General features: G+C 34.6%; 8 protein-coding genes, 2 long non-coding RNA genes and 1 pseudogene across 14 annotated transcripts; 8 read left to right on the forward strand and 3 right to left on the reverse strand.

Annotated features, from left to right (window-relative positions):
- Positions 1–21,179: 21,179 nt before the first annotated feature.
- LOC122276812 (ATP-dependent DNA helicase PIF1-like) lies at positions 21,180–22,901 on the forward strand. Its single transcript, XM_043086713.1, has one exon. The coding sequence runs from the start codon at positions 21,180–21,182 to the stop codon at positions 22,899–22,901; it is 1,722 nt and encodes a 573-aa protein (XP_042942647.1).
- A 649-nt stretch (positions 22,902–23,550) lies between these two features.
- On the reverse strand, positions 23,551–40,915 carry LOC122276401 (phosphoglycolate phosphatase 2-like). 4 transcript variants are annotated; one of them, XM_043086084.1, is made up of 8 exons: positions 40,748–40,915; positions 40,550–40,617; positions 40,355–40,447; positions 40,182–40,253; positions 39,632–39,703; positions 39,313–39,372; positions 39,169–39,221; positions 23,551–23,606 (listed from the first exon to the last, which is right to left on the reverse strand). In XM_043086084.1, the coding sequence occupies exons 1-8, from the start codon at positions 40,839–40,841 to the stop codon at positions 23,588–23,590; spliced, it is 531 nt and encodes a 176-aa protein (XP_042942018.1). In that variant the 5' UTR covers positions 40,842–40,915; the 3' UTR covers positions 23,551–23,587. The 4 variants fall into 4 exon arrangements, with proteins under 4 accessions (XP_042942018.1, XP_042942019.1, XP_042942020.1 ...); XM_043086085.1 differs by lacking the exon at positions 23,551–23,606 and adding an exon at positions 28,260–28,284; XM_043086086.1 differs by lacking the exon at positions 23,551–23,606 and adding an exon at positions 36,864–38,234.
- LOC122276400 (oligopeptide transporter 1-like) lies at positions 34,960–38,498 on the forward strand. The gene is made up of 7 exons (XM_043086082.1): positions 34,960–35,120; positions 35,314–35,753; positions 35,928–36,025; positions 36,144–36,716; positions 36,857–37,115; positions 37,189–37,371; positions 37,591–38,498. The coding sequence occupies exons 1-7, from the start codon at positions 35,066–35,068 to the stop codon at positions 38,212–38,214; spliced, it is 2,232 nt and encodes a 743-aa protein (XP_042942016.1). The 5' UTR covers positions 34,960–35,065; the 3' UTR covers positions 38,215–38,498.
- A 1,382-nt stretch (positions 40,916–42,297) lies between the features above and the next one.
- On the reverse strand, positions 42,298–44,258 carry LOC122277149. Its single transcript, XR_006228945.1, has 2 exons — positions 43,372–44,258; positions 42,298–42,596 (listed from the first exon to the last, which is right to left on the reverse strand). It is a non-coding gene; the product is annotated as an uncharacterized LOC122277149 (long non-coding RNA).
- Positions 44,259–45,249: 991 nt separating this feature from the next.
- On the forward strand, positions 45,250–46,820 carry LOC122275299. The gene is made up of 4 exons (XR_006228522.1): positions 45,250–45,714; positions 46,053–46,174; positions 46,312–46,490; positions 46,607–46,820. It is a non-coding gene; the product is annotated as an uncharacterized LOC122275299 (long non-coding RNA).
- Positions 46,821–54,230: 7,410 nt separating this feature from the next.
- LOC122275888 (oligopeptide transporter 1-like) lies at positions 54,231–57,722 on the forward strand. The gene is made up of 7 exons (XM_043085204.1): positions 54,231–54,393; positions 54,565–55,004; positions 55,183–55,280; positions 55,436–56,008; positions 56,135–56,393; positions 56,467–56,649; positions 56,873–57,722. Exons 1-7 carry the CDS (start codon positions 54,339–54,341, stop codon positions 57,494–57,496), a joined length of 2,232 nt encoding a protein of 743 aa, XP_042941138.1. The 5' UTR covers positions 54,231–54,338; the 3' UTR covers positions 57,497–57,722.
- A 605-nt stretch (positions 57,723–58,327) lies between these two features.
- Positions 58,328–61,735, reverse strand: LOC122275889 (phosphoglycolate phosphatase 2). Its single transcript, XM_043085205.1, has 11 exons — positions 61,543–61,735; positions 61,341–61,408; positions 61,138–61,230; positions 60,943–61,014; positions 60,572–60,643; positions 60,252–60,311; positions 60,108–60,160; positions 59,332–59,429; positions 59,149–59,248; positions 58,775–58,878; positions 58,328–58,643 (listed from the first exon to the last, which is right to left on the reverse strand). The coding sequence occupies exons 1-11, from the start codon at positions 61,634–61,636 to the stop codon at positions 58,543–58,545; spliced, it is 915 nt and encodes a 304-aa protein (XP_042941139.1). The 5' UTR covers positions 61,637–61,735; the 3' UTR covers positions 58,328–58,542.
- Positions 61,736–62,858: 1,123 nt separating this feature from the next.
- On the forward strand, positions 62,859–76,877 carry LOC122275890 (annotated as a pseudogene).
- A 3,355-nt stretch (positions 76,878–80,232) lies between these two features.
- On the forward strand, positions 80,233–84,492 carry LOC122275891 (farnesyl pyrophosphate synthase 1). Its single transcript, XM_043085207.1, has 12 exons — positions 80,233–80,438; positions 81,183–81,207; positions 81,324–81,439; positions 81,553–81,639; positions 81,737–81,853; positions 81,928–82,016; positions 82,502–82,553; positions 82,996–83,091; positions 83,474–83,518; positions 83,612–83,701; positions 83,794–83,865; positions 84,087–84,492. Exons 1-12 carry the CDS (start codon positions 80,328–80,330, stop codon positions 84,213–84,215), a joined length of 1,029 nt encoding a protein of 342 aa, XP_042941141.1. The 5' UTR covers positions 80,233–80,327; the 3' UTR covers positions 84,216–84,492.
- Positions 84,493–91,527: 7,035 nt separating this feature from the next.
- On the forward strand, positions 91,528–98,689 carry LOC122276238 (C2 and GRAM domain-containing protein At1g03370-like). 2 transcript variants are annotated; one of them, XM_043085811.1, is made up of 9 exons: positions 91,528–92,423; positions 92,935–94,185; positions 94,553–94,735; positions 94,902–95,185; positions 95,302–95,418; positions 95,588–95,850; positions 97,095–97,263; positions 97,608–97,903; positions 97,995–98,133. In XM_043085811.1, exons 1-8 carry the CDS (start codon positions 92,075–92,077, stop codon positions 97,899–97,901), a joined length of 2,910 nt encoding a protein of 969 aa, XP_042941745.1. In that variant the 5' UTR covers positions 91,528–92,074; the 3' UTR covers positions 97,902–97,903; positions 97,995–98,133. The 2 variants fall into 2 exon arrangements, with proteins under 2 accessions (XP_042941745.1, XP_042941744.1); XM_043085810.1 differs by having other exon boundaries at positions 91,529–92,423; positions 97,608–97,880; positions 97,995–98,689.
- Positions 98,690–100,846: 2,157 nt separating this feature from the next.
- LOC122276653 (protein phosphatase 1 regulatory inhibitor subunit PPP1R8 homolog) lies at positions 100,847–103,539 on the forward strand. The gene is made up of 2 exons (XM_043086527.1): positions 100,847–101,707; positions 102,441–103,539. The coding sequence occupies exons 1-2, from the start codon at positions 101,292–101,294 to the stop codon at positions 103,246–103,248; spliced, it is 1,224 nt and encodes a 407-aa protein (XP_042942461.1). The 5' UTR covers positions 100,847–101,291; the 3' UTR covers positions 103,249–103,539.
- The last annotated feature ends 30,619 nt before the right edge of the window (positions 103,540–134,158 follow it).

Here is a 134,158-nt window from a genome sequence, read left to right on the forward strand (position 1 = left end):
ATTGACAAGTGAAAGGTGTAGTCAATGCTATTGTGGCCCATTCAATAATAGAGAAGCACACATCCTTCTTCGCACAAGTGGGTATTAGTATATATGGTTCATCATGCGCTGCCAATAGTGGGATAAGGATGATTATTAGATCTAAAATGTTTGAGGTTGAAGATGTAAAAAGGCTATGTTGTGCGATACTGATAGAGATGTGAAACCCTCCGCCCACTTCGACTCTATCCGACCTCTACTCCGATTCTAATTCCAATGCAATAGGAGTATTCAGAATTCGGAGTCGGAGTGGCTCAGAGAATGAATGATGGAGTTGGAGTCAGAGTTTGAAACTTTACAAAACTTTGAACTCTGACTTTTTTTAAAAGAAAGTCCAGATGTAAAACGATACATCTAGAATTTTTTTTTTTTTTTAAATAACTAAACGACATCGTTCCATTTCATGTGGAATGATGTCATTTTGCTTCACATGGGGGTCCAAAATGTAGGATCCCCCTCTTCCTTCTTCCCCTCACTCTCTTTCCCTCCAATCTCTATTCTCTCTATGTTGCTTTGTTCCCCGTATGATGTTCTACGTCGTTTTCTATTGTCACGAGCCCAGGCCCACCGTAGAATACTTCCCTTGAGCGGAGTTGAGCCTTTGCAACGCTGTAAGTTAATAACCAAGCCCTAAATTTAACTTTTGCAATTGTTATTTGTTGTTGAGTTGCTTGTAATTGTTGGGTTGCTTGTAATTGTAAAATGGGATGGATTACGATGGAGTTGAACATAATAGGTTTGGAAAGATGAATGGAGGGAAGATGTTTGTGAAAATGTCAAAATGAAACTATGAACATTGAAATGTATTGATATTAGCCAATTTTTAAAAGAAAACTTTACACAGTATATAGTATACGTTGTATGTATTTGTATGATGCCCAACATTTGATTAACCAACATAAGTTATAACAGACTAACTTTACGAAAATCCATTGGACTTAAAAGCATTCTTCTAGTCATGGACTCATTATATATACATAAACTAGCTTACATGTGATGAAACCAAAGCCACAAAAATCAAGTTCTCACATTGAGGGAAATCAAAGCCACTAAAATTCAGTCACATTATGTACAGGGGTGGGGGAAAAACATATATGAACTACAAACTAAGAAAGCACAAGAGAGCAAGCTTAGAAGCCTAGCAAGTGGCAGACAAAAAAAATATTAAGTGCTAAAATCCAAAAATAAGTTGAGAATAATTCAATAACAAATCGTTTACTATAGATGCCATAGACAGAGAGTTAGACAAAAAAACCACCTAAGAACCAAGAGATGAGGACACACCACCACCACACACACACAAAAAATAAAGCAACTCAAGTATCAAATCTACATCATGTTATAGAGCACAAATTGGCCATAAGAGAACAAACAGATTAATAGTCATTCTCTAACTTAGAGCACTAGTAGTGGGATCAGAAAAGTTAAAATCTGGCCAAAGTTTAGCTAAGGTGCACAATAAGTGATTGTAATAGATTCAACAAATGAACAGTGATTATAGCCCAAGGCTATTTCATTGACCAAATTTAGGGCTCGCTAAATATTATTTTAGAATAAAATAATTTATTTTTTCACTATTTTAATGTCAACACAAGAATAAAAATGCTAATTTTAATACTGTGTGAAAGTTGCAACCTTGGAGGTAGTGCGTGCCGACTAATTCTAATACTTTGTGTTCAAATATGTTGTGTAAATTGTGATTTGGAAATAGTTCAAAAATTTTTGTGGTTTAAAAAAAACGTTGATTTGGAAAAAAATTGAAAAAAGTTAGAAAATTAATGTGTATTTTTATAATAATGAATAAGTATTTAAATTATAATTAAAATTAAAATAAATAAAAAGATCAAAATCAATATTTTAATAGAATAGTGATAGATTTGTTGAGTCTATTATTTAGTATTGTAAAAAGTGCATATTAGTTAAAATTTGTAAAAGTAAATTTTCTAGTCAAATTTTGGTTAAAATTTATTGAGGTCACTACTAATGTTCTTAGAGAACTATCATCATTATACATGACAACTACATTTAGAAATGATCAAGTGAAAACCTAAGCCATTAGAGAGTCATTGTGTGGCTTATTAATTGGCGGAGAAGAATCATCTTGTTTAATTTGCTTCAAAACAATCTACAAAGAAAAAATAATTACACAAACCTTAAATTGCACGATATACATTGAGAATGTTTAAGAATTCAACACAATCAACATCTTCTATAAAGAGAAAGGAAGTGTGTTGAAAAGTAGACACTATTTTTTTATAGGGAGAAAGTAGACACTATTTGAGTAGGAAAAATAGCATAAAAACATAATACTGAATCTATCAATGATAAATTGTCTCTAGTGCCTATAGAAACCACAAGCTAGGCTCTGGACTATCTCAACATTCATACAAAAACTAGGAAAACTATGGGATTTTATGAGGTCTAACATTCATATAAAAACCATTAATGTCAACCACGAACATATTATTGTGGCTAGAACTTTGCCCACTTCCAAATTCTAAATTTCAATAATTTTTCTCATTAGCTTCACTGAATTTAAAAATAATCCTCTTATGATATTGGGAGACATCATTAGTGGTCCTAGAAGTAAATAATCCTTAATAAAGCAAGCAGTTGGTTGGTTGAGTTAGACCTCTGATTCGTTTGTCTAGAGGCTAGCCAATTGAATATAATCAATTTTTTATCATGAAGACCCTTAATCACTTAATTCAGGTTCTAAGCATGCATACTCTCGATTGTAGTTAAACCTAAGAACGAAAGAATCAGTTTTCCTATCAGAAAAATTGTTGCTTCTTTGGATATATATTATATATTTATATTTATATATGCATGATGATAGAATGGTTGTGAGCACCCCTCATTGTCAAACTACCCAATGTGCCCATCCTACTTGGTGAGGTTCCAAACTTCCATATCATATACAAATAAAAAAAATATTAAAAAAAAGCTATGCAACTCCGGAGTCCCAAACCCAACTGAGCACCTGCACTAGCACAACCCATACTTTCAAGTTCATTCCACGATTCTCATGCCCTTGGACCTTCACCTTCAATATTTCTCCCTTAAAAAAAGTTTGAAAAAAAAAATTCCAGTGTGTTACAAAATTCAAAACTGGAAAAAATCATGTGCCCGTGCATGAGAAATATTAATACAGTTCCATAGTTTCTTTTTATATATCATCTTGCATGGTTTATTGTTTTCATTGTTTTGGTTATTTAATTTCTAAATATATACCAATAATAGTTCAGCATTACATCATTATATATGTTTGTTTTTTCTTTTCTAATTTGTTTGCTTCTGAAATATTTTTCCAGCACAATTGATTGTGATATGGAAGCTATATCTAGTGAAGACGATCATCCACAAGGGGATGCGACAGATGCCAGAGTTCCTACACCCATGGGTACTTCCACCTCTAGAGTCACGTCTAGTGTAGCTACTTCCAGTGCAAGTAGTTGACTCCCAATAGATAAAGAAGATGAATATATGTTGAATGAGGATGAGAAAATGCCCATTGAGCACGGTCGACCGGCCACCACGATCTCCTAAAAAAAGGTCGTACACATGGAAAAATTTCACCAAAATTCCTAGTGATCATGTGAACCTGCAAGCAAGATGTCACCACTGTAGACAACTTTGTGGTTGCCATTCGAAGAAGCAAGGCACCAGTATATTAATAACACATCTGAATGGTTGTCAGCAGTATAAGATTGCCAAAGAATTGGCGACCACTAATCAGACCAAGATCAGTTATGAGACTTCTGCGGCCACTGATGGTATGCATATTAGAAAGTTGTCAATCCCTTAATACGGTGAGAAGATATTGCGGGAATTGGTTGCAGAGATTATTATTTGTGATAAGATCCCTTTTTACTACAGTTGACAAAAAAGGCTTCCGTAAGTTTATGCACACTATTGAACCACGTTTTCCTATGCCTTCCCGATATATGATGATGCGAGATTGTTTAAAAAGGCATGTGAATGAGAAGACGGAAATGAAAGAGATGTTTATTACCACTGGCTAGAGAGTATCATTTACGACTGATACATAGATATCTACATAGAATGTCAGTTACATGTGTATCACAGCCCACTTTGTAGACATTGAGTAGACCATATAGTAGCGGATTATTTGATTTAAAGAAATTGTTGATCATAAGGGTTCGTTCATTATTATGGCAATGGATGACTGTATGAAGGATTGGAGAATTAAAAAAGTCCTTTGTATAACAGTTGACAATGCCAGTGCCAATGACACTGCAATTGAGTGGTTCAAATGAAATACAAAGACAAAAGATGATATCATTCATGGGCACGAATTTATTCATGTTTGATGTTGTACTTATATCATCAACCTTATTTGCTAAGGGGTTAAAAGAGGTTGATAATTCTATTACCAAAGTCTGAAACCTTGTGAGATATGTGAGGGCTTCCCCTCAAAGACTTGGCAAGTTTAAGGTGATAGCCAAACATCTTCAAATCACATATTTTAATATGTTGTGCTTAGACGTTCTGACTCGATGGAACTTGACATATGTTGGATGTGACGCAGAAGTATCACAAAATGTTTGAGCAGATGGAAGTCAAGGATGGGAGCTTGAGGTATACTTTGCTGGAGTTAGTAGGGGAAGAAGGGGGTTTGGTGCGTTAGACATAGTTGATTAGGCCAATTTGAAGTATTTTGTTCATTTTTTGACGTTGTTTTATGATATAATTATGCAGATATCTCAAATATACTATTGCGAACTTGTACTTCAACGAGCTCTTGAGGCTTCATGACCACTTGCAATAGAGTTGTGCTGACACTGTGTGATTGTTATTTGCTATGACTATGAGGATGAAATCCAAATATGATTGAGAAGATAAATAGGTTATTATTTGTGGTTACAATCCTTGACTCCCGGTATAAGTTGAAAATTATAGAATTTTGGATTAAGAAAGTCCTCGGGAAGAGAAAGCTGAATAGTTTATTAGAGAACTAAGAAATGATATTGATGACTTATATAGCCACTAAAACAATAGTTGCCAGCCTTCAGCCGTAAGTGGTAGCAGTAGCTCCTCATACTCGACCAACTCGACATCTTCCTTAGATGACAGACATGCAGATATTTCATCACCACTGGTGCAACTGTATCATCAAATCTGTGCATTGAGGAATATTATGCAATGTAGGTCTAAGATTGAGCATTATTTGATGGAAGATATCAAGGCACCTAGTGATGCATTTCATTTATTAAATTGGTAAAAGTTTAATTCCACCAAGTTTCCTATTCTTTCTCAAATAGTTCGAGATGTATTAGACATTTTTATCATTACAGTTGTCGTTGAGTCAGCGTTTAGCACCGAAGGTCGCACGTTGGATGCTTATTGGAGTCTATTGGCATCGACAACTATGGAAGCTCTCGTTTGCACACAGAACTGGTTAAATGAAATGCCTATTGAATTAGATACCATTGATCCCGAGAGATATAGACTTGGATCTGGTAACTTTATATGCTTTTAAATGATAATTTAAATATTTTTAATGTTTTAATTATTTAACTTCTAATTTTTATATTTGTGTAGACCTAGTTGTGAACCTAATATAATTGCAGATGAGTGATGAATGAGAGTCTTACATGGATGGAGAGTTGTGTTCATGTGTTATAGTGATGTTATTCAAGTACTATATTAGTATATTTAAATCATTTAAAATATTGTTAACTATTTCATAATTCATTCTATATTTTTTTAATCTATTAAGATAAAAGCAAAAGTGGGCCCATGAATTCGAAGGTGGGCCTTGGCCCAATTACACCCCGATCGGAGTCGTAGTTAGAGTGTAAGTTTTGGGCTCCGACGACGCCTAGGCACATGTGACATATATATATATATATCTATACTTATATACAAAGTGCGAATCCACTATCTACACTATTTTCGTCTAACTTTTTCATTTCTCATTTTACCCTTAGTTATATTCTTAAATTACGTCTTCAGTGTTTTTATTCTTCTTTTGCTAATTATTAATTTTGTCTTTTTGCGAAATTGTCATTCCATCATTTTACATTTCTGAACTGTAGATCTCTTTCCACTTTTATCCTGATTTTGCATCCAAATTCGATCACTTTTATATGCATATGCATGAGAGAAAATCATACCCAAATACAATTTGTAACTTGTTGAAATTTTCACAACTTGAGTGAAAAAAAAAAATCATACGCATATATACAAACCAAACTAAATTAAAAAACAGTTCGTAATACATGTGTAATTCCCACCAAATACGAACATTAGCCCAGCCGTGCTTGGAACACTAAAACCCATCTCCATCAAATAACTAGATTTAAGGAATCTTTCCAGACCTACAAAGACACCAACCAAAAACACTCAAATCCATCATGATACCCACCACGCACAAATCTTCCGAAAATTTTGAAAAAAAAAATCTAACCTTTGAGAAGCATGACAGTGGTGGGGTGGTTCAGGCCGTGAGAGAGGGGGCACACGAGGGAGAGAGAAAAGTTGGCGTTGGCAGAGGAAGGAGGGTATGGCTGAGGGATGGAGGTCTGGTGTGCACGTGGGTGACGACAAGCAGTCGTCGATGGCAGATATGAGGGAGGAAAGAGAGAAAAGAGATGTAAAGAGAGAGGTCATCCGTGCAAGGGAAGAGAAAGGGGCTATGGGCCTCGGGCTTGGGGAGGAGGAAGGGCTTGGTGGTGGGAGAGATGAGTGAACAGAGAGGGAGAGATTGGCGTGAAGGAGAACTGCTCACCGACGGAAATAAATGCGATGAAGGCTCGGCCTGGGGATGGCGCAACTGAACGGGGAAGAAGTACTAAGGAAGAAACGTCGAGTGGCCTCCGTCGAGGTCAGTGACTTGTTGGATAAGTTTGGCTCACGGTGGAGTGTCTCGACAGCAAGGGGTGTGGAGGAGAGCAACGAGATCGTGGCTGCCGCGAGGCTGTGATTGGCGGATTACGGTGGGCTTGCTGGCGGCGGCAGATCAAGGAAGACGGAGAGAGAGAGAGAGAGAGAGAGAGAGAGAGAGAGAGAGAGAGAGAGAGAGAGAGAGAGAGAGAGAGAGATATATATATATATATATATATAAAAGATGATACATCAGCTAGGGTTTGGCGGGAGATAGGGCGAAATGGGGAAAAAAAATCACTAATGGGCCTTCTTTTTTTCCAAATAAGAAAAAACAAATATTGTTATGTGTTTGTTTAGTTAGATATTAGCACGAAGTTTATTTAAAATTTTTTCACTTAATATATAAATTTTAAATACAATTTTATTAAGAATTTAAAATATACAAAGATAAAATTTGAAATGTTGTAAAATTTTCTTTGTTTTAATTTATTCATTAATAATTATTACAAATTTAATAATAATATTTATAAAAAATTTAATAACTATTGCAAATTTGTTTGATTAAATATGCTGAAGTACAATAGTAAATTCAAATTTGTTATCGGGCAGTGAATTAATTCTTTTTTGCATCATAGGTTTTTTTCCAGCTAACTTAATGTCATAAGTCTCCTGCACTTTATCAATCACTCTTTTATTGAGATCAAAGAAACTAATCAATCATATTTATTGAGATTAAAGAAACTAATTAATAATTTTTTTTATAAATACTTAATTTATTTATATCATTTCTTATTATTATTAAAAAAATAATTCTTATGTAATTTTTTTAACATATTTGTCACTTTTGCTTTTGCTTTACTGTTCATCAATCTGGTTGTTATCCATTTCTCGTATTCGCACTGTTCTTCTATTTCTCTTCTACTTCTTGATATGTTCTTTCTCTATCTTATTTGAAAAAAATATTATTTAATTTTTTTATATTCATATAAATGCACTTGTAATTAAGATTAATTGTTGATATTATATTTTTGTTGTGTGAATATTTGTTTTTCTCATTATATTAATTTCTTCTTATACATTTGTTTTATTCTAAAATTTACTATCTTATTTAATTCTCCAATATTTGCATTTGTATATATAATACATATTCATATTATATTTTTTTTTGTATATAATAAAAATATAAAAAACAATACATATATATATTGATATTATGTCCCCACTAGGCAAACGTCCAAAGGACGTTTCTTCTACTAATATATGGAAAACACTAAGGCCACCGTTGGTGGCTCTCGCTGGGGGCCACTGCTGGCCTAAATTTATTTATTTTTTTAATTTTTTTCTTTTTCTTAATGATTAAGAAATGTTTTTTAATATTATTATAATTTTTTTATATTTTTTAAAAATGTTTAAAAGTATTAAAAAATAATTAAAAAAATAAAAAACTATTTTTACCTAACGGTGACTCCCGACGGGAGTCACCAACGGTGCCTGTAGCACCATCCACTAGTGTATATATATACACACAAATAGTATCACTTATTTGAAAGGCCTCAAGATGCAATTATGTATATACTAAAGGGTCATGTCCCACTTTGGGGGCAACTTTAGCTGTGTTTCGGCTTGGTCCCTAGTGTGTATATATCTCTACTTATATATAAGCGAGGATATATTAGCTATAGTATAGTACAGTAACTTTCTTTTCCATTTTTTAATTTTGTGTTTTATACGATTTGTCTTTTTTGCCCTTTTATGTTGTTCTTGTGTGTGCCCGTGTGTTTGGGGGTTTTATTGTCATTATAGGTTGGGGCTTTATGGTCATTTGGCACGGTTGAGTAAATGTCAGTTTTGTATTGATTCTGATCATTTCGCCCGTTCCTCTCTCTGGTTGTCCGTTCGTCTCTCTCGTTCGTCCCTTCGGTTCATTTGGGTTTTTGGGTTTTCTATGCCGATTTGCATCATTTCGACCGTCCGTCTCTCTCCTTTGTCCCTTCAGTTTATTTGGGTTTTTTAGTTCTCAGTTTTTTCTTCTCCGGCTGTTGTTTGGTGTTTGTTCTTTCGTCTTATGGGTTTTGGGTGTGTGTGTTTTGTTGTTGATATGGGTTCGGTTGCTTTGGGTTTTCTGGGTTGGTTTTCGTTAGGTTCTTTTGGGTTTTGTGGGTTTTTGGCTTTGGTTATGGGTGTGTTTGTTTTGGTGTTGTTTTCGGTTTGTTTGGTTTGGATTTTTCGGTTGTCTCATCGTTTTTTACCTCTGTTTCATCTTCTCCGTCTGGGTTTTGCTCTGGGTTTTCTGGGTTGGTTTTCGTTCAGTTGCTTTGGGTTTTCTGGGTTTTTGGGTTTGGTTATGGGTGTGTTTCTTTTGGTGTTGTTTTAGGTTCGTTTGCTATGGGTTTTTCGATTGTCTGTTTGTTTCTCACTTCCATTTCATCTTCTTCGGCTGGGTTTATTGATGGATGTTCTCCGACCGTTTGTTTATGGTTTTTGGGAACGTTCGAGGAGGGAAAAAAAATTCATTTTTGGGTGTTGCATTTTCTGGGTTTTTTCATGGTTGTTGTCCGAACGTTTCTTTATGGTTTTTGGGAAGGAAAAAATTGTTTTTCGGTGTTGCTTTCGAGCCGTTTGTTCATTTTTCTCACTTCTGTTTCATCTTCTCCGGCTGGGTTTATTGATGGATGATCTCCGACCGTTTGTTTATGGTTTTTGGGAACGTTCGAGGAGGGAAAAAAAATTGTTTTTGGGTGTTGCATTTTCTGGGTTTTTTGATGGTTGTTGTGCGAACGTTTGTTTATGGATTTTGGGAAGGAAAAAATTGTTTTGCAGTGTTGCTTTCGAGCCGTTTGTTTATTTTCATTTGTTTATTTCATCTTCTTCGGTCATTTCTTTGATGTTTGTTGTTGTGGTTTCTGGCTTTTCAGATGGATCTTTTCCGATGGTTTCTTTGTGGTTTTTTCGAATGTTACAGAAGCGAAAAAATTAAATTTTTTTAAATGGTTTATGGGTTTTCAGATGCATCTTGTCCGGTGGTTTGTTAGTGGTTTTTTAAAGTGGTTTTCCCTGTCATTGTTTGTGATTTTTCGAAACATGCCAAAACGAAGAAAAGAAATTTTTTTATGCTCTTTGTGTTTCTGTTTGGATTTTCCGTTCTCTCTTTCGTGTATCTGTCCTTTGTTTCATCTTCTGTTAGTTTTTCCATTTTGTATTTATTACTTTGGCTTTGTTTATTTTGCTGTTGCCTCTGCATTTTTGGTTCTGATTGTTTGTGTTTTGCTATTGTTTACAAGAGGAAGAAAAGTTCTTTTTGCTACAATTTGTTTCTGTGTTTGTATTTATTTTTATTTTGGGTTTTTATGTCAAAATTCTTTTTGCTACTCTTTCGGTTTCTGTTTGTGGTGGTTTTCTGTTTGTTCTTGTTCATGCCGTGGTCAATGATGTGTATTATTTTTAAAGTTGTATTATAGTTGGATTTTAATGTCGCCGTCAATGATGTCATTTGCATTTTTGCTCGGTCTTGATCCGGTGATCAATGATGCATTTTCTTTTTGTTGTTATATTTTGATGTTGCTTTAGAGTTTACATATTTTTTCGACTTTTTATTCTTGGTGAATGATGGATTTGATATTTTCGTTTTTTCCGCAATTTTAATATTCGTTTAAACTTAACATATATGTGCCTATACTTATGCTTTTGAATTACTGTATTAAATTAAAGTTTGCTTTTTTGTTTTATTTTTGGGTTTTATGCTAGAAGTTTTTTTGATATTATTAAAAATTAACATATATCTGTCTATATATACTTATACAGGTTTATTTACATATTTTTTGGGCTTTTTATGCTGTGATGAAGGATGCATTTGATATTAGTAAAAATTAACTTATATCTGTCTATACTTACACATATGTATGGATATATGGGCTTCTACTTCTACTAATATATAAGCGAGGATGTATTAGCTAGGCTGATGTACAGTAACTTTCCTTTCCGTTTTAAAACCTTGTGTTTTATACGATTTGTCTTTTTTTCCCTTTTATGTTGTTCTTGTGTGTATCCGTTTGTTTGGGTTTTTATTGTCATTGTTGGTTGGGGCTTTATGGTCATTTCGCTTAGCTGAGTATATCTCTACTTATATATGTATGCGTGTCCAATGTTGATGGGATGGCAACTTTGGTTACGGTTTAATTGTTGTGTCAGAGATTTTTTTTATCCTTTTATTAATTGTTTTGTCAGAGAATTTTTTTTTTTTACCCTTTCATTAATTGTTTTATTCTTCTGTCGTCCTTATGTTTCAGTTTAAGTTCTTCCTTTATCTTTCCAGTCAGTATCCTGTTCATGTTTCATTTCGTTACTTTAGTGTGTTTCTGCCCGTTTGTTCAATCTTCAATCTGATGCAAACGGAATCAACCTGTTTGGTCATATTTCTTTGTTAATTTACTGTTATAGTTTCAATATGGCGTAAAGTGATGCAGCTGTATTTACTTTTTAATTTGTAGGCGTGTCAGAGATTTTTTTTTACTTTTTCCGAGATTTACCTCCTTCTGAAGGATTTCTCTGTATTGGTAATTGAAAACTCTGATTAATTTAAAATAAACTGTCTGTTCTCTCTCTCCAAAAGTCATTTATTCTTTATCTCATCTTTTATTACTTGTCCTTTTTTATCGCGTATAAAGCTCTATATATTTATAACTTCATTTATGACTTTCATCTCTATCATTTACTGCCATCGTTTCTCCTCTCTCTGCCGAAGTTCTTCTGGTTTTAAAATTAATTTTTCTGTTCAGTTCAGAAGTTTGCCTTTTTCTCGTTCAAGGTTATTTCTTAAATTGTTTGTGAGGTTCTATTATTTCTTTAATGATTGTTATATCTTCTTTTCATTTGTTTTTATGTTGTTTATATCTGGGAAGTTATCTTCTTTATATTTTTGTAGTTATATTTATCTGTTCATGTATATTTAAAATGTTTTTATGTTCTGTTAAACTGTTGGTTGTATGTTCTGTGGATGAGTTTTCTTGATTTATTTGAGGTTATATTTAATTTCCACTTCAGTTTTTAAGTGTTGGCACTTTTTCTGTTGTCACATCTAGGGCACATTCTTAGAATTTCTGCATTTTTTGTCTTTTGTTGTTTTCTGGTTTTATCCTCTAAGACCACAGGATCTTTTGGTCTTTTCAATGTGTTATTTTCATTTTATCTTTCTGACACGACGAGATTTTTTTTGTTTTGTTGTTTTCTGATTTTACCCTCTGAGACCACGGGATATTTCGGTCTTTTCATTGTGTTATTTTCATTTTATCTTTTTGAGACGACGGGTTTTTTTGTGTTTTGTTGTTTTCTGATTTTACACTCTGAGACCACGACTTTTTTGTCTTGTTTAGTGATGTTTTTTACGGTCGGTTTTTAACTTGCCTTTGTTGATTTGTCATTTCAAATTTAGTTATACGATTGTTGGAATTTTGCTGATTGAAATTTTGGGCACTTTTTTTTTTGTTGAATAAGCATATATCTTCTGTTCACTGATGGTAGTTTTTTTTTTTTTTTTTGCTTTCTTTCCTTCTGGTCTTTCTGGTGTTCGTTTAACATTTCTAATTTGTTGATATTTGCTGCAGGGAATCTGGATTTGTTGTTTTGCTAATCAATTTCTTGAAGGTTTGTGTCTTATAGTTATAATTTTGGCTGTCTATAAATGTTTGTTGATTTGTTTGAAAGTGAAGAATTGCATTATAGATTCAAGTTAATTATTAATAAACTTCATTTATTCTTATATTGGTTGTAATGTTTAGAGTTTGTATACTTTTATTACTTTATTTTCTGACATTGTAAGTTCAGTAGCTGTTCTTAAAGAAGTTGGCTAATTCTGCTGGCTGGTTGGATTTTGTGATGGTTCAGTTTTTGGCCATTTATACGAACTTATAAATTGCATGATATTTTGCATGCATAACATATACAAAGTTTTGTGAAGGTTATAACATATGCATAACATATACAGTATTATACTTTTTATAAATATTGTATATAATTTTTATTTGTTTTTACCGAATTCTGTAAATATAATAAATGTTCTTTTTTGTTTGGTTTTATTGATAACCTGAAGTATGGATGTATATAGTCTAAACGCCACCTTCACTAATTGTAGTGACTCTTGTATCTTTGGTTCTCTTTTTTAGTTATATAGTGTAATCATATCTATACATATTAGATATAATTCTTTTACTGTTTTAGCTGTTCTGCCATTTGTAAAAAAATTATTTTTGTTTTCTTTTACATTTTGACATCTTCACAAGGTACTTCATTTTGTACCACGTCAAAACAAATGTGCCAAAAAAAACGTTCTGAAACATACAAGTACACGGAATGGTTTAATGCGATTTTACTTTCTTTTGATCTCTTCCGATTTTACTTTCTTTCTCTGAAGACATAAAACACTGTAAATTATTTTTAAACCAAGACCGGTTATTAACATTTCCTTTTTTTTTTTTATAATATGTATTTAATTCTAAAATGAAAGGCTGCAAATATACGTTCCTTGTCTTTAAAAATAATAATCGAATGGACCACAATGATTTTACACGTTTTAAACTAACCTGTTTGAGTATTGTTCATGAGCTGCATTTTTTAAAATCTTCAAATTAAGTACAAAAAATTTGCGCATATTACACGAACCATTTTTACTACTGTTTATTTACTTCAATTGATGATTTAGCGTATTATATCTTTCTGCAAATAACTAAAGCAATCTACCTTCTTTCTGCTTTTTAAATTTTCTTTTCGAAACTGTTCTTCATGTTTTTCCCATTTCCGTGTTAAATTGAACATGTTATTTTATTTACAAAACGAAGTGTCATTATGTTAAAGCCGTATAAGTCTTTTTGCAATATTAATAATTATCTAATTCATAAAATTTCTATTGCTGCAAGAATGCCAAAAAGAGGAACCACTTATATTTATTTGGGCGAAGCCATTCTATGCATTAAGTGTTCCCGTAATGCGTCGGTGTGCATATATAATTTGTTTCAAAAATATTCTGAGAAATCAGTTATTAATCTCTTATTTAAAAAAATTTATATTGAGGTAAATAAATTTATATTTTATCTGTTAAGTATATTTTTAAAATTGTTTTCATTAATTTATAATTTAAGAGTTTTACCTAATAGTACTTAAACTTTAAATATTTAAAACATTTCTTCCTATACAAGAAATAAAAATTAAATCTATTTAAACGGGTATATGTAAATATTTGGGATTTATTTAATTTACATTGTAAAATGAAAATTCATTTCGATCCCAGTATAATATTTCCTATCACCCTTATAATAGATTTTTTAATTTTTTTTTTATATTTCTTGTAAAGGAGGAATGTTCTCAGTATTTTTAGTTAGAATTGTTATTTTTTCCGTAAAATTCTTATTAAATAATATGTTTGTTCCTGAAATTTATGAAATTAAAAAAATTTATATTTAAATATATTTTCGCTCATTTTCTAACTTCAAAAAATTTTTCGCTCAATAGCCAATTGTTATTTTTTCCGTAAAATTCTTATTAAATAAAATGGTTGTTCCTGAAATTTATGAAATTAAAAAATTTTTTATTTAAATATATTTTCGCTCATTTTCTATTTTGAAAAAATTTCTCGCTCAATAAACAATAAAAAACAAATTGAGTTATCACCAACCTGTTGTGATGTTCGTAACTCAACTTAAAATTAATTTTTTCTTTTAATATTTTTCCAAACGTTACTTTCTAAAATCCATAATAATACCGCAATCAGAAAAGAATCGGTCGAACATATTTAACTAAATACATTTCTTTTTAATTGGATACTTTTAAGGCAATATTCAGATCCAAGATTCAATGTGTTTGTTGTTAAACAAAAAAACTTTTATTTATAATTTATAAATCATTTTTGATATAAAAATATAATATTAATATTTAAACACCACAAAACATCCATTAAACTAAATTAAAATTTAAAACGATATTAATTTTCTACATAGTTGTATACAAACTATAAATATAAAGTAGGTTTATCATTTTGCCTAAAAAAAAACAACGATCTGGACCACATTTTTATACAAATAGTAAAAGTCTGACTTACAACAAATTTTAGACAGAGAAAAAAAATTTTTGAAAAAAAATTTTTAAGAAAAATAAATTTTCAAATCTAAAATGTCACTATCTAAAAAACAAGTTTAACTTGCAACAAAAATAAGCTTAACATATAATAAACTTTAGACAAACAAAAACAAATTTTGAAAAAAAACTTTGGAGAAAAATAAATTTTCAAAAACGCAAAATGTGAATTTCTGAAAAACTATTCACAATTTAAAACATTTTGAATAATTATTTTTTTTAAAAAAATATTTTCGTACTTTTAGTTTAATTAATATATATCAAAAAAATTTATATGTTACGAGTAAAATGAAGGATTTAACTTTTTGACAAAAAAAAAAAAAAGTGGAGAATGTGATATGTATAAAAATAATCTTCAAACCAATGAAATTTATTAACAACAAAATGTATTCAAAAGTAAAGGGATGGCAAAAAAACGAAATTCTATTCTAAAAGTTATCTTTATATTTTTTGACGGGTCTAAAAATTGAAAATATTAATCTAAGAAAACTTAAATTATCTTTTCAATATTTAATTCTTAAAAATTAATTCTCATTAATAAATTTTTGTAAGGTAAAGTTTTATTTGTAAAAAAAAATTTAATTAATAAAAATATAAAATGTACTAATTACTATACTTATCAACTTATCAAAACTTATAAAAAAATAATTATCTTCTCTGTATGTTTCTCTGTATGTTTTTATTGTATAATATTTCTTTAATGTTTTTTTAAAAACAAGCACTTTCAAAATTAAAAAAATTATTATTTATTCAGACAGCATCAAATATTAATTGTAAAAAAAGTTATTATTCTTTTAGAATTTCAATTGGTACCAAAAAGATAAAAAGGTGAATTTTAATAACAAGTTGTTATATATTTGAAAGTTATATTTAGTTCAATTAATAAAATCGAATTCTAAATTTTATTTTATAATGTTTTGTGTGAAAAATAGGAAATATATTTTAAGTCAAAGGAGAAAAGTCAACAGCAGCAATTATTGGGAAAAAAAAGTTGTAAGTGATTTTTTATAATGTTGAAAAAAATCATGATATATTTTTTTACTTCTATAATATTTTTGTTTCTCAAGCTGTTACAATCTTTTAAATTATTGCTTCTCATATCATATACTAATATTTTAGAATTGTCTATCATAATAGAGTTTACTTTTGCCTTCATTATTGATGTGCAATTTTTTTAGCCTCCAATTTTTTTGTTTGATTTGAGATGAGCATTACTTTTTTTAATCAAATTATAAAATATTTATTCAATTCATAAAATTAAACAAATTCTTACTATAACATAACATTTAAAAAAATGTGATTGAAGCATTTCAACAAAATTCAAGAAAAAAGATGTTATACAAAGATTTGCCTGAAGAAAAAAAAGCAGAAATTCGTCGAAAAGCTAGAGAAAGATATGCTCAGAAAAGAGCTGCAAAGAGTAGTTTGATTGGACCAATAAATTTAGAGCCATCCAACATAGATCAAGTCATTACATCTATTGATGGAACATCCAATGATTATCAGTCACAGATCTGGAATGCCGAAAATTATAATTTCCAACAGACACAATTGAAAAGATGTCGTATTTCTGTTATTAACAACAACAGTGATGGAATTTCTTCCTTGCAAGGAGCATCTATTTCTACAGACATCAATCTCTCCATGACAGATTTAGATGAATCTACATTTTCAAATTCTATGTCAGACTCTTCGATGATTCTAAATTCATATTTAGATTCATTCAATGAAAGTTTAACAAATGCACAGATTCAAACACAAATATCTGAACATTTAACAATCCAACAGGTTTAATATTTTTTTCGCTATTCTGTTTCTTATTTTGTCGCATTCTTTTTATCAAAGAATGATCTTCTCGCCCAAATAGGATCCTTCTATTTTGCAAGTACAATCAGCTTTTCAAAGGGCCTCAACAACGACATATTTGGGTAAGTTAAAAAAAAAAACAAATTTTATTTTTTTAAAACATTTTATCCTAATTCCTTTTTTTCAATTTTAAGATAATAATTTAACAATTATTATTTTATCAACTCTAAACAATTTTCTTTTATTATATTTTTGAATCAACTTAATAGGTACAAGAGGTCGTCGCTCTTTTACACATAGACATATACTGCAAAATGTTCCATTTGAAGCTTCTTTCTTACCAAATATGTCATCTTGTAGACATTGTAAAGCAAAGAAATTTTTCCATGAAACCAACAACTTCTGTTGTGCTGATGGATCAATCTCTTTGGCAACAAATGCTGTTCCTGAACAACTGTATAGACTATTTGTTTCAAATGATCCTAAGTCTATCCAATTTCGGACATACGTTCGAACATACAATAATAAATTTGCTTTTAAATCTTTTGGAGTTAAATTTGATAGAAATTTGAGTCAGAGAAACAGAGGTATCTATACATTTCGAGTTCAAGGTCAGATCTATCATTATCTTTCTGATTTAATTCCTTCAAATGGTCGGCCTTCAAATTTACAGTTATATTTCTATGATATTGAACATGAATTCAAAAATCGTATTGTTGATTCAATAAGAATGGATCCATCAATTATTGCACAGCTCATGGATATTCTTCGTGTCAATCCATATTGTACATTTTTTCGTTCTCTTGGAGATCTACCAAGTTTGGAATATAAAAAAATACGCATCAGATCTGATCCTGGTTTAGATCAACAGTATACAATGCTCTTACATCATCAGAAGTTGCAGCAATTTGGGTTGAAGATGATACTCTAGAGCAAGTAACACCTCGTGACATCTTTGTTTATAAACATGTTGGTGAAAGTCACATAGTTCAATATTATTTTGGATGTTATGATCCACTTCAATATCCATTGTTATTCCCTTTTGGCGATATTGGATGGCATCAAGGTATACAAAGAATCAACAGACGAGGTGCATCTATATCTAATCATACTCATGCTGCACAATCAATTGATCCACACCAATCAATATCTGCAGAAGAATTACTTAAACGAGAAGAGCAAGGTTATATACACCACTCCAAATGATTTATATATTTCATCTACAATTTATATATTAAAATATATAAATTACTAAATTTTTAACTATGATTTTCTGTAGTTTTGAGGAGAAACAGAAAAGATCCATTTGTTTCATGCCGTGAATACTATTGTTATAAATTATAAATCAGAGAAGATGTCAATTCAATTCTTCTACTGTCTGGTCGATTGCTTCAACAATTTGTTGTCGATATGTATATTAAAATTGAAACATCAAGATTAGATTATTTTCGTAGTAAACATCAGAAAAGAGGACTTCCGCACATTTTTTGATCATCTTACATCGAGATTGGAAATTATATGCACCAGAATCTTTTGATCAGATTGTTTCTGCAGAATTACCTGACAAAGACAAGAATTTGCATCTATATACAGCTGTTATAAAACATATGATGCATGGACCGTGTGGAGCCTTGAATCCAACAAACGTGTGCATGAAAAAGAATGGTCACTGCAAGAATAATTATCCAAGACATTTCGTGCCAAACACAACCATTGGGAATGATTGTTTTCCAATATATAAACGATCTGATGATGGAAGAACTGTGAAAATTAGAGGTCATGATTTAGATAATCGTTGGGTTGTTCCATACAATCCTTATTTGCTTGCAATGTTTGACTGTCATATTAATATAGAAATTTGTTCTACAATAAAGGCAGTTAAATATCTTTACAAATATATTTACAAAGGTCATGACCGTGTTGTCTTTAATTTGGTTTCTGAACAACCAAATCAACAAATTGATAAAATTCAACAATTCCAATCAGCTTGATGGATTGCTCCACCAGAAGCAATGTGGAGAATATACGGATTTATTATCAATGAAGTACATCCAGCAGTTTACAGCTTGCATTTACATCTTGAAAATCAGCACCAAGTAACATTTCGAGCACATGAAAACTTGAACAATGTGATCAGCTCTAATCTTTCTGCAAAATCAATGTTAACAGAATTCTTTTCAATAAATCAAGTTGATGAAAACACCAGTCTATATCAAATGCCTTCTACTTTGCGTCAGCTATGTAATGACCAGCTTTCGCGTGTATTTTCGTTGAAGGGTTGTTTTTATTTTAATTAATATATTAGTTTATTTATTTTAATTTATTGCGCTTTAAAATTTATTTTTAATTTATTTGATGTTGTGTTTTATTTATTTTAGTCGTTTTACGGTTTTTAATCTCGTTTCGGCGGATTTGTTTTGTTTTCCTGGAGTGAGGATTGGACCTCATCTCTTTCCTACATCTCTTTTTCCCTTTTTCCTTTTTCCTTTTTTCTCTTTTCTTTTTCTTCTTTCTTTTTCTTTTTCTCTTTTTTCTTTCTTTTCTTTTTCTTCTTCCTTCCTCTCCCGATCGGCTCTCTCTCTCTCTCTCTCTCTCTCTCTCTCTCTCTCTCTCTCTCTCTCTCTCTCTCTCTCTCTCTCTCTCTCTCTCTCTCTCTCTCTCTCTCTCTCTCTCTCCTCTCCCACACCGTAAGCCACCCAACCCCTCGACCCGCCGCCGTGCGGCACACCGCCCCCACCGGTCGAAGCCCCTCCCTCCGGCGCAACCCCCCACCAAATCCCAGCCCCATCCGGCCAGGCGTTTGGCTGGAAAACGCCCTTGAAGCCCTCACAGTTTTTGCCCCAATCCGCCGCCGTCGCTCCACCTCCGGCCACCATTTCTTCACCACTTCATCACCGGTCCCTTTCCGTCCTAACCCACCCATTTTCGGCCCCTAATAGCCACCGGAACAACTCCCACGAGCTAGCTTTCCATTTTGGAAAATTCAGCCATCAACCACCATTTCCGCCGCCACCCACGGCCAACCACCACTTCCAATAGCTTCATAATCATCCTTAGACCATTTCCTATCAATCCCAAGCCCTGGTTTGTCCCCGTTCAAAAGTGGGTATTTTACAACCCACGGCCACAGTGAATTTTCACTGTTACGTTACTTTTTCTCCGCCTTTTGCAACGCCGCAAGCTTTCTAAAAATACCATATAGTGCTGTAAGTATTTTTCAAACCCTACTTTCAGATTTAAATATATTTTGCTCATTCAATAATTATTTATCTGTTGGTTGGCTGATTCCGGACTGAGTCCGAGGAGTTCGGGGGTCGGATGGATAGAGGACGGAGTTGCTTGTTTTATTGAATTATGTTGGTTGATTATTTTGTGCATTGATATGGCATTTACATGGTGCATGCACGTGTGTTTTTGTTTAATTGAGAAAAGCATGTTTATTGGCGTAAGTGGACTTACGGGTGCGTGTGTATCACGACCCCAAGCCGGGATGGGGTATTATCTCGGTGGAGCTCCTCTAGTCACTCGGGAGCGGAATAAACTGAGTGATGTCCCCTGGGTTGTTGCTGGGCGACAACGGGAGCGGGGGCTAGGGGATGCTTGGCTACGAATGCGCCGGGCGCAGAACCGGGCATCACCCTACGCACCGACTCCGTGGCCCTTCGCTGGTGAGGGCTAGAGGATGCTTGGCTACGAACGCGCGGGGCGCGGAACTGGGCATCGCTCGTTAGGTGTCACATGCGTGGTGGTACTCTGCGGTGTGGCACTGGAGCCAGGATGTGCGGATGACCCCTAGGGGAGGTCATGGTGCATACGGATAAAATGGATAATGGTTTGAGATGAATAAAGGCCAAATGTGACTTTTGGCGTGATATTTGGAACGAGTTTTTTTTGGGCCAAATGGGATTTTTTGGCGTGCGTGGTAAAAATATGATTTTATGGGTTTTGCACATTGGCATCACTTCATGCATATTGTTTGAGTTCTATATGCTTTTATCTGGTGGTGTTTGGATTTTTACTTACCTGCGGTACCATTTTTGGTTCCGTAGATTTTGGTGCAGGATTCGAGGAGGAGGAGGAGGCTGAGCCCGAGGATGCGGCTCTGCCGGAGTTTTGAGTCGAAGTTATGCTTTATAGTTTGGTTTAAAACTATATTCGTGTTTTGTAATATTTTATTTATGTATGTTTTAAACAGCTTGTATTATATTAAGAAAGTTCTGGTACTTAGTTATATGACTTTCGTTATCCGCTGCGTGTTCCTTCGTGCACATTTGTTGCTTTCGCACACACTTGGCACTCGTCGATAGGGTGGTGACCTGGGTTGTCACCATTCGGACGTCTCGATTTCCCCGTGTCTATGCATGGGGATTTGGGGGCGTCACAAGCTATTTGCAACTATTTTGGTCTACTATAATCCAACAAATCCAAGATATCTTTGGGAACATTTTGAACAAGACATGTCATCTGATTTTCAATTAACTGAAGATTCTCAATCAAATGTGAGAATGCAAGTTTTACGCTCCATCTCCATGTCACTTGAATCAATGGGTAGAGACATTAATTCATTCCAACTTCTTGATCGAAACATTCATTTTGATGAAGATGAATTTTTGTCCAGAGAGATTGATGATGAACTAGCTGTTTTTATTCCAGAAGAGGATATCACTGCATCAACACTACTTAATCGAGAGCAACAAATTGTTTACAATTTGGTTCTAGAAAAGATTTTCTCAAATCAAAGTGCTGCATTTTTTATAGATGGGCCTGGCGGAACTGAAAAGACATTTTTATACAAGGCACTTCTTGCAACAATAAGGTCAAGACATTTAATTGCTCTTGCAACTGCTTCATCTGGTGTAGCTGCATCAATTCTACCTGGAGGTCGAACAGCACATTCACGATTTAAAATACCTCTAGACAGTAACAAAAATTCCATATGCAGTGTTAGCAAACAAAGTGGACTCGCAAAACTGCTACAAATATCAAAATTGATTATATGGGATAAAGCTCCTATGTCAAGAAAAGAAGCAATAGAAGCATTAGACAGAATGTTGAAAGATGTCAATGATTCAGAACTATCTTTTGGTGGAAAAGTTGTTATATTTGGAGGAGATTTTCGCCAAATTTTACCTGTTGTTCCAAAAGGAACAAGACAACAACAAATTGACGCTAGCTTGGTTTCTTCTTATCTATGGCCCACATTAACAAAAATTTGTCTGACTGAAAATATGCGCGCAAGATTGGATCCAGATTTTTCAAACTATATATTGGAATTAGGTAATGGAATGCCACCAATTACAATCGATGACTATGTCAAAATTCCTACAACCATGTTAATTCCATATCAGAATGATACTACTTCTTTGGATCAATTATTAGATGCTGTTTTTAATGATATTTCAGAATATTCGGCAAATATTTCAAACATGATGAACCATGCCATATTGACACCGAAGAACAGTTATGTAGATGAGATAAACAATTTGTTGATACAGAGATTTCCAGGAGATATCAAACAGTATTACAGTTTTGATGAAACAATTGATGCATCTGAACAAGCAATCATGGAAGATTTCTTAAATACATTGACTCCAAATGGATTCCCTCCACATCAACTATTGCTCAAACAGAATTGTCCTATCATGTTGCTTCGAAATATTAATCCTTCTGAAGGATTATGCAACGGAACACGGCTGATTTGTCGTAATTTTGATCATAACGTCATTCATGCAGAAATTGCAATTGGCCATCAAACTGGCAAAAAAGTTTTCATTCCAAGGATCCCTTTTTTGCCCAAATCAGATGAAAATAGTGGTTTTCCATTCAAAAGAACTCAATTTCCTATCAGATTAAGCTTTGCAATGAGTATAAATAAATCGCAAGGGCAAACGTTAGATTTTGTTGGAATATATTTACCTCAGCCAGTTTTTTCACATGGACAGTTATATGTTGCTTTATCAAGAGCGAAGACTATTTCTGAAGTCAAAATTTTAATACGACCAATCTCAATGGAAGAACCAGAGAATAATTCTACAAAAAATATTGTATATACAGAATTATTATCAATTGCAGCTTCCGATTGAAATTATACAGGTAATTAAATATTAATTTTATAATATATTTTTATCTCTAAAAGTAAATTATAAATTCATTTTTTATATATATTTCATTAATTTGTTGTTTTTATATTGCATTTTTAGTAATTTTATTTTTTATATGTTACTTTTTTATTACAACACTGACACATTTTTCCTTGTTGTAATTTGTAGCTTTTCAAGATGCGGCCAATTTTCACATCAATCAAAGATATTTCTCCAGCCATAAAAAACTGGAAAATCAAAATGATTGTCGCAGAAAAATCGCCCAAAAGAACTGGACAACACTTGTGACGCCCCCAAATTCCGTTTGGGATCGGACGGACATTTGAAGCGTCGAGACATGTAACACAAGGTTACCTGCCCCCGTTCATGACATATAAGATGCAATAATCCTAACATGCATCTAACATTATGCAATATTCGCAGCGGATAATTTTTTTTTTTAGCAATACTATGCACCAAACTGAAAATATCCCAATACTTAAAACATACTTCATACATAAAGATCCATTGAATAACTAAGATCACAGCACTATTCCAAAATAGTTATGATCCAAAAGTACTGGAGATGCAACTCCATCGTACAAGTAGTAATTTAACTACTATATTAACATTAACGACGCACCGTCGTTCAGTCGACTGTGTCTAGTTGGTCAGCTCCTGATCCTCCTTCAGGTCCTGTAACAAGATCTACCATTCGGGGGGAATGGTAGTTGGGACTACCACAGTGAGATTTGATTACAAATCTCAGCAAGTTAACAAAAAACTTCCATACAGACTAATGATGCATGTATGACAGTAAAAGCATAAATGCATAATCAAAATCATAAGTAATTAAAGCATAACTTAGCGTACAACATAGCATAATTGACATAGCTTAAATTGAATCATTAACTGAACTTGACTTGACATGAACTTGATCTGAAACTTGACTTAGCATGAACTTGCTCTGAAACTTGAATTTAACATGAAAAATACATACTCCACAGTTGTTGTGGCCCCATGTATTCTACGTGTAAATACATACTCCACAGTTGTTGTGGCCCCATGTATTCTACACAAACTTGACTTAACATTAAAAATACATACTCCACAGTTGTTGTGGCCCCATGTATTCTATGTGTAAATACATACTCTACAGTTGTTGTGGCCCCATGTATTCTATACATCACTATGCAGTTAAATACATACTCCACAGTTGTTGTGGCCCCATGTATTCTACATAAACTTGACTTAACAAGAAAAATACATACTCCACAGTTGTTGTGGCCCCATGTATTTTACGCATCACAATTGTAGTTAAATACATAACCAACTTGAGATAGTAACATTTCGTAACATGGCATAACATATAACAGACAACATATTTAACATGACATATTTGTAATGTATAGTAATACATGACAGAATATATTGTGTAACAGATAAAAATTGATGACAGAATAAATTCTGTATAATAGACAATTACATGATAACTTGGCATGGTATGACATATATGATAACATACATACATACACTGTAATTCTTTTACTTAGCACACATACACAGTAGACTGCTAGTAAGTTAAAAGCTAACTTACCTCGATCTCCGCGTTTCTTATAAAAGTTCAAGTGCGATCACGAGGAACTGTAATTAGTGATTCTAAAAATTAGAACTAAATCACTAATAATTTGAAATATGGAAAAATATTAACTTAAAGAGTAAAATTTTCATTTTACTCTCTACATGTGGGAAATTGACCGTTTTACCCATAACTTAAGGATTTTGCATACTAACTTCAAAAGTTTCCAAAATTTACATTCCTCATGTAAATTTTGTCCTAAACTTAAATATCAACTCATAAAAATTTAAAACAAAACACAACCATGAAGAACACACTATGGTCGAAACATCCATAGGCCATTTCCCTTTATTTTTGTTGCAATTCCTTCCAACTTCAAAACTCATGCTTAAACCAAAATTTTGCAACAAACATCTTCCAATCCTAAGTTCAAAACCATACTTAAAACATCCATTTAGAAAAATCTAATAATCAACACCAAACTTTTTTGTAAAAAGATCCAAGCATTTGAATCACAAGTTTTGACCTTAAATCAAAACATCTCCAAGAATTTCAAAAATCAAATCTTACTTCTAACATATTCATAATATCATCCTAACATCAACCATGCTTTAAATCATCAAACTAAAGTCACCAAAATCACAAAATAACATTTGGAGTTTTTGGTTTTACACTTAGTCCAAAAACATGAGCTTTTTCCTCAACTAGTTTTGATAAATCTCTTGATCTATGACTTATAAATATATGATCTTCAAACCAAACCATTACATGGTTTAAAAAGATGTCCTAAAACATATACAAGCTTCTAATTCAAGATCACATGGTTTAGAAATTAACCAAAACATAAATTTAGCCAAGAATATCCACACTTTGGCTTATCTGAATAACTCTTTGCATAAAATTTCATATCTTTGAAACTAACATCAAATATCTTCAAAATAATAATATAACATGTATATAAGATGTTTAGGATCCTCCAATAAAATTATCAAAGTCATTAGAATAGGTTTAGACCACCAAAGAGTTAAACTTTCTCAAAACAGAAACTGTTTTTCCTCTTCCAGTTTCTAAGTTTCTAAATCTAAGAACATCTTTCATCAAAACCTTTAATCATGCAAAAATCCTCAACCAATAGTCACATATACATGTTAACAATACTCCATAAAAATTTCGGATCAATATCTATCCATTAGCTTGGTCAAAAACTCCAAACTATAACATATTCTCCAGTTTATCTCCCAGAATGACCTTTCTATAGTTTACACAATATTTGACTGACCAAATGATCTTCAAATGGGGCAAATAAGATATCCATGTAAACTAGATTAAAAAAGGAACAACTTATATGAAGGAGACTTTATGATAAAACACTTACAACAGCTTCGAAATGGGCGTGCAAAAGATCTCCTAAAATCTGTCCGAGAGAGAGTGTTTGATAATCTTTTATTAGAAGGAGTAATTGAAGATAAGTTCATGGGTGCTGGCTAGACACATTTATGGACGAGATAAGGGAGGTGATAAGGCTGGAGTTGAGAGTTGAGTGTGGTTTTCTCCTACCCAAAATATCTATAAAAGATTATCTCATAATATTCTATCCAATAATATCTACAAAAAATCAACTTAAGATATTTTTATCTAATAATATCTATAAAAATCAACTCAAAATATTTTTACACAATAATATTCACGAAAATTACCTCAAGATATTTCTTTTTATCCAATAATATCTACAGTTTTGAACAGACGTTTTGTCCGAAAATGTGAAAAAAAGTTATTGCGCCATAAGACTTTAAATAACCCTCCGAGTCTAATGGCACAAATCATAATACATTTTGACACTTCTAACTATCTCCAATAATCAAAAATACACTTCTGATACCATAGTAAATAATAACACTAACTATGTAGTTAGACAAAAACCTATACGATTAATGGATTCGTGAAAACTTATGGGTTTTTCACGAGATTCCTAAAGTTAATAGAAATTTCACAATTGAATTTCTAGCGGGCTGTTACAACACTCACCAGTCAAATACCAAAATTTAACATTAATCAATCAAGAGGTATAATATCTATTTTTACAATTTCTCTTTTATTACACAAATTTAACTAAATATTAAAATATTTATATTTTCTATTATTTACATTTTCCTCATATTTAATTCTATTTTATTTTCAAATTTATTTTTATTTTTTTTAAAACCAATCATTTCAAAATCATTTAAAAAAAATTATTATAAAAAATTCTTACTTAAATTTTTTCATATAATGCAGGGAAATCGGGTTCAAGCAACCATGTTTGGAACAGATATCGATTCAAGAAAAAATTCTCTGCATATCTTTCGGTCATATTATATCACAAATGCTTTTGTCAAACCACTGGATCCTAAATTCAGAACAGAATCATATGAATTTCAATGGATTTTAAATTCCAAGACAATCATTGAAGAAGTACCAAACGATGAAACACATTTAGAGCTACCAAAATTCAATTTCATCTCTATTAATCAATTAGATCCCTACAAAGACACAATTGCAGAAATAGGTAAATTCTTATTTGTTTTAAATTTTTTATTACCAATTAATTAACAGTTTGTATATTTTTAATCAGATCTACTGGCAGTTGCAATTCAAATCAGGCCATCCAAAGAGATAACATTAACAAATGGACCAATTACCATTTAAGAAATTTACGTCATAGATCAGAGGTAAGAAAATCTATTAATTTTTATTTTCAAAATTCTTTTTGAATTTAACATTTATAAAATTTTTATTAATTGTTTTCTTTGATATGTTATAGTTTAAATCCAGTCAGCTTAACTATGTGGGGACGCTTTGTGAAAGATGAATGCTAAAAAATTTCCGAAATAATTGAAAAAAAACCAATCATCCTTGCAACAAAACTGAAAGTTCGGTCATATAATGGTATCTTCAATAATTTTTATTGTTAAATATTTTTATAAATAATATATTTTTTAAATAATAATACTCAACATTTATAATGTAGGTTTGTCCTTATCATCATGACCAACAAGTGTCTTCACAATTAATCCTGATCTCCCTGACGCAGAACAACTACAAAAATGGTAATTAATCTTTAAACAATTTTTCATAATTTTTTTTTTATTACTTTCTAACTTTTACTTTCCTTCCATATCAATTTATTTATGTTCAAAATTCTTCATGTGCATATATTCAATATTTAAATTATTTTTTTTTTCATCTTTTTTAAGGGCAACAATTATTGATGCAATCCTAGATAAAATTATTGCAAAATCATTGACATCTCCGCCTGCATCATTATCATCAATTGGTCTGTGAGAAATAACAAAAAATTGTGATGTTGCTGCATTGATGAAAAGTTTACAACCGATGGAGGTAAAATGCTCTTCTTTACTACCAATTTCAAATTGTTACTCATATATTCTATCTAACATATTGTTTATTATATGTTACAGAAAGCAAAATTCTGAATTAAAGCAAAAATAAACATCATCAACTTTCGCCAAATATTTTTTTATATGTCTTGCATCAATTGTAATAAAGGAACTGGACATGACCACAATGAAAGTTTCCTCTGTTACCACTGCAAATACCAACTGTTGCTCAATCGCGGTATATATTTTTAAATTTTATCATCTAATAATTCACTCTAGAAATTTTAAATATACTTCTTTTTATCAATTTTAACAAAAAATCATACTCTAATTATGTCTAGGTGTCGAGCATATGTTGAACTTGATGATGGGACAGGAAAATTACCTGCAGTGATATTTGGCAAAATTGCTGAGGAAGCATTAGGTTATTCTGCGGTTAATTTCATGAATCACAATGGATAGGTAAATTTTTTTGTTTATGTAGTTTCTATAGCTAACATAAAAAAAATTACTTTTTTATCATGATAAAATACTAATCATTTTTTCATTTTTATTTTTTTTATCAATTAATTATTTAGAAATTTATTTATTCTCTAATTTCATTAAATATAAAACATATAGGAGCATCTACCATTTATTGAGAATCTTGCAGTACAAGTTTCAGAAAAATAGTAGATGCTCCAACTTACTGCAGATCTAGAAATATTCAATCAGCAACAACACAAAAATTTTAATGTTCTCTCTATTGACCCTGTCCAATTTGGTCCAGAACTACAATGATCATGCAGCAGAAAAACAAAATCTTGTTTATATTTCTGTTTTTTTGTTTAAATATTGTCTGAACAAATTTTTGTATGAGGTAACAAAAATGAACAACTAAGCAAACGTGCACAACACGTTCAGCCTCCCCTATGTTGAGTACTGTGGAGTCTGGTCCACACCGCTCGAGCGGAGGCATTGGCCGCTTGAGCGAAGTCAGGCAGAGTCGAACGCTCGACGTCAGCTCGACAGTGAGCTCGAGCGGGAGGAGTTCGCTCGAGCGGAGGCATTGGCCGCTCGAGCGAAGTCAGGCAGAGTTGAACGCTCGACAGTGAGCTCGAGCGGGAGGAGTTCGCTTGAGCGGAGGCATTGGCCGCTCGAGCGAAGTCAGGCAGAGTCGAACGCTCGACAGTGAGCTCGAGCGGGACGCGGAAGGGAAGTTCGCTCGACGCGCGCTCGACACTCCGCTCGAGCGAACATGCAATTTAGGGTTTCCGCCTCTTAAACTATATATATGATGTTTTACTTCATGTGGTCGGGTTACTGTAGACACGAAAATACTGTGGACGAACAGTGTTGAGATCCATCTTGTAGTGTGATATTCCTCAATACTAAAATCCTCTACAGCTCCCGTGGACGTAGGCAATTTGCCGAACCACGTACATCTTGTGTCGTGTGTGATTGCGTGTGTGATTGTTTTTTCTCGTTCGTTATTATCTCTCAATTCATTGTCATCGTTTTTCATAACAATTGGTATCAAGAGCTAAGGTTCGGGTCTGAGAAGAAACGATGGCTGGAGATGAATTGAAGGTATCGGGGATCGAGAAGTTTGATGGCACAGATTTTGGATACTAGAGGATGCAGATAGAGGACTACCTCTATGAGAAGAAACTTCATCTTCCACTATTGGGGCAGCAACCGGAAAAGATGGATGATGCTAGTTGGAACCTGTTGGATCGACAGGTTCTGGGGGTTATTCGATTAACCCTGTCGAGATCCGTTGCACACAACGTCATCAAGGAGAAGATGACTGCGGATCTCATGGCGGCTTTGTCAGGTATGTATGAAAAGCCGTCAGCGAATAACAAAGTACATCTGATGAAAAAGTTATTCAATTTGAAAATGGCAGATAGCACGTCTGTTGCACAACATCTGAATGATTTTAATACTACCACAAATCAATTGTCGTCTGTTGAAATTGAATTTGATGATGAGACACGTGCACTAATACTATTGGCTTCATTGCCAAATAGTTGGGAAGCCATGAGAATGACTGTTAGTAATTCTGCTAGTAAAACTAAACTGAAATATGATGATATTCGTGATTTGATTTTGGCTGAGGAGGTGCGCAGGAAAGATTCAAGTGAGACCTCGGGTTTGAGTTCAGCCCTAAATGTTGATTCTCGAGGGAGATCACATGACAGGAACTCAAACAGAGGAAGATCAAAATCAAAGTACAGGAGCAAGAGCAAGTCGAGGCCTGGTCAGCAGGCAACTTGCTGGAATTGTGGCAAAGCTGGCCACATAAAGAAAAACTGCAAAAACCCCAAGAAGACAGAGAATGATAGTGCGAATGTGGTAACTGAAGAAGTACAGGATGCACTATTGCTTGCAGTTCATAGTCCAGTTGATGAGTGGATATTGGATTCAAGGGCTTCCTTCCATACATCTTCCCACCGGGAACTAATGCAGAATTATGTTGCAGGTGATTTTGGGAAGGTATATTTGGCTGATGGTGAGGCTTTGAACGTAGTGGGGATGGGAGACATTGACATTGCACTCCCTGGCAAGAACAAATGGACCTTGCAAAAGGTCAGGCACATTCCTGAGTTGAAGAAGAAACTCATTTCTGTTGGGCAGCTTGATGAGTGTGGTCATTCAGTGGTGTTCTCAGATAGCACCTGGAAGGTCACAAAAGGGGCATTGGTACTAGCTCGGGGTAAGAAAACTGGTACACTATATATGACTACTGGTTTAATTGACACTATTGCTACTACCGTTGCAGAGAGCACAGCAGATTTGTGGCATTGTAGGCTTGGCCATATGAGTCAGAAGGGCATGACGGAACTTCTGTCTAGAGGCAAGCTACCAGAACTGAAGACAGTTGATCTCGGTATGTGTGAGAGTTGTGTTATGGGGAAACAAAAGAAGGTCAGCTTCTTGAAAAGTGGCAGGACGCCAAAGACAGGAAGACTTGATCTTGTGCACACAGATGTGTGGGGTCCTTCCCCAGTTGCATCTCTTGGAGGTTCTCGCTACTATGTTACGTTCATTGATGACCATAGTAGGAAGGTATGGATTTATTTTTTGAAACATAAATCTGAAGTATTTAATGTTTTCAAAATTTGGAAAGCCATAGTTGAGACAGAGACAGGCTTGAAACTGAAGTGTTTGAGGTTTGACAATGGTGGTGAGTATGTTGATGGCGGGTTCAAGGAGTATTGTGCAGCTCTGGGTATCAGAATGGAGAAGACTATTCCTGGGACACCACAGCAAAATGGAGTTGCTGAGCGTATAAACAGGACTATTAATGAGCGTGCTAGAAGCATGAGGTTGCATGCCGGACTACCACCCACTTTTTGGGCAGATGCAGTCAGCACTGCCGTTTATTTGATAAACAGAGGGCCATCAGTTCCACTGGATTGTGGATTGCCTGAGGAGGTTTGGAGCGGGAAAGAGGTTAAGTTTTCTCACCTTAAAACCTTTGGGTGTCTTTCTTATGTGTTTGTTGATTCTGATGCTCGTAGTAAGCTTGAGGCTAAGTCAAATAAATGCTATTTCATTGGCTATGGAGACGAGGCATTTGGCTATCGTTTCTGGGATGATCAGGGTCGGAAAATCATAAGAAGTAGGAATGTGATTTTCAATGAGAAAATGATGTACAAGGATAAGTCGAGCACAGCTTCTGCAGTAGCTCCTCAGGAGTTCGAGTTTGTAGGATTGGATGACCTACCAGAGGTCACAGTGCAATGTAGAGATGTGAGTGACGGGGAGAGTGGGTCCAGTGCACCCATTCCTATTATTCTGCAGGCAGTTTCAGAACCGTCTACTCCTACAGTTGTAGTTCGCAGGTCAGTTAGGACTATACGTCCTCTACAGCGTTTCTCACCTACTTTGAATTACATTTTGTTGACAGATGGTAGAGAACCGCAGAGTTATGAAGAAACCTTGCAAGATGAGAATTCTAGCAAGTGGGAGCTGGCCATGAAAGACGAGATGGATTCCCTACTAGGGAATCAGACATGGGAGTTGACAGAACTTCCATCAGGGAAGAAGACATTACACAACAAGTAGGTGTACCGGGTGAAAACTGAGCATGACGGCAGTAAGAGGTACAAGGCTAGACTTTTTGTAAAAGGCTTTTAGCAAAAGCAGGGTATTGATTACTCTGAGATCTTTTCTCCTGTGGTAAAGATCACAACTATCAGGATGGTACTGGCTATGGTTGCCACTGAAGATCCATTCTTGAGCAGTTAGAAGTGAAGACAGCTTTTCTTCATGGAGACCTTGAAGAAGACATCTACATGCACCAGCCTGAGGGGTTTGTGGTACAGGGAAAGGAAGGTTCAGTTTGCAAACTGAAGAAGAGCTTGTATGGCCTGAAACAAGCTCCTAGACAGTGGTACAAGAAATTTGACAACTTCATGCACAGTGCAGGGTATACTAGATGTCAGGCAGATCACTGTTGCTATGTCAGGCATTTTGACAATTCTTACATTATTTTGCTGTTGTATGTGGATGACATGCTTATTGCAGGGGCTAGTATTGATGAGATCAATAATCTGAAGAAGCAGATGTCAGAGCACTTTGCAATGAAGGATTTGGGAACTGCAAAACAAATCCTTGGCATGAGAATTGTCAGAGACAGGGTCAGAGGTACATTGAGACTCTCACAGGCTGAGTATGTGAAAAAGGTACTCAGCAGGTTCAATATGGACAAGGCCAAACCAGTTGGCACACTCTTGGGAAGTCACTTCAGACTCAGCAAGAATCAGTCACCAAAGTCAGAGGAGGAACAAGATTACATGAGTAAGGTTCCTTATGCCTCAGCCATTGGTTCACTTATGTATGCTATGGTTTGCACAAGACCAGATATTGCCCATGCAGTGGGAGTTGTGAGTAGATACATGAGTAACCCAGGAAAACAACATTGGGAAGCAGTGAAGTGGATTTTGAGGTACCTAAAGGGTTCCTCAGAAACCTGTTTATGTTTCTCTGGAGAGAGCTTGGAGGTGCAGGGCTATGTTGATGTTGATTTAGCTGGAGATATTGACAGCAGAAAGAGTACCACGGGCTTTGTTTATACACTTGGTGGTACTGCAGTGTCATGGGGTTCTAATCTACAGAAAACAGTTTCTTTGTCTACAACAGAAGCTGAGTATATTGCAGTGTCAGAGGCTGAAGAATTGGGTAAGAAGAATCAGAAAGGCACTCTCTACAGTGACAGTCAGAGTTCCATATTCCTTGCCAAGAATCCAGCATTCCATTCAAGGACCAAGCACATTCAGATCAGGTATCACTTCATACGGTCATTGTTAGATGACAGACAGTTGTTACTTGAGAAGATTTGTGGAAGCAAGAACCCTGCTGATATGTTGACAAAGGGTGTTACGCTTGAGAAACTGAAGTTGTGCGCAACTTCAGTTGGTCTTCTAGAATGAAGACAGGAGCAGTGAGTTGCAGAGGTGGAGGATATCATGTTTGAGGAAGACGGCGATACAGCGAGTGTACCAGTCTCCAAGTGGGAGAATTGTTGAGTACTGTGGAGTCTGGTCCACACCGCTCGAGCGGAGGCATTGGCCGCTCGAGCGAAGTCAGGCAGAGTCGAACGCTCGACGTCAGCTCGACAGTTCGCTCGAGCGGGAGGAGTTCGCTCGAGCGGAGGCATTGGCCGCTCGAGCGAAGTCAGGCAGAGTCGAATGCTCGACGTCAGCTCGACAGTGAGCTCGAGCGGGACGCGGAAGGGAAGTTCACTTGACGCGCGCTCGACACTCTGCTCGAGCGAACATGCGATTTAGGGTTTTCGCCTCTTAAACTATATATATGATGTTTTACTTCATGTGGCCGGGTTACTGTAGACACGAAAATACTGTGGACGAACAGTGTTAAGATCCATCTTGTAGTGTGATATTCCTCAATACTAAAATCCTCTGCAGCTCCCTTGGACGTAGGCAATTTGCCGAACCACGTACATCTTATGTCGTGTGTGATTATTTTTTCTCATTCGTTATTATCTCTTAATTCATTGTCATCGTTTTTCACAATACCTTAATATATATATATATATATATATGTGGCTTGAGGCGGCTTGTGAGTCTTGCACGCCAGACAACTCCAGTCAACTCTTGGTTATTGTAGATCCGGTAGCAGAGAGATCAATCGTTTAGAGTTGCTGAAAAACTCCAATCAACTTTTTACCGAAGGGGAAGAAAAAACAAAAAATGGTCCCGAGGCCTTGCTGGGAAAGAATACGATAGGCTTTTGATGGAGATGGATTTCAATTATTTGTGCCCGCTCAAGGGGCTGAAGGAAGGTTCAATCTGGGGCCACCTTTCTTTTTTTTTTCTTTCTTTCCCATAATCCCTAGCTTTCCGCTTGTTCACTTTTTTTTTTTTAATATATTTTTGGTGGAACAAATTTAAAATAATACAAAGAAAAATCTATTAATCGTTATTTTTCTTATTAGATTTCTGTTAAAACTGAAAATTGAAAAAAAATAAAAATTGTTAAAAAAATATATAAAAATATAGAAAGTGACTCTTTTTGGTGGGGGAGAATATGTTGGACTAATTCAACTGCGAATCTCATAATGACACGAGTATTAAAGTCCCATGTCGGATAGTCATAATTACAAATGTAATAACGACAAGTTGGAATCTATGAGCCAAATATCTTGAAACACTACTTCTACTTCATGCCTTAAGTACTGATCTGATTATTACAGCTTGATTATAAAATTGATATGATATAAAAGTTGAAAATTAAATAAAATATTATTATAATATAATTTTTTTAATATAATTATTATTTTAAAATTTAAAAGAATTAAATTATTAATTATATTTTATGTAAAGATTTAAAAAAATTATAATAATTATATAAAATAATAGGAGTGACTTTGGTAACCAAATCCAGCCTTAACTTGATGAAAAGTTGAATTGGACAGAAAATCTTACATTTGTGGTGTACACTGTACAGCCACCAACTGAAGATTCCAAGATTAACATTCATTTTTTAACAGATTTTCTTCTGACTGACCACTCCTTTGTCTTTTAATGTGGAAGTTTTCATTTTCACTGTTTTGGAAAAAAAAACCCAATGAAAGTGAAAGCAAGCCAAAAAAAAAAAAAAAGAACTTAAGAATACAATAATAGAAGGAAGAACTTACGGTAATCCAAGCTTATCTTAAAAGAAGGCTTTGGTTCATTTTTTGAGAAGTGCAACTGAGAAGAATGGAGAATCAGCCCAAGAAGCCTGGTCCAGATGCTCATATTTATGAGGATTCTGGTAATTTTTTTTTTTTTTATAAGGATTCTGGTAATTAATTCATCGTATCTTTACGTATGAATCTTATTTTATTACAGTTTCCTATGTAAGTAGCATGTTTGGGTATGGTTAAGAGTAGAAAAAGAGTTTAGGGAACGTAGATTGTGGAGGACATGTTATCTTCGTATTAACTTAACCTTTCCAAACTTTGCAGATGAGGTAAATGACTCTCCAATCGAACAAGTTCGGCTCACAGTCTCCATTACAGATGATCCAACATTACCATGCTTGACATTTCGAACATGGGTTTTGGGGATCACATCTTGTGCTGCTCTGGCATTCTTGAATCAGTTCTTTGGTTACCGCCAGAATGCACTCTACATATCTTCGGTTTCAGCCCAAATTCTAGTGCTTCCAGTGGGAAAGCTTATGGCAGTATACCTACCAGAAAAATCAGTTCGCGTTCCTGGAACAAAATGGCGCTTTTCATTGAATCCAGGGCCCTTCAACTTGAAGGAGCATGTCCTAATCACCATATTTGCCAATTCAGGTTCAAGTACGGTTTATGCTGTGGGAATTATTACAATTGTCAAGGCTTTCTATCACCGTCAGATTCATCCTCTTGCAGCCATGTTGCTAACTCAAACCACTCAGGTATTCCTTGTTTTTATCTTTCAGATAATAGGGAAGAATTTTATTCCACAGAAAATATAAGCATAGCTCAAGTTTGAGAAATAAGAGTTTTTAACATAACTGGTTTTGCCACAATCAAGACTTATTGGAGTTGTTTCCCTTAAGTTTTCTTAATATGTTTGATGGTTTATTTAGCTGCTTGGATATGGATGGGCTGGGGTTTTCCGAAAGTTTCTTGTCGATTCACCTTACATGTGGTGGCCTTCCAACCTGGTTCAAGTCTCTCTATTTAGGTACTCCTACGTCCTACCACTTTGATTCCCCCACTTCCCCTTACCACCCTCTGCACAACTTCTTCCTTTTCACCCTCTCTCTCTCTCTCTCTCTCTCTCTCTCTCTCTGAACTTGCAGGGCATTGCACGAAGTTGAGATCAGACCCAAAGGCGGACTAACGAGACTGCAGTTCTTCCTTGTAGTCCTTGCATCGAGCTTTGCATACTATATTGTACCCAACTACCTGTTTCCATCGATTACTGCACTCTCATTTGTTTGTTGGATATGGAAGGACTCAGTCACAGCCCAACAAATTGGTTCGGGTCTTCGAGGCCTTGGTGTTGGCTCGTTTGCCCTTGATTGGTCCACGGTAGCTGGTTTCCTAGGATCTCCTTTAGCCACCCCTGGATTTGCCATTATTAACATATTGGTTGGTTTCTTCATAACGGTCTACATATTAATCCCTATTGCTTACTGGACCAACTCCTATGAAGCCAAGCGATTTCCTATTTTCTCATCGCATGTATTCAATGCTGATGGTGGAAAATACGATGTTTCAGTAGTTTTGAATGAGACCAACTTCCAATTCAATCGACAAGGATATGATGGGTACAGCAAAATACATCTCAGTATCTTCTTTGTATATACTTATGGTCTAAGCTTTGCAACCCTGGCTGCTACGATATCTCATGTTGCACTCTTCCATGGAAGGTACTACATAAGCATTTGTCTATTTTACTGCATATTTTCTTGAAACCTCCACTTTTCCTTAAAATCTTTTCCTTAAAATGGGCTATGTGCTCCGGAAGCTTCATGCACTTCCTAGTTACTTTTTCCTTTTCTATGTCCAGAGCAATCTGGCAACAAACAAAGGTTTCATTCAAAGATAAGTTCGGGGATGTACACACCAGAATAATGAGAAAAAACTATGACCCTGTCCCTCAATGGTGGTTTTACACACTCTTAATGGTGGTGGTTGGACTTTCCCTGCTTGCTTGTGAAGGCTTTGGCAAACAATTGCAGCTTCCCTTCTGGGGTATCCTACTAGCGATGCTCTTGGCTCTGAGCTTCACTCTCCCTGTTGCCGTAATCACTGCTACAACAAACCAGGTACGCCATTGAGAATAAGTTTCCAGTCTCCTGTTCATCGTATTTGATTGGATTGTGAAAAATCTTCGTGCAGCAACCAGGACTTAACGTCATCACTGAGCTGATTATCGGCTACATGTATCCGGGGAAACCTCTTGCAAATGTAGCTTTCAAGACCTATGGCACCATAAGCATGTCTCAGGCAATAACGTTTCTCTCAGACTTCAAGCTAGGCCACTACATGAAAATCCCTCCAAAATCCATGTTCATTGTTCAGGTGGTTTCTTAATCCTACCAAAATGATGTTCGCAATTTTGCCATCATTAATAGTATCTGTTGAAGTGTCATATTTTAAATGATTTTCATTCAAGTTGTTTGCCTATTAAACAACTTAAAATGTGTCATATTAATTAGTATGATTAAAGATGATAAAAGTAAAATCACAAAGAGTATAATTATTGTTTAAGAAAACTAATACTCTTTATTCTCAACAAAGTTAGCGGGAACCTTGGTCGCTTCATCAGTCTACTTCGGCACATCTTGGTGGCTTATCACGTCAGTAGAACATATCTGTGACCCATCTAAACTTCCAGAAGGAAGCCCCTGGACATGCCCCGGAGATGATGTTTTCTACAATGCTTCCATCATATGGGGAGTAGTTGGTCCACTTCGCATGTTTGGCCCTCTCGGTCTTTACTCTAAGATGAACTATTTATTCCTCATTGGCATCCTGGCACCGGTACCAGTTTGGGTATTCTCTCGCCTGTTTCCTGAACAAATGTGGATATGCCTCATTAACATGCCCATCATTATAGGAGGTGCAGGGGGAATGCCACCGGCCAAGGCTGTGAACTACATATGTTGGGGTGCTGTTGGCATTTTCTTCAACTTTTTTGTGTACAGGAGATTCAAAGGCTGGTGGGCTAGGCACAATTACATTCTCTCAGCTGGGCTAGATGCTGGGGTTGCTTTCATGGCCATCCTCTGCTATTTCACATTGCAGGTTAGAGACATCAATGGAATGAGGTGGTGGGGTTTGGATTTGGACGATCACTGCCCACTGGCAAGTTGCCCTACTGCCCCTGGCATTGAGGTTGAAGGCTGTCCAGTATTCACTTGACAAAGTTACAGGGTTATACCCTGCAGTTTATGCAGTAGACTTTAAAGTTTGCAAGACCATGTAGATCAAGTTAAAGGTTAATCTTTTATTGTAGCACTGCCTATCATTAAATCTCGGAGCACAACTCTTCTTGTAGGATTGACATAGTTGAAGACTGCCACTTCATGGTCAGCAAAGAAAATTTCAATGCTACATAAGAATATCTATCCTATCATCACTGTACATTCACGCTTCTAAGATGGATAATCGTAAGGGTAGCACTACAGCTGCCACTAGTTGTAGTATGTTTTTATTTTCAGCTATTTTTTTTTTTACATGTATTTTTTTAATACTTTTAATTTTTTTTTAAATCACAATATTATTAAAAAACACTTACTTAATCATTAAACGAAAAAAAAAAAAATGCCAACGGGAGCTACCAGCAGTGGCCCAAGTATTTCCCTAGTCTAACGATAATTATGAAGAACTAGAGAGGCCTTGTGGTTTATTTCTAGTGGAATGATATAGGACCCAACCCTAACAGGGATGCAAACAAGATTTAAACCGAAGCAGCTAGTAGCTCAAAAAACAGTTTTATATATCAAAAGTTTGTAAACAGCCTCCATGATTTAAATTTTTTTTTCCTAAACTGTAGTTATCCATGGGTCGTTACTTTGAAATGACTTGTGACAGCTCGGGATTCGCAAAGAGATAAGAACTTATGAGAAGTCTGATGAAGGGGGGTCTCAACTTGAGGAGAAAAGGACGATAAATATACCATTGCTAATCAATAGAATTCAAAGCAACTATTGTGGTCCCCAACCATTGGAGTTCTCAAAGCAACTACTCAGACAAGAATGTCACGTGTAAGTGGTTTCTATATAAGCATTTCCTAAGGAGCACAATTGAAGAAATAAAGATGGCATGTTCCGCACATAAAAATACAGGAGTAATGAACAGAGAATTTGGACTTACTGAAGCTTGTAATAGTTAACATACGGGTCTAGTCCAACCACAACCGCTCCAACCTGGGAATAGGAGTTTTGCCACATTTTAAGAGCAAGCACACAACAACAACAAAATATTATCAAAGAAATGGTGGGCAATATGTTACATTACCATCTTATCGTGTTCAAAGAGGCAATTTGTTTTCCATTGTGCTGTCTTTTTGCCATCTTCCTGCAATATCTTGCTTTCATCAGCATACCTATTTATGAAAAAATCTTAAATCAAGTGTTTCCTCCATAATGACACGAGGGAAAACCGATCGTTTAGTAACCAGAGCAGACCAGCAGCTGGAGTGCCAAAACTATGGACTGGCCTTAAAATCACCTCATTTTTTATAATAAAGTCTTGACTGCAATTGGATATATGGGTTATGTATCTTGTCTATAAGTCCAGAACTTCAATTTGAAAACAAAATAACAAACTGATTTACCTGGCCACCAAGACCTGTATACCCAACAAGCTCCAGCTCTTCCAATATACCCTCCCCACCTATCACATAAACCTACAAAAGGAACAAGCAGTGCTACTTATAGTCCCTTCAAATAACTTGTAACAATAAGGCACGAAATGAGAAAAACGAGCTCCTTTAGACCGCCAAAACCTAGTTTTACTAGACAATGGTACTAGGATATGTTTCTTTGGGTATGGAGTATGTCATTCTGAAGGAAAAATCTAGTTGCAAGCACAACTATGCACTAATTTGGACACCAATATAATGTGATTGGTCAAAAAATAGATTTTATTGAAATTAATGCTAATTTAAATTTTGAATATAAAAGAATCAGTATTGGTACGCAGATTAGTACGCGACGTTGCTTGTATGTAACAAAATTCCATTCTAAATAGTTTAAGTAGCATTGTAGGCTTCTAATTCTCCTGTCAATTAAACAACTTCCAAGTAGCACTCTCTCTCTATTTTGAGGTACATATATGGGTATTCGAAAAGCAAAAAAAATAAGTGAAAAGAAGCAGCAAAGTACCTTTTTATCTTTAGGAAAATTTTTGACCTTCAAGAACATAGCAGCTGCAAAGGATGAGCTGAATATCTCATCCTAAAACCAAAGAAAAAAATAGGGAGAGAATCAGCTTTAAAAAGAGAGAATCAATTTCTGAAAACATTTAATGAAATTAGAATCGGAATTAAAGACAAAACCTCAGTGACTGAAATTCCCAAAGATTGGAATTTGTTAGCGTACTGCCTCCTCGATTTTGTGGAATTATTGGTCACAAACACCAACTTCTTTCCCTAAAAATATGTATTATAAAGAAATAAAATCAACAAGAAATTTCGAAATTTTATAACAACTAAGAGAGAGAGAGAGAGAGAGAGAGAGAGAGGTGGGTGTGCCTTGGAGCGAAGCATATCAAATGTCTGCGGGACGCCATTGATAAGTGTATCGCCCTTCCATATTACACCTATATATCAAAACCCAGTTTTTATTTGTAATGATGATATGAAACGAGAAGGAAACGAAGAGAAAGCAACATACATATAAGATTTAGCGAAAAAGAAAAAAAACTAATATATAATGCATGCATATGAGACCGTCGCAGTCGAAGAGAAAAGCTTCGTCGGAATTTAGAAGATCTCCGATGCTCTGGGAGGACAGAAGCTGAGAGGCTCTGCTTGCCACGTTCATTGCTGCGTGTAAAAGTAAAACTATAAATCAGAGCCTGCGGACTGCGAAATATCAAAAGATGGCTGGCAGCTGCGTGCCTGTGTAGTTTGAACCACAAGTACTACAGACAAGAAGCAAATACTCAATTTTTACTCTTTTTAACATTTTACAGTTTTACTAAAGAAAAATGTTATTATTCTTGATTTAAGTTAATAAAAATAAAATAAAATAACTGATATTTTATTAAAAATTTATATAACGTACTGATATGTCTAATTTTAATTTTTGAAAAATGGTTTTTAACTATAAAAATATTTTATAAAATTAAAATTAATAAATTGACGTGATTTAGTATATTATTTTTATTATAAAAAACATCTAACATATTATATAAATTCATTTAAGTTTATAAATTTATTTTTATAAAAGAGATTTAGCTAAAATATTATTTTTTATTTTTATTACCATGACACAAATCTTTAGCATGACTTATATAATTTATTATTTTTATCATTTTATTTAAATATCAAAATAATAAATAAAAATAATAAATTATCTATTAATTAATTAATTAAAAGAGATATGAGATTTAGATTTTATTTGTTTACATAATTAAGATAAAATAAAATGAAATATTTTGTTAAAAATTAAATCAAATATAATTATAATATTATTTTTATTTTAAAATTTAAAAAAATTAAATTATTTATTATATTTTATATAAAAATTATAAAAATCAGTTAAAACGAGATAATTTGAATTTAGGAATACGATCAGCCTTTACATGTAAAAGTTCTTCATTGCACCAAAATTCTAGACCCCATCCCATCAACCTTTCTTCTGCGCAGGTGGCCCAGAGATTCGATAATCATACCATTCCAATGGAGCCCTCATAATCTCATTTTAATTCTCACCTGGACCATACTGACCTATATGTAAGTAACCTACTCCTGTACAGCCTTAATTACAAAGATGGCATGAGGTTGATGAGGTTGGTGTTTAAGTTGGTAGTTAGAAAGGATGGTGCTATTCTTCACAAGCTTATTTGATTTTTTTTTTTATGTTACAGTTAATAGAGTGGAGATGAAGGCTTGTTAGGATGGAGATAAATGTTTATTTGGAGCCGTTGAATAGCTAGACAGAAATGCGCTTTTAAATATTTAGACAGATGTTGAATATTTGGATACATTCTAATATTTAATGTATTTTTTGTTATTAAGCTTTTGGCTATTGTGCAATCTTCTCCAATGTGTATTTCTGATATATTGTACAATTTGAGAGCAATCTAATATAATGGCTAATAGAGCTGCTGATATATTGTGTATTGCTGATATAATGTCCAGGAACATGTGTTAGCTTTTAACTATTGTTTATTGCTGATATTATTTTTTGTTATTATAATAATAATAATTATTATTATTATTATTATTATTAGCACAATGGCTTGTTTACGCAAGAATATCTCGACCGATGTTGGTACTTTAACATAATGCTCATTACATTACAAAACATTAGCATTACATGCAGGAGAAGTACATTTAGTCTTTCGTTACATTAAAAAAGATGTAGATACATTCCAAAAGTACTAGTTTGGATTACAAAATTTAATACAAAATAATTATAGCACAAATCATAACAAAATAGAACCATGACAATAATAAAACTAATCTCTCCAAATCAGCTTGGTTTTTTGCTCTTGAAGTCCAAGAAGTTGAACAAGTATCACTGTCAGTGTGTTTCATATCGCTTGAAAAACTAGTACCGCTGTAAGTGCAACTGCACATGTAAAAAAGGCAAAGATTTCTCTGAAGTAATGCCATGATAAGGAAATAATCTCACAATATTCTTCAACCAATGAGACGAGCTAATGCCATTATTAAAATCAAAACATCTTCCCAAAAACACAAACCCAAAAGAATCTGGAAATTTTTTTTGAGGGGGAAGAAAAAGTAATATATAAGAAAAAAAATCAGTGACAGCCAGTACTAATCTAAAAGGTTGAAGGAAAAACATGCACGGAACCTTCACGAAAGATTTCCCATTGTAATTGCCTATCAATAATATATTAAAGGTAATTGATCTGACAAAACCATGCATTGGAGATATATAGCCAGTATAATATTAATTTCTGCTTGTAATTATTAGTGGATCTAGATCAATTCAGGCCATATATTTCTTCCATTCAGTGCCATATAGAGTCTTAATATATATATATATATATTCCTGCAACAATCTAGCTTCATGAAGAATGTAGCTGTTGTAATGAGGAAGAAGACATGTTCAAAAAGAGGATTATGGAGTTGGATCCCTTAAAAGTGTCTTTATCAATGCATATGAGTCTATAAGAACTTTTATCAAACACTTTCCCTGCATATTCTTATTTCTTTTATGCATCAGTTTATTACATTCAGCCGATTCCCTATTACATTACAACAACTACATTCTACATTACTTAGATTTACAAGAAGGTGGAAGATGACACACACAAACACCCTTCAATGGAAACTCAAGCATTGCAAATAGTAAACAATCAACAGAGTGGGTGACTTACGGTGTGAGATAACAAATAGATAGGTTGCAGGGAAAAAAACCAACACATTAGAGAAAAGGAAAGAGAAGGAAAAACATAAAGGAAGGGACGAAATCCTCAGAGAGAGAGAGAGAGAGAGGGCCCTTGATCCTCGAAGGCTTTATTGGCACAAAGAGAGAGAGAGAGAGAGAGAGAGAGAGAGAGAGTTTCTTTTTTTTTTGGGGGGGGGGGGGGGGAGGACGGACTAGTCGCACGAAGAGTGAATTTTTTTTTTAAATCTTATGCTGTGCGGTCTACCCATTTTTTCATATGGCTTTTACATGACATGTTTCCATTTGACTCCATTGGTTGAAGAATAACAGAGGCTCCTGCAGGAAGGTTTTTTCTATTTTTATATATGCATAATCTATTGACAATGTTAGAATGTTGGTATTGTTTTTTACAGTATTTCAGATGCACAAAATTGATAATAGGCCTTGGGCCTTCGGAAGTGGGCTGTGCAATTCAAAATTGGGCCTGGGCCATCGAAAGTGAGCCTTGACCCAATCACACCCCGATCGGAGTCGTAGTTGGTGTAAGTTTTGCCGTTTTGGGCTCCGACGACCCCCAGGCACATGTGACATATACAAGTGGCTTGAGAGGCGGGTTGTGAGTCTTGCACGCCAGTCAACTCTTGGTCATTGTAGATCAGGTGGCAGAGATATCAATGGTTTGGAGTGGCTGAAAAACTCCAATCAACTTTTTACCAAAGGTATAAAAAAAACAAAAAACAAAAAATAGTCACGAGGCCTTGCTGGGAAAGAATACAATAGGGGTTCGATGGAGATGGATTTCAATTATTTTGTGTACGCTCAAGGGACTGAAGGCAGGTTCAATCTGGGGCCACCTTTCTTTTTTTCTTTTTTTTCCCATTATTAGCTTTCCGCTTGTTCACTTTTTTTTTTTCTCTCTGTTAAAAAAATATATTTTTGGTGCAACAAAATTTAAAATAATACAAAAAAAAATCTATTAACCGTTAATTTTCTTATAAAATTTCTGTTAAAACTGAAAATTGAAAAAAAAAATTACTAAAAAAAATATAAAAATATAGAAAGTGACTCTTTTTGGTGGGGGTGAATATGTAGCAGTATTTTGGACTAATTCAAATGTGAATCTGATAGGAATATTAAAGCCCCATGTCAGATAGTCATAATGACTAATGTAATAACGACAAGTGGGAATGAGCCAAATATCTTGAAACAGTACTTTTACTTGATGCCGTAAGCACTAATCTGGTTATTACTTTATATAAATGATATAAGAGATATAAGATGAGATGTTATAAAAGTTAAAAAGATGAAAATTGAATAAAATATTATTATAAAATATTTTTTAATATAATTTTTATTTTTAAATTTAAAAAATTAAATTATTTATTATATTTTATATTAAAATTTAAAAAAATTATAAAAATTATGTAAGAAGCGAAACCCGGCCTTAACTTTGTAAAAAGTTGAATTGGACAGAAAAAGTTGAAGATTCCAAGATTAACAGTCGTTTTTTAACAGTTTTTCTTCTGATCACTGTCTTTTAATGTGGGAGTTTTCATTTTCACTGTTTTGGGAAGAAAACTCAATGAAAGTGAAAGCAAACTAAACAAGAAAAAAAAAATATATATATATCTATACTAATATATAAAGTGCGAATCGCTTAAGAATAGTGTTTTCGTCCAACATTTTTATTTCCAATTTTACCCTTAGTTTTATTTGACAATTACGGTTATTTGTATTCTACTTTTATTTTACTGATGCTTCTTTTGGTCTTTCTCCATACCTACACTGTTCCTACCCAAAACGGCGCTGTTTTGACACCACCAAAAACCTAACTATAAAAGCAACATAAACTCCTCTCTCTCCCTTCCAGATCTTTCTTGCCTGCCTCCCTTCTCTCTCTCTCTCTCTCTCTCTCTCTCTCTCTCTTCCAATTTTTTTTCTTGTTTATCGTCGTTTGATGTATATTACCTTCGTATTTTTCAAATCTACAAAACAAAAATTGTTTTTCTTTCCGTTTTTGCTATCTGTGTTCATATGTTTTTTTTTTTGGCTTTCCATTCAAGTTTATTTATTTTTTGTTGGGTTTGATTTGTTCTACTTTTTTGTTTCTTGTTCTTCAAATTTTGATTTATATGACTTGTGTTTTTTTGATTTCTCCCCCACCAACGCATCTTTACTAACTGTGTTTTATTTTTATTTCTTAGTGTTCTGAGTACCTGTTTTGAATGGAATAAAGGCAGACGGGAAAAAATAGATCTTGAATTGTGGATTGGCCGGTACTAATCATTCAACGTACAATAGCTTGGCATCAACCGTGCATTTTTCACTGCAGGTAAAGGGGTTGCCCTATTGATCCACAAGTCCATGATCACTGTTTACTTTGCATCTTTTCTTACGTAGTAAAAGAGAGAAAAGATTTATTTCAAAAAAAAAAAAAAAAGAGAGAAAAGATTTCCCAAAGATACCGGCATCCATTATCCATATATATATATATATATATGTAGGATCATTTATTTGCAGATCACATCATACAAAGTCCCTAAAGCAGTTTGAAATATGCAGACCCTCGATCTGATCTCGCTCTTGATTGATTTCAGAAATCAACCACACACCTGCACAAACAGTTAAAAAAAGGTTAAAATATCAAGTGGGTCTATTCCCTTTTTGTAGGGAATGAATTGAGTATGGTATTATTTCACCATGCACCTTGGTCTAATTACTCATTCAGTGGAAAGACAGAAATTCTTGTCGGCAAAACTTACTATTGCTGACTGCTCACCAACTAAGGCCGGGTACTATCTCTCTCTCTCTCTATCTCTCTCTCTAGAGGTTGATCTTTTCATCAGTATGGTATGCTTCACTACTCCACTCTTTTTTCTTTTTTTTTTTTTTTTTTTTTTTTTTTTTTTTTTTTTTTTTTGTGTTAAAGGGAAAGGAAATATAGGTGAAGGTGGACACGAGGTACTTAAGTTGCAGAACGGCCTACTTCAAAAAAAAAAAAAAAAAAAGTTGCAGAACGGCCAAGATGGCGCAGGTGGGGTGTCTTGCATTGAATCCAGAAGCAATCCTGCAACAAACGATTGGGTTCCAAAGATCAACGAAGATCAGGTACTGATTTTTCATGGTTTTTATTAGGATCTGATTATATTGGAAGAAAAAGATTTGAACTATAGTAAGTTGATAATCAAGAACTAACTGTTGTTTTGTTCTTTGAATGAACATAGGTCTTTGTCTCCTCAAAACCAAATCGGAGCGAGAGCTCTTAGATGTGTCGGTAGGAGGGAGCTTTTGAGAAAGGGACTTAGCACCAACTTTTCCTGTAAACTTTTTTAATCGATAGAGATTAGATGAGCATCATGAAAGTTTTAAAAAATTCACGTAATGGGTTTTCAACTATTCAAGCGATGACTTCTCCCAATAGTATTTGTTTGTTTTCTCTGTTGTTTGCCTTTAGGTTCTATTTGTTTTGTTGGGTTGTCACCCGGTGGCCCCCTTGCCGCCACCATGTCAAGGTCACACGGCATCACCGTATGGTTGGGTGCATCGTGGTTAGACAGCACGGCAATCAGTTTTGGATGCTTTCCCGACAGGACTGGGAGTTGGTGGGTGAGAGTCGTTGGAGTTGGTGGATTCAGTATCTATTTATATATATAATAACCGTATATATATAATATATTATATATTATATAATATTTTATCTAAAATAGTAACGGAGTGGGTGTGCACGACAATTAATTTTGGATTCTTTCCCGACAGGAGTTGAGAGTCGGTGGAGTGGGTGAGATGATAATATATATTATATAATATTTTATCTAAAATAGTAATGGAGTGGGTGTGCACGGCAATTAATTTTGGAATCTTTCTCGACAGGAGTGGGAGTTGGTGGGTGAGAGTCACTGGAGGTGAGATGATAATATATATTATATAATATTTTATCTAAAATAGTAACGGAGTGGGTGAGATGATAATAATATATATTATATAATATTATATATATTATATAATATTTTATCTAAAATAGTAACGTAATGGGTGTGCCCGTGCATGACTGCACCTTAAACGCCATCTAATAATCACGTGGATCTATACTGCAAAACGTTGGACTGTAAAAAGAGTAGAGATGGGCATCGTGGGACCCATTGTTTGACTGCAAAATGTTACAGGCTACAGCTGGCCAACTCATATAAAAGACAACTAAATGTACATTCTCTTTAGTAAATTAATAATCTAATTTTAGAAAGAGAACAATTCATTATTAGTGTTGTTGAAGCAGTATAGATCCACGTGATGATATTAAAGATACAAAAATAGACCTGCCACTAAACCTATAACTCTCTTTTCACCTAATCTAGATTATTGGATCAACTTTTCTGAAGACTTGAAGGATGAGATATTTCTGAAGACTCGATGATCAATGCATGCATCAAATGTCAAAAGTTTCCACTCAAGTTAGGTAGGGGAGCTGCTTGCTTTAAGAAAAACAAAACATATAGCGAATATTAAGGCTTGGGATCCAAATTTAATGGTTGGTAGGCATATTATATAGGTACTACTGCATGATATTTGAAATTAATCAGGCGGCCAGCCAATGGTAATGTACGTGTTCATGACTAATTGTGCCAACCTAACTAATATAATTTGTGGACAGAAATTTGCTGCGTGTTTGTATATATGACTATATGAGTTTCTGAGCATCCGTTCCCAGATAAAGTAGTTAAGAAACACTCATCATGATTAGCTATCTGTTGAAAAATTAACAAGACGTTAACAGCAGTAGTGTCTATAGTTCGGTGGAAGCCTAGATATAGATTTATATATATATATATATATATATATATTTTTATATATATAGAGCTTATCTTGCAAATAGAGATGATCAATGCACGTCCTTTCTGTAAATTTAATGATAATCTTTATAAAAAAATTTCATTATTTAACTATTAGCATATACTTCATTTAAATTGTTTCAATTCATATATGAATTTTGTATAAAATTATATTAAGAATTAAAAATATAAATAAATAAAATTTAAAATGTTGTAAAATTTCTTTTTCAATTTATATATTAATAATGACTTAAAATTTAATAATAATGTTTATAAAGGATTTTTGTTATCTAGATATTAGTACACAGTTCATTTAAATGTTTTTGCTTAACATATGAGTTATAAATAAAATTTTGTTGAGAATCTAAAATGTAAAAAAAAATTAAAATGTTTTAAAATTCTATTTCTTTTATTTTAGTGTTACCCTTTTCTGGGAGTTGTTACAAGACAGTCAATAAATGTTAGTTTTGTGAATAATTTAATATTATTTGTTGGGAGTTTGATATTCAAACTATTTTGATATGTGTATATATTATATGGTACACATACAGACGCATTGTGAAGGAAATGACTAAACTAATCCCTGTTGAGTGTAACAGCAGAAGGAGGGTGATACGCTATCCACGAGCATATCACCGATCCCTATTGAGTGTAACAGTGTAACACCAGTCCCTCGATCGATCGGTCAAAGACTCAAAAGCTAGCTATTTATCTAATTATTTATATTGTAATTGCATTAATATTAATATAATTAATACTACTATATTTATTATTATTATTATTATTATTATTAGGGAAGCCAGCTTATGATCAATATCACATATATAGCACAAGACTTTTGTTGTTTTTTTTTTTCAGCATATATATATACTAAGGAGCAAAATCGGAAATAAAATAGAGAAAAAAAATCAAGCGGTTAAAATATAAAAAGACCAAAACGTCTGTCAGAAAATAAAAGTAAAACTACAAGGATCGCAATTCCCAAATAAAACTGAGGGCAAAATTGAGAGAAAAGATGTAGACGACATATTGTTTTAAGCGGATTCACACTATATATATACGTATAGATATAAGATTATGATGATCAATGCAATGTCTTGTGCCATATAATATATACTTATTAATGGATATATATAATTATTACATGGATAGATTAGACGCTGATCTTCATATTTATTTTCTAATGTTCGATAACTTGCGATAATCATATTTATTTTCATATTCATAATCTAATAATCTATAATATAATAATTTTATATGTATATAGATGACAAAATCTCATATATAAATAAAAATTCCATATGTATAATCTATAATAATCACATATCTATAATATAATAATCTCAAAATATAACAAAATAATTTGTTATTTTGTCTTACTAAATATCTTGTTGAACTTAAACAGTAGGGTTTTAAACTTTTTTTCCACAACAAAAAAAGCACATGCATGCTGAACCCTACCGAAATACTATTGGGAGCGATATGAGAGACGTCATTAGAAAAGAAAGGCTCCCTCATAGTATTATCTATTGTTACTTACACAGTGCAAAGTGGGGCTAATCGACATCACCTCTATCCACGAGCAAACATTTTCTTAGATGCCTCACCATGCCAAAAAGTCAACAAAAAGACTCAAAAGTCTCCGCAATATTTCACGGGGACGTGGATATGCGTGTGCAATTGTGCATGGAATATGTTGCGTGGGTTGGAATAATGATACGCTATTCTCGCACGTTTTTGGAGCCTGTGAAAAAAAAAGGGGGCCGAGGCCGGGGCCGGGGACCAAGCAATAATTCAGAGAATAATTATTTATTAATATCGGAGGGTCTCGCCTGTTTGCACTGAATTTCAATTTTACATTTTGTGATTTTGAAATTAATTAATTAACTAATAAAAAAAACGCAATTAAAATATAAAATACTGAAGTAGTATTTTTGGCTTTGTCTGTGTCAAACGTATTGAATTTATCAAATCTAAGGCTTAATTATTATTATTTAAAAAAAAAAGTAAATAACTAAAAAAATAAATACTGAACCAACGCCACAAAAAGCCATAAGACTTTTCATATGCCCCAGGCCATCTTATTTAAGTGATCACATGTTTTGCTCCGGCCACGAGCTTTGTTTTTTTTTTTTATTTATCTGAAGGAAATATACTACTATTAAAAAACTAAACAAAATACCCATTTCGTTGTCGACTTGTTGTGGCATAAGTCATCTATTTCCCACCAGCGGTTGTCATGGGGAGGAAAATCGTGGCTAAATAACATATTTCTTGTAGTGTTTGTGTATACTACTATTAAAAAACTAAAAAAAATACAGTTAAGTACTATTCTATTTGTTAGTTTTAAAAAATAAAGATAGACAATTTCAGAAAATATAATGAACGGGTAGCATAATGTATTAAATATGATGTTATATCATGTTGATGGTGTTGCGAGTAGAGCAGTTAATCTAACAATGTAACGGGTCGAAGACAGACTTAGTCGAGCATCCAAACAAGTCATAATTCACAAAAAAAAAAACCGAAAACCGTTTTAAGGACGGCTGGTTTTCATTTGGTGGGACAAAATCCACTTCTCAGCACAAATATATTGCATGTGGCTTTCTGTTGTGTGTATTGTCACGTACACAAACCTCCCACATTCCTCTAACGAGATAAAAGTAGGAAAAATATAGTTGCAAGCATAATTGTGTACTAATCTGTACACCAATGTGATGTGATTGATCAAAAAGTAGATTTTATTGAAAACAGTGTTAATTTAAATTTTAAGTATGAATGAATCAGTATTGGTACACAGATTAGTACGCGACTGTGCTTGTATACAGCAAAACTCATAAAAGTATTCCCCATTGACCCACCCCGACTTCTATCATTTCGCTCCTCACCTTCTCTTTCCTCTCACTTCTTTTCTCTACTTTTTTTTGCCCTATCTCATAGGGTTTTCATGTCCTGGTAGTTTTGTTACTCTCATGAACTCCTGGCCTAAAGCTATGTACGAAGAGATTTTGGCCGTTGTCTTCTTTGGGTTTCTCTTTTTTGTTCTCTTTTGGAGGGTTTTCTGGTGGAAAACGGTGCGGATTCGAGCTCCTGGGCTTTTTTCAGCCGTACCCATGTCTAAGATCTTCGATTTTCAGTGGTAAACTCTCGATTGCCTTAGAAAAACATAAGCGATATACTTTAAATATTCTTGTAAATACCATAGTTAGTAGAGAATTCATCAAAATTAAGCCGTTAACCTCTCTCTCTCTCTCTCTCTCTCTCTCTCTCTCTCTGTTTTTTTTAACAAAAGCGGTGGCCCTCTGTTTTAGACCAGACAATTTTGATCCGTAGGATTTTTACAGGTCTTCTGTAGCTGTCAGGCGCCGCATAGTTATGACACTACATTGCTCTTCTGTAGTTGTCAGGCGCCGCATAGCTATGATACTACATTGCTCTTCTGTAGCTGTCAGGCGCCGCAGCTATGAAATGCTTCACGAGAGATGATTCGTCATAATTTTCTCTATAAAAGAATTATTCAGTTCATCTTCTTTCGCATCTCATGTTCTTCACTTTTCTGAAATTAGTCTGCATTCTTACTCTGCAATCTCTTTCTGCTTTCTCACTTTGCAATGGCTCATCAATCTTCTCATTACCACTACATGAGGTATTCTGCACCTCATTCACCAGTTGTTTCTGCTTCTTCCGTAGGTGCTATTATGCAATCTAATAATGATCTGACTAATAAGTCAGATGATGAACTTATCTACGAGCTTGTGAGTCTCGGCACCCGATACTCATCAGCCATTGTCGCATATTCTCAGCGACTACAATCCAGGACTGGTGGAGTTGACAAACTCCACGAGAATATTTCTATTCTTCAGCGGCTTCTTCTGGAGTCCAACATGAAGATAGAAGCACTAAAGCGAGATAACAGAGATTTAAAATCCTTACTCAAATCTTCTTTTCGAGTGGCTACTCCTTTAGATAGGAAAGGCATGCAGATTTTTGAAGAGCAAGAGCGTTTAAGGATTGAGGCGAAGAGCCTCAAATTTCTGTAATTTTGCTTTATGATAATAAAATAATGCTTCACAAATATTCATATTTGTGTTTCTATCTTCTGGTAGATGTTTTATGTGCTCCATTTTATTTCTCCTTTAATAATGTACACTTCTTACAAAATCGTAATATGAATCTGAAATACTAATTGTATTTAACAGATTGTATTTCAAATCTAATAATTTCATTCATATCCCCCTTGAATCTTCTCTAAATCCCAATTGAATCTTCTCATTTTACAAATTTTTTAGTTACAGTTCAGTTATAAAATATTTGCTTGTTATTTGGGAAAATTCCAGGGGATAAAGATATCAACAATCATGACAGTGTTGCTGCTCTCCTTCTAAACAGGTTGATTCACATGAATAACCTCAGTTACTTCAGTATACTTAATAAAATGTACTTCTTTCTTCAGTTCTTTATTTTAGGGCATTTCATAAGTTTGAATTTGACAATGTACGAAAACTTGCTGCTAAGCTTTGTGGTCGCATTGACCCCCAAGTATCAACAACTGTGCCCAACCTTGTTATTAGTGCATCTTATTTGGCTTATGCTTGAGACTGTTTGATTATTTGATTATGGTTTTTTTTTTCTTTTTTCTTTTTTAAAAGTTTCCAAATTGATGTAATTGGTGTTGGTTTTACTTTCTGGAAGCAATTATTGGGTTCTCATTTCTGCTTGTTGTTTTAATTGCGTGTCTTCTCATTTTCATGTTCAAATACTTTTTGACTCTGCCTTTTGATTTGTTAGGTTCTATTTCCAATTCTTTGCATCGAGTTAGAGCATGTAGCAGCTCTCAGGATATACTGAAGATAAAAGTTTGTTTGTTTTCAGTTTGCACTTCCCTTATGGTAATAATCTTATGATATCAATATATTTTAATGTGATCATGAAGTACTGCTTTTCTTGATTACTTTGATCCAAAGCGTCATCAATAATAATTATGGCACAGCTAATGTAAAGGTTTTTTCTGCATTGTAGATCAGAGGCAGAGATTCAGTTACCCATCCTTTTGTGTTCAAAATTAGGAAGACGCTAGAAACCATGCTCCTATGGCCTTCACTGAATGGGGATGAAACTGCATGCCTGATTACTCTTTTTTTTTTTTCCATATTTTTCTACTGGTTACTCTTATCTCTATGCAAGTAATGGCTGTAAGTATTTTCTCCCCTTAGTTTCCAAAGCACAACATGGATGCATTGATTGTCTAGCAATGATGATATGTGCTGAATTCAAAACTCTAGAATCATTTGCCTCGACCTCAGAGAAGATTACGATTCCTGAAAAGAAAGATTGTACCAGTTAGTTTCATATCCTTATTATGAACATAAATATTGATCCATATAAATATGCAATTAATCATGCATATCCAATCAATCTTAACTAAGCTTAACAATATAGTGGTCTTCAAAATATACCAGGAATCACATTTGCACTATATGTTCTTGGGGCATCAGTGTCTGTCTCTCCAAAAATGACTGCATACAATCGAGTTGGCACTGGAGGTCGTGGCTTTGGTTTGAGATCTCTGTTGGTCAATATAGACAAATACGGTTATAATAAAGCATAAGGTTTTTTATTAGTATTGTTGGGCGCTGTAGTTTGAATAATGGAAAATAATTTTCAGTGTTGAGTTTTTTAAAATTTCTTTTACGTGTTAAAAAAAAAATGCAAATAGATATCTATAAAAATTTATATACCAATATTGTAGTAGTACTTGTTATACTCTACAAAACGATATAACAAGTTGACTAACCAAAATACTTTAAACTTCTATTGCATACCTCCACAACATTTAACGCTTAATGATTTTTTGGTCCAACAAAAATTCTTAGATTTTCTTTATTAATATTTATTTTATCAACATAATGTCAAGTTATACAATTTTTTATTTTCATCATTCTCTTTGATTAAGAACCAAATTTATGCCCCGCCAGGCAAACGTCCGAAGGACGTTGTGTTTCCTAGTATATATATATATATATGAACTTAAGAATGCAAGAATGGAATGAAGAACGTGCGGTAACAAATCCTCCAAGCTCATCTTAAAAGAAAACTTTGGTTCATTTTTTGAGAAGTGCAGCTGAGAAGCATGGAGAATCAGCCCAAGAGGCCTGGTCCAGATGCTCATATTTATGAGGATTCTGGTAATTAATTCATCGTATCTTTACGTATGAATCTTATTTTATTACAGGTTCCTATGTAAGTAGCATGTTTGGGTATGGTTAGAGTAGAAAAAGAGTTTAGGACACGTAGATTGTGGAGGACATGTTATCTTCATACTAACTTAACCTTCCCAAACTTCTATGGCTTTGCAGATGAGGTAAATGACTCTCCAATCGAACAAGTTCGGCTCACAGTCTCCATTACAGATGATCCAACATTACCATGCTTGACATTTCGAACATGGGTTTTGGGGATCACATCTTGTGCTGCTCTGGCATTCTTGAATCAGTTCTTTGGTTACCGCCAGAATGCACTCTACATATCTTCGGTTTCAGCCCAAATTCTAGTGCTTCCAGTGGGAAAGCTTATGGCAGCATACCTAACAGACAAATCAGTTCGCGTTCCCGGAACAAAATGGCGCTTTTCATTGAATCCAGGGCCCTTCAACTTGAAGGAGCATGTCCTAATCACCATATTTGCCAATTCAGGTTCAAATGGGGTTTATGCTGTGGGAATTATTACAATTGTCAAGGCTTTCTATCACCGTCGGATTCATCCTCTTGCAGCCATGTTGCTAACTCAAAGCACACAGGTATTCCTTGTTTTTATCTTTCAGATAATAGGGAAGAATTTTATTCCACAGAAAATATAATAAGCATAGCTCAAGTTTGAGAAATAGGAGTTTTTAACATAACTGGTTTTCGCCACGATCAAGACTTATTGGAGTTGTTTCCCTTAAATTTTCTTAATATGTTTGATGGTTTATTTAGCTGCTTGGATATGGATGGGCTGGAGTTTTCCGAAAGTTTCTTGTCGATTCACCTTACATGTGGTGGCCTTACAACCTGGTTCAAGTCTCTCTATTTAGGTGCTCCTACGTCCTACCACTTTGCTTCCCCTACTTCCACCTTACCATCCACTGCACAACTTCTTCCTTCTCTCTCTCTCTCTCTCTCTCTCTCTCTCTCTCTCTCTCTCTCTCTCTCTCTCTCTCTCTCTCTCTCATGTTCTTTGAACTTGCAGGGCATTGCACGAAGTTGAGATCAGACCCAAAGGCGGACTAACGAGACTGCAGTTCTTCCTTGTAGTCCTTGCATCGAGCTTTGCATACTATATTGTACCCAACTACCTGTTTCCATCGATTACTGCACTCTCTTTTGTTTGTTGGATATGGAAGGACTCAGTCACAGCCCAACAAATTGGTTCGGGTCTTCGAGGCCTTGGTGTTGGCTCGTTTGCCCTTGATTGGTCCACGGTAGCTGGTTTCCTAGGATCTCCTTTAGCCACCCCTGGATCTGCCATTATTAACATATTGGTTGGTTTCTTCATAACGGTCTACATATTAATCCCTATTGCTTACTGGACCAACTCCTATGAAGCCAAGCGATTTCCTATTTTCTCACCGCATGTGTTCAATGCTGATGGTGGAAAATACGATGTTTCAGTAGTTTTGAATGAGACAACCTTCCAATTCAATCGACAAGGATATGATGGGTACAGCAAAATACATCTCAGTATCTTCTTTGTATATACTTATGGTCTAAGCTTTGCAACCCTGGCTGCTACAATATCTCATGTTGCGCTCTTCCATGGAAGGTACTGCATAAGTATTTGTCTATTTTACTGCATATTTTCTTGAAACCTCCACTCTTCCTTAAAATGGGCTATGTGATCTTGAAGCTTCATGTACTTCCTAGTTACTTTTGCCTTTTCTATGTGCAGAGCAATCTGGCAACAAACAAAGGTTTCATTCAAAGATAAGTTCGGGGATGTACACACCAGAATAATGAGAAAAAACTATGACCCTGTCCCTCAATGGTGGTTTTACACACTCTTAATGGTGGTGGTTGGACTTTCCCTGCTTGCTTGTGAAGGCTTTGGCAAACAATTGCAGCTTCCCTTCTGGGGTATCCTACTAGCGATACTCTTGGCTCTGAGCTTCACTCTCCCTGTTGCCGTAATCACTGCTACAACAAACCAGGTACGCCATTGAGAATAAGTTTCCAGTCTCCTGTTCATCGTATTTGATTGGATTGTGAAAAATCGTCGTGCAGCAACCAGGACTTAACGTCATCACTGAGCTGATTATCGGCTACATGTACCCGGGGAAACCTCTTGCAAATGTAGCTTTCAAGACCTATGGCACCATAAGCATGTTTCAGGCAATAACGTTTCTATCAGACTTCAAGCTAGGCCACTACATGAAAATCCCTCCAAAATCCATGTTCATTGTTCAGGTGGTTTCTTAATCCTACCAAAAATGATGTTCTCAATTTCGCCATCATTAATCATATCCGTTGAAATGTCATATTTTAAATGATTTTCATTCAAGTTGTTTTCCTATTAAACAACTTAAAATGTGTCATATTAATTGGTATGATTAAAGATGATAAAAGTAAAATCACAAAGAGTATAATTATTGTTTAAGAAAACTAATACTCGCCTTTATTCTTAACGAAGTTAGCGGGAACCTTGGTCGCTTCATCAGTCTACTGTGGCACATCTTGGTGGCTTATCACGTCGGTAGAACATATCTGTGACCCATCTAAACTTCCAGAAGGAAGCCCCTGGACATGCCCCGGAGATGATGTTTTCTACAATGCTTCCATCATATGGGGAGTAGTTGGTCCACTTCGCATGTTTGGCCCTCTCGGTCTTTACTCTAAGATGAACTATTTATTTCTCATTGGCATCCTGGCACCGGTACCAGTTTGGGTATTCTCTCGCCTGTTTCCTGAACAAAAGTGGATATGCTTCATTAACATGCCCATCATTATAGGAGGTGCAGGGGGAATGCCACCGGCCAAGGCTGTCAACTACATATGTTGGGGTGCTGTTGGCATTTTCTTCAACTTTTTTGTGTACAGGAGATTCAAAGGCTGGTGGGCTAGGCACAATTACATTCTCTCAGCTGGGCTAGATGCTGGGGTTGCTTTCATGGCCATCCTCTGCTATTTCACATTGCAGGTTAGAGACATCAATGGAATGAGGTGGTGGGGTTTGGATTTGGACGATCACTGCCCACTGGCAAGTTGCCCTACTGCCCCTGGCATTGAGGTTGAAGGCTGTCCAGTATTCACTTGACAAAGTCACAGGGTTATAATGTGCAGTTTATGCAGTAGACTTTAAAGTTTGCAAGACGATGTAGATCAAGTTAAAGGTTAATCTTTTATTGTAGCACTGCCTATCATTAAATCTCGGAGCACAAATCTTCTTGGAGGATTGACATAGTTGAAGACTGCCACTTCATCATGGTCAGCAAAGAAAATTTTTACATAACAATATCTATCCTATCATAACTGTTCATTAACGCTTCTAAGATGTATAGTCGTAAGGGTAGAACTACAGCTACCACTAGTTGTAGTGTGTTTTTATTTTTAGCTTCTTTTTTTTTACATGTATTTTTTTAAAACTTTTATTTTTTTATTTTTAAAAAATCACAATATTATTAAAAAATACTTACTTAATCATTAAACCAACAAACAAAAAAAAAAAAGAGGCCAGCGGTAGTCCCGAGCGGTGGCCCAAGCATTTCCCTAGTCATAAAGATAATTATGAAGAACTAGAGGGGATATCTTGTGGTTTATTTCTAGTGGAATGATATGGGACCCAACCCTAACAGGGATGCAAACAAGATTTAAAGCAAAGCAGCTAGTAGCTCAAAAAACAGTTTTGTAACTCAAAAGTTTGTAAACAGCCTCCATGATTAAAATTTTTTTCCTAAACTGTAGTTATCCATGGGTCGTTACTTTGAAATGACTTATGACAGCTCGGGGTTTTGAAATGACTTACGAAGTCTGATGAAGGGGGGTCTCAACTTGAGGAGAAAAGGACGATAAATATACTACCATTGCTAATGAATAGAGTTCAAAGCAACTATTGTGATCCCCAACCGTTGGAGTACTCCAAGTCCAATGAGAAATATTACTGATAATTATCAAGTATTTTTATTTTATTTTATTTTATAAGTATTATCAAGTAATATTAACCGATAATCAAATTCTCGGAGTATTTTAGCACATGAAAACCTAAGTACCAGGTGGCAAGCATGCCAAGTAAGCACCAAGGTCAATAATTCCCCCATCATGTATATATGGGCTGAAACAATGTCAGAATGCCTGATAATCGGGTTATGCTCCCAATAGTTCCAAAATGTCAGAAACTTTGTTTGTATAGTAATCTGGTTTAATATCATTTGAAGGGTCTTGAAGAGTTGATTGACTTGTTACACCTGCAACCCACAATAATTTCATGAGCATCAGCAGAATAATGGATGACTAATGACCGTTCATAGTTACAGCTACTCCGCATTACCAATCAAAAAAACAACTCTGCATCATACAAAGAATAAACCCTTTTTACCTGAAAGTACAAGAAGGGTTTTGCAACCAGCATTCTGTCCAAATAAGATATCAGTGTCTAATCTATCACCCACCATACACATTTTGGGGCAACTGATTTGAAACCTACAAAACAAAAAAGTATTCAAATTTTTCTGAAGTACGAAATCCAATACGATCAACCATTATGCTTTTGCAATCAATAGTCTACAACTTATCTTAGTAAGTTCCATATGGCTTTCAAACTATATGGCTCCCAGTTCCTCATACATTCAAAATAATAATATATTTCTGATTAAAGCATCCAGTTTCAGTAAAAAGGATTAGGAGAATATGGTTATGTGGCTGAATTTACACGAATGCAATTGTTTCAAATGTTCCCGTTACATCACTTACTTTTGTTGTAAGAAGTCCATCAAAAAGGTTGATGGTTTTCCAACTACGATAGGCTCCTTCTCAGTTGATCCACACATAGCAGCAACCATACACCCTGCACCTGCAAGTATGAATAATGGAAACTGTCAAGTTGCAAACTTGGTTAAATAAAATAAAGGTCGAAAGTGGAAAAAAAAAAAATACCAGGCCATTCTTGCAAATCAGTCATATGTCCAACTGCATCACGGTTGGTCGCAATAAAAAGGCATCCAGGATTCTCACGTAAGCAAAGGGTTCCATACCTGCCAGTTGAAAGCTTGAATCTTTTAAACAGAGCAGTCAACAACTTGTTACATTAAATCTTACATATCCAACACAGCGAAGCATATAGTAGAAAATTTAGAACTCAAAAATTCACAAATTTGTATTAGATATAATTTTTTTTATAGGTAAAAAAATTTGTGGTAGAAATAATGACCATGATACCATGCAAGTATTATATAACAGATAGAATTTTCCTCCTGGATTCCATTGAGAGGCTGAGATCTTGAATGTAAAGCTGGTTATAACCTTGGCAAAAATCAAAAGGCCATCGTTTTTTAGTTCATCCAACAAAGCAACAAAAAGCCCTGAACCTCTTGCTTATGAAGGATGACTTGCAACAGTATTCAGAAATACATACACACACATCATTAAGGCTAAATAGCTGCAGAAAGCAATGACCATTTGAGCTTCAAAATGTTAGACAATTTTTCAGGAACATATTTATAATTTTTGTAGAATGTTTTGATAACTTATTTCAAAGAGTTAACAGTTTATAAAGGTATTATAGGCTCTATTCACAGCCTACTCAGACAAGAATGTCACATGTGTAAGTGGTTTCTATATACGCATTTCCTAAGGAGCACAATTGAAGAAATAAAGATGGCATGTTCCGCACATAAAAATACGGGAGTAATGAACAGAGAATTTAGACTTACTGAAGCTTATAATAGTTAATATACGGGTCTAGTCCAACCACAACAGCTCCAACCTGGGAATAGGAGTTTTGCCACATTTTAAGAGCAAGCACACAACAACAACAAAAAATTATCAAAGAAATGATGGGCAATATGTTACATTACCGTCTTATCGTGTTCAAAGAGGCAATTTGTTTTCCATTGTGCTGTCTTTTTGCCATCTTCCTGCAATATCTTGCTTTCATCAGCATACCTATTTATGAAAAAATCTTAAATCAAGTGTTTCCTCCATAATGGCACGGGGGGAAACCCGATTGTTTAGTAACCAGAGCAGACCAGCAGCTGGAGTGCCAAAACTATGGACTGGCCTTAAAATCACCTCATTTTTTAGAATAAAGTCTTGACTGCAATTGGATATATGGGTTATGTATTTTGTCTATAAGTCCAGAACTTCAATTTGAAAACAAAATAACAAACTGAATTACCGGGCCACCAAGAACTGTATACCCAACAAGCTCCAGCTCTTCCAATATACCCTCCCCACCTATCACATAAACCTGCAAAAGGAACAAGCGGTGCCACTTATAGTCCCTTCAAATAACTTGTAACAATAAGGCACGAAATGAGAAAAACGAGTTCCTTTAGACTGCCAAAACCCAGTTTTACTAGACAATGGTACTAGGATATGTTTCTTTGGGTATGGAGTATGTCATTCTAAATAGTTTAAGTAGCATTGTAGGCTTCTGATTCTCCTGTCACTTAAAGAACTTCGAGGTAGCACTCTCTCTCTATTTTGAGGTACATATATGGGTATTCGAAAAGCAAAATAAATAAGTGACAAGAAGCAGCAAAGTACCTTTTTTTCTTTAGGAAAATTATTGACCTTCAAGAACATAGCAGCTGCAAAGGATGAGCTGAATATCTCATCCTAAAACCCAAAAAAAAAAAAAACCCACGGAAAAAAAAAAAAGAGGAGAGAATCAGATTTAAAAAGAGAGAATCAATTTCTGAAAACATTTAATGGAACTAGAATCCGAATTAAAGACAAAACCTCAGTGACTGAAATTCCCAAAGATTGGAATTTGTTAGCGTACTGCCTCCTCGATTTTGTGGAATTATTGGTCACAAACACCAACTTCTTTCCCTAAAAATATGTATTAAAAAGAAATAAAATCAACAAGAAATTTCGAAATTTTATAACGAGAGAGAGAGAGAGAGAGAGAGAGAGAGAGAGAGAGAGAGAGGTGGGTGTGCCTTGGAGCGAAGCATATCTAATGTCTGCGGAACGCCATCGATAAGTGTATCGCCCTTCCATATTACACCTACATATCAAAACCCAGTTTTTATTTGTAATGATGATATCCAACGAGAAGGAAACGAAGAGAAAGCAACATTCATATAAGATTTAGCAAAACCAAAAAAAAAAAAACTAATATATAATGCATATATATGAGACCATCGCAGTCGAAGAGAAAAGCTTCGACGGAATTTAGAAGATCTCCGATGCTCTGGGAGGACAGAAGCTGAGAGGCTCTGCTTGCTACGTTCATTGCTGCGTGTAAAACTATAAATCAGAGCCTGCGGAGTGCGGACTGCGGAATATCAAAGATGGCTGGCAGCTGCGTGCCTGATTTTGTAGTTTGGACCACAAGGACTCCAGACAAGAAGCAAATACTCCATTTTTACTCTTTTTTTAACATTTTACGGTTTTACTAAAGAAAAATGTTATTATTCTTGATTTAAGTTTTTAAAAATAAAATATAATAACTGATATTTTATTAAAAAAATATATAACTTACTGATACGTCTAATATTAATTTTTGAAAAATGGTTTTTAACTATAAAAATATTTTATAAAATTAAAATTTATAAATTGACGTGATTTAATGTGTTATTTTTATTATAAAAAATATCTAATATATTATATAAAATTATGTTATTTTATTAATTTGTTTTTATAAAAAAAGATTTAGCTAAACTATTATTTTTTATTTTTATTACCATAAAATCTTTAGCATGACTTATATAATTTATTATTTTTGTCATTTTATTTAAATTTATATTTAAATATTAAAATAAAAATTAATTATAATAAATCACATATTAATTAATTAATTAAAAGTAGTACGAGATTTAGATTTTGTTTAGTTACACATTTTACATGAGATGAGATGAGATATTTTGTTAAAAATTAAATAAAATATTGTTATAATATAATTTTTAATATAAATTTTATTTTAAAATTTAAAAAAATTAAATTATTTATTATATTTTATATAAAAATTTATAAATATTATAATAACGAGATAAGATAAATAAATAGTTTAAAATTTTGGCACACAACCCAGCCCTCCCATGTAAAATTTCTTCATTGCACCAAAATTCTAGGACCCCATCCCATCGCCCTTTCTTGCTGCGCAGGTGGCTCAGAGATTTGATAATCATACCATTCCAATGGAGCCCTCATTTTAATTCTCACTTGGACCATGCAGTCTTGTATATAAGTAAAAAAAAGTCTAGTTATAAGTACACTTATATATTAATATATATATTAATTTATTGTGATTAGTCAAAAAATATATTTTATTAAAAATAGTACTAATTTAAATTTTAAGTATAAAAGAATCAGTATTGATATACATATTAATATGCGATTTTGTTTGTATGTAGTAAAACTCTAAAAGTAAACTACTCATGTATAGCCTTACTATTTGAATGGTATCTCTAACGACTATACCTCATTTAAGCCCAAACAAACCGCCTAGAGTGTCAATGGAGGATTTGAAGTCAACCTTTTTGAAGGTATACTCCGTCCTGAAATCGAAGCTCCTTGAAGACCCTGCTTTCGAGTGAACTGATGATTCTCGAAAATGGATCGAACGGGTACTTTTTTTGGTCCTCAATGAGATCTAATCTTCCCTTTTCGTTCTCATCTTTTGGTTTCTCATAAATCAAGCTCCTCTTATTGCTCTTTTATATTGTTTACAATTTATGCATTATGATAATCTGATTTCTTGAGGTGATATTTTCACGGAGTTGCAAGAAACATTGATTAAGAATAATAGATTGTAGATTTGGTCTCACATAATAATAGGCAGGTTTTATATAGTTGTAGGAGTGAGAATTTTAGTTACAATCCGCCACAGAAGGATAGGTTTTTCTCTTGGTGATTTTCTTTCACAAGACACCCTTTCTTCGCACTGTCATTATGGTTGTTAAATCCTTACACAATGTTCTGGAGGTGGGGATTATAGCTCAATGAGCTCATAGACCAAGATATTTACGGTGAAAGCAAATTTACACATTAAGGTAAAAAAGAATACAAGCGTTATATTCCTGCACATGCTTATTCAATAGAGTATTGTGACTTAGTCGATTAACATAAATTTGGTATTTATGCATTTGGTTTATAATTATTTCTGAGTTCATAACTTTATAATCTCTCTCTCTCTCTCTCTCTCTCTCTCTCTCTCTCTCTCTCTCTCTCTCCAAGTTTGAGTGTGAAAAATTATGAGCCCTTTCTTCTATTTTTGCAGCTTGTCATTGGTAACCAATCTGACTGTCATGTTTATTTGCTCTATATTAACCTAGATAAATATGTTATAAATAGTCTAGGGTTATAATGGTACTTTAAAAAATAGTCTTTGATATTTCCCTTTTATTTTCCTGTGATATAGTGGCATAATAGAAAATATTATGTTATTTGTGTATAAAAGCATCATCAATACAAATCAGGATGAAATTCTTAGAAATTACTTCTTCTCACATGGTATCAGAGCTGCTTGACTAGCAGTCTTCTGATCCATGGCCGAGAACACAGAACCTCCTTATTCTTCTTATTCCCCTGTTATACCCCCTAACACCTCTGTTATTTCTTCCTTCTCCCATGTCGTTATTGTTGCCCAGATGACTAACACAAGAGGGGGGGTGAATTGAGTTGTATTAAAAAAAATAACAATTATAAATCAAATATATAATATAAAATATAAACAAAATATGAAATAACAATAAATATAAGGAGTAAGGGTAAGAGAGAAGCAAACTCAGTATGTTAACGAGGTTCGACCCCACTGCCTACGTCCTCGCCTCAAGCTACCCCTTGAGGATTCCCAAATTCACTATTCAACCTCCTTCAGGTGGAGATAGAAACCTATTACACCTTTGAACAACACTGCTACAAAGGATCCGTGTAGAACACCCTCTACACTTGCAATCACCTTACACGTGGTGATTCAACTATTCCCTGTGTAGAATACTTTCTACACACACAAGGGTTATACACACCCTTTTTCTGATACAAAAGCTGATAGTGGGTAGGTTATCAGAAAACACTCCTCAACGAGTGAAATAAGAACAATACAGCGCAAGCTATATCTCTCAAAATGAACAAGGATTAAGGCTCAATGTTTAGAGAAGAGAGAATGAAAGCTTTGAATGAATGTTGTATGCTCTTGGTGTTGTGAATGTGAAGCTCTCAAATGATCTATTTATAGGCATATGAGACTTCATATTCAAATTTAAAAAGATTCACATGTCAAAGACAACATCATTCACTTTTTCAAAAAATTCAAATAAAAGGTTCTTCTTTTTCAATTGTCAAAGACAACATCATTCACTTTTTCAAAGAATTCAAATAAAAGGTTCTTCTTTCTCAATTGTCAAAGACAACATCATTCACTTTTTCAAAAGAATCAAACCTAATATTTTACTTTTGGCATATGACAAAATGAGCACACTTTCATTTTCAAAAAATTCAAACCTAATCTTTTACTTTTTGTATAAGTCTAAAAAAACATCAATCACTTTTGAAAATATTCAAATAAAACATGCACATGTGAAAGATGACAATCAATCATCTTTAATATTTTCAAAGTTCAACCCTTTAATCAAGGCATGCACATGCAAAAGATGACAATCAATCATCTTTCAAAATTTTCAAATTTAATTTTCAAAAATATTCATGCACATGTGGAAAATGTATTTTAATGCTTTATGATAAAATATTAATTTTGAGCATTAATCCTAATTTCGAATTTTGAAGAGATTTACAACATTACTCTATAATTTTAATGTGAACTTGTTCCCTTCTTGCTCATGCTTGTTTCCTTGATGTGCTTGACTCCATTATGTAGACAACTTGAGCTTGAGACTTCTTTATTCTTTGAATTCATTTGTTATCATCAAAATCCATGTGTAGATTTATAATCACATGAAACTTGAAATCTTGAGTTCAACAGTTATTACCAAATTATCTGTAGATAATTTTCTTCTATGGAAGGTTCAAATCTTAGCATACCTTAGACGACAAGATCTCTATGGCTATGTTGATGGTTCCCTTCCTTCACCACCAAAAACTCTTGCAAATTCCTCCAAACCTAACCCTGAGTATCACGACTGGTCTCACACTGATCAATTAGTACTTAGTATACTTTTCTACTCCCTGTCTGACCCAGTCCTCAATCATGTATTATCTGCTACCACTGCTCGAGCTCTCTGGTTATCCATTACATCTATGTTTGATTCTCAATCCCATGCTAAAGAGTTTCAAATTAGATTTCAACTTACCAACATTAGTAGAGGAGACAAATCTATTTCTGAATACTTTGGCAAGGTTAGATCACTGGCTGATACCTTAGCCTCCATTGGAACCATTATTCCCGATAAAGAAATTGTGTCTTACCTCCTCACTGGTCTAGGTTCTCTGTATGAGTCTTTCGTCACTTCACTTACCACACGATCTAACCCATCGACTACTCACGAGATGTATCAAATATTGCTCATCCATGAAAGCCACCTCAACCATTTCTCCAAAACATTTATAGACCCATCTGTGAATTACACTACTTAGGGGGGATGAAATTAGCTTGGCCATTCTTCCTTTTAAGGTGAAAGACAAGGGCAAGGTCGAGGACCCAATTTCTCTAACAAAGGACGATCCAACTCTAACTCTGGTGCATTTCAACAAACACCTGGTGGCCCACGACCAACCTGCCAAGTATGTAACAAAGTTGGCTATACAGCTATCCAATGTCGGCATTGTTTCAACCTTTCCTACCAAAATGACCCTCCTACATCATTCCAGGCCAACTACACCACACCCACCCCCTTCATTGCCAACCATACCTCAAATAACCTCTATATTGATTCCTCCTAGTACCCAGACTTGACTTCCACCCACCATATAACCAATGATTTGAATAACTTCAATCTCTCTTCTGAATCTTATAGTGGAAGTGAAGCAATCTGCGTTGGTGATGGTACATGCATTCCAAATCAAAACTCTGCTCTTACTTCATCTTCATCTTCTTTCTTGCTTAAAAATTTACTTCATGTTCCCGATATCACCAAAAATCTCATGTCTATGCTCAAATTCTGTTCTGACAACTCTTGCTATTTTTAATTCCACTCTACCCATTTCTCTATAAAGGACAATAGGACCAAGACAACACTCATCACAGGCCCAAGTCACCACCATCCACTCATCTCAGTCATCAGATCACTCTTCCACACTGGCATCGACGTCTTGGTCACCTAGCTCAAGCCGTCGTTCATCGCATTCTACATGACAATTGTTTGCGTTTTTGCTCCACTAAAGAGCCTTTTATCTGTTCTCACTCTCTGATGGCCAAGAGCCATCAATTATCATTTCCTTCAAGTCGGGCCATGTATTCTCGGCCCTTAGAAGTCATTAGTGGAGATCTTTGGGGCCCAACTCCTGTAATGTTACACAATGGTCATAAATATTATATATCTTTTATAGATCATTATACTCGTTTTTCTTGGATTTACCCTCTTAAACTCAAGTCTGATGCAATTTCTATTTTCTCTACATTTTTACCGTTTGTTGAATGATTCTTCAATTCAAAATTAATTACTCTTCAAATGGATGGAGGTGGCGAATTTACGCTTTTCTCTAATCTATGCCAAAAACTTGGCATCACTCACAAATTTTCTTGTCCTCACACGCATCAACAAAATAGTATTGTTGAACGTAAACATCAATACATTGTCAAAACCAGGCTCGCTTTATTAACCCATGCCTCTCTTCCTCCTAATTTTTGGGTTGAAGGCTTTGAAACGGTTGTATACCTAATAAATCTCCTTCCATCTAAATCACTTCAAAATAATCCCCTTTATTTCCTTATTCATAATCGACAACCCAACTTCAATTTTCTCAAAACCTTTGGCAATGAGTGCTGGCCCAATCTCAAGCCCTACAACAAAAGCAAGCTTCAGCCCAGATCAGTCTCATGCCTTTTTCTCGATTTCAGCCCAGCCCATAAGGGATGAGCTACAAATGTCTAGATATTCAATCCAATAGATTATAAATTTCCCGAGATGTTCTATTCAATGAAGATTCTTTTCCTTACTCCAACTCATGGCCCACTTCCAATGTCTCCTTCAAACTGGTCTCACCATCCTTCACGGCCCAACTCCCATTATTCTCCAAATCCATACTTGGGCCTGATCCATCCTCATTCCACCCACATACAAATTCATCTCAAACATCACCCTCAAACCCCACCTCTCTCACAACTACAAACCCTAACTCATTTGCTTACGCACCCTTATCTAGCCCTAACCTTCATTGCCCTGCGTTAAAACCTTCGAACTACACTGCTTCTCCTCCTATGACAACTTCCTCTCCATTTACCTCATCTCCTTCCTTTATTTTTCCTCTACAACTTTCTTCTACTCCTATCCTTCATCCTCCCCGATCTCCAATCATTACTTGCAGTGTTACCAACTCGTCTTGACCTCGTGTGACTTTAGACGGCACTGTACCATATCCGCAACGAGATTGCTTTCTCACAACACATGAGGTTCCAGAAGAGCCTTCAAGATTTTCATATGCTTCCAAATACCCAGAATGGACTGCTGCCATGTGCGTTGAATACAATGCCCTCATCCAAAACAAAATAAAACATGGAGTCAGTACCCTCTAACCCTTCTCTTAATGTACTTGGTTGTTGTTGGGTTTACCGTACAAAATTGCACTATGATGGTTCCTTTTAACGCCAAAAGGTAAGATTGGTGGCCAAGGGTTACCATCAGTCCCATTGTAAAACCATCTACCATTCGTTTAATCATTTATCTTGTTGTTGCCTATGGCTGGCCTCTGCGCCAATTGAATGTTCAAAATGCTTTCTTACATGGAGAGTTGCATGATAATGTTTAAATTCAGCAGCCCTAAAGATTTATTGATCCAAAATTTCTCACTCATGTGTGCAAATTGCACAAAGCCCTATACAGACTCAAACAGACGCCAAGAGCCTTGTTTGCTCAATTAACCTCCTGGTTAACAAGTTATGGATTTATGGCTTCAAAATCTGATCCAACTTTTTTATCCTACACAATGGTGATATTCATATGTTTGTCCTCATATATGTTGATGATATGATTTTAACATCATCTAAGCTACATATGATAGATGCATTTATTCATGATATTGGTTTGGCCTTCCCTATCAAGGATCTTAGGAAATTATCTTACTTTTTGGGTCTTGAAGTTGACTACTCTGCATTTGTTTTATTTCTATCTCAAAGAAAATATGTCAAAGATTTACTCACTCAAAAGTAATATGCTGAGTGCTAAGCCTATGACATCTCCCATGGCTGCTTCTCTTAAACTTTCTCAGTATGATTCTCCTTCTTTTGATGACACTACACTGTTCAGAAGCATAGTGTGGAGGTTGTAGTACCTCTCCTTTACCAAACCTGATATTTCATTTGCAGTAAATAAGGTGTGCCAGTTTATGCATTGCCCCAAATTACCACACTGGTCTGCTATTAAGAGGATCCTGCGGTACCTTAAGTCCACTATAAGTCATGGCCTGTTTTTTAAGTACTCATCTCCTCTTACAATGCAAGTTTATTCAGATGCAGACTAGGCCAGCTGTTCAAATGACAGACAGTCCACTAGTGGTTTCTGTGTATTTTTAGGAAATCATCTGATTTCCTGGAACTCTAAGAAGCATAAAATGGTGGCCCGCTCGAGTACTAAAGCTGAGTACAAAGCCCTTGCTTCCACAACTGTTGAACTAATTTGGCTTCAAACCGTGCTAAGAGAGCTTGGAATTTTTTGTTTAAGCCACCCATCCTCTGGTGTGACAACATAGAGCCACCTACCTCTCTGCAAATACGATTTATCACTCTAGAACAAAGCACATAGATATTGATTATCACTTTGTTCGTGACTGGGTGGTTGCCAAGACCTTGTAAGTTGCCTTTTGTAGTTCAAAAGACCAAATGGCTAATGCTCTCACCAAGGCACTGGTTTCAGATAAATTTACTTTATTTAGATCGAGTCTCAATGTTGTAAATACCCCAATGGACTCGAGGGGGCATATTAACCTAGATAAATTTGTTATAAATAGTCTAAGGTCATAATAGTACTTTGTAAAATAGTCTTTGATATTTCCCTTTTATTTTCCTGTGATATCGTGGCATAACAGAAAAGATTCTGTTATTTGTGTATAAAAGCATACCTACTCATCAATACAAATCATGATGGAATTCTTGGAAATTACTTCTTCTCACATTCTATTGTAGATGCTGGACTACAATGTGCCTAGAGGTAGGACTTGAACAATTTTTTGAACAACTTTAGTGTTATGTATTCCATTTGAAGTATCGTTTTGTCTTAAGCTATCAAAGAAAATAAAACCAAGTAAAATAAGGAAGCACTTTTTAAATAAACATATCTTACTGAAATAGATTTGAAGTATACCTTATCTTGCAGGGAACTTAAACAGGGGCTTGTCCTTTATACAGAGCTACAAAATGTTAATAGAAGGAAATGAATTAATTGAAGATGAGATTTTCCGTGCCAATACTCTTGGTTGGTGCATTGAATGGGTCTAGCAATACAAAACCTCTCCTATATGAAGATTCTTTATATGGAAAAGTCATTTACGTTAATGTTTTAGCATTGTACAGGAACCTTACATATTAACTTATAATTTTGTGATAATTATATATGCAACTACAGGCAGATTTTCTTGTTCATGATGACATTATGGATAACTCACACACACGACGTGGTCAACCTTGCTGGTTCAAAGTGCCAAAGGTTTGTGCCAATAGTCAACATGTTCTGGTTTACTTCAGTTATTTTTTATGGTTGCCATTGAAGGAAAAGCATCTAACTTGCGTGACCTTTATGTTCTAGGTTGGTATGATTGTAGTAAATGACGGTGTTCTACTTCGAAACCATATCCGCAGGATTCTTAGAAAACACTTCAGGGATAAGCCTTACTATTTACATCTACTTGATTTGTTTGACGAGGTGATCTACTTGTATAGCTTTTGTTTAATTAGTTCTCAAATAGGTTATGTGCTAAAAGTTCACTTCCTTGTGTTATACTTTTGTATAGGTGGAGTTTCATATTGCTTCAAGTCAAATGATAGATTTGATTACCACACTTGAAGGAGAAAAAGATCTGTCCAAATACTTTTTAATGAAAGATTTCTGCAATTTTATGCTTAAGATAAATGACCAACTTGTATGTAACTCCTAAGCAACCTAGACATTTCCAGTATTTTCAACATCGGCAAGGGAGTCATGCCTATTTTAGATTTCCCCAAGAAAACATTACATGGTCCTCTGCAAAAAAGTGCCATATTTTTAGCATGATATTAAACAATTCATTTCAGGAGCTGATGCTAGTCAGTAAAGAGACAGATCCACTGTCTTGTTGTAGATAATGTGATCATAATTACTATAGGAAAAGCTAGATTGATCTCGAAGGCACTTAATGAAAAGCTTTTTGGGTCCCCTTCTGATCTTAAGCTTTTTCTTTTTTAATTCTTAATTTTTTGAGTGTTATTTGATTATTAATATATGTTCCCATCATCTTTTCTATTCCTAACGTTCTTGTTGACTGGTTGTCATCTCATCCAGTTACTATCACATTGTTCAATACAAGACAACCTATTACTCATTCTACCTTCTGGTGAGTATAAATCTCTATCATAGTCAAGGCACGATATAATCCAATATAATTCTTGTTTCAGTGTATTGAAAGTCATTACATCAGCCTCTTCCTTTTTTGACAATGTCCTGCATTTAGCCAATATACCTTGTGTCTGAAGTTCGATGTAACTTATTAGCTCCTTGTTCTCTGAGCTCTAAGGCAACTAGTATTTATTTGACTAGTCTCTTTTCTTTTATAAATAAATGTTTAAGAAGTCTTTAAAACATGTTGATACCGGTTCATCTTTGTGTTTAGTACTTGTATCATGTTATTATTTTCCTAAAATAGCATCTAATCTTTAGAACATTGTTTGGTCATTGACATTGAAACATTGTCATTTGTTTGACTATTTCTTGTTCAAATTCTGGAAATCTACTTGGGTTGCATGTGCAATGCTTATGTCGAGTGAGAATCTAGACAACCATATTGATGTGAAGAACATACTTGTTGAGATGAGGGGTCTACTTTCAAGTACAGGCAAAGTGTTGATAAGTGAACAAAAATTGTAATTTAGTTTTCTCTACAGATCGTATAGGTGTTTGTGACAAAGCTATAAATTGCAATTATCTGAGTTAGAGTCTCTTAACTTTCTTGAACTGTCCTAGTTATCTATAATCAACCTTATTAGCTTAATGATGTTTATGTTATTCATTTGCTTGTTTATTTTTAGAATTTTGATAGGCCTAGGCCTCAACCCAACTTGGCCCGGTAAGAATGAAGGCTCGAGTAGGATCTGCAGGAGCAAGGATGAGGCTCGCTCAACTAGAGTCTTCGTCGCAATGCCACTTGAGGGGGGTGGACCCATCGATCAGTAAACAGAAGTTGCCGATGAAGGCGGCAGTGCTCACTAAGGGTGGGCTGAATCTGCAGGAGCAGTACAACATGCCGACAGAACTGGTGGTGGAAGCTCCACCACCACCGAGTGCCATTCTCCCTCTGAGGAGTGGATACAAATTGCCGACGGGGGTAGGGGAGGAGATAAGGGTCTGATGAGTTTCCTTGTAGTGCACAATGACGATATTTTGCTAAGAGATAGTAATATAGCAGATTCAGTGGACTCAGCCAGTGATCTATTTCCATCTAATGACGAAAACTCTCAGTGGCTCTTTCAAGTGTCTAGTGATCACGTAAGGGAAGTTGGTTTTGTGCTTGGGGAACAGAACTCGAAGGAATAGTTGGACTTTAGAATGCAGAACCCTATCCTTTTAAATTGCTTGTTTCCAAACCAATCATGTGCATCAAACTGGGCGTTTAACACGATGAAAAATATCCAGAAATTAGTGGGATTGAGATGCAAAGGATATAAGGAGCAGTTCATGGCGTTGCTCACTGTTATTCGAATAACACTGTTATTGAACACTGTTAATGAGGCTAGTAAGCGTCTTCAAATAAGAAACTTGATGTGAGGATGGAAGGCAGACATTATCTGTTTATAGGAGACAAAGCTAAAAGTAATTACTATAAAAATTATTCGAAGCTTATGGAGTTGTGTACACATAGATTGGGTATTTTTGGCTGCTAATGGGGCCTCAGGAGGCGTGCTAGTAATGTGGGACCAAAGGGTGGTGGAGAAAATAGAGAAGTTTATAGGGTTTTTTACGGCAACATGCTCTTTTAAGAATGTGTCAGATGGTTTTTTGTGGGCCTTTGTAAGAGTTTATGGTCCTAATTCCAACAATGATCTTAGGTTATTGTGGGATGAACTAGCTAGTTTACAGAGTTGGTGGAATCTCCCATGGTGCATTGGTGGAGATTTTATACAAGACTTCCCAATGAGTACTTTGGCAATAGAAGAATGCGTCCAGCAACATCAAATTTTTCGAAATGCATCTTTGAATTGAACTCAATAGATCTATCAATGGCGGGGGTGTATGCACGTGGGCTAATAATTAGACGTGGTCCTGACTTGATAAATTCTTAATTTCCCCAAAGTGGAAAATGCATTTTACTGAGATTTGGCAAAAAAGATTGCCTTGGCTGTGTTCGAACCATTGGCCCATCATGTTGGATTGTCGTGGGATTCAAAGAAGACGACGGTATTTCAAATTCAAAAATATGTGGCTAAATTTAGAAGGTTTCGTGGATAGGGTTAGGCAGTGGTAGTCATCTTACCAAATACAGGGTACTCCTAGCTTCACTTTCGTGGGTAAACTGAAGGCTCTAAAACATGACTTAAAACTTTGGAATAGGTAGTCTTTTGGTGACATTGGGGAACTCAAGAACAACAAATTAAGGGAGATCCATGAGCTAGAAAGGTTACAAGAGCTTAGGACTTTATCTCAAGAGGAATTAGCCCAAAAGCTAGTGCTAGTTGCTGATTTTGAGAGAATCATTCTATTAGAAGAGACTTTGTAGCGGTAAAAATCTAGAGTGTTATGGTTAAAGGAAGGAGATTGAAGTACTAAGTTTTTCTACAGGGTTGCCAATTCTCATAGGAGATACAACAATATTGAGATGTTGAAAATTGATTGGGTAGATTGTAAGGATGAGCAGAGGATTAACAATCATGTAATTGGTTTTTTCAAACAGCTACTTACTGAGCAGGGGGGTTGGTAGCCTAAGCCTGGTGGGCTGGTTTTTTATTCCATTGGGCATTTGGATGCAGCCATTTGGAGAGGTCTTTTGAGGAGACTGAGGTTTTTAAAGTGGTGAGGAAAATGACTAAAGATAAGACTCCAGATCCAAATGGGTTTTCTATAGGTTTCTTTTAAACATGCTGAGATGTATTAAATGATGATCTCATGAGGGTGTTTTAGGAGTTTTATTTGGCTGAAAATTTTGAGAAAAGCTTAAATGCCACTTTTCTTGCTTTGATACCTAAGAAAATTGGGGCTGCAGAGATTAGGAAGTTTCGACCCATTAGCCTAGTAAATGGGGTTTATAAGATTTTTTCTAAGGTACTTGCCAATCGCCTTAGTGAGGTCGTGGAAAAGATAATCTCAAAGTCCCAAAATGTTTCTATAAACGATAGACAAATCTTAGATGTGATTCTTATTGCCAATGAATGTTTGAATAGTAGACTGAAAACTGGCCATGTAGGGATCAATTGTAAGTTAGACATGCAGAATGCGTATGATCATGTTAATTAGGATTTCTTGCTTGACCTTCTTGGGAGGTGTGGTTTTGGGAAAAGATGGCGATCATGGATCCATTGGTGTATATATACGGTGAAATTTTCAGCTATGATAAATGGAAGCCCAACTAGATTTTTCAATAGCACACGTGATCTAAGACAAGGAGATCTGTTGTCCCCACTTCTTTTTATTATTGTGATGGAGGCTTTGAGCAGAATGCTCTCAGCTCTGGTTAACAATGGGCGTATGACCGGTTACTCAATTGGACTCCCGGGTGGGGGACTTATTAATATTTCTCATTTATTGTTTGCAGACAACACTCTTATATTTTGTGAGGCTGATCATAATCAGGTCTGAGTATTGAAGGCCCTTATACTTTGCTTTGAAGCAGTTTCGAGGTTGAAAGTGAACCTGGAAAAATTAAAGATGGTGCCTATTGGAGGTGTGCAGCATATACGACAGTTGGCTAATACTTTGGGGTGTAAAATCACCTCACTCCCAATGACATATCTTGGTCTTCCGTTGGGGGTCACCTTGAGAGCGGCTTCTTTATGGGATACCGTGATTGAGAAAGTAGAGCATCGACTAGCAGGTTGGAAGAGAATATACATGTCAAAAGGTGGTAGAATTACCATAATCAAGAGTATATTATCTAACCTATCGACCTATTTTTTGTCCTTGTTCCCTATTCTAGCACGTGTGGCGTTTCGCATTGAGAAATTACAACGAAATTTCTTGTGGGGTGGAATAGGTAAGGAGTTCGAATTCCACCTAGTCAAATGGGAGAAAGTTTGTAGTCATCTCTCTAATGGTGGCCTAAGCATTAGAAATTTGAGAACTCTTAATCGAGCATTACTAGGAAAATGGTTGTGGAGATACCATAAATAACCTAAAGCCCTATGGAAGTTTGTGATTGAGAGTAAATATGGTGTCTCATGGGATGGTGTACCAATGAGGCGAGAGGGGCTCATAGAGTGGGGTTGTGGAAACATATAAGAAGAGGATGAGGGGTCTTCTCTCACCACACAAGATTTTGTATAGAATAGGGGATTAGGATCAAATTTTGGTATGATACATGGTGTGGTAATTGTGCTCTAAAGGATCAATTTCCTACACTCTTCAGGATTGCAAGTGCCAAAGATGTTTAAGTGGTGGAAGCCATGGGGATAGCAGGGGAACAAATCTAATGGAATATTTGCAACCTTTTTCAACCTTTCGTTCTCACTCAAACTAAGAAATCAATATGCTAATATATTGTAGTGGATTCCTACAGGTAAAGGCTTGTTCTCGGTTCGCTCATTTTATAAGGTTCTTTCATAAGAGCCTCATACTTAGTTTTCCTGGAAAAGGCTTTGGAGGCATAAGGTGCCTCTCAAAGCAGAATTTTTGTTTGGACTACCTCCTTGGGTAAAATTCTCACAATGGATAACTTAAGGAAAAGGAGGGTGATCATCGTAGACTGGTGTTGCATGTGTAAGAATGAGGGTGAATATGTGGACCATTTTCTACTATACTATGAGATAGCTCGAGGGTTATGGAACGAAGTATTTTGTAGACTAGACTTGGATTGAGTTATGCCTGAGACAGTAGTGACAATTTTGGCTAGTTGGACAGATCTAAGAGGTAAACAATAGATCAAGGTTGTATGGAAGATGCTCCATACTGTATCAATGTGCCATGTAGTGTACGTGGCAAAAACGCAATGAACGGACGTTTAAGGACAAAGAGAGATCAATGAATGAACTAAAAGCTTTCTTTTTTATAACTCTTTGTATTTGGGCTATTGCCATTAATTTAATGATCAAGATTTTTATGATTTTCTTGTATCTATTGCTCCTACGTAGTTAGGACATTCTTTGTACTGAATATAGCTTTTGCCTCTTCTTTTTTTATTAATATACTATGTTTACTTATAAAAAAAAAATTATCTTTTTAGAATTACTTCATAAGGGCCATGTCAGTCATTTTGTAGTGACTGGGGCATGGGTTTCTTAGGTCAATTTCAGTTATTTGTATCTTGTTTTCTTTTATAGGATGATTATTTGGATTGTTTCGGTGATCCTGAAACAACCAGCAAGGTGAGATCTAACATGATGGATTTATCCCCAAATATATGGAAGAAATAAGTTTCTAGTCCATTTGTTTAATTTTAGTGTTTAATTGAGTCATTTCTGCTATCAGATAAGAACAGACATTGAAGACTTCAAGTGCTCTTGGTTGTTGGTAAAAGCATTGGAGCTAAGCAATGAAGCACAAAAGAAAGTATTATGTGTAAGAGTGGAACTTTCTTTATAACTATCTTTTTTGTTTCATTTCAAGATTGGGGTTTATGCGCTTCTCTATAATTTCTATTTTTAGGATAATTATGAGAAACCAGACCCAGCCAATGTGGCAAATGTGAAGTCACTGTACAGAGAGCTTGATCTTCATGTTTGATCTTGATTGTAGAACTTCAAAATTTACAACGACAGCATCAAATTTCATAACTTTTTCAAATCAAATGGTTCAATGTTGAACTTAGACATTGCCTTTGTCATCGTTAATCCATGATGTTTAGCCACTGAATTATTATGGGTTTACTATCTATATATTCTCTAATCCCAATTTTGATAGGGTGTATTTGTGGAGTATGAGAGCGAGACCTACAATAAGTTGACAACTATTGTTGAAGTTCATCTGAGCAAAGCAGTGCAAGCAGTGTGGAAGGCAATCTTAGGTAGAATACACAAGAGGAAAAAATAGAAAGTCAGATGAAAATAGATGTAGATAGAGGTGGAAGATTCAGAACAAATAGATATCTTATTGTATCATGATACTATAAGTCTACCAAAGGTCGACTTTTATTTCATCAACAAGTTTTTCGTAAATGCACTTAAGGTAATTTAAGAATGAATTATCCCAATTCAATTAGATCTCCAAATTGTTTGTAATCAAGTATTTGAACCATAGACCTGGATTGAGTATACTACCAAAACCAAATGCTTTACCACTTGAGCCAAACCTAAGAGTTCTGAAAAAATTAACCTAATAACGATAGTAAGACGAAGAGAGATATGGAGATTGCTTAGGAAGTTTTACATTTGTTTAGTTATATTATTCACAGCTCATCTTTTAGTTTGTATGTTGGGAAAATTAAACCAAATTTTGTTTTCTAATATTTTGACTGACATGGTATGGTCCTTAGTAGTTTATTGTCAAAGTCCTCCACTCCAACCCAAGTGCATAATTACATATTGAATGTAAGGCCAAGTTAATTTAAATATTATTGCACTCAATCTTAATGAAATAATAAAAATAATTACTTACTTTTAAAAAACTTAAAATTCATTAACTCAAAAGTTCTTGATTTCTATTTTTATTTTTTTGTAAAACGTTTATGGCTGATCTAAGAATAATTTTACTTATCATCCCCACACACTACACCTATTTTAATATTTTTTTTATTTTTCTTTTAATAAATATGTAGTGTATGGATGATAAGTAGAACAACTCAATTAGTTTAACAAGAATAAAATAAAATAAAATAAAAATTTTAAAATATATAAAGTATATGGTATGAGATAATGAGTAGCATCCCTCCCGATCTGATAGATTCATCTCTCCTCTCACTTCTTATATACTTTTAATTTATTCTATTAAATATTAGTTTGCTAAGAAAATAAAGAATGTTATATTAGGATCTCATTATTTAGATCCTCCTAAGTCGAAGAAATCCTTGCCCATCTCTCCATTTTCTCGATCTTTGTTCCTCACCAACCAAACAACACAATTTATATATAAATTAATTATTTTTAAAATGTGGAATTTTTTATTTTTAATACAAATTGTGCATGCCATTGGCCTTTAAATTAAGTAAATTAATTAAGGAAGAGCACGCCCTACCGCTTAGCACAAATGTGTTTTTATTTTTATTTTTTTGTTTTCATATTTTTTTAATATTCTTAAAAAATAAAAAAATATACTAATACATTAAAAATTATTTATTTAATCATTTAAAAAAAAATTAATTTAAAGAACGGTACACTTAAAGGCGGCATAGGATATTTATTCATTAAAGGAACCGTGCGGACGCTTCCATGCAAAAAATGCGTTCTGTCAAACTCTTTTCAACGTTGATGGCTAGCTTTGACTGAGATTATTTCCCCTATTCTTATTTTCCACTAATTGCACGCATTGTATACACATATCAACCTCCAGATGCTTGAATTCCATCTAATGATTGAAAGTGTTCGACTTTGGACGGCTGGGATTGCAGATTGTTCTGTATTATGTAGGCTCTCAAAGCACCAGATTGAATTTCAGGTTGCATGGATGTCGCCGTCGAAGACAACGATGCACCTTAATCATGCAATCACTTAATGCCACGTGTTGAAACTCGTGTTTTGGCCGTTGATTTTTTAAACGTACTTACCGAATCATGTGTTGGGCTACCAGAGTGCGACCTCTTCGGATATTCCTCTGTTTTTTGTTTCTTTAAAATAACTTTCAGCCTCCACTCATCCAGTAAACTACGATACTGCCCTCACTCCCGTGAGAACTCAAATATCTTTATAAAAAATAAATACTTTAATCAAATAAAATTTTATAAAAATAAATTAATAAACTGAGATGACTTAACGTAATATATTATATTATTAATTCATCATAATAAAATAAAAGAGTGCAAAGAAGGTTTAATTATCTCGTATGATATAGGTTTCCTCAATTTGAAGTATTTGGTACTATTAAGAATTCTTATTCTTGTCAACACCGAACTCGGTAAGTAGGTCGACATTTTTGTTAATTGTATTAAGAGTTTTATTATATATAAGTAAAATTGAGTATTAATTTGTGTATTAATATTGATTTCTTTATAATTAAAATTTAAATTAACACTATTTTTAATAAAATCTACTTTTTTAACCAATTGTATTATATTAGTATACATATTAGTGCGTAATTGTACTTACAACTAAATTTTTTCTTATATTAGATATGTCCTCTTGTTCTCACAAACTTTTAGTTAAGACTTACTATTTTGTAACCTAATATTATTCTTTTGTGTCCAATTTATTATTATTTAGTCAGTTAATTTGAGTGTCTTCTCTTAATTATTTAAATCTTATTAAGGACATTGAAAATCGCATGATTTATTAGGATTCTATCACTTTAAATGAGCTGCTTATTGCATTGAATGTTCTACCCTTTATATATCCTTATAGCTAATTTCTTTTATTAGGATGTTGAGGTCCTTATTCATTTTCAAGATCATATCGAATTGAATCCTAATCTTGCTTCGAGTTCAATCGGAATTTGATAACATCTCTCATCCTTGTCTTGTGGAATCTAAAGCTTGTATAAGTGAACAAATAGTGGCCGATATAAGGCTTCTTTTTGTTATGGAGCTCTTTGATCCTTTGGACATTAGATAGTGACATTGTGCAAAGAGAAATAAAACAGTTATTAAAAAATTTCGTAAAAGTAAACTTATAAGTTAACATGATTTGATGTGATACGTTAGAAGTAATTTTATGTTCGAGCGTACCACATCAAATCATATTAATTTATAAGTTTATTTTTATAAAAAAAAAATTTATAACTAAAATATTATTCTTGTGAAAAGCAAACATAATGCGGAGTTAGAAAGATTTTAGCAAAATTAAAACAACATGGTATCTATCAACTTGTTCATATGTTAATTAAAAGATATGACTCTTAAGTCTTGTTTATTTTCATAATTTATCTTATTTTATCTAATTATCATAATTTTTTTAAATTTTTATATAAAATAAAATAAATAATTTAATTTTTTTAAATATTAAAATAAAAAAATACATTCTATTAATATTTTATTTAATTTTTAATTTTAATTTCAACTAAAAACAAACGAGGGCGGCATCCGAAAAAACATGAGAATGTGCTAAACATAGGCAGGTCAGTAAGAGACAGACAAGAAAAAGGGAAGGTGATGTGTGCAGCTTTCAGTGAAGCATCAATAAATTAGGTAAAAAGGCTATACACAAAATATTCTCAAGAAGTAATATTCTCAACAAATAATGGCAAAGTACGAAATTTATACAAAATATCGCCCCATTTATGGTTGTCATTTGACTTCAATCTTAACACACTCACGAGCACTCGCGCACGCTGGTTGCTGTTTCTGTTATTCTTAAAACTCTCTCTCTCTGCGGGAAAGCTCAGCGTGGGGTGTCAATGGCGGATCTGAAGTCAACCTTTCTGAAAGTATACTCCACCCTGAAATCGGAGCTCCTTGAAGATCCTGCTTTCGAGTGGACCGATGAATCTCGGCAATGGGTCGAGCGGGTACGTTGCCTTTTCCATTTCATCTTCCTTCTTACTTGTCATCATTTTGCTTTCTCGTCATCAAAATTCTTCTTATTTGTCTAAAATATCTGTTTTTGGTTCGGATTGGTTAGTATTTGAAATATCTTTTGATATTTCATTGTTTTAATGGTTCGTGTGAACTTTCCTTGTAATGGTATTCAGTATTCACACTCATGCTTGAAAACAAGAAACAAAGAAGAGCTCGAATGAGAATGGTTCTGGTTCCGATGACTAATATGAGGAAGACAAATTGGACTTAAAAAAAAAAAGTAGATCGGGTTGACTCAGTTAAAGATCGTAGATTTAACTTCAAAATGCATAGGTTGCGTTTAGTTGTAGCAAAGCTACTTTTAATTCAGCTCACCCCAGAAATGGAAGTGAAAAGCTAAAAGATATAGAAGTATATGCCATCCCAGAAAATTCTTATAAACATCGAACAGGGTGCCCTTCATAGTCACATTTATTGATTTCTGCTCAGCATTTAAAGAGTTATCTTTGTTCTTTTACAAATCTTAATAACCACTTTTACAGACAGTTGTGGGGTTCGTAAAAACTTTTATCTGTGCCTTCGATCTATACTTAGATCTAAGTGCATAAATCTACAATCAGACTCTCTCTCTCTATCTCTCTCTCTCAGAGTATGATTGCGGGTGCATTTAAGTCAGTTTTTTTTTTTTGGGCTTATTGTTGGTTTCCTGACTTTGTTAATTCTCACCGTTTCAGATGCTGGATTACAATGTGCCTGGAGGTAAGAACTGAGCATATCTGTAGTTTTTTTGAACAATTCTATATGAAATGAAATGAAATAGCACCTATTAAAGAAAATATTTTGAAGACAGCTAAGGATTGTACTTTATCTCGCAGGGAAGTTGAACAGGGGCTTGTCCGTTATTGACAGCTACAAATTGTTGAAAGAAGGAAAGGAATTAACTGAAGATGAAATTTTCCTTGCTAGTGCTCTTGGTTGGTGTATTGAATGGGTATGAAAATAAAATCCTCTCCATTATGTGGATATAATTTTTTTTGACTAAAATCTTCATTCTGTTGGTACTATACGTACTAACTAATAATTTTTTTGTAACAAAATTTGCAGCTTCAGGCATATTTTCTTGTTCTTGATGACATCATGGATAACTCCCACACGCGGCGTGGTCAACCTTGCTGGTTCAGAGTGCCAAAGGTTTATAACAACACCGAACATCTTCTGGTTTACTTCAGTTATTTTTTATGGTTGCCATCTTTGGTGAAGATTAACTAGGGTGATCATTATTTTCTAGGTTGGTTTGATTGCTGCAAATGATGGGATTCTACTTCGAAACCATGTCCCTAGGATTCTTAGGAACCACTTCAGAAATAAGCCTTACTATGTAGATTTGCTTGACTTGTTTAACGAGGTAATTGACTTCTACATATTTTGCTTTACTGGTTCTCACTCAGATTTTATGCTAAAAATTTAGTTATGTTGTAGGTGGAGTTTCAAACCGCTTCAGGACAGATGATAGATCTGATTACTACTCTTGAAGGAGAAAAAGATCTGTCCAAATACACATTGTCACTGTGAGTGAAACCTATTAATGATCTATGCTAAGAGAATAACGTCTTTGCATCTTTGTGTTCAAGATAAGTACCCAACCCATATGAAACTCCTAAACTACCCAGGCAAATGCTCACTGATATCTGCATCATCAAGGGAGTCACCAAGCCAAGTTTAAATTTCCACAAGAAAATAGTGAATGAATCTGTGACGAAGGTTTTTATATTTAGCATGATATTGAGAAATTCATTTTAGGAACTGATGCTCGTCAGTACGGCAACAGATCCATCTGTCTTGCTTTAGACAATATAATCATGCCTGCATCTCCCTTACCACAGGAAGTTGGAAGTGTACACAGCCTGAATTCTGGACTCCTTAATAAATAAGTTATATAGATCTCTTTCTGATTTTTATAATCATTTAAGCAGCACTAAACTCTGTTTCCGTTGCTGTTTTCATCTCTTTTCTTTATATAATCTTCTTGCTAACTGGTTGACATCTGATGCAGTCACCGCCGTATTGTTCAGTACAAGACAGCCTATTACTCATTTTACCTTTCGGTGGGTATAAACATTTATGACTGTTAAATCACCGATTTTAGCATGCATTCAACCTGATCTTTAGAAATCTTTTTATTTTATTTTTTTTTTTTTTTTTGTAGTGTATTCTTGACAGACATCATATTAGCTTGCATCTTTGTACCCCTTTTGGCATTGCCCTGTTTTAGCCCCATAAACTTGGTGTCTGGTGTTCCAGATAACATATTAGGTCCCTGTTCCTCCACGTATTGACATCTCTGACCTTTGCTTAAAGCAATATTGACATTATTTGAGATTTCTTCTGACCATGTCCATACCAGTTATATTTCGGCATAGTCGCTGTATGATAATACTATACTATTGCAATGAATTTTTTATCTCTAAGACTTAATTTGGTCTTTTTGCATTCAAAAACTCTCATTTGGTCGACTTTTTTCTGTTCAAATTCTCTGATTCAACTCAGGTTGCATGTGCATTGGTTATGTCGGGTGAGAATCTAGACAAACATATTGATGTGAAGAATATTCTTGTTGAGATGGGGGTCTACTTTCAAGTACAGGTAAAATGTTTTTGAGTTAATAAAAATTAAAATTTTGTTTCCCTCTACAGCATATGTTGGAAATTGATATAATAAACCGTTTGATTTCCCTTATCTGACCTTTTGGGTTTGAGGACAGAGTAAGTCAGATAATTGCTTTAGGTGAGGTTTTATAAATATTCCGAACTCCATTAGTTATGAATAAGAAAAGCCCTATTAGCTCAATGATTTTTTTCGTTCATTTATTTGTTTATTTTTGTTATTTTATTTTAAATCACTCCATCAGGGCTCATTCAGTTACTTCAAAAACTAAAAAGTCAGTGGTGGGGTAACATTTATTTATATTCTCAGGTGTATATCACTTGTTCATTTCAATAATCTGTCTTGTCTTCCCTTTTTGTAGGATGATTATTTGGATTGCTTTGGTGATCCTGAAACAATTGGCAAGGTGAGAACCAGAATGATGGCTTTATCCATAAAGTTTTTGAAAAACTCACTTTCTGGTACATTTCATTTAGTTCGAGTTTTCACTTGATACCAGATAGGAACAGACATTGAAGATTTTAAGTGCTCCTGGTTGGTGGTAAAAGCATTGGAGCTAAGCAATGAAGAACAAAAGAAAGTGTTATATGTAAGAGTAGAACTTTCTTTCTTTATGCCTATCGACTTGGGTTCCTTTACAATATTGGGGTTAATTTGCTCATTTGTAATTCTTGTTTTCAGGAGAACTATGGGAAACCTGACCCAGCCAATGTCACGAAAGTTAAGGCCCTCTACAAAGAGCTTGATCTTCAGGTTTGAACTTGACCATATAAAGTTAACTCCTTGGAATATTTAAGCAGAGCATAAAATTCCATAACTTATATCAGTTTGAAGGAAAACAAACGTGTTTTTGTTTGCTTTTCTCCTATCAAGGAAGTCAAAGTTATTTATTGGCTTATCGAATTTATTCCATTGTATTCAGCCATTGAATGTTTTAGTCTGTGATCATATCTTCTTTATTCCCAATTTCATAGGTCGTTTTTGCTGAGTATGAGAGTAAGAGCTATCAGAAGTTAACGGCCTCTATTGAAGCTCATCCAAGCAAAGCTGTGCAATCAGTGTTGAAGTCATTCTTGGGTAAAATATATAAGAGGCAAAAATAAATAATCAGTCAGGAAAAGGTTGGAAGACGAAGAATTTTCCCACTTTTGATCTTGATATGTATTTCTATGTTTCCATGGGAAGAGGAATAATCTTGTTGTATCGTGTTCTTGTAAACATTTTTTTGCTGCTGGTTTCGTTAGTTTGGTCTCCAATCCCAATAAACACTGGTGATTTTTCACTTCCAATATGTGTTGGCCATCTGTGAATACATCATAATGCTATCTATACATATATAAGACTGGAAATGTGTGAATAATTTCTGATGATTATAAACCATCCAAAAAGTCCCCCAGGTAATTGATACAAATGGCAAGAGTTCTTGTTAGCTCTAGCTGCCCCGTTTAGATGTTAAATTGATTTGAGATAAGTTGAATTCTTTATGAATAATAGTGAGTTGAGATAGTGGATGGAGTTTTGTGGAACTCACCTAAAATAAATTTAGATGTTTTTAAATGTTAAGATGATTTTAGATGTATTTATGAGAAGTTAAATAAGTTATGAGTCCCGCGTATAAAAAAGTGTTGAGTTAAAAAAATTATGGTCTCATGTATAAAGAGGTTTTGAATTGAGATGAATTTAGTAATTTAAAAATTGAGTGTTTGGATGTTAGACTAAATTTAAAATTAGACTAAATTTATTTCAGGTGAGTCTAAGTTCCAAATTGGTTAGAATCAACAGTTAAAATTCTTGTCATTCTTAAAAAAATACCAACCAGTTCAGTGCTCCACTTGAGAAGAGAAAACCCACGACCTCTACATGATGACCATCCGAGTTAATATTACTAGGCATATATATTGCTCAAAAATAGAAACTCAGAGAGATAGAGAGATGGCACACTCGAGTGCCCAGAGAACCCTTTGAGAATCTCCACGATCACTTTCAAGGCATCTTCTTAACACGTTCTTGCGAGCTTTCAGGGGAATCTCGTGTTCCCCACCTCCAGATGATGGATAATGGATACCTTCATGCATGTCAATCAGGATTCCTTACTGTTGCTGGGACAATAACAGGAGTAGTGACTCCATAAGAGAAAGACAATGACATGGGTGACTTTATATAAGAGAGAAATAAAGATGCGAGTCTCAAAATTGGGTCCATCTGCATGAAACAGGAACTTCCTCGGCCACACAGCTAGACGATCCCATGATCCATCTCTGTCACTCTCTTTCTCTCTCTCTATAAGTTTCCACTGACTGGCGTTCATATAATCATGGCTCAGTTACTGAAATAATGGAACCCCCGGTCCTAAGGAACTGAAATGTAGGCTCAAGGTGTATCGAATCAAAAGAAAAATTCTCCTTACTAAACTGAGGAGGTTATTATCCATCAATTTTTTAAAATATTTATTTTAAATAAAAAATCAAAATAATCCATTTTCAGTTAGGCCAATTTGATTATCATCACAAAATATAATAAATAATTTAATTTTTTAAAATTTTAAAATAAAATTAATATTAAAAAAAATTATATTATAATAATATTTTATTTTATTTTTTACAAAATATTTTATATCATTTCATCTAAATTGTATAAATAAACGAAGCCTAAAAGCTGCTGTCTCAATCCTAAAAACATGTTAATTTTTCTGAACTCTCAGACTCCCTGTGCTCCCACTTCGGTTAGGGCCCGTGAATCTAACTGGTTTGAGTTATGACAGCATTCACAATCCTCTCGACCTGACCAAATACTTGGCAAGTTTGCGTTGGGCTTCCGTTCGCTTTCAGCCCTATCATTTTATCTCTATCTAAGACCTGAATAATTAAGAGAAATATTTTAATAATAAAGAGATCTATAAAAATAAATTTATAAATTTTTTAATAATAAATTTTATTTTTTTTCAAAATAATTGTACAACACTTATATGGTCATCAAGGATGGCCACCCAATATATATTTTTAAAAAAATATTTTTTAATCTCTTAAAAAAAATCAAATCAATAAATTTATTAGCGAATATCCTCAGTGGCCTTCATTTGGCTACTGCTTTAGAATGAGCAGTTCAATACCAATTTTTTTTCTAATAATTGAATGAGGAACATATATAGTTTCTTCTTCAATCAAATATGGCGTCTAAAAATAAGTATTTGACCATTAAACCACTACCCAGATACGTTTCTAACCCAAAAACCAAACAATCAAACCTTCGGGGTCAGACCTGAGAAGAAGAAAACACCATTTTCACTTAGAAACAAAGGAAAAACAATTAATAAATGATGAGAGAGAGAGAGAGAGAGAGAGAGAGAGAGAGAGAGAGAGAGAGAGAGAGAGAGAGGAGGCTGAAGGTTGGATAAAAACAACCATTTTTTTTTTTTGGAAAATACTTCACATTGATTACATAAAAATAAATTTATAAACTGACATAGCTCGATGTGGTATGTTAGATTGTAAAGTTACTTTTATTGTAAAATAGATCTAATACTTTCATAAAATCACGTCAGTTTGTAAGTTTACTTTTGTGTAATTTCTTTGTGTCTATAACAATTTTTTTTTTTTTTTTTTGCCATATAGACAGTCTAAACTTTTTTCCTGCTTTATAGAGATGTTGATGCAGTATTTTTCATAAGTTTAAGTCAAAATTTGGAGGGAGTCCTCTACTTCTATGAAGGGTAGGGTGTTGTTTTCTCTATTTATGACAAAGGAGTGTCTTTTGGGCAATTCAAGTATGTAGAGTTTTACATGCAGGAAGAGCTTACTAGCCTATGGGAAGGACTCATCCTCACTAACCAGGAAAGGAAGGAGGTTGTTCTTCCTCCATCAGTTCTGGACAAGGCTAAAAGAAAAGGGAGGTGCTGTCTTGATGCAGGGAGATTCGAGACAGATGATGCTGAGCTGTCAGATTGCACCTTGATGGCGCTGAGATACCATGAGTTGGCAGATCAGCGCAAAGGCGGGAATTGATTATGATATGTTCCTCATTAGGGCCGTTTTAAGTTCGTTTCAGTCTTTTGGCCATAACTTTAGCTACGGGTGTCGGAATCGCACATAAGACCCTAATTCGGAAAGCTCTTTTCGGCGCGCATACTGTTTACATTGAGCATGGCTCCATGTGCCTTTTTTTGAATCTCAAATTTTGCTGTTTTCTCCTCCGAATCACTAGTTTTATTATTTTTTACTATTTATGGTAATATTTCGCTTGTCAGTTAGGAAGTCATTTTAAATCCGATTTGGGCCGAATTTTTTGCAGATTGTTTTTTTTATTTCGAATTTCAATTTAGAGTGATTTATGAGATTTTGCTATTTTTGGCAAAATTCGGATAAACACGATTTTTGGCTATAACAGTCTGGCTTGTGGACTGATTTTGATCATTGTTGGATTTTATAACATTCCGTTAAACCCTAGAGACTTTTCTCTCTAGTTTTGGGCGATTTTTCTCCTGTGAATCATCTGTTGGAACTAGCCTGCAAGATAATCGCTATTCTATCCGGCGTCATGTCTTTTTGCTTTGATAATAGCAGACAAGATTGTGAATAGAGAAGCTTTAAAAACGTCTATGTCAAGGATTTGGAAGATTGAAGGATGGATATAGTACAAAGAAGTTGGTGAGAACTGATATTTGGAGGAATTTCAATTTGAAACAAACAGGCAGAGGGTGATCATCAGGAGGTCGTGGTCTTTTCATCAATGGCTAGTCTGTCTCCAGGAGTTTAAGGGTCACATACCACCAAATTTTCTCCCTTTCAAGAAGGAAGTTTTCTGGATCCAAGTTCATAACATGCCTTTGGCATGCATGACACAAGAAGTAGGATTTCAACTTGGTGAAAGTATTGGAAGAGCGCTAGAGGTTAATGCAGACAGTAGAGGTTTTGGATGGGGTAAGTATCTAAGGTTGAGAGTAAAGATCGACATTACAAAAGTACTAGTTAGAGGTAAATTTCTGACCATGGAAGAGAAGCAAGTGTGGATTCATTTTAAGAATGAAAGACTTCCAAATGTTTGTCTTCGATGTGGTGTGATTAAGCATCCTAAGAAGTTATGTTCCAACATGAAACTAGTAAGAGTTCAGATGCTATCCAGCCTTAGTATGGATCCTAGTTAGATGCTCTCCCAGCAAAAACCAACGGTAGTAATGAAAAGAAGTATGGTCGGAACACAGCACAACCACCACAGGAGGAGAAACATCCATGGAACTTAGGCAAGAGGGACTGTGATGAAGACAAAAAAGGCAAGTCAGCAGTATAGACACATATTAAGGAAGCAATAAAGGAAGACATTGTTATTAAGGAAAGTCAAAATCATATAAGGAAGGAAGCGGATCATATGGAAATTTCAAACAAGAAGGTGGAGGGAGTTTGCCAGGTAACAGTTGCCCCCAATTTTTCGCTTCTTTAATCATGCAGATGATGCTACTATGGATGGCAAGCCCAATCAATGAGACTTGTTATGAAGAAGGAAGGTCTCATGGAAGATATGGAAAATTATGACCAAAAGAAAAGGGAGAGCACAACTTTTAACAATCACACAGAATCATCCCTCGTATCCCAAACAAACTCTTTAGATACTTTTTTGTTTGATCAAATTCAATTGCTAGGAAAGGCCAAAAAATAAGTTAGCTCGAAGAGGAGAGTAAAGGAAAAATTCTTTGTTGCTTTTACTAGTGATATAGGCAAGAACCTGGATTACAATGGTGCTAGAAAATGGGAATATAATGTTACACTGGAAGAATACTCTACTGATAATGTTATTAAAAAACAAAAGGTTGAGACTAAGGCTGATAGATGTTCAAATTGTGAAGATTTGGTGGAGGCTGTCACGCAGCCCCACCAACAACCATGAATTGCATAAATTGGAACTGTCTAAGGCTTGAAAACCTTCGGATAGTTTGAAATCTCCACCTTATGGTGAAGAATAAGGTCCCAAGTTTTATTTTTCTCATTGAAACTAAATACATGAGGAACAAAGTTGAACAGATTAAGAAGTTGTTGACTTATGAGAATACTTTTGTAGTGGACAGTAGAAGACTTAGTAGGGATCTTGCTTTTATGTGGAAGGATGATGTTAATGCTAAACTAGAGTCCTACAGCCAAAACCACATCTTATTAAGAGTTCACAATGCTTGTAAGGGAAAGGACCTGATATTGATAGGATTTTATGAAAATCCTTTGGCGATTAAAAGTCTTGAAAGTTGGCTACTTCTCAAAGTAATCAAACCTGAGAGAGATGTGTGTGGGAGATTTCAATGAAATTTTTCATAATAATCAGAAGAATGAAGGAGGAGTGAGATCCTACAAACAAATGGAGGAATTCAGACTGGCAGTAGAAGAGTGTGGTCCGAGTGATTTTGGATTCCTGGGTAACAAGTTTATATGGTGCAATAATAGGCATGGTAAAATTTTCAATAAAGAAAGTAATCATAGAGCCTTTGAAAATTATCTTTGGAATGATATGTTCATAACCACTGATATTTGTAACATGGCAGCTCAAAGTTCTTCTCATTTCCGACAACAATCAGATTTCCTGCAGCAGAAAGGATAAGCCATTTGGATATATTACCCTACTTGGAGGGAGTGAATTGGAGGAGGCAGATACTCCGTGCCCTTGTGATCAATAAATACGTGGATTGAGTAGTTAAATTACTACGTCCTCTGTTTCTAATAATAAATAAGACAATTCATGAGCGATCCTATTCTTTACAGCTGCGTCTCATTTTTGTAATAATAAAACCATTGTCACCGACAACGGATCCCGAATATGGGCCCGATTGTTTTTTTCTTTTATTTTCTTTTATTTTTTTTTTATTTTTTACTAAATAATTAAAGAAATATCTTTTAAGTGATTTTGTGAATTTCTCTTTAAAAAATTATTTAAAAATATAAAAAAAATGATTGAAAAAAATTCAACAAACAAATTTTGAGTCTCGTGCTATGGCTCATAACAATATAAATATGGAAAAAACTACTTTGGGAATCTCTCCCCCCTATATTTCTTATTAATTTTGACTATGTATTATTTTTTTTAAAAAAATAACAATATATTTATAAATATATTATTGACATCATTTGATTTATAAAATAATTTAATTTTTAAAATTTTATATAAATGATATTTTATCATATTAAAAATATAAATTATATTCTACTTTAATTTATAAGTACGATTACTCATTTATAAATAATAAATACATATAAATTTCCACCTAAAATATATAACAAAATATTTTGAGACTCGAATTTAGTTTTGAAGAAGTGCCATGGACTCCAGAATATTTTTTATTTAATGATTAAAAAAATATTTATTAATAATATTATGATTTTTTTTTTAAAATATTAAAAAAAAAAAAAAAAACCTTTTAACTTATTCGGATGAGTTTTCATCCTTAAGTGGACGCAGGACCACTCAATATATAAATATTGACTAGCTTTAGGAGTCTAGAGACATGCTTTCAAATCAAACTTAAAGTAGGAACACAACAGGCCTATCATGAAAAATGTGATATCTAATAGACCAATCATCATATTTAATTATTCTCTCTCCTCTTACAAAAATAAAAAAATAAAAATTATTCTCTCTCCTCAATTCTTTGGCCAATAATCATATGAAGTGTTTGGTACAGCAAAATGCTTGCATTATTTAAAGAAATTAATTACAAATTACTTCTTGATTTCATTTGTTTATAGACCCATTGACTCATTCACTCTTAGATCAAATCCCAATCCAAATTTATTTCATTTTAAATTTATTATTTTTTTAACTTTTTATAAAAAAATATTAAACTCATATCAATTTATTTTATATACTTCAATCTAAAAAGTTAAGAAAAAATCTAATTATAAGCATAATTACGTATTAATATATGTACAAATATAATATAATTGATCAAAAAGTAAATTTTATTAAAATAGTGATAATTTAAATTGTAAATATGAAAAAATTAATATTAATATGTAAATTAATATCGACTTTGTTTGTACGTAATAAAACTCAAAAATTAAACTCATATCAGTCTTAAAAAAATTAAATCATTTTACATCTTTACCATATTTTACATCCTTCAAAATTAAAACCATATAAATTTTATATCCCTCTAAATAAATATTAAAAAAATCAAATATAAAAAATAGTAATAAGTAGATAGTAGAAAAATGATAACTCTATTATTTTTCCAATCATGCACAAACATATTTGGAAAATAAATAAGCTCTTTGGAAACGGGAAATTTGCTTCCTAATTAATTTAATCAACAGCAAACGTGACCACCATAAACTAATAATTTATGTGATTTTTTTTTAATTAATTCCATATAATAACGTGTCGTGACGGATTATGAACGAAGCCATCAAAGTCAAGAAGTCCAACATCCTACGCGCAGTAACAGATTGAAAATACAGATTGAAAGCAGAGAAAAGTTGCCAAGCTTTTCCAAGTCAATAACCCACAACTTTTCCCATTTCTTTTCCCCGGAATTAAATAAATCCAATCGTCTCTCTGATTCTTTGGGTTTTATTTTTTTTTCCCTTTTCGGGGTTGGTTTTGTTTTCTTGTCTTGCTCTGCAATTTCCTGAGTTTCCTTCGTTCTTTCCTCTCCTTCGATCCTATTTAAGTTCCATCTCAAATGTTTTGTGCTCTGTTTCTGAAATTTTCGTTCGTTCTATTCTCTTCGTGTTTTCATTCCAATCGATAAAAATCTTGATGGTCAAAGCCAGCAATTTTCGCAGCATTATACGTGCAAAAATACTACCATTTTCTCCTGAAGTTTTATCTTTTTAGGGGATTATTCAAATTCCCGGTTTCTTCTTAACTCTGCTTTAATGTTTTGTTCGTCAATGAAGAACCCTCAAGTCCCACATTTACCCAAATAATCTCTCTTTTATCCATAATAATTCTACAAATCTCCTTTTGATCTTACATATATAAAAAAAGAATGAAGCTTTTGGTGCGTGTTATCGAGGCTCGGAATTTACCGGCAATGGATTTGAACGGGTTAAGTGATCCGTACGTGAGGTTGCAGCTGGGGAAACAGAAGGCGAAGACCAAAGTGGTGAAAAAGAGCTTGGATCCCCTGTGGGACGAGGAATTCGGGTTCCGGGTCGACGACTTGAATGAGGAGCTACTTGTCTCTGTTTTGGACGAGGACAAGTACTTCAACGACGACTTTGTCGGGCAGCTCAAGGTGCCGGTGTCCCGGGTCTTTGATTCGGACGACCAGTCGCTTGGACCTGCTTGGTACTCTCTGCAACCAAAGAATAAGAAGTCCAAGAACAAGGACTGTGGTAATGTTCGATTTCTTTTTGTTCATTGCGGTCTTTAAGTTTTTGATGTCTTTCCATAAGTAAGTTGCCATGCTGCTTGTTTCAAGCCTGCAATTCGCTCTTCGTGGTAATGCTGTATTTTATGTTTGTTTAATTTTGTAGCTATTGACTGCTTAAGTTTTCTCTTTCTTTTCAATTGCTATGCTTTGAGGTTTTAAAGGCAGCATTTGGGTATTTTTGGAATTGTGAGCTTTCTTTATTTACTTTCCCGTTTTGGTGGAGAAAAATTTAATTGCATCACTTATTTACAATACCCAGGCCAAAGTGTTGTCATGAAAAGGATAATCTGCTTCTGTATTTTGAGTTCAGAATTGGATTGCACCACTTAATTTTCGGTAATTCTTTTGTTAAAATGAAATATAGTTCCATGGTCTGAAGTTAAGAATTCAAATCCTAACATGGTTGAAGTAGTCTCTTAGGTAGTCTTTAACTCACTCGAGGAAAGTGTAATTGTCATGATATTTTCCTGCAGGAGAAATTCTTCTCACAATATACTTCTCTCAAAATAATTCATTCTTGGATTTGAATGGCTATGCCGATCATGGGTCACAAGTGAGAAAGCATGCAGATGAAACAACTGATTCACCTTCGAGGTCTTTCAGTGGCCCACTGGACTCACCTTCTGCAGTGAGACGTGAAGAAGTTGCATCCTCTAAGGAAGATAAGTCTGGTGCACAGAAGACCTTTGCTGGCCGAATAGCTCAGATGTTCAATAAACATTCAGGTGCAGCTTCTTCGTCCACCTCCAGTAGAACCATTGACATGCCAGAGCCATCTGAAACGTCTGTATCTGACGTTTCTGAGAACAAGTCCGATGATCAGTCTTCTTCTGATACATTTGAAGAATTGATGAAGGTGATGGAGTCAAAGGATCAAGATAGTGAAATTCCAATCAATTTACCTGGAGGAGTGGTTCTTGACCAATTGTATCAGATTGCACCTGCAGACCTGAACTCTCTACTATTTTCACCTAATTCAAGTTTTTACAAATCATTAGCAGATCTACAGGGATCTACAGAACTGCTAATAGGGCCTTGGAAATTCGAAAATGGTGGTGATAGATTGAAAAGAGTGGTTAGTTACATTAAGGCTGCTACTAAATTAATCAAGGCTGTGAAAGCTACTGAGGAGCAAATGTATCTGAAAGATGATGGGAATTCTTTTGCAGTTCTTTCAAGCGTGAGCACTCCCGATGTCATTTACGGGAACACTTTTAAGGTAGAAGTGCTCTACTGCCTTACACCAGGGCCTGAACTGCCGTCTGGAGAACAATCTTCCCATTTTGTAGTATCATGGCGAATGAATTTTCTACAAAGCACCATGATGAAAGGAATGATAGAAAATGGAGCCCGTCAAGGTTTAAAGGAGAGTTTTGAGCAGTATGCTGGTTTACTATCTCAGAGTGTTAAGCCTGTCGACTCTAAGGAACTTGGGTCGAATAAGGAACAGGCTTTGGCATCACTACAGGTGGAGCCCCAATCAGATTGGAAATTAGCTGTACAGTACTTTGCCAATTTTACGGTAGTTTCTACAATTTTTATGGGATTGTATGTACTTGTTCACATCTGGCTGGCTACACCCAGCACAATTCAAGGGCTCGAGTTTGTTGGGCTTGACTTGCCAGATTCGATTGGTGAATTCATAGCATGTGGCATCCTGGTTCTTCAGGGCGAACGGCTACTGAGGATGATTTCGCGCTTCATGCAGGCCAGAGTGCAAAAAGGTAATATCACCTGGATAGTTGCCCTTTTTTATTAGTGACAAACCTAGCAAAAAAAGAAAAGAAAAGAATATCACCCCTCTCCATCTGAGTCTCTGAGGTGTCTATAATCAGTCTATATTGTCAGTGGTACTAAAAATGCCATCAGTAAATATTTGAAGCAGAGAGCTGAACGCTCTATTTTTTTTTTCTCTTTCAATTACTGCTCTCACTGTTTCTGCATTTTCCGTTTCTTGCATTTTAGCATTTGGAGGATTCTTCTATGTCTCAACTGCCTAAAGACCTTATTGCCTTGAATCTGTATCTCTCTATGACATTATTTCTTTCATTTTGAATATGACTTATTTTCTTTATGTATCCAAATTAAAAGGCAGTGATCATGGAATCAAAGCACAAGGAGACGGCTGGTTGCTAACTGTTGCCTTGATTGAAGGAAATAATTTGGCAGCCGTTGATTCAAGTGGGTCCTCTGACCCATATGTTGTGTTTACTTGTAATGGGAAAACTAGAACCAGCTCAATCAAGTTCCAGAAATCTGATCCTCAATGGAATGGTGAATATTATTTTCTTCTGCATCATTGTTCTGCTCATATCGTTATCTCTTATATTCTGTTACAGTGTGGATCTTACAGTAGTTGGATAATCTTTATCTAAATATGTTCTGAATCTGAATTTTCACCTGTTTGTTTTTCTTCTTGTTACCTTGTTGCTTTTTGCAGAAATATTTGAATTTGATGCAATGGATGAGCCTCCTTCTGTACTGGACGTGGAAGTTTATGATTTTGATGGACCTTTTGATGAAGCTACATCTCTGGGACATGCTGAAATAAACTTTCTGAAAACTAATATATCAGCTCTAGCTGATGTGTGGATTCCCCTTCAAGGAAAGTTAGCTCAGGCATGCCAGTCCAAGCTTCACTTAAGAATTTTCTTGGACAATACTAGAGGTGTGAATGTTGTTCAAGAGTACCTAAGTAAGATGGAGAAAGAGGTGGGGAAGAAGGTACATGCCAATTCGGCTTTGGAAATCCACATTGCTATGTGCATTTTTGGGTGTTTTTTAAGCGTTACACTTGGCTTGCCTACTTCTATTACTAATTTCAACTGAAACTTTTGTAGATAAATGTACGGTCTCCTCAAACAAATTCAGCCTTTCAAAAACTCTTTGCGCTTCCACCAGAGGAGTTTCTCATTAATGACTTTACCTGTCACCTCAAACGGAAAATGCCTCTGCAGGTGCTGTTGCCATGATTTAATCATGCTGAAAGTTTAAGATTACACACTTCCTTTAAACCATTTTAATCTTTAAGCTGTAGCTGGAAAAATTAAATGTTGCCATCTTGCCTTTCTTGAGTTTAACTGATGCAGGCTTCCATCTCATCAACTTGCAGTTGTTTCTTTGCAGGGTCGCCTATTTCTATCAGCAAGAATAATTGGGTTTCATACAAATTTATTTGGACACAAGACAAAGTTCTTTTTCCTTTGGGAGGATATAGAAGATATCCAAGTTGTTCCACCTACTCTGTCATCAATGGGGAGTCCAGTTGTTGTCATGACTCTCCGGCCAGGCAGAGGTATGGATGCCAGGCATGGGGCAAAGACACAAGATGAGGAAGGCAGGCTGAAGTTCCATTTCCAGTCCTTTGTGTCCTTCAATGTAGCACATAGGTAACTAAATAAAAGAGCATCTTATAATGGAACATGCTCACTTCTTTAAGCTAAAGTGAAGTTCTCCAATTACATTTTTCCTCAGCTCTATCATTTTTTTTGTTAGATTATATTTATTTTGCTATCCTATTTGGCCTTTTTTGTATCGGGTTCAAGCTCCTTAATCTAGACTTCTATCAAGTGCTTTTCACTCACACACTTCTTGATGCATGCCTGCATGACTTGACCATTCTTAATGATTTTATGCCCTATGGTTGTCGTTCATAAAAAAATGCTCTAGGGTTGTCATTTTTATGCTTCCTGTAACTTCTATCAAGTTCATTCACTTAAAGTCATGGCCCTATCTTATTTAAACTTTGCGGCAGTATTTTTAAATTTCTTTTTATTTGATCATCCAGCAACAAATATAACTTTATTGCTTCTGAGATAGACATTCTCGTACTTGTAAATTCTTTTTAAAATTTCAGTTTATTTTGGATTTCTTTTTCGTATATTCCTGTATGTTTCGGCACATTTTGGTTCATTCCATCTTTGTCAGTTTACTTGTACAGGTACTTTTTTTGATAGATTTTATTTTTGCCACTTGCATTTTTTTCCCGTGTGGGGTATTTCAGCTGTAATGAAGAGCATGTACAAAATACTGTTCCTTTAATGTAAGAAAAAAATTATGCTATTTTTTTTTTTAATTTTAATAAAAAAAACTGTGATTACTTTCATTAAATCCATGTTGATCCTTTTGTTTGGTCAGGCCATGATAGTCTGTTCAACATCAGAATAATTTGACACTTCTGCTTGCCATTCATGTTTAATGCCATAGCAGTGAATCAACTCATTCTATGGCCATCTTGTCCTTATGTACTTCAATTCTCTACTAGAGCTTGCGTCAACTTATACTCAGCTGACATAAATTCCATTGCATTCAATGGGCATATTGTTTGATCTGCTTAGTTAGCAACCACATCATACTTTATAATGTTGGATATCTACACTAAAATTAGATACTAGAAGATGTATATTTGAAACGATCTGCACCCATTTTCTCTTATCAGAATCGTCTTTCTGTCATTTCCCAAGTCATGCTTAGACTGTATTGATGATCTCCTTTCATTGTCTTGAAATGCTGAAGAAGGCTTAACTTATTGATGCATGCTTAATTAGTAAGTGAATAGCATCTGAAGATAAAAAGGAAAAAGAATCCATTCAATCTCTGATTTTGATTTGAAGCATTTGATGGTGCTCAATAGGACAATAATGGCTTTATGGAAAGCTAGATCTTTGAGCCTTGAGCAGAAGGTGCAAATGGTAGAAGAAGAATCTGAAGCCAAAAACCTCCAAACTGAAGAGGGTGGGTCCTTCTTGGGCCTTGATGATGTCAGCATGTCTGAGGTTTATTCTTCTGCTCTATCTGTCTCTGTAAGCTCTCTCTCTCTAGTTATATACTTGTAAATATTTTATAAAGATGCAGTCAAATGTGTGGTTCTTAGGACTAGATCTCTTCTTATTTTGCTTTTCCACTAATACCCATGCTGCGCCTCAGAAAATGAATATCCCTCAATTTCCTTCTAGAGATTAGTGTTTGTGTGTGAGCAGATATGTGTGCAGGAGCATGAGTGCACACAACCCAACCCTTGCTTATCCCTTTTTTTTTTTTTTTTTTTTTTTTTGGTTTTTGGTCTTTTTCTTAAAAAATCTAGTCTTAAATACTGTAAGTCTTCCCTTAATGTCTGACCATCAAGTTTGTTTGTTGGTGATTTTAGGCGAGTTTCTTTGTGGAGGTATTCAGTGGGGGTATTCTGGACCGTAAAGTAATGGAGAGGGCTGGTTGTCTTAACTACTCTTACACCCCGTGGGAATTGGAAAAAGGTGATATCTACGAGAGGCAAATACATTACATATTTGATAAACGTATTTCCCGTTATAGAGGAGAGGTGACAAGTACTCAGCAAAGGTCCCCTCTTTCTGATAAAAAAGGATGGCTTGTTGAAGAGGTTATGACATTCCATGGAGTTCCACTTGGTGACTATTTCAATGTATGGCACATGAGTACTTAAATGTAAATTTGCTGCAGTGTCTCCCGTTCATCTTGTTTATTCCTTCCATTCTTGGGTAGGCGATATTGACCTGTCTCTTTTCTTATCTTTCAGCTTCATCTTAGATACCAAATTGAGGATTTACCCTCCAAAACAAAGGAGCAGTGTAATGTACGGGTGTTCTTTGGAATTGCATGGCTGAAAAGCACTAGACATCAGAAAAAGATTACAAAGAACATCCTGAATAATCTGCAAGATCGCATGAAGGTGATCTTCTTTGAAGTTGAGAAGGAGTTTGCAGCAAGATAGTGTATGGATTAACTGCATATTGTATTTCAAGATATAGGTTTTGATTGCAGAGGGCCGATGGAATTACTTTTATATGGAACTTTAGGATCGGACGGGTTGATTGCATCCCTTTTGTTCTTGTCGAGATTGATGCTCATTATCAGAACCGGGTGAAGATGGCAGCAAGTTTTGATAACATGGATTAGTTGGGAGTTATTTTTCATTTGACCTCTGACAGGGTAGGATATCCGATACTCCTTTTAGACATAACCGGTTTGTAAGCTGATTGGCAGAAGAATTTCAAATGATATATCCAAATGTTGTTAATGAAGAATTGGGGCTGGGATTACTAACATGTTGGAATTGTAGTCATACTAGTTATAGGAATATTGTTTGCAGCCTCTTGTACATACAAATGTTGTTTTGATGTAGTGTAGAGTTCTTTGACATGCTGTAATGCCATTTTAACAATGTGCAAAAATTATCTTGTGGATTAATACTAGACGTTTGTTTCATGTGGATATGTTGGCTTTGCTGTTGGTACGGCTTTAGTCAGATTCTAAGTTTGAACCCCACCTTCCCCCTTTTTGGCAAATGGCAATGGATGGAAAGCAGCATTAGTCATCCCAACCCTGTAACTCTTTGCAAGTCTTATCTGTTTGGGAAGCTAGAATTTAATGAGACTGTCTCTCCCGCTCGCTTAATGTACCAGCGAACAAAATATATGGACACTTTCTTCAAGTACAATATTAAGGGATAAAAAAAAAAAAAAAAAAAAACTAAAAGAAGGGGAGATCTTAGGAAAATCACATAGAACTCAAAGGTTGCATAATCTGTGAAGTGACCGATTCTTTATCCCTTTCTCTATGTTTTTTCCCTTTTTGAGAAGAGAAATGCTTTAGGCACAAAAAGGTCTTACAAAAATCTACAAATTGATATAGTTTTATATGATATATTAGATTGTAAAATTATTTTTAGTATAAGTAGATCTAATGTTTTAAGTTATATCAGTTTATAACTTTACTTTTGTAGAATCTTTTTGTAACTGTAACACTTCTCCTATCCTATAAAACTCCCTCTGTTTACAGGAGAGTAGGGATGAACTCCCTCCCTCCCTCTCATTTTTACCTCTATTTATAATGTTTTTTTTTTCCTTTATTTTAGTTTTCCTTTCATCTAGGTCAAACGTATATCTCGGGAGCATATTATCATATTCACTAGCTTCTAATCTTCAAAATATAATTATATTTAGAGATCTTTACACCTTCTAAACAGGGTTTTAAAACCCATCTAAATGGGGTTTCAAAGGATCCCATAATTTAAGGTGGACATAAATTTCACATGCAATCGCATATCTATGTCTCTAAACATCATTAACTTAGGTCTATTCCACATCTATTGATAAGAGATCTAATATATTATGTTTTAAAAAGTGAGTAAATATGAGATTTATATATATAAAAAATTAATATTTTAATAATAGACTTAACTTTTTTTCAAAATGAGTATACGATATTTGCATAACTTATTACTGTATCTATCATTATTCATTTTTTTTTATTAACCCAAACATGGACTGGATCCAATTTGTTATATCTATCGGACATTTTTTATTTTTTATTTTTATTTAGTCTTGATCTGTTATGCATCTCTTAGAGCATCCACATTGACTTCATCAAAATTATCTTTAAAATTTGATGAAAAGTACAAATTTTTCATAAATTTAAAATCTTCTTATCCATAACTCCACATTAGATTAGTTATTAGATTCATCAAAATAATAATATAATATTATTTTTTTAATAATAATTTTTTTTTCATATTTTGCTATTAAACCTACTATATGCCAAATTTTAAATGATTAAAGCAAAACCACAGCCGAGAAAATGTAAGAAAATAATTAAACCAAACGCCAGAGTCCTAACATTCACCAAGATTTTTTTAACTAAAACAAATGCATTTTGACAAAAGTATTCTACTTGGCAGAGTCAAGATCTTTTTCATCTCCAAGGAATCAAAGATAAAATCAATTCTTTCCACGAAACATGTTTACTTTTTTGAATTTTCATTGAATTTACGAGAGTCTAAACAGAGAAGCATGGCTTCTAGAAAAAGAAAAGAGTCAGTCGAACAGAACAAAATAAAGCAAAGTAAAGATAGCAGACTTTTAGACAAAAGAGAGCAGTATATGAAATAAAATGGAATAAAATATTCATAAAATGAGTATACAGAGTCTTTCATATTTGAAGGAAATGATAGAAATGCTGTAGGTTAAAATTTCCTATTATTTAGTTTAATTAATTCAATGCAGTTCTTATTTTTACATATTCATCATTTTATGTATTTTACTTGATTTTTGATGAAGCCAATGTTAATGTCAATGGTCTTAGAGTTATGTTTGCTCCCGCTTGCTCTTTTATTCTTTCTTATTATGAAATTATGAAATAGTAAAATTATATATAGTTTTAAGGTGTTTATATTTTTTTAGAAAAATAGATATCAATTATTAAATATTTTCTCTTAAAAAATGATTTTTTTATTATATAAATACTATATTTATTCAATTTTTTTAAAAAATAATTATTAAAACTTGCAACGAAAAATATGATTTTTCAAGTCAAATCCGATGATTATTAACGAAAAGTGGCATAAATAACACCTGATGTCGGTAAATTAGTTTTTGCCCTCCAATTTAAGACCCAATGACGCTTCTGCACTCCATTGCCCTCTCTCTCCCTAACTCCCTAATCCCAGAGGAGCCTGAGCCCGTAGCTGCAGAAACCCTAATTAGGCTTTAAGCTGCTCAGATTTTTTTTTTTTTAAATTTATTTCTTGCAATATTTTGGTTTTAACCTCTGTGACTTTCGTATCACCAATCATCATCGTGTCGATGCTAAGCTTACTGTTTTGTTTTTTAAGCTTAGGGTTTCTGCAAAGCATGTGCAAAATCGACGCTTTGGGGTTGGGTTTCGTAGTGAATTAGGTGCTGCTGGATCTCTGGGTTTCGTTTTGTAGCTAGTTTTCGCTGTTAATTCTAAAATTGCATTTTAGCTAAGCTTGCTTTCATGCTGTTATTTTATTATTAATCAGGTGTCTGATTAAGGAAAAAGGTAAGAAAAAGAAATGTATGGAAGAGCTGGTCTTGATCGATTCAAGAAAGCTCAATCCTTGGAACCATTCTCGGTGACTCTCAACAGTTCCGCTGCCAAACCCAATACCCACTTGGCCCCTAACTCTAAGGCCTCACTTTCAAGCCCCACCTTGCAGCAGCACCATGTTTCTCAAGAGGTGGGGCAGACGCAACAGTTAACTCAGGTGGGAGGAGGCCAATCGACTTGGCAACCACCCGACTGGGCCATTGAGCCTCGTCCGGGAGTCTATTACCTCGAGGTTTTGAAGGATGGAGAGGTTCTTGATAGGATTAATCTAGATAGGCGGCGGCATATCTTTGGGAGGCAGTTTCATACTTGTGACTTCGTTCTTGATCACCAGTCGGTTTCACGCCAGCACGCGGCTGTCATTCCTCATAAGAATGGAAGGTTAGACATCTTTTCTCAGTCCTCCCCTTGACATGATTTTCTATTTTAGTTGTTATAGCCGTTCTTCGGATAAATAATGTTCTCTGAAATGATGTTAAAATAGAATATTAGAGACTCCACAGAAGAGTTTTTAAAATATTTTTTTCCATTTTAGCATTCAACTGAATGATATATAATGAATTTTAGAAAAGTGTGGATGGGATAATAAATTAAAATACCATAAAATATGAACCATTTAATGTAGAATAATCGCTAGGATGATTTATTTTAGGTAATAAGGGTAATCCTAAGCTGAACCATATATGATATATTTGATGATTACAAGCAAAAGTTTGCTTGGAAAGAGTGTGGGATTGGCTTGCTTATTCGGTGGATGGAAAGTTAATTGGTGCAGCTGCAATTTAGTTTAATTTGTATACTATTTCATCAATTAAAAAATCATAATCTTCTTGAGAAAGAACAAAAATTAGCTCAGCATAAAACCAATCTTTATCATATCAGGTTCTTGTTCAATCTTATTGAGTTTTCGTTTGTTGTTCCAGAAGTCCATTAATTGTTCTGAGGTAAAATAATCTGTTGTTGCCCTCTATGATGGCACGAGCACACACGATTTATACTTGTACTGACATGATCATTGCTTGTTACTTGTTGTTGAACATGATTCAGTGTTGTGGAGTTTGGAAGTTCTTCCCATGCATTTGTGGCATCATTTTATCTGTTATCTTTTCTACAGCATATATGTACTTGATTTGGGATCTGCTCACGGTACATTTGTTGCAAATGAGCGCTTAACTAAAGATAGTCCTATGGAGCTTGAAGTGGGGCAGTCTTTGCGGTTTGCTGCATCAACAAGAACATATATCTTGAGAAAGAATGAAGAGGCTCTTTTTCCTCGGCCTCCTCTGCCTACAGAGATTAATTTACCACCGCCTCCTGATCCATCTGATGAAGAAGCTGTAGTGGCTTATAACACACTTCTGAATCGTTATGGTCTGAGCAAGCCAGGCCTACTGTCTAAATCCATTGAATCTGATGGCTCAGAAGCGGGAAGAGATGACAGGCAGCAATTAGAGAGGCCTAGTAAGAGAAAAAAGAAGCTAAGAGTGGCTTTCCGGGATCAAGTTGGGGGAGAGTTGGTTGAAGTCGTTGGGGTTTCTGATGGTGCAGATGTCGAAACTGAACCTGGTCCAGTAGGCATGAAAGAAGGAAGTCTTGTTGGAAAATACGAGTCCCTTGTACAGTCTACAGTAATTCCCAAAGGAAAGCCACAGTCCTCTGTGAAAGAGGACCCTACTTCCCAGAAAGGGGTGACTCATAAGCTACAGGAAGTCTTGAATAAGGTCAAAACCACTTCAAAAAGCGGGATTTATGATGATCTCTATGGGGAATCATTTTCTGGAAAAGTAGGTTTTTCCTGGGCATATCCCTCTGTTAGTTCTGGTGGTGGACCGGATTCTACTATTAAAGATATCCAAGGGAAGGCATCTAGTGGGAATTCAGGTAATGTTGATGACAATGATGACGATTTATTTGGTGACTAACTGATGTGCGCTGAATCGGATGTGGAAGGCTTTGTTGTTGTCCTGTTGTTGGGTTTGATAATGTGATTGAGTTTTGAGAAGCTGGATTTCCTCAAAATTATGTGAAACTGCTTGCTTCCCTTGAAAATGGGAAAATATGTTGTAATTCATCAACAAATTTTCTGCATGGCCCTCCAGGGTCCAGTGATTCTTAAATCTCCAAGACAGTTTATAACCAAAGGCTGGGGACTCTGAACTTGTATTTTACCCAAGAGGCAGAAAGAATTGTATTTTTTTGGTGTTTTCTGCTTATTCCTTTGGTCATGCTTAAACCTGTGGTAATGTGCTTTTATTGGTCTAACAATAATGAAGCTCATGATGATAGGTTGCATATGATGGGGCAACCAAAGGTACTTCCCTTCGACCATAACAGAAGTGAAAACAGAAAACATAACTCAGCTGGAATTGCTATGAATGATCATTCATAGATGCTTAGCACGTATTATATTTTCCACGGTGTCCAAACAAAATGTCACAGGAATGCAAGGTTTAGTGTGCTTGATCACCTCTAGCAAACTTCAAATGCACTGTCTCTTATATTTCTTCTGAAAATCTGCCAACATTTGTTTTATTTTTTGTGTCCTTATGGGGATTAGTGTCTTGTAATTATTAGACAGTTAGTGAAGAGGTTAGTGTCTTTAAGTTGCCCTTGTGTAGTAGGTCGACAGGTGATTCTTAACACATCGTGTGGGCTTGACTATTATATTTTAATATTATTATTGTATAGGAATTTGAAAAAGTTAAATTGAGATTTGAAAAAAATTGAATTGTTTATTATATTTTATATGAGAATTTAAAAAAATTTTAATTATGAGATGAGAATTTTATGTTTGAAATAAAAATTTTGAGTGACCAAACCGAACCGTATCTCATACAACTGCTTTGGTATTCTATGCCTAATAGAAGTGTGTCGCTGTTTCCCCAGCTTCATATCCAACATTCTTTTGGTTCCACTTATCAAAAAACATTCTTTTGGTTCCAGTCGGCCATGAGAAAGGTAGTTCTTGGGTGGGGGAAAATACAGCAATCCGATTTGTCTAGATCATATTTCTTAAGCAGTTGACCATCAATTTTCTAATCTTCTAGCAGAAAGAAAGATATTGATCTTCGAGTTTAATTTATTATTCTTAATTGTGTCTATTGATGTGATGGATACTAAATAAAAAATCACTTAAATTGCTCTACATCAGCCGCATGGCAGGTGATGAAAATCCTAGATCTAGAATTTATGGTATGGTGCAAGGAAATTATTAGAAGCCTTTGGTTTTCTTTGTAGGCTGGAAGGGAGTGTGAATGAAAATTATATATATTCCAATGTGAATGTACCGCATGATCATGACTCATCTTAAATCCCCAGCCGACGACCAACTTTAAGGGCTCCTTAAAGTTGAAACAGAGCCAATTCAATTGAATTTGAGCCAGAGGCTTAGAATCTGGGCATGCCCTTGGTTTTGCATTTGAGCTGTCATATCCTAGGGCTAGCCTGATGTGATAGCAGGAATACGTAACCCCACCCGGATTAAAGATAGTGGATGGCCGGTTTGCAAGCTGTCTTTTTTCGTAAAATTTCTCAATTTTATTTTAAAGTATCTTATCCCAATTTTTAAAATTATTTTTAAATTTTAATTAGAAATCACATTTTATAATTTTATTTTAAATTTTACTCACTTTTAAAAAATTTTCTACATCACATTTCTGATTTTTTTATTATATTAAAATAATATTCTTCTATTCTTATAATATTAATTTTTTCTCTTAATCCATTTCCATTCTTAACTACTAATTATTTGTCTTTTTCTTTTATTTTCAAATATCACGTTTTATTAATTTTATAAAACTTTATACGATTCCTATGTCCGGGATACAATAAAAATAATACATTTTTTAATATGTGTATTTTATAATGTGATAATATTTTTTATTATGATTTTGTCTACATATATAATGGTAATATTTTATTTACATTTATTTAAAGGTAACATTTTTGGCCTTTTATACAATGGTAATATTTTTTTCTCTTCCTCAAACGGTAACACATCTTTTCCGTGTGACGATAATAACATTTTTTCATTATTTCTTCAACGGTAACATTTTTTATTCTATATATAACAGTAACTTTTTTCCTATAAATAGGATTTTTGCTTCCATTCATATTCTCCAAACTCAAGTCTGATTTGATCTAAAAATTAAAATTTTTCATTTCGGTCTCATCTTTCACTCTCTTCATTAAATGGCTCATTTGTTTTAACTTATTTTTTGAAGATGAGTTAGATCTTGCTCTGAATGACGATGACGAATCTACATCGAGAAATCGTGGCAATAGCCAATTCGGCATGATCATATTCAACAGCACGAAAGCCTTTTTCACGATTATTTCGCAGAAAATTTAGTATACCCCTCGAATCTATTTTGAATAAGACTTCAGATGAATTGTCTACTATTTTTTTGTATTTGTGATACCTCATATGGTAAGAATAAGGGTAAGTAGTACATGTGATCCCACATTACTTGGGAGGGAGAAGTTCTTGCTCTTTATAAGATTCCAATAGAGTTCCAATTATATCATTGACTAGTCATTTTGAAGTATAGGCTATGTAGTTTGGGTCTTCCATTGAGGCATTATAAATGGTATCAGAGCCTATTCTAACCAGAAATATAGGACTTAAGCCATGCCACCTACCACAAATCGGTCTGATGAGGATGTCGGGAATTTAAGGGTGGTAAATTGTGATACCTCATATGATAAGAATAATGATAAATGGTGAATGTGATTCCATATTACTTAGGAAGGAGAATTTATTGCTCTTTATAAAGTTCTAATGAGACACAAATTGTAACAGCCCGCTAGAAATTCAATTGTGAAATTTCTATTAACTTTAGGAACCTCGTGAAAACCCCATAAGTTTTCACGAATCCATTAATCGTATAGGTTTTTGTCTAACTACATAGTTAGTGTTATTATTTACTATGGTATCAGAAGTGCGTTTTTGATTATTGGAGATAGTTAGAAGTGTCAAAATGTATTATGGTTTGTGCCATTAGACTCGAAGGGTTATTTAAAGTCTTATGGCGCAATAACATTTTTTTTCATATTTTCGGACAAAACGTCTGTTCAAAACTGTAGATATTATTGGATAAAAAGAAATATCTTGAGGTAATTTTCATAAATATTATTGGGTAAAAATATTTTGAGTTGATTTTTATAGATATTATTAGATAAAAATATCTTAAGTTGATTTTTTGTATATACTATTGGATAGAATATTATGAGATAATCTTTTATAGATATTTTGGGTAGGAGAAAACTACACTCAACTCTCAACTCCAGCCTCATCTCTTCCATATCTCATCCATAAGTATCTCCAGCCACCTCTCCCCATGAAATTATCTTCATTTACACTTTCCATTGAAAGAATATCAAACACTCTCTCTCGGACAGCTTTTAGGAGGTCTTTTGCACACCCATTTCGAAGCTTTTGTAAGTATTTTATCATAAAGTCTCATTCATATAAGTTGTTCCTTTTTTAGTCTAGTTTACATGGATATCTTATTTACCCCATTTGAAGATCATTTGATCAGTCAAATATTGTGTAAACTATAGAAAGGTCATTCTGGGAGATAAACTGGAGAATATGTTATAGTTTGGAGTTTTTGACCAAGCTAATGGATAGATATTGGTCCGAAATTTTTATGGAGTATTGTTAACATGTGTATATGATTATTGGTTGAGGATTTTTGCACGATTAAAGGTTTTGATGAAAGATTTTCTTAGATTTATAAACTTAGAAACTGGAAGAGGAAAAACAGTTTCTGTTTTGAGAAAGTTTAACTCTTTGGTGGTCTAAACCTATTCCAATGACTTTGATAATTTTATTGGAGGATCCTAAGCATCTTATATACATGTTATATTATTATTTTGAAGATATTTGATGTTAGTTTTAAAGATATGAAATTTTATGCAAAGAGATATTCAGATAAGACAAAGTGTGGATATTCTTGGCTAAATTTATGTTTTGATTAATTCTAACCATGTGATCTTGAATTAGAAGTTTATATATATTGTAGGACATCTTTTTAAACCATGTGATGGTTTGGTTTGAAGATCATATATTTATAAGTCATAGATCAAGAGATTTATCAAAACTAGGTGAGGAAAAAGTTTTTGTTTTTGGACTAGTGTGTAAAACCAAAAACTCCAAATGTTATTTTGTGATTTTGGTGACTTTAGTTCAATAATTTAAAGCATGGTTGATGTTAGGATGATATTATGAATATGTTAGAAGTAAGATTTGATTTTTGAAATTCTTGGAGATGTTTTGATTTAAGGTCAAAACTTGTGATTCAAGTGCTTGGATCTTTTTACAAAAAAGTTTGGTGTTAATTATTATCTTTTTCTAAATGGATGTTTTAAGTATGGTTTTGAACTTAGGATTGGAAGATGTTTGTTGCAAAATTTTGGTTTAAGCATGAGTTTTGAAGTTGGAAGGAATTGCAACAAAAATCAAGAGAAATGACCTATGGATGTTTCGGCCATAGTGTGTTCTTCATAGTTGTGTTTTGTTTTAAATTTTTCTGAGTTGATATTTAAGTTTAGGACAAAATTTACATGAGGAATGTAAATTTTGGAAACTTTTGGAGTTAGTATGCAAAATCCTTAAGTTATGGGTAAAACGGTCATTTTCCCACATGTAGAGAGTAAAATGAAAATTTTACTCTTTAAGTTAGTATTTTCCACATTTCAAATTATTAGTGATTTAGTTCTAACTTTTAGAATCACTAATTACAGTTCCTCGTGGTCGCACTTGAAGTTTTATAAGAAACGTGGAGATCGAGATAAGTTAGCTTTTAACTTGCTAGCAGTCTACTGTGTATGTGTGCTAAGTAAAAGAACTACAGTGTATGTATGTGTATTATCATATATGTCATGCCATGCCAAGTTATCACGTAATTGTCTATTATACAGAATTTATTCTGTCATCAATTTTTTTATCTGTTACATAATATATTCTGTCATGTATTACTGTACCTTACAAGTACGTCATGCTAAGTATGCCATCTATTACATGTATGTCAAGTCATGTAATATTCACTGTTGCAAGTATGTCATGTTAAATATGTTGTCTATTATATGTTATGTCATGTTACGAAATATTTCTATCTCAAGTTAGTCATGTATTTCAAGTTATGTTCAAGTCACGTTATGTTACGTTAGGGCTTCAGTCATTTCGTATTCCAGTCACGTTTCATCTTGATTACTTATGTATGGGGTCACAGCAATTGTGGCGCATACACTACGTGAGACACAGCAATTGCGACACGTAGAATACATGGGGCCACAACACCTGTGGAGTATGTATTTGAGCAGTTAAAAAATAAGTTTCCGTAGAATACATGGGGCCACAACAACTGTGGAGTATGTATTTAAGCAGTTAAAGAATAAGTTTCCGTAGAATACATGGGGCCACAACAACTGTGGAGTATGTATTTACACGTAGAATACATGGGGCCACAACAACTGTGGAGTATGTATTTTTCATGTTAAGTAAAGTTTGTGTAGAATACATGGGGCCACAACAACTGTGGAGTATGTATTTTCACGTAGAATACATGGGGCCACAACAACTGTGGAGTATATATTTTTCATATTAATTCAAGTTTCAAAGCAAGTTCATGCTAAGTCAAGTTTCAGATCAAGTTCATGTCAAGTCAACTTCAGTTCATGTTTCAATTTAAGTTATGTCAATTATGCTATGTTGTACGCCAAGTTATGCTTTAATTATTTATGAATTTGATTATGCATTTATGCTTTTACTGTCATCCATGCATCATTAGCTTGTGTGGAAGTTTTTTGTTAACTTACTGAGATTTGTAATCAAATCTCACTTTGGTAGTCCCAACTACCATTCCCCCCGAATGGTAGATCTTGTTACAGGACCTGAAGGAGAACCAGGAGCTGATCAACTAGACACAGTTGACTAAGCGACGGTGCGACATCAATGTTAATATAGTAGTTAACGTAAATTACTACTTGTACAATGGAGTTGCATCTTTAGTACTTTTTGGATCATAACCATTTTGGACTAGTGTTGTGATCTATTCAATGGGTCTTTATGTATGAAATATGTTTTAAGCATTTGGGATATTTTCAATTTGGTGTATAGTATTGCTAAAGAAAAAAATTATCCGCTGCGAATATTGCATAATGTTAGATGCATGTTAGGAACATTGCATCTTATATGTCATGAACGGGGGCAGGTAACCTTGTGTTGCATGTCTCGACGCTTCAAATGTCCGTCCGATCCCAAACGAAATTTGGGGGCGTCACACCAATCATATCATTGACTAGTCTTTTTGGAATATAGACCATGTGGTTTGGGTCTTCTATTGAAGTGTTACAAATGGTATCAGAGTTTATCCCAACCAGAAATATAAGACTTGATCAATGACACATACAATGGATAGGCCCAACGAGGACGTCGGGAATTTAAGGGGTAGATTGTGATACCATATATGATAAGGGTATGTGGTGTATGAAATCTCATATTACTTGGGAATGATAATTTTTTACTATTTATAATGCTCTAATAGGGATCCAATTATATAATTGATTAGTTCATTTGAAGTATATGTCATGTGATTTGGGCCTTCCATTAGGGCATTACAATATTCAACATGAAGTAGAGGCTTACAAGTCCTACTTCATCCAGAAAAGAGATAATGCTGGAAAACTCGATTTATCTTTTATGCAAAATATAACCGCAACACTTAGAATGTTGGCGTATGGAGTAACTAGTGATTTCATAGATAGATACATGCGCATTGGAAAAAGCACCGCAATGGAAAGCCTCAAAAAATTTGTGAAGATAATTATAAGTGTTTTTTCAAATGAATATTTACAATCTCCAAATGTCAATGATATTACTCGATTGTTGATGGTTAGTGAACAATGGGAATTTCCAGGGATGCTGAGAAGCATTGATTGCATGTATTAGAGGTAGAAAAATTGTCCTACTGCTTGTAAATGTATGTACTCCAGTCATAGTCGTGAACTACCTATTATTTAAAAGCAATTGCTTCATATGATTTTTAGATATAGCATGCATTTTTTGGTATGCATGGTTCGCATAACGATATCAATATGCAGGAAAAATCTTTTATTTTCATGCAACTTGTCCAAGAGTGTGCTCTATCAGTAAATTACTCAATTAATGATAATGACTACATTATAGGGTACTATCTTGTAGATGATATTTATCCAAATTGATCAATTTTTGTAAAGATGATTCCAACTCCACAAGAGAATAAAAAGAAAATTTTTGCAGTAGCATAAGAATCAGCACGGAAGGATGTAGAGCCTGCATTTGGGGTTCTTCAATAATGATTTGTAATCATTCGTGGCTCTTCATGAATGTTCAAGGACAAAGAGCTAACAAATATAATGAAAACATGTGTTATTCTACATAACATGACTATAGAAAATGAGTGTGATGATGATCAGAGTCCGAACATCAAGTATAATTAAGTTGATGATATTCTAAAACTGTCGCGCAATCCAACAACTGAATGTATGGAATTTATTTAGTGTCATCATGAAATTAGAGATAGTTCGGCACATCATCAATTCCAAGCAGATTTAATTTAACATCAATGGCAATATTATTCCCAACAATAGGCTACCATTTTCTCTCGGATATTTTGTCTTCTGATTAGTAGTGACTATGTACTCCTACTTCAAGAACATGAAAATTATTGCTGTAATGTATTCATTACTTGTAATAGTTTAAGTAGTTATAATGCTAAACATTATCAATAGATTCTATCCATGCACAAAATAGTTGTCAACATCTTTAAGCTTTTAAAATAAATACCACCAAAGGTACAAAGTATAACATATATACATCCAATAGATTGACAATGAAAGTCAACCTCAGTCTCAAACTCATTGGTTCATGTTTAAAAAATTATAGAAATTTTTTACTTCAAACTAATAAGAAAAGAAATAAATTACATAATAAAACAAGTAAATTTTGTTTAGTATTATGTCTTGCTACAATTTTCCTTTGATGTTGCTGGAAATATATACATTGTAGTTCGGGCAAGCTACTCACATCTATCATCATTATTCGCTTCTCTCTTTCTCTCTCTCCAACCGCTCTCTCTCTGCTCTCTCATCCGCTTCCTTCTAGGCAAATTCTAGTTTCTTAACCTCCAACCTTAGTCTCTCATCCTCCTGTTGGATTTTATTTCCCTATCTTTCTCAAAGATATTGCATCTTCTTGGCCTTGTGCTAAAAAAACTCTTTCTCTTGAGCACATGACTCCTCGAGAAGAGTATACTTTAGCTTGCTTAGCTCAACAATCTCCTCTGTTGGCCTATTTTTGACCTTACGTTTTCCTTTCTTCGCTTTCCTTCCCACTGGCCTCTCCAATTTAATGATATCATTGTCCACAACATATTCGGCCTCAATACCACCAACTGAATCTACAACAGCTGTTGAGGTATGCGTCGGGGTTGGGGACATCGTTGACCTTCACTTTGGATTGTCCTTTGTGCAACGCTGAATCTATTTGGGTTGGTTTTTCAACAGGTGCTAATAATGCTCGAACTGAAAAGAGGTTTTCTCTAACAATTTGTACATTATTTTCGCTTTGTCAAACTTGCAATTTAAGAATAAAATGGCAAAATTAACCAACAGTTGGTAAAGGAAACATGGCTTATAAAAAAAGCACTCTTTTGCGAAAAACATATAAAAGTGGATGCTTATACCTTATCTTACTCGGTCATACTACTCTGATTCAATCCTTTCACTTGGGCTATTTTAGCACAAAATTTATTTGTCGCATTTTTAATGGCCAACAATTGATGTATTAAGGACCCAACACTCCGCTCATTTGTACTTTCTTTATACTGATTGAAGTATTCACTAATTTTTTCTTAAAGTTGAGTGTGTTTTTGGTCCGTTCCTTAGATGGCATCAACGCTAGTATTTAACCATGCCAAGACAAATAACTTGTCTTCTTTGGGGGGGTGAAGTTCGCACCCCTAGCTGATTTTCTTACGGAGAGAGGCTATACTTGGGGTGAGGGTGGAGAGTCATCAAAAGTCATATGAGATTATAGACTTTGACCACTGTAAGTATGGTTAATTTAAGGGTCCTGACTGAGGAGGTTGGTGAAATACATATTCATAGTTTTTTGAATCCATCTCTAAGAAATTGAACACACAATTGTTGGTAGACATGTTAGACAACATAGAACAATAGAGATGTGATTTTGCTAGCTAGCTTAAGAACTAAATGGTAACATACATGAAATTTGGCCCAAAGAAGACAAAAACCAGTTGCTATTACTTCTTGGTCGTCTGGTTTACCATGCCATGGAGGTATATGCAAGATTTCTTGTGTCCCCACGAGACTTTGTCATCATCACAGTAGAAGGGGTTAGAGAAGAAAAATCCAATACCAAGTATCATGCAAAATGAATAAGAACATAAAAACAAAAATGAGAAAGTAAGAGCGTTCCTATCCGCTTTCATAAAGAATGTGTATTCTATGGGGCTCAAAATGGTGTTTTTTTTTTTTTTTTTTTTTTTTTAGCATGTGTAAAACCCAAAGTCGAATGGTTGCAAAAAAAAAAAAAAAACCAGTTGCCTTATTGTGAAAACTATCACAAAATACTTGATGACCATTCAGGTTCGGATTACCTTGCCATACATCGAGCCCCATTAAACACTTTTGAATTAACTTCCTCCCATGGAATATTTAGAACCATCATCACAGTCTTACACTAGACATGCAACCTTGCAGAATAGGCCTAAGGAGATATCAATAGCTGTAAAGAACAAAGGTAGATCTAATCACCAAGGAGAGAAACAATATATGTCCAAAATCATGAGGGAATCTACTTGAAGGTGCCGGCATAAAATATTGTATAGAAATAAAAAAAGTAAAAGAGTCATGCCAATTAGAATCCATGAACATCTTTAAGCTAAAATAGTCTTGAAAGCAAACCAACATATTATCTCGAATGACTGCCAAACAATCTATGAATGAATGGAAAGGTTCAAAGAATTCAAACCAATAGCAGCTCATTTACTCTAAATTAGGTAATTCAAACCGACAATAGCTCATTTACTCTAAATTAGGTAATTCAGACCAACAACAGCTTAGTCCATGGGAACAATAATAAAGAAAGCACTGCATCAATTAATAACAATGTAATATCAATTTGCTCAAACCAACAAACACAACCAACGAAATTGTTCAAACCTAGATATTAATTAGATGATAACTGAAGTTAAACAAAGTGTTGCCCAGATGACTAACACAAGAAGAGGAGTAAATTAAGTTATATTTAAAAAAATAACAATTATAAATCAAATATACAATATAAAATATAAACAAAATACGAAATAGTAATAAATATAAAGAGTAAGGGTAAGAGAGAAGCAAACTCAGTATGTTAACAAGGTTCAGCCCCACTGCCTACGTCCTCGCCTCAAGCTACCCCTTGAGAATCCCCAAATTTACTATTCAACCTCTTTCAGGTGGAGATAGAAACCATTACACCTTTAAACAATACTGCTTCAAAGGATCCGTGTAAAACACCCTCTACACTTGCAATCACCTTACACGTGGTGATTCAACTATTCTCCATGTAGAACACTTTATACACGCACAAGGGTTATATACACTCTTTTTCTGATACAAGAGCTGATAGTGGGTAGGTTATCAGAAAACACTCATCAATGAGTGAAATAAGAACAATACAGCGCAAACTATATCTCTCAAAATGAACAAGGATTAAGGCTCAATGCTTAGAGAAGAGAGAATGAAAGCTTTGAATGAAAGTTGTATGCTCTGGATGTTGTGAATGTGAAGTTCTCAAATGATCTATTTATACGCATATGAGACTTCATATTCAAATTAAAAAAGATTTACATGTCAAAGACAATATCATTCACTTTTTCAAAAAATTCAAATAAAAGGTTATTCTTTTTCAATTGTCAAATACAACATCATTCTTTTTTCAAAAACTTCAAACCTAATATTTTACTTTTTGCATATGACAAAAGAAGCACACTTTACTTTTCAAAAAATTCAAACCTAATCTTTTTACTTTTTGCATATGACAAAAGGAGCACACTTTACTTTTCAAATATTTTAAACAAAATCATCTACCTTTTGCATAAGTCAAAAAAAGTATCAATCACTTTTGAAAAAATTCAAATAAAACATGCACATGTGAAATATAACAATCAATCATCTTTAATATTTTCAAAGTTCAATCCTTTAATCAAGGTATGCACATGTGAAAGATGACAATCAATCATCTTTCAAAATTTTCAATTTTAATTTTCAAAAATATTTATGCACATGTGGAAAATGTTTTTTTGATAAAATTAATTTTATGAAAAGAATTTTAAATATTAGTCTTTGATGTAGAAGGATTATCAAAGAAATTTTTATAAGATTTGTATTTTTGTTTTGGCATATATCCCAAACCTGCCTTGTCAAAAACACATCTTTAACTGCCAAGAAATTTTTCAAAATTTCTTTTTCCATTCGTAAAGTTTTCAACAATATTTTCTAAATCGGTTTTCTTCTTATTCAATTCAAGATTTTCATTTTTCAAAATGATACTTTCTTTTCTTAAAATATCAATTTCGTTTGTTAAAGAAGAATTTTTATTTTTCAAAGCAATATACTTGATACCTGTGAACCCAAGATTTCAAGTTTTGTGTAATTATATATCTACACATGGATTTTGATGACAACAAATAAATTCAAAGAATAAAATAGTCTCAAGCTCAAATTGTCTACACAATGGAGTCAAGTACATCAAGAAAACAAGTATGAGCAAAAAGGGAACAAGTTCACATTAAAATGATAGAGTAATGTTGTAAATCTCTTAAAAATTTGAAATTAGGATTAAGGTTCAAAACTAATATTTTATCATAAAGTATTAAAATACATTTTCTACATGTGCATGAATATTTTTGAAAATTAAAATTGAAAATTTTGAAAGATGATTGATTGTCATCTTTCACATGTGCATACCTTGATTAAAAGATTGAATTTTGAAAATATTAAAAATGATTAATTGTCATATTTTACATGTGCATGTTTTATTTGAATTTTTTCAAAAGTGATTGATACTTTTTTTAACTTATGCAAAAGGTAGATGTTTTTATTTGAAATATTTGAAAAGTAAAGTGTGCTCCTTTTGTCATATGCAAAAAGTAAAAGATTAGGTTTGATTTGTTTGAAAAGAAAAGTGTGTTTCTTTTGTCATATGCAAAAAGTAAAAGATTAGGTTTGAAGTTTTTGAAAAATGAATGATGTTGTCTTTGACAATTGAAAAAGAAAAATCTTTTATTTGAATTTTTTGAAAAAGTGAATGATGTTGTCTTTGACATGTGAATCGTTTTAAATTTAAATATGGAGTCTCATATGCCTATAAATAGATCATTTGAGAGTTTCACATTCATAACATCTAGAGCATACAACATTCATTCAAAACTTTCATTCTCTATTCTCTAAGCATAGAGGATAATCTGATTTGATATGATCAGGCTTATTGCATTTATACCAAATTAAAGTGTCATTTTTACCTGAATCTTTCTTGAAAAATTTTTTGAAAGATTTCCTCGAAAAAGTTTTATTTTTCTTTAAGAACCTCTGAATTCTTCTTGTTATCATCGTAACTTCTTCATCTTTGTTTTTATTTTCCTCATCTTCATCACTTTCACTTTTATGAGGAACAACTTTAAATGCCAAGCTATTATTTGGCATTTTTTCTTCTTCTCCTCTTTTCAATATGTACTCATGGGTGATAATGACCCGATGAGTTCATTCACCTCGAGTTTCTTGAGGTCTCTAACTTAAAAAATCGCTGTCATTTTTTATTTCCAGCGTTTTGGTAGAGAGTTGAGAATTTTTCTTACTATCTCCACCTTGGAATAAACTTTGCTAAGAGCTGTCAAGCTGTTTATGATGTTAGTAAAACGAGTGTGCATACTAGAAATAGATTCATCATCATTCATTTTAAACATTTCATATTCATGAGTAAGAATATAAATTTTTGATTTCTTGACTTACGAAATTCCTTCATAAGTAACTTCTAAATTATCCCAAATTTCTTTTGCCGTAGTACAAGTCATTATTCTATCAAACTCATTTCCATTGAGAGCATTAAATAATAAATTTATAGCAGTTAAATTCAAAGTATAAAGTCTATCGTTTTCACGATCAAACTCTTATTCTTCCTTTTTGACCTTTACTCCATCAACCACTTTTGTTGGAATATATGGTCCATTTACAATATATTTCCAGATTTCTCTACCTTGAGCCTGAAGGAATATTCTCATTCTAACTTTCCAGAATGAGTAATTATCTCCACAAAAGAGTGGAGGCCGACTGTTAAATTGACATTCACTAAATGAAACTGCAATGTTAGTCATAAGATCTTAACTCAAAAGATAGTTAATCTTATAATAGAACTCTTAGTTCTGATACCAATTGTTGTCCAGATGACTAACACAAGAAGGGGGGTGAATTGAGTTATATTTAAAAAAATAACAATTATAAATCAAATATACAATATAAAATATAAACAAAATACGAAATAGTAATAAATATAAAGAGTAAGGTAAGAGAGAAGCAAACTCAGTATGTTAACGAGGTTCGGCCCCACTGCCTACGTCTTCACCTCAAGCTATCCCTTGAAAATCTCCAAATTCACTATTCAACCTCCTTCAGGTGGAGATAGAAACCTATTATACCTTTGAACAACACCGCTACAAAGGATCGGTGTAAAACACCCTCTACACTTGCAATCACCTTATACGTGGTGATTCAACTATTCCCCGTATAGAACACTTTCTACACACACAAGGGTTACACATACCCTCTTTATGATACAAGAGCTAATAGTGGGTAGGTTATCAGAAAACACTCATCAATGAGCGAAATAAGAACAATACAGCGCAAACTATATCTCTCAAAATGAACAAGGATTAAGACTCAATACTTAGAGAAGAGAGAATGAAAGTTTTGAATGAATGTTGTATGCTCTAGATGTTGTGAATGTGAAGCTCTCAAATGATCTATTTATAGGCATATGAGACTTCATATTCAAATTAAAAAAGATTCACATGTCAAAGACAACATCATTCATTTTTTCAAAAAATTCAAATAAAAGGTTCTTCTTTTTCAATTGTCAAATACAACATCATTCATTTTTCAAAAACTTCAAACCTAATCTTTTACTTTTTGCATATGACAAAAGGAGCACACTTTACTTTTCAAAAAATTCAAACCTAATCTTTTACTTTTTGCATATGACAAAATGAACACACTTTACTTTTCAAAAAATTCAAACCTGATATTTTACTTTTTGCATATGACAAAAGGAGCACACTTTAGTTTTCAAATATTTTAAACAAAATCATCTACCTTTTGCATAAGTCAAAAAAAGCATCAATCACTTTTGAAAATATTCAAATAAAACATATACATGTGAAAGATGACAATCAATCATCTTTAATATTTTCAAAGTTTAACCCTTTAATCAAGGCATGCACATGTAAAAGATGACAATCAATTATTTTTCAAAATTTTCAAAAATATTCATGCACATGTGAAAAATGTATTTTAATGTTTTATGATAAAATATTAATTTTGAACATTAATCCTAATTTTGAATTTTGAAGAGATTTACAACATTACTCTATAACTATAATGTAAACTTGTTCCCTTCTTGCTCATGCTTGTTTCCTTGATGTGCTTGACTCCATTGTGTAGACAACTTGAGATTGAGATTTCTTTATTCTTTGAATTCATTTGTTATCATCAAAATTCATGTGTAGATATATAATTACACAAAGTTTAAAACCTTGGGTTCAACACAAAGTCAACCCATTCAAAGCCAATCAAAGTGAGTTGTAAGAACAATAACAAAAATTAACCAATTATCCAAATCCAAACTATAGCACCAAAATTTTGTTGTCTTCAATTTTGAGTGCCCAAATACATACAATCAACAAGTCCAAACTAATTGCACAACATTCAACCATGGCATATTCAGATTTGAGGGTGTCCTAAATCATACAAACTTGCCAACATGCATACAACTAACGAAATTGCTCAAACCTAGATATAATTGGCTACAAAAACAAACAATTTTCACAAACTAATTGGTGCAATGTCTCAAATTCAGTCATGGTAGATACACACATTAAGTACATGAGGTGCAAGTGACAAGTAACAGTAAGGTTTCCACCAAGATACCAAATAGTATTTGAACCAAATCATTTTACTTTTGTACTATTGGATAGCATTATAGCACAAATAATTCAAATTATGAAAGAATATTATGAAGAAGATGAAAATCGGGTGAAGGAAAGAACAAGAAAAAATAAACTCATCCGAAGATTTTTTGACAACTTAATCAAAATCCTTTAAATTCAATCAATTCCATTAACTTATATATTTCCATTTTCTAAACAAGGTGACCAACTAGATGATAACTGAAGCTAAATAAAGCCAACCCATTCAAAGCCAATCAAAGTGAGGTGTAAGAAGAAGAACAAAAACCAATTATCCAAATCCAAACTTGAGCACCAAATTTTTATTGTCTTCAATTTTGAGTGCCCAAATATATACAACCAACAAGTCCAAACTATGCAATTCCACAATACTCAACCATGGCAGATTCAGATTTAAATGTGCCCTAAATTTTACAAACTTGCCAACATGCGTACAACCAAGGAAATTCCTCAAACCTATATATAATTTGCTAAAAAAGTAAACAAGTTTCACAAACTAATTGGTGCAATGTCTCAGATTCAGTCATGGTAGATACATGCATTGAGTGTGCCGTGAATGATACACAGATCCATTATCCATTCAAGCCCTAAAGCACCAAATAAAATGTAGGGTTCTTGAATTTTAGTGGCTAAAGATTGAAATATATACAACCAATAAGTCGAAAAGGTAACACAGATAAAAGCTATGGTAGATACATGCATTGTGTGCCGTGAATATGGGTCATAGATTCGTGAATATTCAAACCCTAGAGCACTGATTTAAATGTAGGGTTCTCGAATTTCAGTGGCCAAAAATCCAAATCTAATAGTTTTAGAAATAAAAAATGTCTCAGATTTAGCCATAGGAAATGGGGCTCAGTGTGTTCAATTTATGCTAAAGAGGATAGAGTCCAACCATGGAGAGAAGAAATGCATTTGTGCGAGAGAGAAGAGATGAATTAACTTACATATATTCGGACCAATGAAGAGAAAGCACCGTCAAATGATGGCAAACTGTGTGAGAGAGGACCTCCACGAACGAGGGCAATCGAGAGTGGAGAGAGAGGAACACGCGAAGTTGACATCGGGAAAGGAAAGGGATGGGTGATTGAGGATGTACAGTGGTTCCCCAAATACTATATTGTAGCTCCTCTAAATCAAATCCCTGATTTAGGGAATGTGATGGGGGGGATTTTTCATCTTCCCCTATATTTTCCCCTCAAATTTTGGTGATAGCGGGTGTTTAGGGAATCAAATGAGAATGTTATAATTATTACAATTTTTTTAAATTTTCATAAAAATAAAATAAATAATTCAACTTTTTCAAATCTCAAAACTATAATAATATTAAAAAAATATTTTATTTAATTTCTAACTATATATTCATCTCAACTCATCTCATCTCGTCTCATTTGTGAAAGCAAATGAAGCCTTGTGGGAGGACGACTACATATAATTTGATCTAATTGAAACAATAATACAAGAGATTAGATATGTAAGTTATTTACTTGAGTAAATAGTCCATTATGCCCTACGTACTTAGCTAGCTACTTGTTTTAGAGACTCATATCATGTATATATAATGATAAGCATTTTCTTTGAATCTTGATGCGTATTATGTATGTTAATTACATGATTAATGCCATGCCTGATGCATATATAATAGGAATATATTATAAGAAGTGCTATATACATAAAGAAAGTCTATAAAAGTAAACTTACAAACTGAAATTATTTTGTATGATACGTCAAATCTACTTTATAATAAAAGTAGTTTTACAATGTAACATACCATATTAAGTTATGTTAGTTTGTTGATTTACTTTTATAGAATATTTTTGTAACATTCCGGTCTTGGATGTCTAGGGAGTTAGCTCATGTTATCGAAAATCATCTCCCAACAACACAATATATACATTCCAAATTCTCTATAAACCATACAAATTATTATTACAACCAATAGCTTTAGTATAATTACTCTAAGACACCACGAAGTCTCAAAATAATCATAAACCTTCAGAATTTTCATCAACATAACCAAATAAAACTACTGCATAAAACTCTACCAAAATCAAGATACCCAAAGTACTATCTTTGTACTTAATCCACTATGTTCACATAACCTTATCCATACTTACTATTTTTGATTCCCTGTTGAATCATCCAAATTATCTGAAAAATATTGTAGAGATAAGGGTGAGTTCAAAATGCAGAAACAAAACATTTCAGTTTCAATATGCAGATCTCTAAACATGTTATTAGAAAATTAGAGCAACATTTCAAATTGCTCATATTCAATAACCAACTGTTCATATTTATTAAGAATATTGTAATCAAATACAATCAATCCTCACAAGACCAGATTATGTCCAACGGATAACTTGTCTATGTATGGAAGCTTGACTCGTGATTAGTGTAGCATGTCATGCAATGATTCTTGTTTATATTTTTGTATAACTTTGATTTTGTCCATTTATACTCTCTATAATATACGTTGTACACTGAGTCTATATAAATGAAATGAGACTGCAAGGCTATGCATGTAGAACATTTCCCAAATTCTGTTTCCTCTTATATGGTATCAAGAGCTATAGTGACCACTGTCTTTTTTTTTTCCTATGGCCTCAATACCCTCTTCCATCGTCACACCCATGAATATACAGAGTCTTGTCACTATCAAATTGATCAAAGACAACTACCTGTTATGGACTGCTCAAGTTGTCCCCTACCTTCGTGGTCAGCGTCTTTATTGCTATGTTGATGGCACCATTTCTCCCCCACTTGCCTTTCTCCCTAATTCTGAAACTGTCTATTCAGAAACTGCACCTAGACAAATTTCCAACCCCAAATATGATCACTGGTTTGACCAAGACCAACTTGTGTTAAGCACGTTGGTATCCTCACTGTCTGAGGGCATCTTGGTGCAAATGGTGGGCATTCCCACTTCACGAGAAGTCTGGCTGGCCTTGAAGAAAATGTTTTCCTCTCACTCTCAGGCTAGAGCAATGCAAACTAGACAATTTTTGTCTTTCACCAAAAAGGACAACCAACCTATGACCGATTATTTTCAAAAGATGAAATCCTTCTTAGATACTCTCTCTGCTATTGGAGAACCTCTCCAGTGGAATGAATTCTAGTCCTATGTTATCAATGGTCTTGACTCCACGTATGATGCTATCGTCACTGCTGTTACCACTCGTCCTAATGCAATGTCCATTGAAGATCTCTTCAGTCACCTGTTAAATTTTGAACTTCGTATTGAACAGCATCATTTAACACTTGAATCCCTTATGGGCTCGGCAAACATGGTCGCTCGTAATGATGGCTCCCGCCATCGAGGCAGTCGATCCTCTCACCAACAACGTGGCTCTCAACACCATTCCTCTTCCAACTCTGGTTCTTCCAGAGGTCGTGGGCGTGGCGGATGATCACGAGGATAAACACCAGACTCTTCCTCCTCTCGCCCTCTTTGCCAAGTCTGTGGAAAATATGGCCACACAACTCTCCAATGCTACCATCGTTTTGACCAGGCATATCAAGGCAATCCACCCAACATGGCTACATATTTAATTGGTCCTCAATCCGCTGTTGATGGCAATTGGTACCTGGACACAGGGTTTACAAATCACCTGACTCATGATTTCAACAACTTGACTCTCCATTCCGAACCATATACTGAAAGTGAACATATTCAAGTTGGTGATGGTACAAGTTTGACAATAGAGAACATTGGTTCTTGCCATCTCTCTTCCTCTCATCAGTCTTTTACATTATCTAATTTGTTACATGTGCCTCACATTAAGAAAAACCTTGTATCTGTTAGCCAGTTTGCTAAAGATAACAAAGTTTATCTGGAATTTTATGCTTCTTATTTTTTGGTGAACGATGCAATGTCGGGGATAGTTCTTCTACACATCAAGAGTAAGGACGGGCTATACCATTTCCCTTCCACTGCGAATTCATCCATCCACCCACAAGCGTATCTCAGTCAGCGTGTTCCTATTGAAGTTTGGCACTCTTGATTTGGACATCCATCTTATAAGACTGTGCAACATGTTATCTCTAAATTTTCTTTACCTATTTCTTCTAATAAAATTCCCAGGATTTGTCCCGCTTGTCAACAAGGAAAGAGCCATAGCCTTCCTTTTTATGATTCTATGTTTAAATGAAATCATCCTCTTGAACTTATTTTTTTTTTTTCAGATGTATGGGGACCTTCTCCTATTATGTCTACAAATGGGAATAAATTCTATGTTTCATTTGTTGATCATTTTAGCAAGTACACTTGGCTTTTTCCAATCACCAAAAAACTCGATGTCTATCAAGTCTTTTGTTCTTTTCAAAAACTTGTCGATTGGTCTTTTAATTGTAGAATAAAATCTGTTCAAACCGACTGGGGTGGTGAATTCCAATCTATCCACAATTTTTTTGAAACCACTGGAATTCATCATTGTGTGACTTGTCCTCACACATCTCAACAAAATGGCTATGTTGAAAGAAAATATCGTCACATTGTTGAAACGACTCTTTCCCTTTTCTCCCATAGCTCTGTTCCTTACGATTTTTGGGATGATGCTTTTTTGATAGCCACTTACCTTATTAATAGACTCCTAATTGTTCCCATCAGTATGTCACCCTTCGAAAAACTCTATGGAAAACCACCGGATTTGTCTCATTTACGGGTCTTTGGGTGTGCATGTTACCCTTATCTTCGTCCCTTTAATTCTCACAAACTTGATTTTCGGTCCAAATTTTGCATTTTCCTGGGCTATAGTAACATGCATAAAGGTTTTAAATGCTTGGACCGTTCAACGGGCAAAATTTTTTTATCCAAAAATGTCATCTTCGATGAAGCCCATTTTCCCTTTAAAACCCTTTCTCCTCCTTCTCCTCACCTACGACCAGACCCTCCTGAAGTCACTCACTTACATTTTCCTCTAAACGCTATCATTCCTTCATCCCACTCAAATAACGAGTTGACTCCACCACGACAGTCTCCTCCTTCTTCAATTTGTCCTTCTGTCGACACCGATTCTTCTCCCTCATAGATTTCATCTCCCTTAGATTCTTCTCCTCTTTCATCTCCCTTCTCCAACGCCGTCCTCGCCTCTTGCTGTTGTTCCAGAGGTCCCCGTTGTTCGTCCTTACTCGATGCGCACTTGCTCTCAGAACAATATCACCAAACCCAAGCACTTTACTTATGGGTCTGTTTGACATCCCATCCCATGAGCTCTTCTCACCACCAGCTCAGTTCTTGACTCTCCTACTTGTTTTATTGAGGCACACAAACATGTAGACTGGAGGCATGCCATGGACGTTGAATTTTCAACTTTAATAAGGAATGGAACTTGGTCATTGGTGCCAGTTCAACCTGGTATGAATGTTCTTGTTTATATGTGGATTTTTAAAACCAAGAAAAAGTCTGACGGCACTCTTGATTGCCGCAACGCTCGACTCGTTGCCAAAGGGTATCACCAATAGTTGGGCATCGACTTTGATGATACTTTCTTCCCTGTTGTCAAGACAACGACTGTGCGGGTGGTGATCATCAATATTGCTGTTTGTCATCAGTGGTCCATTCATCAAATTGACATTCAAAATGCTTTCCTCCATGGGGTGCTATCTGAAGATGTTTATATGAGCCAACTAGTGGGGTATGTTCATCCTAATTTTCCCACTCATGTGTGTAAATTACACAAAGCTCTTTATGGCCTAAAGCAGGCGCCTAGAGCGTGGTACTCTAGACTTAGTGAGCATCTCATCTCCCTTGGCTTCGTCAACTCTAGTTCGGATATATACTTCTTTGATTGTCAATGTTCACGACTCCACTACTCTGTTTGTTTTGGTCTATGTTGATGATATCCTCATCACCGGGTCCACTCCTACTGTCATTTCTCACCTCATTCAATCTCTTAGCTAAGAATTTGCAGTGAAGGATCTTGGCGAGTTAAATTACTTTTTGGGAGTTGAAGCTTATAGGGATCGAGCTGGTCTATTCTTAAGTCAACGCCAATATATTTTGACTCTGCTCCAACAATCCGGCATGCTTGAAGCAAAACATGTTTCATCGCTTATGTCTTCCTCACAAAAACTCTCCTTATTCACAGGTGCCCCCTTCGAAGACCCATCACTCTACCGCAGCATAGTTGGAGCCCTTCAATATCTTTCTTTAAACTCAACATCCTTCCGTCCCCGTTAAGTTTGAAGGGGCTGCTTATTAATGATATTGTAATCAAAGACAATCAATCCTCACAAGACTAGATTATGTCCAACAGATAACTTGTCTATGTATGGAAGCTTGACTTGTGATTAGTGTAGCATGTCATGCAATGATCCTTGTTTGTATTTTTGTATAACTTTGATTTTGTCCATTTATACTCTCTGTAATAAACGTTGTACACTGAATCTATATAAATGAAACTAGACTAAAAGGCTATGCATGTAGAACATTTCCCAAATTCTGTTTCCTCTTATAATATTCAAAGACCCTTTGGCATAACATGACTGAATATCTTTATCTTATCATTTTATTTTATATCATATTGTATCGTATTATATCATATCATATACTATATTTAACCCCAGTAGTAGGTTTGTGCTATCCCTGGTGGCCAAACCAGGTGGTATCAGAATGTGAAACTTCTACTTATTCATTCTTAAAACCTCGAGTGTATATACATTAAAGAACACATAGAAAAACCATTTTATTTTCAAAGTGGGTGCACTCAGATCAGAGATGTTGGTACCAACTATATAACAGAATCAGAACCATCGTATTGGAACCAGAAACATAATCAGAATATAATTAGAATGTCATGTCAAAGGTTTTTCAGATACTATATAATATCAAATAGAGTGCCGAACAGATTTATATCATTTTCATAATATCAAAATAGATTCAGAACATCTTTATATAACAAGTACAAATTTTCAATTTTTATATTTGATTTTTTTGCATAGTTTAAAAACTTAATGCTAAACTTTTACTTATGTCTACACCAGTCATGTCAGAAAATACTGCTCTCTCTTTTATACATATTTCATGAGTAATATAGAACACATAGTTGAGGGTGTTTTCACATTTATTTTCAAAATATATTATGCAATTTTTTCACAAATCAACTTCAGTTTATTTTCTTTTTATGTAAAGTCTAGTATAAGAACTTCATTTATCTCGACTTTTTAACTTCCCTAAATTTTCTTACAACGGTGCCAAGTGAGTATCAATCATGAATAATAAAATAATAATGTAACTTCCATAAATTTTCAATTGAACATATATTTCGTAATTAAATTTGAAGTACTTAAATAAGTTATGATCTTAATTCCTCAAAACTTAAAATCCTCAAACCCTAACAATCTCGTTTCTCCAAATATTCTAATTTTCATATAATTTCCCAAACACTTGGACAGTCAGATCCTAAGATCATATTACTTTGTAAATTGGTTTAATAATATTGTACATGCAAACACATGATCTTGCCACCAAAATATACCAATTAAATCCCTGATATCTATCAAACCAAAACCCAACTCATGATTTCACTTAAAAATTCAAGCATAGAGGAAATATAATTCTGCCATGGATTATAACTCAATGACATAAAAGTAATTAAATAGAACAAACTTTATGGTTTCACGGGAAGACGGGATGGTAGAAAGGCTTAGTGACATTTTTGTAAATGAGCAATGCTACATACAGTCGTGGAATTGCAAACGCCATGCAATCGCTTTGAAAAAGAGTGGAGTCCATGATTAAAAAGTTAGTTTTTTTTTTCATGTAGATTCCATATTAATTCATTTTTTTCAAAGCGACTGCACGCCGCTTGCACAACCACGACTGCAAATATCATTTTTCTTTGTAAATAACTAAGGTTTTAGACATGCTAGACCGAAAGGAAGAAAAAGCTTGAAGGCCCCATGCAAATTTCTAAGAAGATGAAGAAAAGAATCGAGAAACAGACACTTACTAGGTAAAAACAGCTGAGATGGAAACTCACGGAAAGAGAGAGGATGCGTGACGAAGTAGAGAACTGGGCGGAGGTTGAAGGTGGTCAGTACGGCGATAGAACATGACAGGGTGGAGAGACCTGTGGCTTGAGCAATGTCGTCGGTGACAGGGACTTGGTAGAGTGTTGGTGAGGTTGGCCAGTCTTCTTCATCCATGGTTGTTGGCCACTACATGGGGCGGTTCAAGGGTGTAGTGGTGGCTGGGTTATGCGTATGGGTGCTCTGTTTCGGCGGTGTAAAAGCATAGGTGTTTTTTGTGGGTTTACAACAGTGCAATTGGCTAAGGTCGTTTATCGTGGTTTGCTGTCGGTAGTTCCCATGGTGGAATTGACAGGGAGGAGCATGCGGTGTAAGGTGGCAGTTGGTGGTCTTGGTATGGTTCTCCTCTAACTGAGGCTAGCGTGTGCATGAGGCTGGTTCTCGTTTGAGGACACGGAGGGGCTAGGCCGTGAGGAGGGGGGCTGTCCCATGGAGCTGCAATAGCGGTTTCCGTACTAGGAAGGGGCCTACTGTGTGTGGCTCAAATGTGGTGGTGCACTGTGGCTGAGCAAAGGAAGGATGTTGAAGCAGTGGAGGGAGGTGCCTGACCCACAGTGGTTTATAAACAGTGCTTGTAGCAGAGGTAGGTGTAGTGGAGTGGGTCGTCACCTCCATGGGGAGTAGTTGGCATCAGGTAGCTTCTGGTTTCGTGTTCATGGAGGTTGGCCGTTGCTTTGGTTCAGTAAACATATAAATAGAGGAGGACGGTTGGTTGTGTACATGGGCTGAACGTGGGTTTGGTGGGTAAGTTTTGCTTCATACAAGAAATCTGCATATCAATTTGTGTACCCACTACAACATTAAGTGCTTTTTGCGGCGAGTGATTCTCGACGTAACAAAGTCCAAACCCGCGGCTGAAAACATTAAGTGGCGTTTTCATCATCGCAGATGAAATGCCAGGAGTTGAGCGTGACATCTGCTCTGTTTCTCGCCGCAACTCAACTGCCGATAATTTTCGCCTCTTCCCGTCGATCTACATGCCGAGAAAGCCGATGCAGGTAACTGCCGCTGTTAATTTCCATCTTAGTCCATTTTAGCGCCGATAAATGAGATTTCAACTCCTTGCGAGCATCTGTTCGTCGCAAAGACCAGAGTCCCTTGGCGATTACAGATTCGCCAAAATATACTGCCGGCATGTCTAATCTCGCCGGGATTTTGGTTCGTCTCGCACCTCAACGGTGCCGATTTACGGCGTCTAACCATATCGCCAGATGATTGCTTTCCGGCATCCCCAACAACTTTTCTACTGCAAATTTCTCACCGGAGCAATTTACAGAGTATTCGACGCATACTCTCTGATTTATAGCGTTCCTCCATGTCGCCGTAGCAAAATGGACCGACCAATCTATTTGCACCGTGGGTTAACGGCGACGGGTATGATCCTTCTGGCGAAATTTGTATCCCCAAAATTCCCCTTTTATATATGCTCATCAATAATATTGGGTGTTAATTTACAAGTTCATCAATATAGGCCAATCATGTATATCATATTGAACTCTCAAATTTTAGTGGAGCTAATTTGATTATAATTAAATTCCTATGATCTGGTACTAATCAACTCTGTTTTCTCACATTGGGTTAATTTGCACAATATTGGGCTAATTTTCACACACAACACATATACCCTCTGATGACAAATTGGTGATCATCTGGTTTTGCATGTATATATTTATATCTCAATATGGCCCATCAGCACATTATATATTATCTGAATCCTACATAGGTGCATGCAAAACCAAATGATATTGTAGTAAGTAAATCGTATATCAGCACTCTCTCTATTTATACACTTGAATCTGGTTTTGCACATGATATATAGATCTTAGCACATTATGTAGGCCTGTATATATTTCGTTGTGTGTATATCAGACAGATAATAGAATTGCATATATATATATATATGCAAATCTAAATTAATCAACCATGCAATTATAGAAATAGTCCTTATGTAATTGATAATATATGGAAGTCTACATTCTTACTGAAAGCAGTTATGTCAAATGGTATCTTGCACATGACATTACTCTTTCAGTAAACTTTGTCCATAACTTAGTTTAGAAGTGAGATGGAACTAAACTCGGCCATACTTGCTATTTCTACATCATGCCAGCAGTCCTACTGTTTCTAACATGTACATGTACATAACCCACGTACAGAGAAAAACTTGAACTTCTTTCTAGTGTTGAGTAGCACATCCACCTTCACCACTGCCCTTGGGCGGTAACATATTGACCTGTTCCAATAGGTAAACAATGGCATAAACATCATTTTCAGAAAAATGCATTCATTATAACCATTTCAACCATACGCATCACATATATGTATTAGCTAGCATGCAGTACTTTCCCTTTTTGCCAAACAAGTACAATATAATTATAGTCTATGTTAGCTACCACAATATAGGATTAAATACCAACTTACTGTCAATATATGACTCATGATATGTAGCATGCAGTAGGTAAGTCATGCTTTTTTCTTAAACCTCCCAACAACCACCTATGGACCTCTATGAATATTATTAACATTGCAAATAGATTTTCACATAAAACATTTGCATTCTATCAAACAACCAAAATCGCCCATAAATCATGTGTCACTATAATGGTAAAAAAATTGAAACGACATTGAATCTGTCATAGATCTATGCAAACAACATTTCAGCCAATAAATGATGTTAATATTGAGCAAGAATCTAATTTACCTTGAAGTGATCCTTGACCCTTTCTAGCAAGATCCGAATATGGTCATTAATTGTCAAAAGCTCTTAACTGATTTATGAGCATCCCCAACACACCTTCATCAAAAGTGCAGCAAAAGTGTAGGTCTGCATACAAAATTCTAACTGCTGGCATGCAACAAAATGGCTAAGGAAGTGCAGTTTGAGTCTCTCTCTGAGACTCCACTTCTGACATTCGCATGTCAACACGATGCTCATACTCCGGCATATGCTCCCTCATAGCTGCGAACCCACCTTCAATATCTTCAAGCCTTTGTTTGTAATACTCTGAGTTTTTCCTATTTTCATCATTTTCCTTGGCAAGACGTTCATACTCCTCATTGGAAACTCCAGCTACTTTAGTAGATTCAGGCATAACTGAGTGGCCCATCCCTCTGGAATATCCTGACCTATGTCCCAATACCTCTCTAAATATTGCAGCTGCTGCATCATCTGTGCGAGCCTCTGGCTCTTTCGCATTCATCAATTGAACCATTTGATTCTGTGGCCAAAACATACACAAAGCATCCACAATCATACAACAAACAGCTTTAACACTAAGTTCCATACAATTAACTTGTAATACACTAAACTGTTAAAAATACCATAATTAAACCATATACAAAGTGTGTAAAAAACTTTCTGCTCACATAATTTGCTTCAGTAGTTGGTGTAATAAATCTCCCCTTTTTATTCGACCAATGCACATCTTTGTAGAAATCAATTAGATTCTTGTCCTTCTACATAAACATATAGAAGTACCAACCACATTAGCATAGTTTTTGAATTTAAATTTAATAGTCTGAACCACAACATACTTTAATGGTTATAACATCAATACCTTTCTTTCCATAAGTACAACAAATGATGTCCTTCCACTTGTGTGGTTGATTAACTGTTTACGCCTATTTTCTTTGTTTTGATGGGACATTTTCTGCAATAAAACAGAAACTATTCAAATTTTTGTGCCCATAGATCAATTGCCAACAACAACATTTAAATTAAAATAAAAGAGTTATAAGGATGTGGGTAATATTATAGAACTAAACAGTTTCCTCTTCTTATTTAAACAGCCACATATCTTACCTTTTGACAACGACCATTCTACAAGAATAACATACGAAAGTATGCTTACCTTGAAGTCATCACTCGCCCACCGATTACATAACCACTCCCAAACTGGCTTCTCTACCAATGCACCTCCATTAACTAGTGCCTCCTCATGTGATGCATAACTCAAGTATTTAAGGTGTAGCTTGTAATGAAATGCATTATATGCACGAGAAAGCTAACTTGTGACTGTCCGACGATGATTTTTCTTGGTCCAATCCAAGACAAAGTCAGCCTAAGAAGTATGTTGTGTTAACAACCCATGAGTTGGTATAAAACAAGAACTAATTCCTACGATAGTGGTGTTATAAACCCAATGCATGCACTAAAATTGACTACTGCAACACATTTCTGTTGGTCATCACAGCCTTTGCATATTGGATTTACTCTCTCTATCTCAATATGTCAAATAATTCATGCAATCAAAAATCTCACTAAACTCTAACATACAGTACATTCACAGCCTTGAATATTGGTGCTACTCTTGCTAATTTAATTTGAAATAACTCAGCAATCAAAAATCTCCATATACTCTAACATTCAGTCACATTCAATTTCAAAATTTGCAAGAATCTAATTTTCAAAATTTGTGGTCAGTGCAAATTTGGTCATTCACCTCTAATGTGCCTCATTTCTCACATACAGCATGCAAATTCCCTTTTATCTTCAACATATAGGCCAGATTGAAATTACAACTTATTCAACTAGTATTGAAATTATATAAATACTTCAAGATGGAAACACATACTCGAACACGTTCAATAAGTTCCTCTTTCTCCCTTTCTTCCACGACACTCCAACTAACGTGCCTCATTTCTGCATAGTGCTTGATGATCCAGGTCACTCTCGTTGTGTAGACTGTTCTGTTGTTGCATGATGGGCCTATCTTCCCATCATTTATCTGAAGTGGTATCTTGCCATACTTTCGTATCCTCTCAAAATCTGTCCCCTTCGCTACACCCCTACCACGTTTGCTAGTGTTTGGTACTAACCCAGCAAAAAAGTAATAGTACGATATCCATCATTAATCCTATGCTTTAGTATTTCAGAATATCAAATAGGATGTGGAAAAGATAATGACTTACCCTCAACTGTTGTATTCACCTCTGCAGAAGTGCAGGGAGGCAGAAGTGATGAAGGTATATCATCTGGACCTTGAGTGGAGTCATCAGAGTCCACTCCAGCTTCATCTCTCAAACTCCAGGCGGCTGGTTGAAGCTGTGGTTGTCGTAAACTTGCAGGTAAAACCCTTCTTTATGCTCCAGGAGCTGGTCCTCGGCCTCTCCCTCTCCTTGCTTGAAACATTACTTCTGCATGCACATAATTTGGTAAAACACTAAGCTCATATAAACTCCTAATTATACTGAAATTGTGATGTTGAACAGCAGGATGATTAACTGTTCTTTTTGGTAATATTGCAAAACTGACTACTAGTTTATACGATCCTAGTAATGTATTTATTGAAGTTGTGGTTAACCATAAAACTTGAAAAATGCCTACCAAGTTAATGCTATTGACAGAAAGGTTATCCTGCTTGGGAGAAATTCTGCTTGGGAGAATTTCTGATGGAGGAGTAAGAGCTGTGCAGCAGGAAAAAGAAGCAAAGTTATCAACCTCACAAGTAAGGGGGCATCACTAAAAGAATATCATTACAAGTAAGAAGCAAATTATCCCATTCCCGCCCAGCTTCAATTATCTCCCGCGCAGGTACATGAGCTGGTTCTGGCTGAGAAAGCATGGTCATGACAGGACCATGGTGTATGTACTGTAACTCATGAAACCTGTATTGCTGACAACAGCATGGTTAGTTGTACATGCACACCATTGCGAGTCTAAGAGACATTTGTTGTAGACCACTTGGCAGCTAAGGGATTACACGTGTTAAGTTTGCCTTTTTGGTGTGGATGTAAATATATACTTTATTGTACACGTGACATGTCAGATATATATCTAGGCACATTGACGCCTACATATGTGTATATGTAGCCTTTTTATATCATAGAAAATTATATGTGTGTGATGTCACCATCTGGAAGAAACTTTTAGCTGCGGCTTACACCTGCTGCAACAAAGGGCCCCACGGGGAGAGCAGATCCGTGGATAAACAGCCACATGATTTGTTCTTGCGATTTTAATGTGCCGCAAATAAAATCGCTGCAATCTTCATTTTTACTACAGTTTTTATGGATTCAGTCGGTCAAATGGTTGATGCAGAATGTTGTGGAGAGATTGCGTCGTAGCAAATTCATTTGCTAGCTGCGATTCCAACAATCGTCACTTAATCCTACTCTGTTTTCGGCGCTTTCTTTTACCGCGACCATTTCCTGCTGCAAAACTGAAAATAATTGACTGCGATGAAATACATCGACGCGAAGCATGCGAATGCAGGTGTAAGCCGGCTGATACCCATCGCAGGAAATAAAAATGCAGCAAAAGAGGATATTTGTTGTAGTGACCAATACTACTATATTCATATTCAAAATTTAAATTGGTATTATTTTTATTAAAATTTAACTTTCTGATCAATTACAATGGATAAGTGAGTGTATTGGTATGCAAAATTACTTACAATTAGATTTTTTCTTAATGGTTTGTGATCGTGTGGGTGGTGTAGGGGCAGCGGTTGCTTCTTGGACGTGGAGGGTAGCAATGCGACTCGAGGTTGTGTTGGACGTTGCAGGTGATGCTAAGATTTCCGTGTGATACTGTTGGTATTGTGAGTGGACTGGATGGGGACAGGGAGAGAGTATCAGAATATCAATTCATATATGACAGCCCTACCTTTACACGTGTGTGCGTGTGTGTGTATATATATATATCTATATATATAACATGTAGATTGCTGGAAACGTAGAGAAAAAGGAGGAAGAAACGTGCATGGTTTGGATTTGGAGATGGACGTGGGTGTTACAATTTTATCTAAAACATTGCACATATATTATAGGTAGGTAAGTAGATTGATATTGCTTGGTTGTAATTCATAAAATAAATAAATAAATAAAACTAGGATGCAAGCAACAGCATCGGTGATTGGTTGGTGCAGGAAAGAAAAGGGCCGGGCATGCAGATGGATGCATGCAGGTTGGCTTTTTCCGAATTGAAGCTTCATTTTTGCACAGTTATATTCATATATATATATATATTAGAGAAAGCAATAAGTGATTTATGCTAATGATTTCAATGATGTTATTCTAATGATCTCAATGATGATCATCATGATTACCCCTTTCTTTTTCTTTTATTGATGTTATTTGTAAACAATAAAATTAGAAATTTTAAAAAAATAAAGTACTCGAAACTCCTACCGGCCAGACTTCGCGGAGGATCAGAGCTTAATTGCGAATTTCAATGCAAGATTTATATAAGGTGGTGATCATAATATCATAAAAGGTTAATAATCTGAATTAGCAAAACATGATGATCATGTATTGAGAATGGGATCCCAGGGAGAGAAGTTCTTCATGTAAATCGATCTCAAACTAGGGAACTAATTAATCACATTCTATAGTACATGATATACTATAAAAGAGTAATATTACATACAGTCTTAGAGTGCGCAAACTCTAGCTACGTGATCATTTTGAAAAAGATTGGAGTCCATTATTAAAAAATTAATTTTTTTCATGTGGGTTTCATATTTATTCACTTTTATTAAAATGATTACGTAACATTTGCACCTTCCATGACTGC

Source organism: Carya illinoinensis, chromosome 9, assembly GCF_018687715.1.
Source record: "Carya illinoinensis cultivar Pawnee chromosome 9, C.illinoinensisPawnee_v1, whole genome shotgun sequence".
In the NCBI taxonomy this organism is placed as follows: domain Eukaryota; kingdom Viridiplantae; phylum Streptophyta; class Magnoliopsida; order Fagales; family Juglandaceae; genus Carya; species Carya illinoinensis.

What these genes read in the sequence shown, in the direction of transcription:
- LOC122276812 (XM_043086713.1), top strand. Translation starts at nt 21,180, where the DNA reads ATGGGGATTTGGGGGCGTCACAAGCTATTTGCAACTATTTTGGTCTAC.
- LOC122276400 (XM_043086082.1), top strand. Translation starts at nt 35,066, where the DNA reads ATGGAGAATCAGCCCAAGAAGCCTGGTCCAGATGCTCATATTTATGAG. An exon ending in TCATATTTATGAGGATTCTG is followed by an intron (nt 35,121 to 35,313) that starts GTAATTTTTTTT and finishes CAAACTTTGCAG; the next exon opens with ATGAGGTAAATGACTCTCCA. An exon ending in GTTCAAGTCTCTCTATTTAG is followed by an intron (nt 36,026 to 36,143) that starts GTACTCCTACGT and finishes CTGAACTTGCAG; the next exon opens with GGCATTGCACGAAGTTGAGA.
- LOC122276401 (XM_043086084.1), bottom strand. Translation starts at nt 40,841, where the DNA reads ATGAACGTGGCAAGCAGAGCCTCTCAGCTTCTGTCCTCCCAGAGCATC. An exon ending in TTTTCTCTTCGACTGCGACG is followed by an intron (nt 40,618 to 40,747) that starts GTCTCATATGCA and finishes TTTGATATATAG; the next exon opens with GTGTAATATGGAAGGGCGAT. An exon ending in ATACAGGTCTTGGTGGCCAG is followed by an intron (nt 39,373 to 39,631) that starts GTAAATCAGTTT and finishes AAGATATTGCAG; the next exon opens with GAAGATGGCAAAAAGACAGC.
- LOC122275888 (XM_043085204.1), top strand. Translation starts at nt 54,339, where the DNA reads ATGGAGAATCAGCCCAAGAGGCCTGGTCCAGATGCTCATATTTATGAG. An exon ending in GTTCAAGTCTCTCTATTTAG is followed by an intron (nt 55,281 to 55,435) that starts GTGCTCCTACGT and finishes TTGAACTTGCAG; the next exon opens with GGCATTGCACGAAGTTGAGA. An exon ending in GTTGCGCTCTTCCATGGAAG is followed by an intron (nt 56,009 to 56,134) that starts GTACTGCATAAG and finishes TTCTATGTGCAG; the next exon opens with AGCAATCTGGCAACAAACAA.
- LOC122275889 (XM_043085205.1), bottom strand. Translation starts at nt 61,636, where the DNA reads ATGAACGTAGCAAGCAGAGCCTCTCAGCTTCTGTCCTCCCAGAGCATC. An exon ending in TGGGAATTTCAGTCACTGAG is followed by an intron (nt 61,015 to 61,137) that starts GTTTTGTCTTTA and finishes TTTGGGTTTTAG; the next exon opens with GATGAGATATTCAGCTCATC. An exon ending in TCTTTGAACACGATAAGACG is followed by an intron (nt 60,161 to 60,251) that starts GTAATGTAACAT and finishes TCCTATTCCCAG; the next exon opens with GTTGGAGCTGTTGTGGTTGG.
- LOC122275891 (XM_043085207.1), top strand. Translation starts at nt 80,328, where the DNA reads ATGGCGGATCTGAAGTCAACCTTTCTGAAAGTATACTCCACCCTGAAA. An exon ending in CTCGGCAATGGGTCGAGCGG is followed by an intron (nt 80,439 to 81,182) that starts GTACGTTGCCTT and finishes TCACCGTTTCAG; the next exon opens with ATGCTGGATTACAATGTGCC. An exon ending in GGATTACAATGTGCCTGGAG is followed by an intron (nt 81,208 to 81,323) that starts GTAAGAACTGAG and finishes TTTATCTCGCAG; the next exon opens with GGAAGTTGAACAGGGGCTTG.
- LOC122276238 (XM_043085810.1), top strand. Translation starts at nt 92,075, where the DNA reads ATGAAGCTTTTGGTGCGTGTTATCGAGGCTCGGAATTTACCGGCAATG. An exon ending in AGAAAGAGGTGGGGAAGAAG is followed by an intron (nt 95,186 to 95,301) that starts GTACATGCCAAT and finishes AAACTTTTGTAG; the next exon opens with ATAAATGTACGGTCTCCTCA. An exon ending in TCCTTCAATGTAGCACATAG is followed by an intron (nt 95,851 to 97,094) that starts GTAACTAAATAA and finishes GGTGCTCAATAG; the next exon opens with GACAATAATGGCTTTATGGA.
- LOC122276653 (XM_043086527.1), top strand. Translation starts at nt 101,292, where the DNA reads ATGTATGGAAGAGCTGGTCTTGATCGATTCAAGAAAGCTCAATCCTTG. An exon ending in ATTCCTCATAAGAATGGAAG is followed by an intron (nt 101,708 to 102,440) that starts GTTAGACATCTT and finishes TCTTTTCTACAG; the next exon opens with CATATATGTACTTGATTTGG.